This window comes from Bombina bombina, chromosome 2 (assembly GCF_027579735.1).
Source record: "Bombina bombina isolate aBomBom1 chromosome 2, aBomBom1.pri, whole genome shotgun sequence".
NCBI classification, from domain to species: Eukaryota; Metazoa; Chordata; class Amphibia; order Anura; family Bombinatoridae; genus Bombina; species Bombina bombina.
This window is the reverse complement of record NC_069500.1, coordinates 1,062,063,061-1,062,207,239: the sequence shown is the minus strand read 5'-3', so window position 1 is coordinate 1,062,207,239 and position 144,179 is coordinate 1,062,063,061. Positions and strand designations below refer to the sequence as shown.

The window sequence follows — 144,179 nt, the reverse complement described above, 5'->3', positions numbered from 1 at the left end:
GCAGCACATTAGCTATGTGTTTAACCTGTTTGCAAGGGACATATGTGCTAAAATAAAGAGCTCTAAGAATCAGAGCAGTCTATTTTTTTATTTTTTTTATTTCAAGCATCTGAAAGGAAAATAACACAATGCAAATGAGTCAGATGCACCGCCTCACTGCTGGGAATAGGGCTCTGGTTGGGCTGTTACCATCTGTGTGACTGTTATCAAATGTATCTTCTCTATGAGCCAAGGTATCACCTTTCAAATATAGGATTTCTAGCACTTTTAATCAGTCAGTAATTTAATTGAATTTGCATTCACCTGTTTAAAAGTCATTATGGTGTATGATAGTCTTCTAAAAAAGAAAAGTCACTTTTTCAATGTATTAAGATAAAATACACATTAAAAAATCTGATACACTGAACTATCTTTTATAAATACACATCCAATCACACCTGAGAGATGTATGCTTTTTAAAATGAAGGGTTTCAAGTTACCCTTAAAATGATTGACCAGGAAAAGGAAATTACTTTTTTAGGGAGGGGGGGCAGATAGATTCTCTATAAAAACAAGTCTTAGAGTCTTGATTTAGATCTTCTAAGACTACTATGAATACTGTGCAGCAGCAGTTTATACCTGATAGCTAAATTAGAATGTCTGAGGCGGGGCAAGTAGCACGCTTGCATCTTCGCGCCTCCGCACCAAGCTGCGGCTTGTTCATCGCAGGGCGCAGGTTTCCTTGGCCAAGTGAGCTCCACAGGCCCAGATGATAGTGCTGCAGAGCAGGCGCCCTAGAAGTCTGCAGATACAGGAAAGCTCCGACCCGGAGCGGAGCCATTCTAACTCAGACAACCGAATTGCCATACAGCCACCTCTACCTTCAGTCTAACTGTCAGGGTTTTTCCCTGTTGTGTTTGCCATGTGCTGCTGGCAGCCATTTTACTCACCTCTCTTCCTGACTTGGTGCATTGTGGGGGATGCTGCTAACTTTCTGCACTTCCTTTTATGGCCAGACTGTTGTGCATCATCCATGTGAGACAGGATGCAGTCTCAGAATTGTGATGTCATCATTTATTATTTAAAGGGCCTCTGTTCAGTATACTTTGCCTTTGCGTAATGTCAGGGTGCCAGGAATCAGACTGAGACGAGAAGTGCAAAAATAATCACACCTTTATTAATAGCAAAAAATTATAAAATGTCCACAAGTCAAATAACAAGCCAGGAGTCAAAACCAGAGCTGGTAGTCAGACGAGCCGAGTCAGGAGCCAAAGCGAATAGTCAGACGAGCCGGAATCAGGAACAAGGAGAACAGCAGAGTCAGGAACAAGCCAGGGATCAGGAACCAGGAAGGACGTCAGGCAGCCAGGTAATACACAGGAACTCTCACAAACAGGACTGAGACAACGCAAAGGCAAAGCATACTGAACAGAGGCCCTTTAAATAATAAATGATGACATCACAATTCTGAGACTGCATCCTGTCTCACATGGATGATGCACAACAGTCTGGCCATAAAAGGAAGTGCAGGAAGTGAGCAGCATCCCCCACAATGCACCAAGTCAGGAAGAGAGGTGAGTAAAATGGCTGCCAGCAGCACATGGCAAACACAACAGGGAAAAACCCTGACACTAACAGACTCGGCAAGGCTGTTTATGCGGTCTTCGGCTGCAGGGGATTTACATTTATGTGACGGAGGGTTAGCCCTGGAGTTCCGTGGACTCGATCTACCACATTTCCCTGCAGTCTCAGGAACCGTAGGAGTGCAAACGTAGAAGACTCTGGTCAGTGTTCTTGACCAATCCCAGGTACTCTTTGTTAAAGCGTGTGTGACCATGGTACAGTGGAAGTGATGCTACCGCTCAATTGACATTGCTATTACTATTTTTTGTCAGTTATCAGTTATTACAGAGGGCTGAGGTGTAACACACTGCCTGCAAAAACTGCAACGCTTCTGGATTAAACAAAGTTTGTAATTGTGTATTTTTACATATATATCTTCCATAGACTGCATCTTTAACCAGCTGCATAATTCATCCATATAAATATCTTAAACCAGGTGCACAATTTACATACTGGAAAACTATAACTGGTACTCCACTCCCATGACCCATCGGGTAGAAGCTATACCATTGGGGGCTCCCATAACCCTACGGGGTAGGAGCTAGCAAGAGGACACATTTCTGCAATATTAAAGGAGGCCACAGCCAAGGTCTGTTATTTATACAGAAGTTTTGGGCTATCTATACAGAAGCTTTTTGTCAGATCAACGGGCGCTCCCATAACCCTACGGGGTAGGAGCAAGTAAGAGGCCACTTTCTTGCAGTAGTAAAGGAGGCTCCAGTCAAGGACTGTTATCTACATAGAAGTTTTTTGTCTCCAAAAATTACTCAAAAGATACACAAGTTTGCAAGGCCCTGGTTACTAAGTCTAACAGACATCTGACTCGAATGGTATAAAATTACCTGGGACACTTGTAAAATCACTGGAACATTGTAGCACAACCCTAGGATTATTAAGGGGTATATAATTGGCATGTAATAAAAACACCCCTAATATAAACTTTATCCTTAAGTTCTAACAGGGGATATTATATCTCTATATATGGACAGTGTTACTCTTTATTACTGTTATTTGTGTGATATCAGTGTAACGCTCTTTGGCGATTAAGTCACACCTTTTATAGATACTGGTGAATAAGGTTTGTGCTATATCTATGGTCTCTTTTTCTATCTTAGAGAAAAAGTAATTTAGTTCAATGTGTTAAGTAGTCTGGGGAGATACCTGACATTTAACACAGACCCCCCAGACCAGTGCATGTTTTCTTGGTTTCTTTTTTGCCAAAGATTCGCTTTACTATTACTATAAGATATGTCTTGTAAATAATTTTCCCTATAGAGGTGTTCTTTAAGCAAATACTGTTGAAGAGCTGTATACTATCTGACTTAAAGGGACATGAAACCCAATTTTTTTCTTTCATGATTTAGAAAAAGCATTCAATTATAATCAACTTTCTAATTTACTTCTATTATCTATTTTGCTTCATTCTCTTGATATTCTTTGCTGAAAAGCATATCTAGATATGCTTAGTAGCTGCTGATTGGTAGCTACACATAGATGCCTCCTGTGATTGGTTCACTGTGTGCATTGCTATTTCTTCATTAAAGTATATCTAAAGAATAAAGCAAATTAGGTAATAGAAGTAAATTGGGATGTTGTTTAAAATTATATTCTCTACCTCAATCATGAAAGAAAATGTTTGGGTATAGTGTCCCTTTAAGATATAACCCACAGCTATTTAACCTTGTATTTCATTTAATATATTGAGATATATCGGTGAAAGGTATATAGTATATACCAATCTATTTGGACAGCATAGGTATATTCTTTTTTTTTTTTTTTTACTGTTTTACATCACTCACACTGTCCCTGACAGGGCAATAGTCCACTTCTGCTGACTTAATTAGCAGTATTTCTATTGTAGTATTTTTACTTCTCATTTTATTTACACAATTTCCACTAATTCTTTCACATTTTTTGGAAAAGAAAAAAAAAGGGGGGGAAATCTTTTTCCCCAGCACTTTTTTCACTGGTTACGAGCTAATACCATTGCTAGCTATTACATTATATTAACCTTAAAAGTTAATTTTTGATCTAAGTTGTAGTGGGTAATCGTACTGTATATAACTTATTTGAAGTTGCTACATCACTAACACAGCCCGCGGTAGGGCATTAGTTCACTTAACACCGTTCTCACCTGAGCCATATTTGTTTTTTACACTATCTATATATAATCAGGGTATATATATATATTTTTTTTTATTATTATTTTTTTTGCACCACAGTATTTATATTTGGTTATTGATGTATCCCCTTATATACGCTTGTTTTTCATGGATAGGTACATACTCAATAAGAGTTCCTCTCCTAATATGCCCCCTAAATATAGGGAAAAAAGGGAAATAGTAAGCATTCAGATTCTAATATAGACATATCACAAGATAAAGCTACAAGTAACACCATAAATAATGACACGGCAGAATTTGCAGCTGAATTTGCCAAAATTTTAACCCCACAGTTTGATTCAGTAAAACTTGAGATTAGGAAAGAAATTGCAAACTTGACTACAGAAGTTAGACAGTTCTCTATACGATTGGATGAGGTAGAGAATAGAGTATCAGACTTAGAAGATCGCTTTAACTCACAAGAACCTCTCAGTATCACATAGTAAGATAATTGCAGCACTACAACTAAAAATTGAGGATCTTGAGGACCGTTTGAGACGCAATAATTTAAAGGTTATAGGTCTCCCGGAATACTCAGAATTTTTAGATTTAATGACCTTTGTTACCGTAACCTTGCCACAAGCATTATCAGTTCCTCTCCCATCAATTCCCTTTCAAATCGAAAGAGTGCATAAAATTGGATACTTGAAAGAAAATGCTGAAAATATTAAACCAAGACCTATTATATTCAAATTTGTCAACTTTCAAGATAAATTACTATATCTCAAGTATTACAGGAAGTTTAACCCTTTCCTTGTTGGCCCTCACAAGGTTTTAATTTTCCAGGACTTCTCATCAGAAACCCTAACTAAAAGAAGAGAGATGACCTTTTTTATTTTAAAATTATGAGAGCTAATCATAATGTTAAACTGATCTATCCTGCTAAGCTAATTGTAATGAAAGATGGAACTTCATATACTCTTAATAATACTCAAGAAGCTGACGCATTTTGTAGTGAGTTTGGTATAAGTTAAAATATTATATCTGCTGTATTGGCATGTTTAATAATGACATGAATATCTAAATTACTATAGAATGGAGGTAGTATTGTAAATTTTCTTGTTGTTTTTTTTATCCTTCTTCCTTTTTTTTTTTTTTTTCCTCCCCTCTCTCTCACCACAGGTTTTTTCCTATTTTAACCTTTGAAGTCGACACAAACTATTAATTTAATTTCTTGGAATGTTGGCGGGATAACCTCTTCAATCAAAAGGAAATCAATAATTAAATATTTGGGTAAATCTAAACCTGATATTGCCCTATTACAGGAAATTCCCTTAAAAGCATTAGAAATGCCCAAACTTAAAATTAAATGGGTTGGAGAGGTTATCGCCGCTACATCTGACTCCAGGAAATGCGGGGTGGCCATTCTCATAAACAAGACGTTAGAATATCACATTGAAAATATACAACGTGATCCAGAGGGTCGGTTTTTAATCATTGAAATTACTATCAATAGAATACGTTATATTTTGTGCAATATATATGGTCCCAATAATGTAGACCACGATTTCTGGACAAAATTAACATCTAAACTGCATAGATACATTGGACAAAACTTAATCGTAGCTGGAGACTTTAATTTAATTGCAGATGCGATACTAGATAGATCCAACAAAAAAATTAAGGCCTAGATTTGGAGTTTGGCGGTAGAAGGGCTGTTAACGCTCCGCGGGCTTTTTTCTGGCCGCACCATAAAATTAACTCTGGTATCGAGAGTTCAAACAAATGCTGCGTTAGGCTCCAAAAAAGGAGCGTAGAGCATTTTTACCGCAAATGCAACTCTCGATACCAGAGTTGCTTACGGACGCGGCCAGCCTCAAAAACGTGCTCGTGCACGATTCTCCCATAGGAAACAATGGGGCTGTTTGAGCTGAAAAAAAACCTAACACCTGCAAAAAAGCAGCGTTCAGCTCCTAACGCAGCCCCATTGTTTCCTATGGGGAAACACTTCCTACGTCTGCACCTAACACTCTAACATGTACCCCGAGTTTAAACACCCCTACCCTTACACTTATTAACCCCTAATCTGCCGCCCCCGCTATCGCTGACCCCTGCATTATATTATTAACCCCTAATCTTCCGCTCCGTAAACCGCCGCAACTTACATTATCCCTATGTACCCCTAATCTGCTTCCCCTAACACCGCCGACCCCTGTATTATATTTATTAACCCCTAATCTGCCCCCCTCAACGTCGCCGACACCTGCCTACACTTATTAACCCCTAATCTGCCGAGCGGACCTGAGCGCTACTATAATAAAGTAATTAACCCCTAATCCGCCTCACTAACCCTATCATAAATAGTATTAACCCCTAATCTGCCCTCCCTAACATCGCCGACACCTAACTTCAATTATTAACCCCTAATCTGCCGACCGGACCTCACCGCTATTCTAATAAATGTATTAACCCCTAAAGCTAAGTCTAACCCTAACACTAACACCCCCTAACTTAAATATAATTTAAATCTAACGAAATTAATTAACTCTTATTAAATAACTTATTCCTATTTAAATCTAAATACTTACCTGTAAAATAAATCCTAATATAGCTACAATATAAATTATAATTATATTGTAGCTATTTTAGGATTTATATTTATTTTACAGGCAACTTTGTAATTATTTTAACCAGGTACAATAGCTATTAAATAGTTAAGAACTATTTAATAGTTACCTAGTTAAAATAATTACAAAATTACCTGTAAAATAAATCCTAACCTAAGTTATAATTAAACCTAACACTACCCTATCAATAAATTAATTAAATAAACTACCTACAATTACCTACAATTAACCTAACACTACACTATCAATAAATAAATTAAATACAATTGCTACAAATAACTACAATTACATAAACTAACTAAAGTACAAAAAATAAAAAAGAACTAAGTTACAAAAAATAAAAAAATATTTACAAACATAAGAAAAATATTACAACAATTTTAAACTAATTACACCTACTCTAAGCCCCCTAATAAAATAACAAAGACCCCCAAAATAAAAAATTCCCTACCCTAATCTAAATTAATAAATGTAAAAGATCTTTTACCTTACCAGCCCTGAACAGGGCCCTTTGCGGGGCATGCCCCAAGAAAATCAGCTCTTTTGCCTGTAAAAAAAAACATACAATTACCCCCCCCCCCCAACATTACAACCCACCACCCACATACCCCTAACCTAACCCAAACCCCCCTTAAATAAACCTAACACTAAGCCCCTGAAGATCTTCCTACCTTGTCTTCACCATCCAGGTATCACCGATCCGTCCTGGCATCCGGTGCTGAAGAGGTCCAGAAGAGGCTCCAAAGTCTTCCTCCTATCCGGCAAGAAGAGGACATCCGGACCGGCAAACATCTTCTCCAAGCGGCATCTTCGATCTTCTTGCATCCGGTGCGGAGCGGGTCCATCTTGAAGCAGCCGACGCGGATCCATCCTCTTCTTCCGTTGTCTCCCGACGAATGACGGTTCCTTTAAGGGATGTCATCCAAGATGGCGTCCCTTGAATTCCGATTGGCTGATAGGATTCTATCAGCCAATCGGAATTAAGGTAGGAATATTCTGATTGGCTGATGGAATCAGCCAATCAGAATCAAGTTCAATCCGATTGGCTGATCCAATCAGCCAATCAGATTGAGCTCGCATTCTATTGGCTGTTCCGATCAGCCAATAGAATGCGAGCTCAATCTGATTGGCTGATTGGATCAGCCAATAGGATTGAACTTGATTCTGATTGGCTGATTCCATCAGCCAATCAGAATTTTCCTACCTTAATTCCGATTGGCTGATAGAATCCTATCAGCCAATCGGAATTCAAGGGACGCCATCTTGGATGACGTCCCTTAAAGGAACCGTCATTCGTCGGGAGACAACGGAAGAAGAGGATGGATCCGCGTCGGCTGCTTCAAGATGGACCCGCTCCGCACCGGATGCAAGAAGATCGAAGATGCCGCTTGGAGAAGATGTTTGCCGGTCCGGATGTCCTCTTCTTGCCGGATAGGAGGAAGACTTTGGAGCCTCTTCTGGACCTCTTCAGCCACCGGATGATGGATCGCCAACCCCCGCTTGGGTTGGATGAAGATTTTGGAGCCAGGACGGATCGGTGATACCTGGATGGTGAAGACAAGGTAGGAAGATCTTCAGGGGCTTAGTGTTAGGTTTATTTAAGGGGGGTTTGGGTTAGATTAGGGGTATGTGGGTGGTGGGTTGTAATGTTGGGGGGGGTATTGTATGTTTTTTTTTTACAGGCAAAAGAGCTGATTTTCTTGGGGCATGCCCCGCAAAGGGCCCTGTTCAGGGCTGGTAAGGTAAAAGAGCTTTTAAATTTATTAATTTAGAATAGGGTAGGGCATTTTGTTATTTTGGGGGTCTTTGTTATTTTATTAGGGGGCTTAGAGTAGGTGTAATTAGTTTAAAATTGTTGTAATATTTAAAATTGTTGTAATATTTTTCTTATGTTTGTAAATATTTTTTTATTTTTTGTAACTTAGTTCTTTTTTATTTTTTGTACTTTAGTTAGTTTATGTAATTGTAGTTATTTGTAGCAATTGTATTTAATTTATTTATTGATAGTGTAGTGTTAGGTTAATTGTAGGTAATTGTAGGTAGTTTATTTAATTAATTTATTGATAGGGTAGTGTTAGGTTTAATTATAACTTAGGTTAGGATTTATTTTACAGGTAAATTTGTTATTATTTTAACTAGGTAACTATTAAATAGTTCTTAACTATTTAATAGCTATTGTACCTGGTTAAAATAATTACAAAGTTGCCTGTAAAATAAATATTAATCCTAAAATAGCTATAATATAATTATAATTTATATTGTAGCTATATTAGGATTTATTTTACAGGTAAGTATTTAGCTTTAAATAGGAATAAGTTATTTAATAAGAGTTAATTTATTTCGTTAGATGTAAATTATATTTAAGTTAGGGGGGTGTTAGTGTTAGACTTAGCTTTAGGGGTTAATACATTTATTAGAATAGCGGTGAGGTCCGGTCGGCAGATTAGGGGTTAATAATTGAAGTTAGGTGTCGGCGATGTTAGGGAGGGCAGATTAGGGGTTAATACTATTTATGATAGGGTTAGTGAGGCGGGTTAGGGGTTAATAACTTTATTATAGTAGCGGTGCGGTCCGCTCGGCAGATTAGGGGTTAATAAGTGTAGGCAGGTGTCGGCGACGTTGTGGGGGGCAGATTAGGGGTTAATAAATATAATATAGGGGTCGGCGGTGTTAGGGGCAGCAGATTAGGGGTACATAAGGATAACGTAGGTGGCGGCGCTTTGCGGTCGGCAGATTAGGGGTTAATTATTGTAAGTAGCTGGCGGCGACGTTGTGGGGGGCAAGTTAGGGGTTAATAAATGTAATACAGGGGTCGGCGGGGTTAGGGGCAGCAGATTAGGGGTACATAAGTATAACGTAGGTGGCGGTCGGCAGATTAGGGGTTAAAAAATTTTAATCGAGTGGCGGCGATGTGGGGGGACCTCGGTTTAGGGGTACATAGGTAGTTTATGGGTGTTAGTGTACTTTAGGGTACAGTAGTTAAGAGCTTTATGAACCGGCGTTAGCCCAGAAAGCTCTTAACTCCTGCTTTTTTCAGGCGGCTGGAGTTTTGTCGTTAGATGTCTAACGCTCACTTCAGAAACGACTCTAAATACCAGCGTTAGAAAGATCCCATTGAAAAGATAGGATACGCAATTGACGTAAGGGGATCTGCGGTATGGAAAAGTCGCGGCTGAAAAGTGAGCGTTAGACCCTTTAATCACTGACTCCAAATACCGGCGGTAGCCTAAAACCAGCGTTAGGAGCCTCTAACGCTGGTTTTCACGGCTACCGCCAAACTCTAAATCTAGCCGTAAGTTTGTTAGAGATAGGAAATCACGTATTTTACAAAAGTTTTGTTTTCAACTGGGTCTTGTTGATATTTGGCGCATACAAAACCCAGATGTTCAGACATACACATGTTTATCTAAAGCACATCAGTCTCTTTCTAGGATCGATTACTTTCTTATCTCTGACTCTTTACTCAGTTTAGTTTGGATACCTGGAATTGATGATATTTTAATCTCAGACCACGCTGCCATATCATTAAAATGCAATTCTGATTTTAAGGGATCAATTAGAAATAACATTTATTTTCCTAAACATTTACTCAACAACATTAATTTTCATAAATGGTTAAACAATAGATATATGGAATTTTATAATAATAATTCGAACTATTTGGATAAAACAGAAGTAGTCTGGGAGGCCGGTAAAGCCGTTTTGCGTGGGGATATTAAATCTTATATGTCATATCTGAAGAAAAAATCTAAGCATATTAAAATTCAGTTAGCTAATCAAGTTAAAAATACATATAGAGCGTACATAGATCTCCCTAAAAAACGTCGCTGGGACTCTTATATTAAAGCGAAAATGGCTTGAGATATCCAAATTAAACAGGAAAATATTCAAGAGGAATTCAGAGCCAAAGCTAAATATGAAAGCTATACTGGAAGATCGGCTAAGTTCTTGGCCAGAATTACTAGGGTAGTCTCGAAGAATGCTATTCCAGTAATTAAAAATGGTATGGAAAGATTTACGAAACAAACAGATATTGAAAGGGTATTCTTTGACTACTTTAGTGATCAGTACAAAAGTGAAATTCCCAATATAAAAAAACAAAAAGGAATTTTGGGACAAGATCAGCGTTCCTAGACTTTCGACAGAAATTATGTTGGAATTGAATTCCCCAATTTCTGAAATGGAGATTTCATTAGCCATTAAAAAGGACAAATTAAACAAAGCTCCAGGGCCTGATTCTCTTCCAACAGAATTTTATAGAATATTAGAAACACATGTTACTCCTGTTCTGAAGAAACTATTTCACTATTATTTTTCAGGGAAAATAGAATGTTCACCATACTTTGCCGCTGCCAATATCTCTTTAATTTTAAAAAAGAATAAAGACCCTGAGTTTCCTGGGTCTTACAGACCTATCTCGGTATTGAACTCTGACTATAAAATTTTAACGGCTATCTTAGCCAGTTGTCTTAAACTCCATATTGGGGATTTAATTCACAAGAATCAATCAGGATTGATGCCTGGGAGAAAATTCTGGTGCTTCTAGACTTCTTTTGGAACAAATATAGGACTTCGGGCTTCTGCAAATCATCCGATAAAGCTATTCTAACAGTTGATGCAGAAAAAGCCTTTGACAGGATTAGCTGGGACCATTTATTTACCGCTTTAGAACAATTTGGAGTGATTGGCCATTTTAATAATGTTATTCGATCAATTTACAATTCTCCCTCATCAGCGATTATTATTAATAATATGATTTCTTCCCGGTTTGTTCTTAAAAGAGGGACAAGACAGGGATGTCCCCTTTCTCCATTACTTTTCAACATCTCTTTGGAACCTCTAGCAATAATTCTTCGGCAAGAACTCGAAGGGATCCTACTGGCGGGGAAAAAACTTGTCTTATTATTATATGCTGATGTTCTCCTATTATTCTTGTCCAATGTACAGAATACCTTGCCAATTCTACAGAATATTATCGTGAAGTTTGGTTCAATTTCAGGATATAAGATTAATCCGCTAAAATCAGAACTTCTATGGATAGATAAAAATCCTTTAACTATAATTAATCATCCATTTATTGAAGTAACCCAAATTACTTATTTAGGACTAAAATTAACTAATAATCCGGATGAAGGGTATAGACTGAATTATGTACCTTGCTTAGAGAATTGTAAGAAGAAGTTAAAGGATTGGGCTTTTCTTCCCATTTCCTTATCAGCTCGTACTACATTGATTAAATCGATAATTTTTCCTAAATTATTCTATATTTTTCAAAATATTCCGATACATAAGGCAGACATTCTTAGCTATAATAAAGCATGTACAAAATTTCTATGGAATAAAACAAAACCCCGGATAGCTATTCGGCGACTTATGAATTCCAAAATGGCAGCTGGTCTAGCTTTGCCTAACATCCAAGCATATAATTTAGTGGTCTTGGCAAAGTTTGCTATAGATTGGATTTCGGAAAAAGATCAGATTACGACATATAAATGGGAATCTAATTTGGTTACGCTATTCCATTTGAAGACGCTATTACATTGCCCATTAACATCGCTCCCTTCAAACATTTTTTCTTTAATTACTTTTAAAAATGTAATAGTGGCATGGCAGAGGTATTGTACTGAGCTAGGTCTTCCCTCACAGGTTTCTCAATTTTTACCTATCAGGGGTAACACGATTTTTAGTCCTGGAATGCTGAAAAGGGTCTTTAAGAAATGGGAGATAAAAGGTTTAAAATTGATTAATCAAATAATCAGCGTAGATGGTCTTCCAGTTACTTTTGCAGACTTGGTCACTGAATTTAACTTATCAACTCGTGAATTTTAGTAAGACACTGTATAAATGAATTTATTCTTAAATATGGTTCTGATTGGACACTGGGTGAAATAGGTAGTCGCATATCTGGTTACCAGTCTGGAATATATGCTATTTCACCTTTATACCTGTTACTGATCCAAAAAATCTTCGGGCTTGCAAGTTGATGATATGGTGGCAGCGTGGATTAATACGTTTCCAGGTATTAGTGGTCAGATTATAATAGATAGCTTCAAAATAATTGACCAAGCATGGGTCCCTTCATCATGGAGGGAATCACAAATTAAGATAAGTCTTAGGAGCTACCTTACTCCAGAAATATTATCTAGATGGTATAAAACAGTGTTTTTTTGTTCCAGATGTAGATCAACACATGTAGATCTGTTACATTGTTTTTGGGAATGTCCAAAAATTTTCCAGTTCTGGCAGAAAATGTCATATTGGATGAATATGGTTCTACATTTATATCATATTATCAAACCAATTGAAAAAAAATTTCTTGCAAAATATTAAGGGGCCCCTAAGAATTTCAAATTAATAAATACAATTATATTAATTGGCCGCATCCTCATTCTTAGAATGTGGAAATCAAGTTCAGCACCTACATTTTCCCAACTGAAAAATGCCTTGATTATACAGTGTTTATCAGAACAGTAAAATTTGCCCCATTTTTCTGACGATTGTTTAATTTCCTTTTTTTAAAAATGGGAAATTTTTATATGTACTCAACAAGAAACTGTTCAAAAAAATCTAGTTAATCTTCTACTTAAATCTTCCTATGTACAAACCAATATTTATAGGCCATTTTCTCAATTTTGGTTGGACGAGAACGAACCCGAATGGTGAGAGAGAGTCGCTCCTTCTCCTTCCCCTCCCTTTTTTTTTGTTTGTTTTGTTAGGTTTTAGGTTTTTGTTGGTAAGTCTTGCTATGTGTTTAATATAAAACTTCCAACAGTGTGTATAATTATTTTTTAGATAAAAATTATTGTACCATTAAGATACAGAAGAAACTATATTTATAGAATCTGTCTTTGGTCAATAATTGTTAAACGGGTCTGAATTGTGTTGTGATTTGTAATACTTAGTATATTACATACAATGATATATGACTTGAGATACCTGTGTGTATTGTTGGATTAAATAAATGTAAAAAAAAAATAAATAGAATGTCTGAAATTGGTTTAGTCTACCTGCAATAAACATTATTAAAAATTAGCAACTAGGAAACCAGATGGTTCAAGACAAATTAACAAATACAAAATGTCAATAAATGATACTACAATGACGAATCAAAGGTCACAGAGCAGCCTTCAATTAGCTTCTAAGCCTAATTACTGTGCTGCCAAAACAAGAAAAACAACATCTGGGAATAGTACTGAGGTTTTCTCAAACACTCACATTAAATATATCATGCAAAAAAGAGTGCACTCCAAGGCAAACTACTAGAAAATGAATATATATTAATATTTAATCAGATATACACATATACATGTTAAAATACTAATAAAATAATAAAACCAGTGGTGATATTTAAATATTTCAAATAACCAAAAATAACTGAGATGGTATTATTTTCAGCTTTGAAATGTGAAAAACGTCCTTCTGTAAACTGCACAGAAATCAAAGGCAAACTGATAGTAACGTCCAAACTCTCTTTATTTGACAATGTTGTCCCTTGTCAGATTTCCTACACAATTATCAAAACAATTTCAACACATTCTCAATTTGTAGTGTTTTTTTATAATTATAAGCTCCCCCCACAGTTATTACATTTTATATACGGTACCTCTAACAGCGTCTTCTCTCACCAAACAGACCAACACTGGTAATGCACAGTGGGTGTGAGAGATTTGTTCTGCCCAGGTTTACATGTACATAAGAAAGACCGATCCATTCAGAGCCATAAGCTACTAAAATAAAAATATAGAAGTTTAATTTGTAAAATAAAAGCAGTACATTTCAATCATACACTTATACTGATTAATTTTACGTAATGCATTATCTTTACATTGTACCTACCCTGCAATGAGATAACAGTTAAAAAAACATGGCATGGAAAATAGTCCATTACTTCTGAACAGCAAGTTAAGAAAATGCATGAGCTTTTAAATGTCCATGTATGTGTAATGCTGTTCCAATAATAACAGAACCCATAAAAGTCTGGTAAACCATATATAGCTTGTGATTTTTAATTTACAATACATTTTCATATTCAATAACCTTAGGTATAATCAGTCATACACATGTCAACCTCGATTAGAACATAGGGGTTAACAAAATGAGCCCATAGCAACAGCTTAGGTAATATAAGAAAAAAGAGCAAGCGGAGTATACAATGTTATCTGAAAAAAAGGGGATGGGGAAGAAATGGGCACTATATCTCAAAGATTCTCATGTCAGCTGTAAGATATTACTAACAGAGTGCACACTCCAAGTATCAGTTATTTCATCAAAAGTGTCCATTTCATTAACCTTCATAAAATGGTAATGTTTAATCTGTAATAATTAATTGACTTGGGAAGTCCAGTCCAATTTAGAAGGAATAGTATCAGTTTTTCAAAATTTAGGGATGAGTTTTTTAATCATTATCAATAGTAGAGTCTTTTTGCCATATTTTTTTGGGTAAATTAAGAAATAATAGAACCTCAGGGTCCATCGGAATTTATCTCTCTAGCACATTAGACCTTGCATTGATAGTCTCGGTCCAAAAGGGTACCAGTTTAGGCCAAGACTACCAGATGTGCAACATAATGCCTTACAAGCCACATCCCTTCCAGCATTTCACATTTGGATGAAGATAGATTCAATGTAATCTACAAGGGGTCAGATACCACCTGCTACGCATTTGAAGTGAATTTCTTCCATCACTGCTGATGTTGAGGCAGTTTTGGCTATTTTGAAAGATTTTAACCATTGCATTTGCACATTGCATATGTCAATGTCCAACTCCTTGTTCCATGTATGTACATAAGAGGGGATAGCTAAATCATATTTATATATTTTTGTATAAATGTTTCTGTGCAGAAAAACACTATCACTGTCCTCTAGAACATTTGTGGGAATTGTCCTTTCCATTCAGAGAGTTTCTATCCCATGGATCACCTTTGTAATTACATACATGATAGAAAATAATTTAGTTTAATGTCCCTTTATAATATGTTAATATATGCCCGTGCATAACCTCCATTTTTTTATATCTTTTAAAGTTTTGAACATCAGAAGAAATTGCTGTGATGATCTTCAAAACACTCATGAAATAAACCAAAAGTAACATATCTTCAAGCTAAACATATAAACATATTGGGGTAAATTTATCAAGCTGCGGCGGACAGGGGCGCACATACGTGCCCCTTTCCGCTGCAGCTCATCTCTGGCAGGCTGAATTCTGCTGCCGAAATTCAGCATTGCACACGAGCGCTATTTTGTGCTTGCGTGCAATCCAGCCCCCTGCCCGCGCACAGCCAATCAAGTGCGGGCAGAAGCTGTCAATCTCACCGGTCGGACAAGAATGGGGAGATTGAAATTCGCCATCTAAGAGGTAGAGAAAGGTTAGGGAAGAAGCGGTCTGATGACCGCTGCTTGTTAAATACGGACTGCAGGTTCTCTTTTTTTTTATTTTTATTTTTTTATTTATAAACCAATTCATGATACATCCTGTGAATCAGGAACATAAAATAAAATTATACGGAGTAATCTAACATACAAAGCCATGATAAATGCAATATTACAAATGAAAACATTTTAGAGAAAATCAGCATTTCTATTATTCAGAAAAGAAAGCAAAAGACTCTTCAGTTTAATAGGTTAATGAACCCTTTATCTTTCTATACATGAATTAGAAGTTTTTCATCTCAATGTGAAGGAGAAACTAACAGACAAACACATAATCAAGCATACAACAACAATAAATAAAAAATATATAAATAAATAAAAAAAATAATTATATCATTTGTCTCCAATTTGGAGGGTAGTGGTCTAACAACATCAGTTGAAGGAAGAGAAGGGAAGCCTGTAGAGGGTAAAGAATCTGTATTTGTGTTTAGTGGGGAGTGACATAAGAGTGATTTAGCTCTTTAACTTTGCAAACAAAAACAAAATCCCTATTCTAATACTAAAGTAACCCTCACCCCCCAAATAAAAAGCCTATCTTTAAAACCTAAATTTAAAATTGCCCTGATAAGGACATTTGGTAGTGCATTGCCCTATAGTGATTATAGCTCTTTTACTTAAAAAAGTAATTAAGCTCTTTTGTCATTAAAAAAATAAGTACTCTATTCTAAAAAAAGAAGATGGAAGAAGACAGAAGATGTATCGTGTGGAAGAGCACCACCATGGATAAAGCTACAAGAGGACCGCTGCCATGAAGATGAATAGGACTGCCCTGGAGGACAGTCGCCATGACGAAAGAAAAGGAACACCTGTCTCAAAGTTAGATGAGTAGAAACTTTGGGGTTTAAAGTTAGGATTTTTGGGGGTGGGTTATTTTTTAAGAATAGGGTATTTTTTTTTATCACAAAAGAGCTTAATTACTTTAGGGCACTGCCCTACCAAATGCCCTTCTAAGGGCCCTACCAAATGCCCTTCTTAGGGCAATCTTTTTTTAGGATAGAGATTTTTTTAGGGTAGTTTTTAAAGTAAAAGACCTATAATCACTTATCAGGGCAATTGTTAGTTTAGGTTTAGGCATAACAGTTTTTTTTCTTATTTTTGTGTAATTTTAGTGTTTGGTATTTTTTGTAACTTAAGGGGTGTTAGGTTAGGGGTCTGAGGGGTTAGCAGTTAGGTAGTGTATAGGTAATTTGCATTGGGTGGTTGTGGCGGTTTAGGGGTTTATTGTGTTAGGGGGTTGCGGCGGTTAAGTGGTTAATAGGTGTAATAATATATAACCAACCTGCCTCCATCTTGTCTCTATTCCTCCATTTTGTATCTGCTCAGCCATTCGGAACTAATCCTGACCTTTTATTATAGTTTATTATACTGTGGAACAACATCTACTGATGTGTGCTGTTACAGAAAAAAATCTCTATCTTGTAACTATACTTACCCAAGCATTTACTTCCATAACATGCTCCCACCATATATGCTGTTATCTCTGCACCAAGGTTGATGCTTCACGGTTTCTTACTCTTTTAAAAAAAAAAACAAAAAAAAAACAATCTAATTTCTTAGACCTAATAATTCCCACTTACTATGTTGCAATAATGGGGTGTGCATGAAGCAGCTTACTTTATAGTAATTTAAGACTTTAAAAAACCTAAAAGACAGAATTATTCATACACATTAGGAGCATTAAAATATAGGCATTATGTGACAAAGAAAAGAAAAAAAAACAACATAAATCATTCATAGAAGAGAAAGTAATAAAACAATTCCAACTGAAATTCATGTCAGGCAGCAAAAATAATAAATAGCATAAATAAAAATAAAAGGGAATAAGAAAAACAAAACAATACAAACTGTGCAAAATAAGTTGTTTAAAGTCCCAGTCTGTTTAGAAGAAGAATAGAAATGGGCTGGGAATGATAAAATTTAATGTATATGAAATAGCGATGTCTAGCTTTGTCATTCTCCTAAATGTTGTTAGGCCTGAGTTTATAACGCCACTATTTTTAGTGCACCTTTGGGTTACCTCTTGAGCAAAAGTCAGGACTTGAGTTTTGTAGTGCTCCCCACAGAGATATGTGAGGTGAGGGATTTGGAGAGGCCACGCTACATGACCTCTGAATGCTAGAGCGCACTAGGCTTTAGCTTGAGAGCTAACATTTCACTTTGAATTTACGGAAGTAAAAATGAGAGCACTATGTTTTGCGCTCTAGCTGTGTTAGTGCACCATAGCACTACCATTTTTAATCTCCACTTGTAATCTAGGCCATAATGTTTTAGCTACATACTTATCTACATATGTACATACAGAATGCACACAGGAAATTAGCAGCTATTGTTTGAAGTGACTGAATTTATTCATCAATTCATTATTCAAGATTTGTCTCACTCAACTGAACGGCACATACGAATGCAGGAAGAAAATTCTCTAATGTGCTATTCCATAGTTGCCAACATTTAAAAAAAAAATTCCAGGGACACTTTGCAGCAGAGCAAGCAAGCGGGTTACTGGAGTATTGATGACCTACTGTTCAACTGCTCCGCCCACTCAGTTCTGCAATCAAAACACACCCATTTGAAAGTAATAGTATAATTTAGCCTTATCCATAGTTTATTATACAGATTACAGCACCGAGCTCTTACACCTACCCAGTCTCTGGAACACATTCTGGGCATATGGTTATTTTTACAACACAGCATCAAAATTAGAAAGACAAATAATATGTGAACCCATTCAATAATAATAACAATATTCCATTAGGAATGAATTATATTTAAATAATACACTATATCTATTTATCATCTATCTATCTGTATATATGTATGTGTGTGTATGTGTGTGTGTATATATATATATACACATACAAACAACAAATGTTGTGCAAAAGAGATTTTCAGGGACATTTCCAGGGACAAAAAAAATCCAGGGACATACAACAAAATCCAGGGACTGTCCCTGGAAATCAGGGACTGTTGGCAACTATGCTATTCATAAAGCTCTGTTTTTATCCTTTTTTTTTGCATATAACTATAATTCAGTATCTGTTTTCTATTGTATTACTATTTACTATGTTGCTAGCAGATCAAGACAACAGACTAATGACAATTATGAAACATACACTAACTTAAATACAGTAATCAGTACTCTAAGATGGCCAACTTCCTAACACATGGGGGCTCAAGATCAATATTTCTTTCATGTAATTAACAAGAGTCCATGAGCTAGTGACGTATGGGATATACATTCCTACCAGGAGGGGCAAAGTTTCCCAAACCTTAAAATGCCTATAAATACACCCCTCACCACACCCACAAATCAGTTTTACAAACTTTGCCTCCAAGGGAGGTGGTGAAGTAAGTTTGTGCTAGATTCTACGTTGATATGCGCTCCGCAGCAAGTTGGAGCCCGGTTTTCCTCTCAGCGTGCAGTGAATGTCAGAGGGATGTGAGGAGAGTATTGCCTATTGAATGCAGTGATCTCCTTCTACGGGGTCTATTTCATAAGGTTCTCTGTTATCGGTCGTAGAGATTCATCTCTTACCTCCCTTTTCAGATCGACGATATACTCTTATATTTACCATTTCCTCTACTGATTCTCGTTTCAGTACTGGTTTGGCTTTCTACAAACATGTAGATGAGTGTCTTGGGGTAAGTAAGTCTTATTTTCTGTGACACTCTAAGCTATGGTTGGGCACTTTATTTATAAAGTTCTAAATATATGTATTCAAACATTTATTTGCCTTGACTCAGAATGTTCAACTTTCCTTATTTCCAGACAGTCAGTTTCATATTTGGGATTATGCTTTAAATTATCATATTTTGTCTTACCTCAAAAATTTGACTTTTTTCCCTGTGGGCTGTTAGGCTCGCGGGGGCTGAAAATGCTTCATTTTATTGCGTCATTTTTGGCGCGGATTTTTTTGGCGCAAAAATTCATTTCCGTTTCCGGCGTCATACGTGTCGCCGGAAGTTGCGTCATTTTTTTGACGTTATTTTGCGCCAAAAATGTCGGCGTTCCGGATGTGGCGTCATTTTTGGCGCCAAAAGCATTTAGGCGCCAAATAATGTGGGCGTCTTATTTGGCGCCAAAAAATATGGGCGTCGCTTTTGTCTCCACATTATTTCAGTCTCATTTTCATTTGCTTCTGGTTGCTAGAAGCTTGATGTTTGGCATTTTTTTCCCATTCCTGAAACTGTCTTATAAGGAATTTGATTTATTTTGCTTTATATGTTGTTTTTTCTCTTACATATTGCAAGATGTCTCACGTTGCATCTGAGCCAGAAGATACTACAGGAAAACCACTGCCTGCTGGATCTACCAAAGCTAAGTGTATCTGCTGTAAACTTTTGGTAGCTATTTCTCCAGCTGTTGTTTGTAATAATTGTCATGACAAACTTGTTAAAGCAGATAATATTTCCTTTAGTGATGTACCATTGCCTGTTGCAGTTCCCTCAACATCTAAGGTGCAGAATGTTCCTGATAACATAAGAGATTTTGTTTCTGAATCCATAAAGAAGGCTTTGTCTGTTATTTCTCCTTCTAGTAAACGTAAAAAGTCTTTTAAATCTTCTCTCTCTACAGATGAATTTTTAAATGAACACCATCATTCTGATTCTTTGGACTCTTCTAGTTCAGAGGATTCTGTCTCAGAGATTGATGCTGATAAATCTTCATATTTATTTAAGATGGAATTTATTCGCTCTTTACTTAAAGAAGTACTAATTGCTTTAGAAATAGAGGATTCTAGTCCTCTTGATACTAATTCTATACGTTTGGATAAGGTTTTTAAAGCTCCTGCGGTTATTCCAGAAGTCTTTCCTGTTCCTAATGCTATTTCTGCAGTAATTGCTAAGGAATGGGATAAATTGGGTAATTCATTTACTCCTTCTAAACGTTTTAAGCAATTATATCCTGTTCCGCCTGACAGGTTAGAATTTTGGGACAAAATCCCTAAAGTTGATGGGGCTATTTCTACCCTTGCTAAACGTACTACCATTCCTACGTCAGATGGTACCTCGTTTAAGGATCCTTTAGATAGAAAAATTGAATCTTTTCTAAGAAAAGCTTATCTATGTTCAGGTAATCTTCTTAGACCTGCTATATCATTGGCTGATGTTGCTGCAGCTTCAACTTTTTGGTTGGAAACTCTAGCGCAACAAGTATCAAATCGTGATTCTCATGATATTATTATTCTTCTCCAGCATGCTAATAATTTCATCTGTGATGCCATTTTTGATATTATTAGAGTTGATGTTAGATTTATGTCTCTGGCTATCTTAGCCAGAAGAGCTTTATGGCTTAAGACTTGGAATGCTGATATGGCTTCTAAATCAACTCTACTTTCCATTTCTTTCCAGGGAAACAAATTATTTGGTTCTCAGTTGGATTCTATTATTTCAACTGTTACTGGTGGGAAAGGAACTTTTTTACCACAGGATAAAAAGTCTAAAGGTAAAAACAGGGCTAACAATCGTTTTCGTTCCTTTCGTTTCAACAAAGAACAAAAGCCTGATCCTTCGTCCTCAGGAGCAGTTTCAGTTTGGAAACCATCTCCAGTCTGGAATAAATCCAAGCCTGCTAGAAAGGCAAAGCCTGCTTCTAAGTTCACATGAAGGTACGGCCCTCATTCCAGTTCAGCTGGTAGGGGGCAGGTTACGTTTTTTCAAGGAAATTTGGATCAAATCTGTTCACAATCTTTGGATTCAGAACATTGTTTCAGAAAGGTACAGAATTGGTTTCAAGATGAGACCTCCTGCAAAGAGATTTTTTCTTTCCCATGTCCCAGTAAATCCAGTGAAAGCTCAAGCATTTCTGAATTGTGTTTCAGATCTAGAGTTGGCTGGAGTAATTATGTCAGTTCCAGTTCCGGAACAGGGGATGGGGTTTTATTCAAATCTCTTCATTGTACCAAAGAAGGAGAATTCCTTCAGACCAGTTCTGGATCTAAAATTATTGAATCATTATGTAAGGATACCAACGTTCAAGATGGTAACTGTAAGGACTATATTGCCTTTTGTCCAGCAAGGGAATTATATGTCCACAATAGATTTACAGGATGCATATCTGCATATTCCGATTCATCCAGATCATTATCAGTTCCTGAGATTCTCTTTTCTAGACAAGCATTACCAATTTGTGGCTCTACCGTTTGGCCTTGCTACAGCTCCAAGAATTTTCACAAAGATTCTCGGTGCCCTTCTGTCTGTAATCAGAGAACAGGGTATTGTGGTATTTCCTTATTTGGACGATATCTTGGTACTTGCTCCGTCTTTACATTTAGCAGAGTCTCATACGAATCGACTTGTGTTGTTTCTTCAAGATCATGGTTGGAGGATCAATTTACCAAAAAGTTCTTTGATTCCTCAAACAAGGGTAACCTTTCTGGGTTTCCAGATAGATTCAGTGTCCATGACTCTGTCTTTAACAGACAAGAGACGTCTAAAATTGATTACAGCTTGTCGAAACCTTCAGTCACAATCATTCCCTTCGGTAGCCTTATGCATGGAAATTCTAGGTCTTATGACTGCTGCATCGGACGCGATCCCCTTTGCTCGTTTTCACATGCGACCTCTTCAGCTCTGTATGCTGAACCAATGGTGCAGGGATTACACGAAGATATCTCAATTAATATCTTTAAAACCGATTGTTCGACACTCTCTAACGTGGTGGACAAATCACCATCGTTTAATTCAGGGGGCTTCTTTTGTTCTTCCGACCTGGACTGTAATTTCAACAGATGCAAGTCTCACAGGTTGGGGAGCTGTGTGGGGATCTCTGACGGCACAAGGAGTTTGGGAATCTCAGGAGGTGAGATTACCGATCAATATTTTGGAACTCCGTGCAATTTTCAGAGCTCTTCAGTTTTGGCCTCTTCTGAAGAGAGAATCGTTCATTTGTTTTCAGACAGACAATGTCACAACTGTGGCATACATCAATCATCAAGGAGGGACTCACAGTCCTCTGGCTATGAAAGAAGTATCTCGAATTTTGGTTTGGGCGGAATCCAGCTCCTGTCTAATCTCTGCGGTTCATATCCCAGGTGTAGACAATTGGGAAGCGGATTATCTCAGTCGCCAAACGTTGCATCCGGGCGAATGGTCTCTTCACCCAGAGGTATTTCTTCAGATTGTTCAATTGTGGGGGCTCCCAGAGATAGATCTGATGGCCTCTCATCTAAACAAGAAACTTCCCAGGTATCTGTCCAGATCCCGGGATCCTCAGGCGGAGGCAGTGGATGCATTATCACTTCCTTGGAAGTATCATCCTGCCTATATCTTTCCGCCTCTAGTTCTTCTTCCAAGAGTAATCTCCAAGATTCTGAGGGAATGCTCGTTTGTTCTGCTAATAGCTCCGGCATGGCCTCACAGGTTTTGGTATGCGGATCTTGTCCGGATGGCATCTTGCCAGCCATGGACTCTTCCGTTAAGACCAGACCTTCTGTCACAAGGTCCTTTTTTCCATCCGGATCTGAAATCCTTAAATTTAAAGGTATGGAGATTGAACGCTTGATTCTTGGTCATAGAGGTTTCTCTGACTCCGTGATTAATACTATGTTACAGGCTCGTAAATCTGTATCTCGAGAGATATATTATAGAGTCTGGAAGACTTATATTTCATGGTGTCTTTCTCATCATTTTTCTTGGCATTCTTTTAGAATACCGAGAATTTTACAATTTCTTCAGGATGGTTTGGATAAGGGTTTGTCCGCAAGTTCTTTGAAAGGACAAATCTCTGCTCTTTCTGTTCTTTTTCACAGAAAGATTGCTATTCTTCCTGATATTCATTGTTTTGTACAAGCTTTGGTTCGTATAAAACCTGTCATTAAGTCAATTTCTCCTCCTTGGAGTTTGAATTTGGTTCTGGGAGCTCTTCAAGCTCATCCGTTTGAACCTATGCATTCATTGGACATTAAATTACTTTCTTGGAAAGTTTTGTTCCTTTTGGCCATCTCTTCTGCTAGAAGAGTTTCTGAATTATCTGCTCTTTCGTGTGAGTCTCCTTTTCTGGTTTTTCATCAGGATAAGGCGGTGTTGCGAACTTCTTTTGAATTTTTACCTAAAGTTGTGAATTCCAACAACATTAGTAGAGAAATTGTGGTTCCTTCATTATGTCCTAATCCTAAGAATTCTAAGGAGAAATCATTGCATTCTTTGGATGTTGTTAGAGCTTTGAAATATTATGTTGAAGCTACGAAATCTTTCCGTAAGACTTCTAGTCTATTTGTTATCTTTTCCGGTTCTAGGAAAGGCCAGAAAGCTTCTGCCATTTCTTTGGCATCTTGGTTGAAATCTTTAATTCATCTTGCCTATGTTGAGTCGGGTAAAACTCCGCCTCAAAGAATTACAGCTCATTCTACTAGGTCAGTATCTACTTCCTGGGCGTTTAGGAATGAAGCTTCGGTTGTCCAGATCTGCAAAGCAGCAACTTGGTCTTCTTTGCATACTTTTACTAAATTCTACCATTTTGATGTATTTTCTTCTTCTGAAGCAGTTTTTGGTAGAAAAGTTCTTCAGGCAGCGGTTTCAGTTTGAATCTTCTGCTTATGTTTTTTGTTAAACTTTATTTTGGGTGTGGATTATTTTCAGCAGGAATTGGCTGTCTTTATTTTATCCCTCCCTCTCTAGTGACTCTTGTGTGGAAAGATCCACATCTTGGGTAGTCATTATCCCATACGTCACTAGCTCATGGACTCTTGTTAATTACATGAAAGAAAACATAATTTATGTAAGAACTTACCTGATAAATTCATTTCTTTCATATTAACAAGAGTCCATGAGGCCCACCCTTTTTTGTGGTGGTTATGATTTTTTTGTATAAAGCACAATTATTCCAATTCCTTATTTTATATGCTTCGCACTTTTTCTTATCACCCCACTTCTTGGCTATTCGTTAAACTGATTTGTGGGTGTGGTGAGGGGTGTATTTATAGGCATTTTAAGGTTTGGGAAACTTTGCCCCTCCTGGTAGGAATGTATATCCCATACGTCACTAGCTCATGGACTCTTGTTAATATGAAAGAAATGAATTTATCAGGTAAGTTCTTACATAAATTATGTTTTTAGGGACACATGTACATTTATGGCTATTAAACAAACAAATAATAATTAATTCCCAAATATGTCTAGTGGTAATATTGCATGGTACCCTTTGTCCGGTGTTCTCCCTTCCAGAGGGCTCTTTTAGGTTATGGCCACATTTCTAGTTTTGCTTTCTTTCTGGGACCACAAAACCCATGGCACACATTTATTGTTAAATTCCAAATTGCTGCATGTGGCCATTGATTGCCAGTTGGTCAGCCATCCCTGCTCTAAAAGCACAGGAAGAAAAGAAAAAAAAAAGCAGAAATGTGGCTCATAAGGTTACTTTGGAGATAGAATTTGATGGGCCTTTGATGGACTGTGGAACAGTGTGTTTGTTTTAGAGGTATTCTTTCTCCCAAATCTCAAGAGATAGGGGCCATGAGTATGATAACTATCACATATGCAGTCATGATGCTTTCCCCAGACACAGTAAAAAGGCTTGCTGCCTGTACAACAATTCATCAATAACCTGGTCATTTATGCACTCAGTAGCAAATGAGGAACTGCATTAATGTCTGAAACCAAAATAATGATACATAGAAAATATTTATTTAAATATGTTGTCACTGTATCTGTTGTGCTTGGATATTCAGCCCATCATCCACTGGTTTAATTTCAACATATTCCTATTGGAGTGATGGTTGATCTTGGAATCATGACAATACAGTGCGTGCTGTGTTCTCTCAGTGTTATGTCAGCCTCCTGTTCCTACAATGACCTTTGTGAGGGTAGCGCCTTAGGTACTCCCTGCACGCTGGGAGGGTGACCTTCTCCCTGTCAGTTGTGTTGTGCTTTAGTTTTCATTTAACATGAAGGTGGTGCCTATGAAAATATTTCTGAAGGGTGGTACTGGATACACAATTTCACAGACAGTTTCTGCTTCAATGGTGACGAGAAGTGTTCAAGGACTATGCAGATAATGATAGGTTGCTTAGCAATATATGTTGACCCAGTCCCTCTAGCAACCAATTGAGTAAAGCAACGTGCTGGTTATGGGAGCTGGTTTTTCTTTTGCCATAAAAGGTATATAGTACTGACGCATACAATGCAGCAGAGAGACCACTCCCCAGCTAGTGCACCCGTACCCGGAATAAACTTCCAATCGGACGTTTACCTGGGGAGGGTAGGCTCGGACTGCCACGCCTCCTCACGCCCCCTGTCTGTGTGAAATGTAAGGCCACCGGCCGCAGCTGTCAGTCAGCTCGTGCTCTTCGCACTTCACACTACACAGCTCGCATCTCCTCCGAACATCATGCACCTGTGCAGGGCAGCTTGGCAAAGACTGGCACCTCTGGCCAGCAGCAGGGGCACCGCTGCTCTTCTACGAAAAGGTGAGCTCAGCAGTAAAGGTTTAGTAGTGGAATTAGCTAGATGATAAATCCTTTAGCAATTAATGCAATGAGACAGTAATGTGTTCGATATTGGAGAATAATCTAATGTTTTACATAACTGTTATATATATTTATTTGCATACAGTATTTTAAAGTGAGCTATCCCTGCATAAAGATTAGTTGGCATTATTAGTGGCTACTGCATACACATTTGGGTGTTAGACATCAGGACATATTAATATGATGATATGACATTATTTCATCTGCCCAGTCTGTGTTGGTAAATTTTGCACAACACTATTTATCACTCTTTCCTAGATTATCAAGTGTACTTTGTTTCCTCTGATTAAACAAGTGATTAAAATATATTTGTTTACTATTTGCACAACAAAAAGAACAATATAACACAGCAAAACAGATTACTGACAATAGCCAGTGGGACTATTTTTTGATTCAGGGCATGAGATATGTTTGGTTTATCTGGCTTTGCCCCAGTTTAATTGCTGGTCTTAGTTTAGAATATGGCTGGTACTGTACTTGCTTACTGTTGTTATCTATCCCCTGTAGTATATTATGGAATCATTTAGATGTCCTCCTACTGGAACTCAGTTTTACAACCAACAAACCATAATTGTAAGCACATTTTTTTGCATCTGGTAAACATGATATGTTTGCATTGAATTATCTGTAAATTATTGCTGTTCAGTTTACCATTTTCAGTTTATCATAAGAGCATTTGGAGGTCACCCTATGAAGAATACAATGTCCTTTTGAAAAAAGTATTGGTGTGTAAATTAGTAAAAATTAAAAAGCCTTTTTCATTATTGATGTTTGACATTTTTATAGTCAGTTTATCATTTATTCATATAATATAAAATAGATTAAAAAACTATTTGCTTATATACCAGATATTCTCAGTTTTCTGAAGCATGTAAATGATTTTTTATGATGTAGACAATGATAAATATGTGGGGCCTACACTATACACCCAGGCCTAATGATATAAGGTAAAAACTGTGAATGCCATATCCTGGTTGCACACATTTAAAGACAAGTATTTGTTCTTGGTTTATAAACAGAGGAAGCTCTGCAAGAAAAAAGGAAATACTTGAACTAGGGAAGATGTGAAGGTCACACATGTTAGGAAATGCATATGAGAAGCAGACATGTAATAATGGCTGACTGTAACACTTCTTATTACAAAATCTCTTTTTTCTGTTTTTGGTGTTTGTAGCATTTTTTAGTCTTATACTCATCTACATATTTGCATATGTAGCAATGGGCATGCTGTCAGTTTGATATGATTACATTAACATGTCCACCCACTGAGAACTTTAATCCTTTCGATGCCTCAAATCCATATGATAATTACTAGAGGCAGAATCAGTCCATTTTCTGGCACGTAGCCAAACCAGTGGCTCCAAGATATTCCATATATGCTGCTGTAATTGTAGGTGTCATATATATTGCTGTAACTGGAAAGAATTTTCTGGAACCATGAACTAGCAGGTAACAAAACCAATTAAAACCACCACATGAAGCTGAACATTTTATTAACATTTTGACAGCAAAATGATTATAGGTAGTTTATTACTGATATATTGGATTATTTTATTTCCCTTGTTGCATATGAGAGTATGAGAGGCATTTTTCTTAAATAAGCACTTAAAAAAAACAGCCTGTCTCTAGGAATTATTTACTAACTAACACACATTTCTTGTTAGTTTGTGTATCAATTTAAACTGCTGTATAATCTGTTTCATTGAACAGAAACACATGTATTTATATATATATATATATATATATATATATATATATATATATATAATTTTACTGGAAAAATACTCAGTGTATATATTTTTTTACTATAGTGGTTCATGAAGATGCCACTATAAATAATTTTAAATTTGAAATATTTTAATCAACTTAAAAATGATTTGTTCCTGCAAATATGTACTCGGTTTCTTTTTCTGTTAGAACTATTTTTTTTTTCGGATTTATCTAAATTACTCAGACTTGGTTTTTATCTGCATTAATAAGCCATATGATGATTTCTGTAAAGAACTAGCAACACTAGGGCGTTCTTTGGAACATGTCAAGTGAAGATGCTGACATGATGATTTAATTTACACTTAATATATTTGCTTGCGGAGGTAGTTTAATCAGATTTCCCTTGATCCTTCTATTTCAATTAGTGAACAATGAAGCTGGTTTATTATCTTCATTACTTTGTCTAATGTAATATAGTCTATGGCCTTTTAAAATATTAGTGTTTGGTCATGATAAAAAGACAAGCAGGATTTTAAGAACATTTTGAATGTTAGGGGATTTTGGAGATAGAGATGATTTAAAGTGGAAATTGTAAATTTACAAAAAAAGTTCTATCAAATGTAACACATTTTTTTATATATATATATTTTTAAATTAAGAACAATTAATGAAGAATTTGAGAATTTTAAATATTGGAAAGTTTAAAAATATTTTACCTTTACTTTTCTGTAATTACCAGTTATGTACACAACTGAGGAAAAAAATGTTAGATTTCTTATTTTCCTGCTACATATTTATTGTTCAAGTAAGGAAAGAAAGTAGTAGGTTTCAATGTTTTTTAATATTGGGTTTGGATTTCGACCACAAATCACAGCTGCATAATAACCAGCAATGCCGAAAATGACTTTTTATTCATTGTTGAACAACATTATTGTATAAGTTCTGGTGTCTGATCCCAATTATTAACTGTTATTTAGCTGTTTTTGTCATACAGCCCTCTAAAATAAATGCAATTAAAGGGTTTGTCAAAGTTTTACTAATCTAGATGCCAGTTTAACAGTGTAAAAGCCAGAATGTTATCACTTCTTATGGAGTATAGTTGCTAGTAATACAGAAAACAGCGATTTATACTTAAGGTTGACAGTAACACACTTCAGTAATTTACCCTCTTGGTTGGTAGTACTGAACACAGTGAAGTAACCTCTTGGCTACTAGTAACAAACAACAATATTTAACTTTATTGTCAATAATACAAACACAGCAGTGTTTTGCCCCTAATTGCCTGAATAATGGACATCCATTGTCTAAGTGTAACCCTCTGCATAAAGTCTTTCAGGAAATTGTGGAAGGATTTCTATCTTCAATATTCCATGGACTGATTGTTATTTAATATATGCTAGTTGTCAAACTGCAGTGCTAGATTATCTAACTAGGTTCACATCATATTATGCTTTCTTAGTGAATGGCTTTGGGAAAACTACACTCACATCCATCAATGTGCAAGATTTAGGGTGTCTAAGACTGTCCTACTATTAGATAATACATTTATTTGTGTTGAATGTCCAGGTGTAAGTGATATGACTATTTCCCTTTGTTATCATAGCACCCCTCCGCCAGATGTCTTCTAGCAGTGTTCCTGGATCTTCAGGCGATGCTCTGCCTTATTACCTGTTTGTAGGTATCTCTCTGACCGGAGCAGGAGTTTATGTAAGTGCTTTTATGTTTCTCTTGGGCACCGGGATCTTGATTGGTGATATGGGGTAAATTATTATTGGTCACCGTAGAGACAAAGTAGCACTTATGACAAAATATAAGGTGGGACATAGTGTATCTTATTACACTGTTAAAACTGGCACTGTTTCTTTATTGTTATGCGAAGTAGGCATAATGATGTATTGAAAGCAAAGATTAGCATAGAAAAATATGTTTTAAATATTAAATAAATAAGTGCAACATTTTAGTCTCTATAAAGTTATGGGGGCCACCATATTGTACCTTGGTTTAAAACCCTTTTTCTTTTATCTCCACTGCTAAGGCTAGTTAGAGACAACTATAAATGTATTACTAGCGTAACAATCTCAGTATTTAATGTCCTTTTAAGTAACAATATATTTATGCTCTATTTTTATGTGTACAGTGCACGTATCCTTATTTTGTTTTATATTTGTAATTCATTGCTTTATTAGTTGTATATAAAATATATGCATTGTATATGTATCTAATTAAGCAATGTGTTATGAAAGATTGTTATATAAAAATCATTATAACAGGGCTTGACAACAGTCTGGAAAAAAATAAAAATATATATAATAAAATGTAACAGGGCTACTGGGGGGTTAAATTAGTAATGGAACACAGCAATCAGGAAATCAGTGAAGAGATTTAACCACTTAATTAACCAGATTGCCAATGAATCCTTGACATCCCTCAACACACATACAAACGCACTCAAAGGGTTATATAGATTACAGATTAATAAAATGATGTATGTATTTTATGGCTATGAACCCAACTAGTATTAGATCTGCATCTTTGTATTCCCCCTTTTGTGATGTTGCACACCACAACAGTAACATAAGAAAAACACACAACATTTTGTAACTATTCCAGATTACAAAATGTTTAAAAAACAAAACAATAAAACAAAAAAAGTTTAAAAAACCCTCCCCTCAAAATAAATAGTTCCCTATATTAACACATTCTACCCTTATGTATCAGTTTCAGTGGTGTACAACTTGGTGCATGGCGCTTAGCCGAAACACGTCGGCTGGCATTTCTGGTGTGACTTTTATCTTACAAATTTGTATTAGACCACTGTCCAGATTTTTTAGTACAACATGTCCAAATAAACTATTGTTTTTTTATACATGATTTCGGTTTTATGTGCTTCTCGTTCATGCTTTATACCTATACAAAATCAAACTCACATTCATAAAGGAGTGTGCTTTTTATTCAACCTCATGAAAAAGAGTTCAGGGTACTGAATCCCGAAGAAAACTAGCGTTTAAGGGGAAGTGTAAAACCCACTATTTTTATAGGTAAATAACATAAAAAGCAGGAAATGAGACACACAATATATATATATATATATATATATATATTATTTATATATATATATATATATATATATATATATATATATATATATATATATATAATACCTGTATATAAGCGCGGCAGAATCGGTTGGCGCTCTATAAATAACCAATAATATATATATTTGTATTTATTTCCTTTCAAAGGAGGCTAATTGTATGTGTAAGGATGAATATCACGCTAGCTGTAAATAAGATTGAGAGAGCAGCAATAAAAATCAGCTTTGCTAAAGAGGATTTACTTTGGTGCAGCTGTTGGGAAAACTGTTCTCTGCGTTGTTTGAGAAGTACAGGTCCTTGCCTAGTTTGCATGTTTATAGCATGTTGATTTTTTTGGGGTGTAATGTCATTTAGTTTGCATACAAACTTGTTTATGAGAAATATAAAAAGGTATATTTTGAGGTGTGAAGACAAAATAAAGGGACCTCAGATTTAAAGTAAAACTAAGTATTGTATTGACAGATCTTCATTTCATATGGAACATTGCCCCTTTATTACTAATGGATTTTCTCTGCAATTTTGCAGGTATACAGAACACTTAGCAGTGACAGAGACCGTTTCCAGGATCGCCATTCATACCTTGCAAATAGACGAAAAAGTAAGAATACAGTTTTGGTACAGTTGTATATTAAATCTGAAAAATATTTGAGTTTAATATTTTATTTTGAGTCCAATTTGAGACTTACAGGCCCATTTATCAAGCTCCGTATGGAGCTTGAAGGGCCGTGTTTCTGGCGAGTCTTCAGACTCGCCAGAAACACAAGTTATGAAGCAGCGGTCTAAAGACCGCTGCTTCATAACCCTGTCCGCCTGCTCTGAGCAGGCGGACAGGAACCGCCGGAAATCAACCCGATCGAATACGATCGGGTTGATTGACAGCTCCCTGCTGGCGGCCGATTGGCCGCGAGTCAGCAGGGGGCGGCGTTGCACCAGCAGCTCTTGTGAGCTGCTGGTGCAATGTTAAATGTGGAGAGCGTATTGCTCTCCGCATTTAGCGAGGTCTTGCGGACCTGATCCGCAGTGTCGGATCAGGTCCGCAAGCCCTTTGATAAATGGGCCCCTAAAGGACTGATGATCTTAAGGTCTCTGGGCTGGCGAGAATATTAAAGAATGCTCACCAGTACTTCTATTTCCCTGATGGAATGATCTAAAGCCGCTTTTTACCCTGATAACAGGTTGTCTCGCTAAGGGACATATACTGCATTTTCATATATTATGTGCACAATAAAATTCATATTTTAAAATTTTAAAAGAATTAAAAATTGAATCATTCACACAAAAATAGACAGGAAAAAATTATATTGTTAAAGGACCACTCAATGCAGTAGAATTGCATTATTAACAAGTGCATAATAAAAAGACAATGATTTAACACCTACTCTAAATTTCAAATAAGCAGTAGATTTTTTTTCTCCCTTTTTCCGGCCCCATTGTATCATGTGACAGAATCAGCCAATCACAGACTAGTATACATATACCCTGTGAGCTTGCTCACATGCTCAGTATGATCTTGTCCCCAGAAAGTGTGAATATAAAAAGACTGTGCGAAATTTGACAATGGAAGTAAATTGGAAAGTGTCTTAAAATGGCTACTCTATCTGAATTATAAAAGTTTATTTTGACTTGAGTGTCCCTTTAAGGTGCATCAAAAATCATACCAAAATTCTTCACCAATTCCCATAAATTGTATTTTATCAAAAATTTTAAATTTTTATGTAAAGTGCACAGAGATAAATCACATTCAATACACACAGCGTAAATTGTAATTTAAGTACACTGGGTGCACAAAAAGCACACAGAAATTTGTACTTATATAAGCACAAAATACAAAACGTAATTGTTGTTGTAAAATGGGCTGAACATGGGCGTTCCATGAATGTACATGAAATTGTCTCTCTGATCCCAGCGTAATTCTATAAAAATATTCGCAGAACAGATTTCACCATTTTTTTCTCGAAAACTAAAATTTGGTAAGCTTTTCTCAAAACACAACAAATACTTGTAGCCCTAATAGATTGTAAGAAGTTATATGCAGAAATCAGTGTAATGTGATTGAAATTGGCTGCAGGATTTACTTTTTAAAGTGCACCCCCTGCTCACTGCGAGTCATTTTTGGGTACTGCCTCTTTTTTACGACAATTCCACCTGGGAAGCCCCTTGTTAGGATCACCAAGAAAAAACATGTCTGATCAGGCAGATTTTAGATCTTCGGGCCCTAAGACACATGTATAACAATAAAATAATAATGTGTTGGGGGAGTGCTGAACTTTTAATGGAAACCTTAGCATGTAAAGAGAGCTGGTTTCATTCATTAAAATGTAAGCATCCTTTTTTAATTTTTAAACAAGTTTCTGTTCTCATACAGCTTAACATTACATTTTAAGCGAATGGGGCTACTCATTTTTCTTTGTCAGCAACTCACAGTGTTGCCTTATACCTGTTGGAAACTTGCTCTAGCTCTTTCTAGCGTTGTTGAATTTGTTAATTTAAAATGGAGGGATTAATAAAATAAATATACATAGGGTGGATTTTGTTTATAGAATAGTAGAAAGTGTAATTGGTACTATTCGTGAATATTACGTTACAATGAACACTATGCACATCAGTTAAAAGGATATTAAACAACTATTGCAATAACTATTGCTTTTGTGGGAAAATAGGACCCCCCCCTCTTAAAGACCAGAAATCCAATTCTGTAACCTACAGATGCTGCAAATCAAATAGCTGGTTTATGCAGTTTGCAGCATTTAGAAAACCTATGTTAGAGAATTAGCTTTTTGTCATCTCTAGATAGACAGTGTGGAACAAAGCATCTATAGTTGTTCAATGTTAGTAGCACTGTTTTGTTCTTTTGAATTGTATAGTTCTGGGTATATTTGGCCTAAATAATTTGGATACATAATCTGGATATGTTTTATTTATTTTTTTGTTTAGTACATATTTAATGTTTTTGTTTCTCTCCCTTTTTATCTCCTAACAGGCAGCAGTGGTAAGTAGTGCACATTTTCTATACATGTTTATGTTCCTTTGTGTCATAATTGCATATTGTGCTGCCTTAGCCTTGTGAGATATTACTATGCAACCTACAGATATGGGAAATTTGATTGGGTTGTTAATAAAGTAGTTGTTTTGAGACTTTTCAATAGAACATAGATCTCCGTTTAAATTTATTTTTATGTAATACAAAACTGGCTTAAGCAGCATAATTGCAATACACTTATTTGTTATGAATGATTTTATTTTAAAGCCATTCTCAGTTTGTTGCTACATAATAAATACAGTTAAATTAAAACCAAACTTGTTATAACAACAGTATTCAGTATGATTTGCTTTATAATTTTGACCTTCTGGACATGTAGTTTTCTAGTAACAGTAAATTTCCATTGCTCTAAAGAAGAAATTTACATCTCCCGAAAATCATTCATAACAGATGATCTAAATGTTCACCCTTTGTGACTGTGTATGAAAGTCTTGGTGCTTGTTAATTTGGTTTGCCTGCTAAAACGATAAAACAGAATTGTATCTTATGACTCCTACATGAGCTAAGATACTATATATATTTTTTTTTCTTCTAATTGTCACTTCTTACAATTTCCAGAATAAAGTCCAATGGAAACTCTGTCCAAACTTGAAGCTTGAAGCTATAGGAGCAAAAAGGGACAGTCCACTCTGCCGTGCAGCCTAACTAAAGATGCTTTTTATTTTTACTTCTGGCTTTAAAACAATATTATAAATATTTTTTTATTTTAAATCAGTATTTTAATATTTTAACTTGTCCGGGCTACTCCAGTGCAGAAGGAGTTAAAGCCGGTGCTGATTTGGGAAACATTTTTACAGAAAAATTGAAGGTTATGGCTGATTGCTCTAATTTAAATGTGTGTGTGTAAATGACTGTCCAATAAAAATAACCCAAAATGTTGAGTTTTGATTGTCTGTCCTTCCTTATTTCAATTAAGATTTGATTGTCTGGGAATATGGGAGGTGGTGTGTTTTTCTCCCTTTCATTTGCTTTTTCTGCGTTGCCTTTAGTGACACTAACCAGAAATTTAATTTGTATTTGGAAATAAACTAACATTTTCTTTCTTGCTTCTTTTAACATACAAGGCTTTACATAGTTTAGATGTCTATTTAATAGTTACTGGTTGTTTCTGATTATTTTTTATTACTTTATGATGTAGTTTGGCTTTTAGACAAATTTTGTATAATTATTGGTAAGATATATATATTTGCTTAAACAATTAAGACACATATACATATTGCTTAAAAAGTTTAAGGAACCATTAAACACAGTAGAATTGCATTATCAACAAATGCCTAATTAAAATTATATGTAATAAGTCTATGGGCCCCATTTACTAAAGCGCGGACAGACTAGGTTCGCTTCCGCAAACCTGTCCGCCCAGGATCGCAGAAAGCGGCAGTAATATGCTTCCCCTGCTCACGCTAGCACAATGGCACGCAAGTAGAGGCTGTCAACCTACGAACATGTTCGGGGTGATTCTAATCTGCCAGCTAAGAGCTGGTGTAAAATTTCAGAAGCAGCGGTATAATGACCTATCGGGTGCATACTCCCTCATGCATTTCTGACAAATGTGAAAGTTTTCTTTAATTTTTATTCCTTGCCCCATGTATCATGTGACAGCCATCTGCCAATCACAGTCAAATACATGTATATACTGTGAACTCTTGCACATGCTCAGTAGGAGCTGCTCCCGAAAAAGAGTGCACATAAAAAGTTTGATAATGGAATTAGGTTGGGAAGCTGTTTAAAACTGCATGCTCTATCTGAATTGTACAAGTTTCATTTTTAAAATGTGCAGCTAACTTACAAAGCACACTCAAATTTAGAAAGTATTTCCTTAAATATTTACAGCCTTTGCTCAGAGTACTATAAAAGTCTGATCTTCCTTTTTCAGTATTTATTCTTTGCAGGCATAAAATTATTTTCCACCTTTATGCCACAAGTGGTGTTACTCTCAAAATGAAATCCCCCATACAGGGCCAGATTAATCTCAAATTGAAATCCCCCATACAGGGCTAACCCGGTGCGCAAAAAGCCAGTTAGAATATTGCAATCTTGTTAGCGTATTCTCCCATAGAACTAAATAGAGCAAAAAAAATGGGGGGGGGGGACTGACACCCTACCGATTGTATATTCTCAAGTGCTCTAACCCAACATGAACATTTTTAATATTTCACATTCCAATGTTCTTCACTTAGCAGAATATGTTCTATGTATTCATAAATACATATTTCTACATATATCTGATGGTATTTTGATACAGTATATATATATTTATATATAGGTATAGATATATACAGATATATATAGGAATCTTTTTATAAATACATAAAATATATTCTGCTATGTACAGAAAATTGGAATGTGAAATATTTACAGTAAATACACAGTATAACACTTTATTAAATATAAATATTGCATAATAATGATTAGTCATGTTTTCATTGTTTTTCAATATTGTTTATGGTATTATTATGAAAGTAACTGTACTTTGTAATGTATTTGTGATGTGTTTTGTGACACTTTTTTGTTTTGAAAAACATTAAACCAAAGCTCTGAGAATGCGGTAATCATTCTAGCGTGAATCGCAATCGCCTTTACTTTCAACTTGTAATACGAGTAAAACTGACTCGAGCAAAACATATAATATAATATAGTGAGTGCAACACATCTCAAAGAAATAGAAAGAAATATTTCATATTTATTATTCCATACACAGTGATATATAAAACAGAGATATATATATGATTAAAATGACAAAAATATATAACACAATAGTTTTTATTTATATTAGAAAGCTCAAATGCAGCAAATGTGTATCTCACACGTAGAGAAATAAGATTATAGTCAAACAGACTGAGAAAAAATATATTTATGGTTTATTTTGCCTGCCTTTGCTGTATCTTTAACCATTGAGATGCACCATTCCATCCAATGTCTATATATAGGGAAATGTAATTAACGCTATAACATTCTACACAGAGATTGCTCACACTCTCTTACATTTGTCCCTAATGGGTGAAGCAATAGAGCATTAATTATACTGTTATTTGAAAGAATTTCTTTCGCATTCAGTTTTTTTTTCCATTTTCAAAACTTTATTTCAGAAAATAATGCAAATACATACAATTGTACTAAATTAATAATAAAGCATATTTTTCCGATGTACGCAGGTTTTTCCAGTGCAATACTTAATTGTTGTTACAGTGCCCTCCACTAATATAGGCACCCATGGTAAATATGAGCAAAGAAGGCTGTCAAAAAATACACCAAATACTCTGCTCTCATGGATATCAAACCATTGCAAACACAACACAGGTTTATCAAAAAACAAAAACAAAAATCTTTGTTAATTATATGTGTGGCACAATTATTGGCATCCCTATGAATTTGTATGAGAAAAATATATTTGAAGTATATTCCCATTGATGTTTTACATTTTTTAGTACACCTGGGTGACTAGGAACAGGAAATTGTTCAACTATATAAATATGAGGTAACACATAGCCCAAATTCCCTTAGTCATTGATCACAGTGGTTAAGACCAAGGAATATAGCTGTGATGTGTGGCAAAAAGTTGAGTTTCACAGAATGGTTAATGTCTATAAGAATGTAGCAAAAGCATTGAAAATGCCCATTTATACCATCAGGGCAATAATTAAAGGGACATCGTACACCAATTTTCATATAACTGCACAGATCTAAAAATCTAGTATAAAACCTTTTAAATAGTTACTTAGAAGCTCCTAGTTTAGCACTGCTGATGAGGTAAGGCTGGGACATCCAGTGAAAGAGGCTGGGAAAGCAAGAAGAACAGACACTTCCCCTGCACATGAAAAGACAGATAACATAATCAGGAGCCAGCAGTAGTCTGTAAATGCATGTATACCTCTGACACTGTGGAGCTTGGTTAGCAGTCTAAAAATCATCATAATGTTATTACAAAATAAGCAAAACAATACATTGTTACAAAAACACTCCCAGATGGGCTATATAAATGGATCATCTACAAAACATGAAAAGAAGAATCTAGTGTACAATGTCCCTTTAAAAATTCCAGTCACCTGGAAATGTTATGAATCAACTTGGAAGAGGACGTGTGTCTATATTATCTCAACGCACCGTGAAGAGGATGGTTTGAGTGGCCAACATATCTCCAAGGATCACGTCTTTGCATCTTGGGGACAGAAAGTCTCCAAACTACAATCTGACGTCCCCACAAATTGTTTGGAAGGGTTTCAAGAAAAAAGCCTCTACTCATCCAAAAACAAACTCGAGTATCTTCAGTTTGCCAGACACTACTGGAACTTCGAATGGGATCGGGTTCTATAGTCAGATGAAACCAAAATAGAGCTTTTTGGCAATAAACACCAGAGGTGGGGTTGGCACACACAGAGAGGTAGCCATATGGAAAAGTACCTCATGCCCACGGTTAAATATGGTAGTGGCTCTTTAATGTTTTGGGGCTGTTTTTCTGCCAGAGTACCTGGAAATATCAAATATCTAAGAGATATTAAATGAACACCTGACTGCCTCTGCCAGAAGGCTTACAATGACTGTGGTTGGATCTTCCAGCAGGACAATGATCCAAAACAAACATCAAAATCAACACAAATATGGTTTACTGACAAAACCAAAGTCCTGCCATGGTCATCCCAGTCCCTTGACTTGAACCTCATAGAAAACCTGTGGGGTGAACTGAAGAGGAAAGTCCACCAGCGTCTACCTCAAAATTTGAAACATCTGGAGAGATTCTTTCTGGAGGAATGGTCTCTAGATGCTATGTATTCTCCAACCTCAAAGTATTGACTAAAAGGGTGCCAATAAATGTGCCGCACATATATTTAACAAAGAGTTATTTATTTTTTTAATAAACTTGTGTTGTGCTTGCAATTGTGTGATATCCACAAGAGCAGAGTATTTTTGTGTATTTTTTTAACAAAAGGTTAAACAATAAAGATACTTTTTCACAGCCTTCTTTGCTCATATTTACCAAGGGTGCCAATATTAGTGGAGGGCACTATATATGCTATGTACAGATGCATTTATTTATATTTGTAAACTACCAATTTAAAGAGAGTCGATTCTCTTATTTTAAAGCAACATCAGCTTTTGCTATTTAGTTGTGAAAAGTATAGATATTTTTAACTAAATGAGTAGGAACCAACTGCTGCAGTCTTTCTGGACACTCAAGTGGTTCTGTATTGATGCAGAGCTCTATAAATGAATTTCCCCTCCTTTTTATATTGTTAATCATACAGCGTCACTGCTGTAGTTTGATGCTGTATTAAGGAAGGAGATACGTACATTAAATTTGTTCACAATTAAATTTGTCATTTAAAAATCATTGAAAATGAATAATTGAACCATTCACATAAAAATACGCAGGATAAAATTGTTGTAAAATAAAGGTGCATCAAAAATCCTGACAACATTCTTCACCAAAAATCGTATTTTATCAAAAATGTAAAATTTGTATGCAAAATACACAGGAATAATTTGTATTTAATATGCACAATGTAAATCATAATTTAAGTACACTAAATGTGCAAAAACCCATAGCAATTCGTACTTATAAGTAAAAAATACAAAGCGTAGTTGTTGCTTTTGTGAAAAATAGGCTGAACATGGGCATATATGATTTTTCTCTCTAATCCCAGAGTAATTCTATAAAGATTTTCGAACTACAGATCTCACAGTCTTTTCTCACCAGCTAGAAGGTGCTTAGCTTTTCTCACAATACTTATAACACTAATAAAAAAACACACGCATATGAAAATATAGGAGATTGTAAGTTGCTACACGCATAAGGCAGCGTATTGTGATTTATATTGGCTACAGGATTGTATTTTTAAAAAGCCCCCCTACTCCCTGCTAACTTAGCTCTATGGATCGAAGTGCCCCTTTCCAGTGAGTTCCATTACTTTATACAGAAGCCATCTTGCCACTTTCAGAGACTGACACTTTTTTATAATAATTCCACCATGGTAGCTCCTGTGAGGGTTAACGTGAAAAATCACATCTAATATTGAGATATTTAGAGAATCGGCCCCATAGGCGAGCTGCGGTGGACAGTAGCGGACAGGAGCTTCACAGGCCTGCTACAGAAAGCCACTATGGGTCACTAGGGGTCGATTTATCAAACTGATAAATCAAAATCAACCACTAGTGACCCATAGTGGCTTTCTGTAGCAGGCCTGTGAAGCCATGTGGAGAAGTTATGGCTTTCTTTAGTATAACTGCACTAAGTTGTGTATTTACTGCTCATTATCCCTTTCCTTTCTCTGCTTGGCTATACGGGTTTTGTTTTTTGCTAGTTGTAGAGAAATTAAGTGGGCTAAATATTGTACACTGTACCACACCTGGGTGCACTTTTATCCGTTACAACTTTCATCAAATACAACCAGCATGTTTACCATTCACTTACCATTTGTCTGCACCCTTTTAACTTTTTTAAAAGTTTATTCTAATCATGTCAATGCACTCCGGGAAAATGAAGTACAAATAATACATAGAAGTTGGTAAAGTAAATGCAGCAAACCTCTTGGCCTCCAATATAATAATTACACTGTTTACATACTCTAACAATCAGTTGTAGTATATACAGTCTAAAGTCCAGCAAGGGCACTTTCCTGCTTCAGATAAGGAAACATTTAGCTATTTCAAACACTCATGAAAAAATGTCTCTCATAAATGGTTTTATTAGAAAGGTGATCCCATAGTGCATGTTAAATTATAAAAGATTTTTAAATCACATAATAAAATACATGGGACATTGGTTATTAATGAGTTAAAATGTTTTATAGTGAACATAGCTGGGGGGGGGATCTTATTAGACTTCTCTAAATGCAAAAAACAAAACAAACAAAAAAACACACAAGTTATCTAAAACAAAACATGAGTAAGCTAATTAAATAGCCATTCACCAAATGACTCACTTCCGAAGAAAATGGACAATAACTTCCCCAAGCTCCCTCAGGAAGGTTAAAAGGTCACTTCCTTTTCCGATGAACTCTGGTTTCTTTCCTGTTGGGCCAAATAAATGAATTCCCTTTTTTATTTTTAATATAAGATTCACTCTGCAAAGTGAATATTATACTGCAGATATTATACTGCACCAGTAAGCAAGTAAATAAACTAGGTTAGCTCAAGTTTCCTGTCAAAATATAGGGCTAGATGATGAGTTGTGCGCTAACTTTTGCGCTTGAGCGATAAGGGGTTTATCATGGCTCTTTGCGCATGTTGGAAGTAGTGCACGTATTACAAGTTGAAAATAAATGCATTCGCTTAAACACAATAGAATTTAACGCACGTCGGAATAGTTCGCCTTCTGAGCTCTGGATAACTGTTACGATCCCCTACAAATTTGCATAAAACACATTGAAAATAAATTTAAGTACAGTTACACTCATAACACTTATACATTTTTTATTTAAAAAAAAAAAAAAAAGATATGAGTTGTCAGGTGTTCTGTTTCTATGTGTTTACATATGTATTGCATTTATAAGTGTATATGTATTTACAGACATATATACACATATAAATACATATGTATATACCTATATATATATATATATATAGATAGATAGATAGATAGATAGATAGATAGATATAGAGAGAGAGAGAGAGATTGGAGCCCTTTGTAGTCAAGTAACTGAAACATAGAAACGCATATTTATGCAATATTTATAATTTAATAAAGTGTTTAACTGTGTATTTAATGTAAATTAACACACATTCCAATGTTCTTTACATAAGGGAATATGTTCTAAGTATTTTTACATAGATATTCCTATATATCTGTATATATCTATACCTATATACAATCATATATATATATATATATATATATATATATATATATGTACCATCAGATATATATATAGAAATATATATTTAAGATTAAATAGAACATTCTGCTATGCAAAGAACATTGGAATGTGAAATATTAATAACTTATGTCGGATTAGAGCACTTGAGAAAATGCAATTGGGTTTGACTTTTTGGGTGTGATTTCTTTCCTACTTTTCACGCTCCATTGAAGTCTATGTGAGAATACGTTAACGCGGTTGCAATTTTCTAACTTCGGCTTTTTGCGAGCGTTGGATTAGCACTGAAGCAAAAACATTTTTCTTTCAACTTGTAATATGCTTAACCGCCGTATGCAAAAAGCCAAAGTCTATTGGAGTTAACGCACGAGCGTGAGCGCAAACTACTACTCCACTCATAATCTAGCCCATATCGGGGAGCTGGTGCACACAAGGGAATACTAGATATTCTTTAAATATATATAAAAAGATGGAGCAACGGTGCTCTGGGTAATCTATCTATAACAAATAATACAGCCTATGGGGCATATTTATTATGGTGCGAGCTGACATGCATACGCTGTCGGCATTTATCATTGCACCAGCAGTTCTTGTGAACTGCTTGTGCAATACCGCCCCCTGCAGATTTGCGGCCGCTAGCAGGGGGTGTCAATCAACCAATCGGTTTCCATTTCTGTCCGCTGTCTTTAGAAGGCTCGCTGGAAACACGGCATGAAGCTCCATACGGAGCTTCATAAATATGCTCCTATGAGTTGTAATGGAAACAAGGACACCATCACATTACAAAAAACATTTATTCAATAACATAAAAACATGGATATCACCATTTATAATCTTACAATGGAAATAATCTCCATAATTTGAAAACAGCATGTGATAATCAATAAAAATAGAACAAGGTAATTAAAGTGGAGGCTGGGATTAATCCATCCAAATAGACCCAAAGTATAAATACAGTAACATGGGAGTTGTGAAAGTTCATATTAACTCCCTTACTGTAGCTGGGCATGATTCTTGTGGTGTTAACCCCTTCTTCATACAATTTTACAATGTGATAGTCCCTTTAAAGGGACATGAAACCCAATTTTTTTCTTTCATGATTTAGATAAAGCATTCAATTCTTAACATTTTTCTAATGTACTTCTATTATCGATTTTGCTTTATTCTCTTGGTATCTTCTCTTGAAGGAGCAGCAATGCACTACTAGGAACTAGCTGAACACATCGATAAACCAATCAAAAGAGGCATATATGTGCAGACACCAATCAGCAGCTAGCTCCCAGCTTGTGAGCATATCTAGGTATGCTTTTTAACAAAGGCTGCCAAGAGAATCAAGCAAATTAGACAAAAGAAGTAAATTGGAAAGTTGTTTACAAATGTATACCCAATCTAAATAATTTTTTTGGGTTTCATGTCCCTTTAAAGACATAAACCCAACCCCAACAGAAAAAACGCCAAAGTGGTTGTCACGGCAACGGTTATTAAACATTCCTAAATTCACTGTCATGTAAAGTAATATATTGTATCAATTGTGCTCAAATGTACAAGCTATGAGAATCACATCGTATACAGCATGTGAAAGTAGTGATGAAACTGAATATCAATGTACATCCCTCAGTATGTAGCTCATAAAAGAAATCATATAGGTGTGAAATGTGCAAGCCTGGACTATAGACAAATCCTGTAGGTACACAATTCTTTTATTTGGGAGTACAATTTTGTTTTTTGGATTTGCACTTTTCTGTCAAATAAGGCAAGAGTGTGTGATTCTTTATCAGTGTACATAAATTACAACATACGAGTACAAATCTAAAGTTTCAATTACAATTTTTTTTTTGGAAATGCAGTTTTTTTTGTTTTTTTAATTACAATCTTTAATTACAAATATATTTTTTTATGGAAGTACAATCCTCTTTTTTAGAAATACAATGCAATTTGTTCTTTTGGAAGTACAGTTCTTTTTATTATATTTCTAGCATGTGTCAAAACACTGTCAAAAATAAATGCTAGATCCCATTTCACTAAAGGATTTGTAATGTCACAGCAAGTCAGTTCAGCAGTTTTCCTGGAAACTAGTTGCTGTTTTGCAATTAAAGGGACAGTCTACTTCAGAATTGTAATTGTTTAAAAAAAATAGATAATCCCTTTATTACCCATTCCCCAGTTTTGTATAACCAACACGGTTATATTAATACACTTTTTACCTATGTAATTACCTTGTATCTAAGCCTCTGCAGACTGCCCCCTTATTTCAGTTCTTTTGACAGACTTGAATTTTGGCTAATCAGTGCTGACTTCTAGGTAAGTCCACAGGCGTGAGCACAGTTATCTTTATGGAGCACATGAACTAAGCCCCCTAGCAGTGAAAAACTGTCAAGATGCACTGAGATTAGAGGCGGCCTTAAAGAGCTTAACAATTAGCATATGAGCCTACCTAGGTTCAGCTTTCAACTAAGAATACCAAGAGAACAAAGCAAATTTGATGATAAAAAAAAATGGAAAGTTGTTTAAAATGACATGCCCTATCTGAATCATGAAAGTTTAATTTTGGCTAGACTGTCCCTTTAAATGTGGAGAAATGGCTGAAAACTCAGCACATCAGCAGCATCTCAGGTAAATGTTTAAAAGGTATCATGTAACATACAACATGGCTTAACATGCCAGAAGTGATTATTCTCATTTGCACCATACAACACTATACAGAGGAATATGGATTTTGATGATTTAATTACAGTTTTATGGTAGCAGGAAAAACTCATTTTTAGCATATGGTCTTCTTTAAGAGTATGGTTTTTATGTTTTACCATACAACCTGCTTTAACATGCCCATATGTTTATTCGCCTTGTTTTATAATAATAATGTACTAAGGAATATTGATTTTGGCTAGTTCCCAAGCAAACTGCTGAACTGACTGTAAACTACAATTTATTTTTGACAGTGTTTTGACACACGCTAGAAATGTAATTCCAAAAAAAATTGTACTTTCAAAAGAAAAAAAAATTGTATTGTATTTCCAAAAAATAAAAGTGTACTTCCAAAAAAGAAGATTGTACTTCCAAAAAAAAATTGTATTTGTAATTAAAGATTGGTATACTAACAAAAAAATTGTATTTGTAATTTAAGATTGGTATACTAACAAAAAAATTGTATTTGTAATTAAAGATTGGTATACTAACAAAAAAATTGCATTTGAAAATGTATATTTATATTTGTATGTTACAATTTATGTAGACTAATAAAGAATCACACACTACAGTATTGCCTTTTTGACAGCAATCTATTCCATATTATACCAGCATCCTGATTGCTGTTAACCTGTCAGTAAGAGTGTAGATCCACATGTAAGTTTGTTACATCTACACATAAAGAGACAGCAAAGTGGAGCACATCCTGTCTGTGGTCCAATTCCAGAAGTAAATGAATTAAAGCAGGTATCATCCGCACCTCTCAAGGATGAAGGGAAATCAAAAATAGTAAAAAATAACATTTATTTTAAAAATACAGAAGAGTGCCAAACATGTTTCGGGCCTATCCCTAGCCCTTGTTCACTGACATACACACATACTCCAACCAGACCACTATTTAAGACAAAAAAGTCTCTAATTAACTCCGATTAGATACCTGATTCAATTGCATTTTAAAGATACATCTCTGTATATTCACTGGCTGTTAAAACAGCCATTATATTTAAACTTGATATATAAATATTATTCAATAGTCATAATTAAATTTCTTACATATGTACATATCCATTGAAATCAACAACAACAACAAAGGATTATATAGCAGCTTTATATAGAAATACTCTTTACACAATAAATTCAGTTATGGAAATCTTTTCCCTTGTATACTATGTGTTATCATATTTACCCCTTACTCTATTAATGTGATGTCATTGAGAATTCACTTCAGTAAAACAAATTTACATCCATAATGGAATTTAAGCCATCTGGATGTTTAGATTGAAGCTTGAAGACCCATAGTACTTCTTTCTGATCCAATAACCTCTCCCTGTCACCCCCTCTCCTGTGCCTTGGGATATGATCAATACCTTATATTTGTAAAGCATGTCATTTGACTGATGTTCATATCTAAAGTGTTTGCCTATAGGGGTACTGCTATCAGGGTTGCTAATGTCTCTAAGATGTTGAAGAGCTCTGTCTCTCAGGGCACGTTTGGTGCGACCTAATACTGTTTATTACAGCCTTTACATGTCAACAAATATATAACATGTGTTGTGTTGCATGTTATATTATGTCTGATATCATATCCTTAGTTACTGTCGATTTAAATTTTGTTCCAGTTTTGATATATTGGCAAGTTTTACATATATTACCATTGCATTTATGACAACCTACTCGAGTGGGAAGCCAAGTATTGGATTTCTGGTTAGGTAGCATGGAAGGTGAAAGAATGGTTCTAAGTGTTTTTGCCCTCATAGTGGTGAAATGACAACCTTTGGATGAAATCACATTTAATTTCTTATCACCTTTTAAAATTGGAAGACAACTCTGAATAATATTTCTTACTTTATTATCTCTAAAGATGTGGCACATCTCCCAGAATCCCATTCAGAGATTAGCATAGGACGGTGCAAATTTGGCGCCCATGGCTGTGCCACACCTTTGGAGATAATATTGACTCTCAAAAAGAAAAAAATTGTGCGTGAGCAAATACTCTACAGTCAAACACAAAAATTGTATAGCGTCATCGTCATATAAAGAGGAAGTGTTCCAGAGCATTAAGACCCTTAGTATGAGGGATATATGTGTACAGTGATGATACATCAATAGTGATACACCTGTATGAATTCTTCCATTCAATACTCTCAATTGGCTTAATCAATGTAGTTGTATTTTTCAAATACCCAGGTAAATTCATAACAATTGGCTGTAAAAAGCTGTCCAATAGGTTGGAAATATTTTCATTAAGAGAACCTATACCTGCCAGAATATGGCGGACAGGAGGATTAATTATATTTTTGTGTAATTTTGGCAAATAGTGAAAGATGGGCATCACAGGACAATCAGGTATAAGGCTATCTGCCACCTTAGAAGTAAGGATACCATCATTTCTTGCCCCCTCCACTATTTGACGTAAAACAAATGCAAAGGAATCAGTAGGGTCAGACAAGAGAAGTTCGTAGGTTTGTGTATCGCTAAGTTGTCTATTAGCGTCTGTTTTATTCAACACCACAATATAAGCATATACACATAGATTTACTGGGAACACGCAGTTCCCATAGACCACAACGTAAAGGCACTTTTTAGTGATGTTTGTTTTCTAACACCCCCCTTCCCCCACCTTTACCCCCAAAATACTGTTCGTGGTAGCAATAACCAGCCACTTGTAATGGCTTGTTCTTTATCATGCGCCCGCAAATTTGCCCAAATTAGCGCTCCACTTGTAATCTAGCCCAAAGTTGTTATTAAAGAATAATTCTGATGAAAAGTGACATGCTCTGGTTTGTTGGAGCATGTAATTTCTGCATTACTTAGCTCATTGCGTGGTTAAACCTCACAAAGGTGTTAAATAAATGTAAATAGCCACTTGGGAACTGCAATTAGTGCATCTCTGACATTTGGTGAGTATTGGGCGACTGCTGTTCCTGCTCACCAATAGTATCCTCTTCGGCAGCTGTAAAGCTTGTGTTTCTGGGGCTGCATTTTACTTATGTTTTAAAGGGACAGTCAACACCAGAATTTTTGTTATTTAAAAAGATAGATAATCCCTTTATTACGCATTCCCCAGTTTTGCATAACCAACACAGTTATAATAATACAGGTTTTACTTCTGTAATAACCTTGTTTCTAAGACTCTGCAAACTGACCCCTTATTTCAATTCTTTTGACAGACTTGCATTTTAGCCAATCAGTGCTCACTCCTAGATAACTTCACATGCGTGAGCTCAATGTTATCTATATGAAACACATGAACTAACGCCCTCTAGTGGTGAAAAACTGTCAAAATGCATTCAGATTAGAGGCGGCCTTCAAGGTCTAAGAAATTAGCATATGAACCTCCTAGGTTTAGCTTTCAACTAAGTATACCAACAGAAAAAAGCAAAATTGGTGATAAAAGTAAATTGGAAAGTTGTTTAAAATTACATGCCCTATTTGAATCACGAAAGTTTATTTTGGACTTGACTGTCCCTTTAAACACACAGCTAAGCTTAGTAATGCAGAAATTACATGGTCTAATGAATCAGACTGTCCCTTTAATCTGGTATAATACATTTTTTACTCCTGATTAAGAGAATGCTGTTGAGTTTTAATTTTCTTTTTATTAATCAGAATATGTAATTTAATAAGTGACTTGTAATTCTTGGGTCAGTAGACAATTTGCTTATAACTTTAGGTTAGATGTGGAAACCCTTGCTGACAGGAATGTGTTTATTGGCTTTTAGGTACTAAGGGCTATATATTACAAGTGGAACAATATCCTTTGCACACAAGTGATATCAGGTTTTTGCGGCTGTTTACGCAAGTTAAATTCTGCTCGTATTACAAGTTGAAAGTAAATGCGAACGCGTGAGCGCAATTGCAATTTACGCTAGAATGATTACCATGACCTCAGACCTCTGTTTAACTGTTACACTCGACAAAAAAGTTTAAAAAAAAAACACAGAAAAAAATCATGTAAAAGGTACAATTACACTCATAATAAAACTATTAGATAAAAAATATTTAAAAAAAATGCATAAAAAAAGTTATAAAGGCTAAAAGATATGAGGTCTCAGCTGTAGGACTGCAAAGGGTTTTAACATAGAGATATATACATGCACATGTCTAAATATGTATGTATATATATGTTATGTGTGCATATGTATTTATATGTGTATATATGTATTTACAGACATATATACACATACCATTACCTACATATGTATATATATATATATATATATATATATAATAAGTGCACTGGAGCCCTTTGCAGTCAAGTAGATGAAAACATGAAAAATCATATTTATGTAATATTCATATTTAATAAAGTGTTATACTGTGTATTCACTGTAAATATTTTACATTTCACACATAGCAGAATACGTTCTATGTATTTTTAAATAGATATTCCTATATATATCTGAATTATAAGAGTATTGCATTGAGCAATGATACTTTTTTATTGGACTAACTATAGATTTATAAGTTGACATTCTTCCGAAAACTTGTCAACCTATAAATGTATAGTTAGTCCAATAAAAAAGTATAATTGCTCAATGCAATACTCTTGTTATTTTGATATCTAAATCTCTGGACTAACACAGCTACTCCAATCAACATATATATATATATATATATATATATATATATATATATATATATATATATATATATATTTCTACACCTATATATCATCATATATATATAGGTATAGATATATATTTGTGCAAAAATCCATCAGATATATATAGAGAAATATCTCTTTAAGAATAAATAGAACATATTCTGCTATGTGCAGAGCATTGGATTATGAAATATGCAATATTATTTTCTAATGTTGCGCTTTTAAATAACCACGATTGTGTTTGCACAACTTTTGGGTGTCAGGTTTTTTTTTTTTTAACTTTTTCGGCTACATTTAAGTCTATGGGGAATGCAATTTTGCGTTTGCAACTTCTATAAGTTTATTACAAATGCGAGAGCGCAAACTTTTTACTTTTAACATGAAAGCTGCCGCTCCATTCTTAATATGGCCCTAAATTTATCAGAGTAAGGTTAATCACAGAACTATAACCCGACAACATATGATGTTTAAAGGGACAGTCTAGGCTAAAATAAACTTTCATGATTCAGATAGGGCATGTCATTTTAAACAATTTTCCAATTTACTTTTATCACCAATTTTGCTTTGTTCTCTTGGTATTCTTAGTTGAAAGCTTAAGCTAGGAGGTTCATATGCTAATTTCTTAGACCTTGAAGCCCACCTCTTTCAGATTGCATTTTAACAGTTTCTCACCACTAGAGGGTGTTAGTTCACGTATTTCATATAGATAACACTGTGCTCGTGCACGAGAAGTTATCTGGGAGCAGGCACTGATTGGCTAGACTGCAAGTCTGTCAAAAGAACTGAAAAAGGGGCAGTTTGCAGAGGCTTAGATACAAGATAATCACAGAGGTTAAAAGTTTATTATTATAACTGTGTTGGTTATGCAAAACTGGGAAATGGGTAATAAAGGGATTATCTATCTTTTAAAACAATAAAAATTATGGTGTAGACTGTCCCTTTAAAAAGGTTTCTGCATTTAATTGATAAAAAGGAAAATCGAACAAGTAAGGAATTATTCCCTACATACAACTAAAATATAAATAAAATGTGATGGAAGGTTTGCTCAGTGTCAATTAAATTAAAATAGATCTATTGACGCTCATAGGGTAAAAGGGTATTTCACTACTGGGTCTCTTGCCCTCTGGTCAATAGTGGTCCCTTTCATGATCTGCAAATGATCACAGAACAAAGAGTACCCCCTCAATCAATATGTTTTATTGACAAGACACACTGGAATATGTTAAATGCATGTAATATAGTCTGAAACTATCACAGTCTCAAGAAAGATAAACCGACAAGCTTTTACTTTTGAAACCCCTCAATTATTTTTTAGACATGGAAAAACAACCGGGGAGACTAAAAGAAATAGTCTGATATTTGCCTTAGGAATGCTGACACTTTAAATTACATGATTAGGCTCACCAATGTTCTTTGGTGACCAGTGTTCCCTCTAAGGCCAGTTTTTATGTGTGGCCCAGCAGTGAAACAGTTAATAATGGAATCATACCTTGCAGTCTGCATTGTGCGGTGTTTGCTAATTGTAGGGTGTGTTTACCTAATTAACTGTTTCACTGCTGGGCCGCAAACAAAACTGTATTAGAGAAGTGATCGACAAATGTGTTTAAATTTTAGGAGTCAGTAAGAATATTTAAGAGCCACACATACTTATAGGAGCTAGACAGTGGCATTTGAATATAAATCTATGGAGAAAAACCCCAAATGTTAGGAGCCAGGGGTAAAATTCTAGGGGCTAGTTGCTGCCTGACTCCTGGGTTTGTCGAGCCCTGCCTTTGAGAGAACACTGTTGGGGACTGAGTTTCTATGTTTAATATCTTCCTTTACATATACAGGATACATGTAGGCTATACTTACCATTTTGCAAGAGTGATTGGTGCTGTAGAGAAGTGTTATTTTTTATGTTTTATGCTGTTACTGTGGTTGTCTCATACTTACTCACATCCTTTAAATGGTATAGAGGCTGAGGCCAGTGACGTCTCTGAGGTCAATGAGGAGGCTGCTGATGTTGCTACACTTGAGGCTGTAGCGGTGGCTGTTGAAGAAGTTACTGAGCAGGAAGCGCTACCGACAGAATCTTCAGAGACGCAAGAGGTGGTTGTTGAAGTAGTGGAAATGCCAGCTGCTACAGAGCATGCAGAAGAGATTGAGCCAACGCCAAACGCTGAGGATGCCCCAGCACAAGGTTAAGACCTAAATATGCTATTAAGATGAGTAAAATTGAATGCTAGTGAATACAAAGGGACAAATGTAATAGAAAAGTTATGTCTTTATAAAATATAGTAGAAGCCATTTGACTGCCCCTATTTTCCCTTTGCAGGGATAAACTAATAGGATTTTAAACCTGGGAAAACTTAGATTAAAATATGGTGGCATGCTTTATAGAACACTTTACACATATTTCATTGATATTAAAACTACTAATATAATTTAAAAAATCTATTGTCAGGGTAATTTTGCTTTGAATACATCATTATATCTAAGATTTGTTTAGTGTTTAATTTAGCTTTAAAAATATTTTTGTTACTTTTTTTCACAACAGGTGCAAGATTTTTACCTTCCCAGGTGCCTCTTAAACAAACTGCACCTTACTCCTACTATTTATTGACCAACTTGACACTTAACTCTTGAGTTTTTACTGCTCCTCACAATGCAGTGCGCACCTGTGATCATACAGTGTCAGAAACAGTTTTCTGTACACTGGCCTAGATTTATTGTAAGCCTCTCTACAGTTGCCGATTTCTCCAATGTCACGTGTCGTCAGTCCCTTCTTATTATTCTTATTTGTGGACTGAATGTTTTAAGCTTTATTGAATATTATAAGAGGGTATCAAACAATCAAAGTGAAACAAGGGAATGTGACATATCTTATCAAACAGGTTCTAATGTGCAACTGAAAGCATTCTACATATGGCCATTACCCAGACCTCAGCCACTGGCCTCTATTTATCAAGGTCTGGCGAACCTGATCCGACAGGGCGGATCAGGTCCGCCAGACCTCGCCGAATACGGCGAGCAATACGCTCGCCGTATTCAGCATTGCACCAGCAGCTCACAAGAGCTGCTGGTGCAACGCCGCACCCTGCAGACTCGCGGCCAATGGGCCGCCAACAGGGGGTGTCAATCAACCAGATCGTAATTCAATCGGGTTGATTTCCGGCGATGTCTGTCCGTCTGCTCAGAACAAGTGGACATGTTATGGAGCAGCGGTCTTTGTGACCGCTGCTTCATAACTGCTGTTTCTGGCGAGCCATTCGGAGCTTGATAGATAGGCCCAATGTCACCTACACTAATCCTCTATCTTGCCTCATTTGAAACACGCTAATTATCTCCATACTGGCTTATTCTTGCCCTCTTGGTTTGGATCCTATGTATATGCTTATGGATCTGTATGAATATGCAGGTTTGTGACTCTAACCTTGCTAAATTATTAAAAATATTTCTCTTGTAAAGGTGTATCCAGTCCATGGATTCATCCATTACTTGTGGGATATTCTCCTTCCCAACAGGAAGCTGCAAGAGGACACCCACAGCAGAGCTATCTATATAGCTCCTCCCCTAACTGCCACCCCCAGTCATTCTCTTGCAGCTCTTGACAAGAAAGGAAGTATCAAGAGAGATGTGATGACTTAGTGTAGTTTTTACCTTCAATCAAAAGTTTGTTATTTTTAAACGGTACCGGCGTTGTACTGTTTTACTCTCAGGCAGAAATTAGAAGAAGAATCTGCCTGGAGGTTTGATGATCTTAGCGGTTTGTAACTAAGGTCCATTGCTGTTCTCACACATAACTGAAGAGTATGGAAAGAAAACTTTAGTTGGTGGGACGGTCTGCAGATTGCCTGCTTTGAGGTATGTTCAGTATATTTTTTTCTAGAGAGATGATAAGTTCTAGAAAATGCTGACAGTGCCTGGTATATTTAAGGTAAGCCTGATACAGTGATTTAACAACAACTGGGATCATGCTTGCAAAAAGGGATAATATTCATATTAATTCTTATATTACATAGTGTAAAAACGTTTACATGATTTATAAAAATAAAAACGTTTTTTCTCTGAGGGTGATAAATCTTTATTTGGGGCCTAGTTTCCACATGGCTTGTTAGATTACTCCTAGGAGTACTTTTTTAAGGCCCTCTGACTTTGAGTGCATGGTGGGAGGGGCCTATTTTCGTTTTCAGTCTGAGACATCCAGCTTCCCTGAAGGAGTCCTCTGGCTTATAGGACCTCTATAGAGGGTTTTGTTCCTGCAAAAATCGTTTTTAAGGGCAGGTAGGAGCCACAGCAGATAACAGGTTTAATGTTTTTCTAATTCGTTTTTGGGCCTGAGGGGTTAATCATCCATTTGCAAGTGGGTGCAATGCTGTTTTAGTCCCTTATACACACTGTAAAAATTTCGGAGTTTACTACTTTTTTTCACTGTTTTGCAGTTTATGTGGTAGTTTTTTTCTCTTAAAGGCACAGTACCGTTTTTTATTATTGCTTTTTTCACATTTATTAAAGTGTTTTCCAAGCTTGCTGGTCTCATTACTAGTCTGTTAAACATGTCTGACATAGAGGAAACTCCTTGTTCATTATGTTTAGAAGCCATTGTGGAACCCCCTCTTAGAATGTGTACCAAATGCACTGACCTTTCTATAAGTTTTAAAGATTTATCACCTGAGGTTTCTGAGACTGACAAAAGGGAGGTTATGCCATCTAGCTCTCCCCACGTGTCAGAACCTATAACTCCCGCTCAAGGGACGCCAAGTACATCTAGCGCGTCCAATGCGTTTACTTTACAAGACATGGCGGCAGTTATGAATCATACCCTCACAGAGGTGTTGTCCAAACTGCCAGGGTTACAAGGAAAGCGAGACAGCTCTGGGGCTAAAACAAATACAGAGCTTTCTGACGCTTTAGTAGCTATGTCTGATGTACCCTCACAATGTACAGAAGCCAAAGCAGGAGAGCTTCTATCTGTGGGTGACATTTCTGATTCAGGGAAGGCGTTACTTCAGTCTGACTCTAAAATGACAGCATTTAAATTTAAGCTTGAACACCTCCGCGTGTTGCTCAGGGAGGTTTTAGCGACTCTGGATGACTGTGACACTGTTGTAGTCCCAGAGAAATTGTGTAAAATGGACAAATACTTTGCAGTGCCTGTTTACACTGATGTTTTTCCAATCCCTAAGAGGTTTTCAGAAATTATTACTATGGAATGGGATAGACCAGGTGTGCCGTTCTCTCCCCCTCCTGCTTTTAAGAAAATGTTTCCTATAGATGCCGCTACACGGGACTTGTGGCAGACGGTCCCAAAGGTGGAGGGAGCAGTCTCTACCCTAGCTAAGCGTACAACTATTCCTGTCGAGGACAGTTGTGCTTTCCTAGATCCTATGGATAAGAAATTAGAGGGTTTCCTTAAGAAAATCTTTATACAACAAGGTTTTATTCTCCAGCTTCTTGCATGCATTGCCCCAGTCACTGCTGCAGCGGCTTTCTGGTTCGAGTCTCTGGAGGAGGCTTTACAGGTAGAGACCCCGTTGGATGATATCCTTGACAGGCTTAAAGCTCTTAAGTTAGCCAATTCATTTATTTCTGACGCCGTTTTTCATTTAACCAAGCTAACGGCTAAAAATTTAGGTTTTGCCATTCAGGCACGTAGGGCGCTATGGCTTAAATCCTGGTCAGCTCATGTCACTTCAAAGTCTAAACTTCTCAAGATTCCCTTCAAAGGGCAGAACCTATTTGGGCCTGGACTGAAGGAGATCATTTCTGATATTACTGGAGGAAAAGGCCACACCCTTCCCCAGGATAGGTCCAACAAGTTAAGGACCAAACAGACTAATTTTCGTTCCTTTCGAAACTTCAAGAGTGGCGCAGCTTCATCTTCCTCTTCTACAAAACAAGAGGGAAATTTTGCCCAGTCCAAGCCAGTCTGGAAACCTAACCAGGCTTGGAACAAGGGGAAACAGGCTAAAAAGCCTGCTGCTGCCTCTAAGACAGCATGAAGGAATAGCCCCCGATCCGGGACCGGATCTAGTGGGGGGCAGACTTTCTCTTTTCGCCCAGGCTTGGGCAAGAGACGTCCAGGATCCCTGGGCTCTGGAGATTGTTTCCCAGGGATATCTTCTGGATTTCAAAGCTTCATCTCCTAAGGGGAGATTTCATCTCTCACAATTATCTGCAAACCAGATAAAGAGAGAGGCATTCTTACATTGCGTTCAAGACCTACTAGTTATGGGAGTGATCCACCCAGTTCCAAAGGAGGAACAGGGGCAGGGCTTCTATTCAAATCTGTTTATAGTTCCCAAGAAAGAGGGAACTTTCAGACCAATCTTGGATCTCAAGATCCTAAACAAATTTCTCAGGGTCCCATCCTTCAAGATGGAGACTATTCGAACCATCCTACCTATGATCCAGGAGGGTCAGTATATGACTACTGTGGATTTAAAGGATGCTTATCTACATATTCCGATACACAGGGATCATCATCAGTTTCTCAGGTTTGCCTTCCTAGACAGGCATTACCAGTTTGTGGCTCTTCCCTTCGGGTTAGCCACGGCACCAAGAATCTTTACGAAGGTTCTAGGGTCCCTTCTGGCGGTTCTAAGACCGCGGGGTATAGCAGTAGCCCCTTACCTAGACGACATCCTGATACAGGCGTCAACTTTTCAAATCGCCAGGTCCCATACGGACATTGTTCTGGCATTCCTAAGGTCTCACGGGTGGAAGGTGAATGAAGGAAAGAGTTCTCTCTCACCTCTCACAAGAGTTTCCTTCCTAGGAACTCTGATAGATTCAGTAGAAATGAAGATTTATCTGACAGAGGTCAGGTTGTCAAAACTTCTAACTTCCTGCCGTGCTCTTTATTCCATTTCTCGTCCGTCAGTGGCTCAGTGTATGGAGGTAATCAGATTAATGGTAGCGGCAATGGACATAGTTCCGTTTGCCCGCCTACATCTCAGACCACTGCAACTTTGACATGCTCAATCAGTGGAATGGGGATTACACAGATTTGTCCCCTCTACTAAATCTGGATCAAGAGACCAGGGATTCTCTTCTCTGGTGGCTATCTCGGGTCCATCTGTCCAAGGGAATGAGTTTCCGCAGGCCAGAATGGACTATAGTAACGACAGATGCCAGCCTTCTGGGCTGGGGTGCAGTCTGGAACTCCCTGAAGGCTCAGGGTTTGTGGACTCAGGAGGAGACCCTCCTTCCGATAAACATTCTGGAACTAAGAGCGATATTCAGTGCTCTTCAGGCTTGGCCTCAGCTAGCTGCGGTCAGGTTCATCAGATTTCAGTCGGACAACATCACGACTGTAGCCTATATCAACCATCAGGGGGGAACAAGGAGCCCCCTGGCAATGTTGGAGGTTTCAAAGATAATTCTATGGGCAGAGGTTCACTCTTGCCAACTCTCAGCTATCCATATCCCAGGAGTAGATAACTGGGAGACGGATTTTCTAAGTCGGCAGACTTTTCATCCGGGGGAGTGGGAGCTCCATCCGGAGGTATTTGCCCAGTTGATCCAACTTTGGGGCAAATCAGAACTGGATCTCATGGCGTCTCGTCAGAACGCTAAGCTTCCTTGTTACGGGTCCAGGTCCAGGGATCCCAAGGCAACGCTGATAGAGGCTCTAGCAGCGCCCTGGTCCTTCAGCCTGGCTTATGTGTTTCCACCGTTTCCTCTGCTCCCTCGTCTGATTGCCAAGATCAAGCAGGAGAGAGCTTCGGTGATCTTGATAGCCCCTGCGTGGCCACGCAGGACTTGGTATGCAGATCTGGTGGACATGTCATCCTTTCCACCATGGACTCTGCTGCTAAGGCAGGACCTTCTACTTCAAGGTCCCTTCAAACATCCAAATCTAATTTTTCTACGTCTGACTGCTTGGAGATTGTACGCTTGATTCTATCAAAGCGTGGTTTTTCCGAATCGGTCATTGATACCTTAATTCAGGCTCGAAAGCCTGTCACCAGGAAAATCTATCATAAGATATGGTGTAAATATCCTCATTGGTGTGAATCCAAGGGTTACTCATGGAGTAAGGTCAGGATTCCTAGGATATTATCTTTTCTCCAAGAAGGATTGGAGAAGGGTTTGTCAGCTAGTTCCTTAAAGGGACAGATTTCTGCTCTGTCTATTCTTTTGCACAAAAGTCTGGCTGAGGTTCCAGACGTTCAGGTGTTTTGTCAGGCTTTAGTTAGGATAAAGCCTGTGTTTAAACCTGTTGCTCCACCATGGAGTTTAAATTTAGTTCTTAAAGTTCTTCAAGGGGTTCCGTTTGAACCTTTGCATTCCATAGATATTAGCTTTTATCTTGGAAAGTTCTGTTTTTAGTAGCTATCTCTTCGGCTCAAAGAGTTTCGGAGTTATCTGCTTTACAGTGTGATTCCCCTTATCTGATTTTCCATGCAGATAAGGTAGTGTTACGTACCAAACCTGGGTTTCTTCCTAAGGTGGTATCTAATAAGAATATCAATCAGGAGATTGTTGTTCCTTCTCTATGTCCTAATCCTTCTTCAAAGAAGGAACGTCTATTACACAATCTTGATGTGGTTCGTGCTTTAAAGTTTTATTTACAAGCTACGAAGGATTTTCGTCAAACATCTGCTTTGTTTGTTGTCTACTCTGGACAGATGAGAGGCCAAAAGGCTTCGGCAACTTCTCTTTCTTTTTGGCTAAGAAGTATAATACGCTTAGCTTATGAGACTGCTGGCCAGCAGCCTCCTGAAAGAATTACAGCTCATTCTATTAGAGCTGTAGCTTCCACATGGGCTTTTAAACATGAGGCCTCTGTTGAACAGATTTGTAAGGCGGCAACTTGGTCTTCGCTTCATACCTTTTCTAAATTCTATAAATTTGATACTTTTGCTTCTTCGGAGGCTGTTTTTGGGAGAAAGGTCTTACAGGCAGTGGTGTCTTACATTTAACTTCCTGCCTTGTCCCTCCCTTCATCCGTGTCCTAAAGCTTTGGTATTGGTATCCCACAAGTAATGGATGAACCAGTGGACTGGATACACCTTTACAAGAGAAAACAAAATTTATGCTTACCTGATAAATTTATTTCTCTTGTGGTGTATCCAGTCCACGACCCGCCTTGTCATTTTAAGGCAGGTGTTTTTTATTTTTAAACTACAGTCACCACTGCACCCTATAGTTTCTCCTTTTTTTCTTGCTTGTCTTCGGTCGAATGACTGGGGGTGGCAGTTAGGGGAGGAGCTATATAGACAGCTCTGCTGTGGGTGTCCTCTTGCAGCTTCCTGTTGGGAAGGAGAATATCCCTCAAGTAATGGATGAACCCGTGGACTGGATACACCACAAGAGAAATAAATTTATCAGGTAAGCATAAATTTTGTTTTTTAGAAATAATTTATGTAAAAAAAAAAATCATAAATCATTGCGAAACCTCACTTGGAAAGTGTTGGGGGCACGCCAGCTGTATATAACCTTTTATAAAACTTTTCATATATCCAATTTTCAGCTCACCTTTTTTAGCTACACTGTTCATAGTAATGTTTAGATGCATTTGTTTCGGTCTTAATAAAGATGTTTCTAAACTGATTAAGTGAGAATGAATATATCTCGGTCAGTAGCATGATTTATAGCAGGACCTTCTAGCTGCCTCACCAGCTTTTTTTTTTTTTTGTAATGATCTTTCTCTCTAACCTTGCTACTGCATTACCCAGACTAGGGCTGCCCCCTTACCAGGACTTTACTGGTATGGCGACTTATAGATTAAATATAGCGAGAAAACCCCTAATATAAAGCTTTCATTGTTTGAGAGAACTGATCATGGAAAACATGGTCCCTTTAACCTTTTAATGCCATTATGGCGTTCTAGTCCGTCCTAACTGCGCTGCGCTTTAGCGCCAGCCGTTTGGCTTTCCTGAAGCCAACGGCGCTTCCTGGATGTGATTGTGGTCTGTAGGGCATGCCTTGCGTCATAGGGACGCCCCCCTGACCCAATCCCATAACTGAAATCTCGCGTGCACGATCGCGGGACTACAATTTGTCTACATCGGAACGTTGTGACCCTGTCATGAAAGGGTTAAACGAATATTGTTTGTTGCTGGTTGTTGTTACATAATACAAATATTTATGGTTGTTATTGTCTGGGGTTGTCATGTTCCTTGTTCAGAGGAGAATTGCCTGGTATTTCGGGGCTGGACTGACCTTACTTGGCAGGATCAGACTGATATACTTCAGGAAAGTTTTCCTCTGTGAAAAGCACACTGGTCTAAAAGAGGCTGCTTCTGGGTGGTAAATCACCATAGAACTAGCTGATGAGCTGTTGTTCCTTCCTGGTAGAGTGCTTCTCTCTTTGTATGTTATTATTTATATTTACTTATTTGCAGCAGAAGATGTAACCCTGACGTACACAGACTACATTGATGTAAAATAAACGTGAGATGTAGAGAACATTGTGGAGAGAAGATCATGGGAGGTTTAAAGGGACAGTAACTTATCTAGATAACTGTAGACATAACTGTCCCTAATTGGACTAAGCAGAGGTGATAAGATCATAGGAGCTGCAAAACAATATTTTTTTAACAATATTATAGTGGCTAGCTGTGTTTTCTCCAGTAACAATTATTTATTGGCTCCTCCAAATAAAGCATATGGTAGGTGGAGTTTGTCTATTGAAAATCAATTGCAGCAAGCACAGTGTTAATGCCTTAAAAAATATATGTATGTTAATATTGAAAAACTGCAGAAATATCTTGTAATTGCTATGTGTTTACTGTCTATTTAATTATGATTCATATAATGCATAAAGGAAGGAATTCAGCGATAGGAAGGGGTGTTATTTCAGTTGAAATGTTCACGGGGATGCAGAGAGAACAGGAGAGAACAGGGATGCCCTGCCAATTCCATAGTATTGCATATGGTTGAAGGGAAATGGAAATTGTCAGAGAAATAGTGAGATATTTTGGTCAGCAAATAGAGATTAACTGGTAGATTGCAAATCTCAGTCTAAATGGGGGTGCAGATGGTGTAAATCTTATGTAAAAGTAAATGTAAAGAGACATTTTGGCTCCTATGGATATTCTGATTAAATAACTGATTTGTGCTGGTTCAAAAATATTTATGTCAACAGAGCATGGGAGTCATCTACACAGACAATTATCTTAAGGTCATAGAGCAGTTATCATTATCTCTTGTTTACGTGTGGTTAATTTTTGTTTTAAACCTCAACTTCATACCAAGAAGTACCTACCAGTAATGTTCTACACTTTAAACAGGAATCAGAGATTGATGAGACATTTAATTTTCTTTTGTTTTCATGTTATGTCAACATTCCTATTATCTTCCCATTTGTCTTTGCTGTTTACAAACAATAGAATACGTCTGGTTGTACTGTGGCATCCCTCTGATCTCAAGAAGATATACTGGTACTTGAGAAGTGCAACCGAGAAACAGTGTAAAGATAAGTCCACCTCCAGCACCATGCTTCCTATTCTGATATCCAACAGGACTGTGGAATGTCCAGAAAACATTTCTTGCAAAACTTTATAAATGTCTATCATAGATATGAAAGAATACATTATGTATACAGTGTGTGTATATATATATATATATATATATACACATACAGTATATATATATGTATACACACACACATACCTTGTTTTATTGCGCTTTGCTTTATTGCACTTCGCAGATATTGCTCTTTTTAGAAATTGAATGTTTGTGACAACCCTGTGTCAAGCACATATAAATACACATGAATACACAAATATATACACCTATATATAAATATATACAGTATATATATACACACCACCAGCAAAAAGGTTATGACTCACTGAAGGCTCAGATGATAGTTAGCATTTTTTAGCAATAAAGTATTTTTTAATTAAGGTATGTGCATTGTTTTATTTAGACATAATGCTATTGCAATTGAATACCCAGAAAATGTATGACTATCGACCCTGCACTACTGTGTGTTTAACCTCAAACACACAGTAGAAATATAGCTTGGGACTCACAGAGCACTACTGGTATCAAGCTGAAATCACCTCTGATCAAATCAGCAGCACTAGTTCCACATCTGAGTCATGACTGGTGCTGATGATTTGACTTGCCTCAGAGCAGTGCTGGTCCCGAGCAGAAATCACCACTGATCCAATCAGCAGTGCTAGTTCCACATCTGAGTTGTGTGACTGGCCTGCTGATTTGACTTGCCTCAGAGCAGTGCTGGTCCCGAGCGGAAATAACCACTGATCCAATCAGCAGCGCTAGTTCCACATCTGAGTCGTGTGACTGGCGCTGCTGATTTGACTCACATTGCAGTGCCGGTCTTGAGCAGTATTTCTGCTGTGTCACACAGTAGTCTAGGGTCAGTCATCTTAAAATGATATTCTCTAATGGATTAGAACATGTGATTTTTTATTATAAGGGCTCTTTAATTATTTAAATGGTTTGCACTGTGCCTGTTATAAGTGATAACAACTATAAGGCCTTTTTTGAGGACATAAGGCCTTATTTGTGGCTGTAGTGCCACTGTTGGCCATCACTGTACTAGGGTGTCCTGGTGCCCGTGGTTAGGAATCACTGATTAGTGTACTTTTTCTTAGCATTGTTTTGCTGCATCTCACAATTCACATCTCTGTGGTATCATTTCTCTACTTTAGCCAAGCTCTTTGAAGTATCAGACAGATCAGTCAGATAAGATATTTTTGTTTGCCAGATATCCCTTGTAAACAAGATAGCTACTTGTCACACTCTAGACGCTCATGTTATTTAGTTTTTTGCCCATTATAAGCCTTCCAGTGGTAGAAAGGACTTTTAAATAAAGATTTACATTGTTAGAACAAACAAACATATCTTTTAACAACACTGTAAAAACTATTGTTGCCTTACACACATTAATCTAAAAAGTTGATGAAGTTAATATCAAGTACTGATTTAAACATCTCATGTTGTTTTATATACATGCAAAGTCTGTAAGGGGGGAGTGTAGCAATCTGTGTTAAATTCTTTTTAGTTTGCTTTTATAAGCATTTGAAACATTTTATCTTCTATAGATAGCACATGTGCTATTCACCTATAAGAAAGCTATTTTCATTATCTATTCTAATTCCCTTGAAAGAACATTAAAGGATCATTAAATACTGTAAAATTGCATAATTAACATTATGCATAATAAAATTATAATGCAGTAACACTCTGAATTTCAAGTAAGCAGTAGATTTTTTTTGACAAATGTATTTCTTTCCTAAGACATGGAGAGTCCACAACGTCATTCCAATTACTAGTGGGATATTCATTCCTGGCCAGCAGAAGGAGGCAAAGAGCACCACAGCAAAACTGTTAATCGTCACTTCCCTTACCCATAACCCCCAGTGATTCCTTTTGCCTCTGTCAAAGGAGGAGGTAAAGTTTGGTGTCTGAAGATATTTATTCCTTTTTTGGGTACTTTTCCCTGCAAGCAAGGATTTGGGTTTAGCTGAGTCCATGTCAATCTCTTGAGTAAGAGATTGCCGGACAGCTAGTTTGCAGGAAAGTGCTTTTGTCTTCTAGGTGTTGGAGACTTGCACTTCAGAAAAATAGTTAACTCTGCAGTAATATTGGTGCATGATAAATCCTTTATAGATAGGATTTACTGGGGCAGTGTGCAGGCACATATTGTATGTGGAGACTAGCAGGCCCATTTATCAAGCTCCGTACGGAGCTTGAAGGGCCGTGTTTCTGGCGAGTCTTCAGACTCGCCAGAAACACAAGTTATGAAGCAGCGGTCTAAAGACCGCTGCTCCATAACCCTGTCCGCCTGCTCTGAACAGGCGGACAGGAATCGCAGGACATCAACCCGATCGAATACGATCGGGTTGATTGACAGCTCCCTGCTGGCGGCCGATTGGCCGCGAGTCAGCAGGGGGCGGCGTTGCACCAGCAGCTCTTTTATCAATTTATCATTCAGTCCGCAAGCCCTTTGATAAATGGGCCTGTAGGAGTTAATCTTCCCTTAAAGGAGCAGTAAACCTAGAAAATGTTATATAATTCTGCACATAGTGCAGAATTATATAACATTATATTAGTGCTAGCTTTATGTAACATAATATTGCCGGTGAAATTTTTATTAAAAAAAATAGTTTTTTTCAGACCTGCCCTCTGTGCTCTACTGAGCGGGTCTGGTTTTCACTCTGAGCACATCTGGGCAGCTGTCTGACAGCGGGAGAGAGCTACATTAAGTGTAATGGCGCGATCGGGCCGGGCTGTGACTAGACAGCTGCCCAGATGCGCTCAGAGGGAAAACCAGACCCGCTCAGTAGAGCACAGAGGGCGGGTCTGAAAAACCCTCTTTTTTAATAAAAATTATTAATTATATTAAGTTACATAAAGCTAGCACTAATAATGTTATATAATTCTGCACTATGTGCAGAATTATATAACATTTTCTAGGTTTACTGGCTCTTAAATATTAGGGACGTTTCCTCTGTGGCTCTTTCATTTTATTCACTCTTGTAGTGTTGACAAGTGTTTAAATTAGGCATTTTATTAGTTGCGCAAGAATGGTAGGGCACAATTTATTGAGGCTTGTATTGTGACTCTGCAGTTTCTTGGAACACGCGCTTTTAGTTTGCTGCACAGTTCCTGTTTGCCTGTCATGTGACTTCCCACTCATCCGACTCGGAGCGGAGTGGCATCGCTTCTTATAAGCTTCTTCTGTGTCGGCTTGTTGAAGGAGTCGCTCGTAAGCAGCCTCTATGCATCTGACTAATTGTGGATCCTCTGAGAGTTACGGTAGGGCACCTCAGACTGTCTGAGGTGTAGAGGTACTGAGATTATATTAGCATGTATAACGCTCTGAGGGGATAAAGACTTTTTATTAAAGTGACAGTCTTTTTCATAATTTTAGTTATTCTTTTATTTTGGGGGAATTTTTCTATTATGCAGCTATGGACATGGAACAGGAATCGGTTTCTTTTGATAGATGCTTATTATGTTTAGAGACTCAAATTGTTTTGCCTATGCAATGGTGTGCTACATGTTTAGCTAGAACGCTAGAGTGTAAAGATAAATGATTGCCCTCTGAGCCTATTGTCTCCCAGGATAATGCTGGTCAGGTTATGCTGCAGCTTTCTCCTCAAACGTCCCAAGCCTCAATGGCATCACATACAGTGCCATGCAGTTCCTCTCAGCCTCCTGGTGGCGTATATTTACCCGTAGATTTTGCTGCACAGATATCTTCTGCGGTATCTGCGGCATTATCTGCTTTTCCCTTTTTTCTGATAGTAAGGTGTCTGTCACCTCTGCTGCTGCGAATGTTGACCTCCATTTTGGATGAGGAGGATACCTCGGTAGCTTCTGAGGGTGAAATCTCAGATTCGGACAGTATAATTCCTTTGACTGACTCTGAAGAGGTAAACTTCAGATTTAAGCTTGAACACCTCCGTTTATTGTTAAAGGAGGTACAGGCTACTTTGGACAAATCCGATTCTTCTGTCGCTGTCAAGCCTAAGAAATCTAGTAAACTTAAATACTATAATGTTCCTTCCTCTGTGGAAGTGTTTCCTGTTCCAGACCGTGTGTCGGAGATCATTGCACAGGAGTGGGATACCTTTCTCCCTGTCTCCCGTTTTTAAAAAGATGTTTCCTGTTGCTTACTCCATTCGAGACTCATGGTGCACAGTGCCTAAGGTAGAAGGGGCTATTTCTACTCTGGCTAAGAGAACCACTATCCCTATTGAGGATAGCTGTTCTTTTAAGGATCCTATGGACAAAAAGCTGGAGGCTTATTTAAAGAAAATGTATGTGCATCAGGGTCTACAATGGGAACCTGCTGTTTGTATTGCCACAGTAGCAAGTGCAGCATCTTATTGGTGTGATGCCTTTTCTGAATTGATTTTAGAGGAGACTTCGTTGGAGGAGATCCAAGATAGGATTAAGGCCCTCAAATTAGCCAATTCCTTTATCTCTGATGCTAACATTCAAATCATTAGACTGGGAGCCAAGATGTCTGGCATCACTATACTAGCCCGCAGGGCTCTGTGGCTGAAATCTTGGTCAGCTGATGTTACCTCCAAGTCTAAGCTTCTTTTGCTACCTTACAAGGGTAAGACCCTGTTTGGTCCTGGTCTGGCAGAAATAATTTCTGAAATTACAGGTGGAAAGGAGTCCTTTCTTCCCCAAGATATTCTAATTGTGGTTCCTTTCGTAACCTCAAGAGTCAGAATTCTTCCTCTTCCTCCTCCAAGCCGGAGCAGTCCAAGGCGCCTATTTATCAATGTGCAAGCGGACATGATACGAAGTAGTGTATCATGCCTGCCGCACATTGATAAATGCCAACAGCATACGCTGTCGGCATTTATCATTGCACCAGCAGTTCTTGTGAACTGCTGGTGCAATGCCGCCACCTGCAGATTCACAGCCAATCGGCCGCTAGCAGGGGGTGTCAATCAATCCGATCGTATTTGATCGGGTTGATTTCTGTCCGCTGCCTCAGACCGCTGCTTCATAACTTCTGAAGGCTCGCCGGAAACAAGGGGCATCAAGCTCCATACGGAGCTTGATAAATATGCCCCCAAGTCTTCTTGGAGACCCAATCAATCTTGGAATAAGGGGATACAATCAAAGAAGCTTTCATCTGAGACTAAGTCAGTATGGAGGGTCCACCCCGGTCTGGTTCTGGATCAGGTGGAGGGCAGACTATCCTGTTTTCAACAAGCTTGGATACACAATGTCCCAGACCCTTGAGCTGTGGACATAGTATTGCAGGGGCAGATTTCTCCTATCAAGTTTGTCTGCAGACCAGATAAAAAGAGATGCATTCTTAAAGTGTGTTCAGGACCTTTTCTCCCCGGGAGTGATTGTTCCTGTTCCTCTAAGGGAACAGGGTCTAGGATTCTATTCAAATCTGTTTGTGGTTCCCAAAAAAAGGGAACTTTTCGACCCATTTTAGATATAAAGTGTCTCAACAAATTTCTCAGGGTACCGTCCTTCAAAATGGAAACCATTCGTTCCATTCTTCTTTTGGTCCAAGAGGGTCAGTTCCTGACGACCATAGATCTGAAGGATGCATATCTTCATGTTCCCATCACAAATTCCTGAGATTCACTTTCATAGACAAGCACTTTCAGTTTGTTGCTCTTCCGTTTGGCCTTGCCACAGCTCCCAGAATGTTTTTAAAGGTTCTGGGGGCTCTCTTGGCAGTTGTCAGGTCTCTGGGAATTGCGGTGGTGCCCTATCTTGACAACATCTTGGTTCAGACACCATCTTTTCAACTAGCAAAATCTCATATGGATGGAAATCTGGAGCAGAGTTCCCTTGTTCCAGCTACAAGGGTGTGTTTTTTTAGGGACCATCATAGATTCCCTATCTATGAAGATTTTTCTGACGGAGGTCAGGACAGAAAATCCAAAATTCTCTCTTCTTGCCTCTCTTTACAGTCTACTATTCGGCCATCAGTAAATCAAAGCATGGAGTTAATTTGTCTGATGGTCGCTTCCATGGACATCATTCCCTTTGCTCGATTCCATTTGAGAGCTCTGCAATTATGCATGCTCAGACAATGGAGTCCATTTGGATCCGTCTCAGAGGATAGATGTGGACTAGTTGACAAGAGACTCTCTCTTGTGGTGGATTTCTCAGGATCATCTCAGGGAACATGCTTCCGGAGACCCTCCTGGGTGATTGTGACCACGGACGCCAGCCTGCTAGGCTGGGGAGCAGTCTGGGACTTGCTAAAGGCTCAGGGCCTATGAACTCGAGAGGAGTCTTTTCTTCTGATAAATATCTTAGAGTTGAGAGCGATCTTCAATGCTCTGATGGCGTGGCCTCAGTTGTCTTTAGCCCGGTTTATCAGATTTCAGTCGGGCATATAAAAAGCTGACTGCATGGAGATTGAACGTTTAGTGGAGTCAGTCATTGATACCATGATTCAGGCTTACAAGCCTGTTACTCGTAAGATTTACCATAAGGAATGGCGTAAATACCTTTATTAGTGTGAATCGAAGGGCTACTCTTGGAGTAGGATCGGGATTCCTAGAATTTTGTCTTTTCTCCAGGAAGATCTGGAGAAAGGGTTGTCTGTCAGTTCTCTGAAAGGTCAGATTTCTGCATTATCTATTCTTTTACATAAGCGTCTGGCGGACATGCCAGATGTTCAATCTTTTTGTCAGGCCCTGGTCAGAATCAGGCCTGTGTTTAAATATGGTGCTCCTCCTTGGAGCCTTAACCTAGTTCCTAGAGTTTTGCAGCAGGCTCCATTCGAGCCATTGCATTCTGTAGATATTAAGTTGTTATCTTGGAAAGTTTTGTTTCTTATTGCTATTTCTTCTGCTCGCAGAGTTTCTGAACTCTCAGCTTTGCAGTGCGATCCGCCTTACCTTATTTTTCATGCGGATAAGGCGGTCCTTCATACTAAATTGGGGTTTCTCCCTAAAGGTGGTTTTGAATAGAAATATTAATCAGGAAATTGTTCCTTCTCTCTGTCCTAATCCTTCTTCTCAAAAGGAACGTCTGTTGCATAACTTGGATGTTGTGCACACTCTAAAATTCTACTTACAGGTTACTAAGCATTTTTGCCAGTCTTCTGCCCTGTTTGTTTGTTTCTCGGGGAAGCGTAAGGGTCAGAAGGCCACTTCTACTTCTCTTTCCCTTTGGTTGGGAAGTATGATTTGTTTTGCTTATGAGACTGCTGGACAGCAGCCTCCTGAGAGAATTACGGCTCATTCCACTAGGGCTGTCTCCTCTTGGGCTTTCAAGAATGAAGCTTCTGTGGCACAAATTTGCAAGGCTGCAACTTGGTCCTCTCTGCATACCTTTTCTAAATTTTTACAAATTTGATACTTTTGTCTTGGCTGAGGCCTCTTTTGGCAGAAAGGTTCTTCAAACGGTGGTGCCTTCTGTTTAGTTCTACCTGTCTTGTTCTCCCTCCCTGTTCATTCCGTGTCCTCTAGCTTGGGTATTGGTTCCAACTAGTAATTGGAATGACGCCGTGGGCTCTCCATGTCTTAGGAAAAGAAAACAAAATTTATGCTTACCTGGTAAATTTCCAGACATGGAGAGTCCACGACCCCACCCTTAAGATTAGACAGTATTTTTTACTAAACCTCAGGCACCTCTACACCTTTGTGTTATCTTCTTTTTCCATTTCCCTTTGGCTGAATGACTGGGGGTTATGGGTAAGGGAATTGACATTTAACAGCTTTGCTGTGGTGCTCTTTGCTTTCTCCTGCTGGCCAGAAGTGAATATCCCACTAGTAATTGGAATGACGTTGTGGACTCTCCACGTCTGGAAAAGTAAGAAATTTATAAGGTAAGCATTTAGTTTTTTTCCCCATATGTCGGCCGCCTGTATCACGTGACAGCCATCAGCCCATCACAGACTAGTATACATATACACTGTGAACTTGTGCACATGCTGGTGCCTCAGAAAGTGTGCATATAAAAAGACTGTGCACTATTTGATAATGGAAGTAAATTGGAAAGTCTCTTAAAATTGCATGTTTATTTTTTTACTTGTGTTCCTTTAAACACTTTTTTTGTCATTGTACAAACTCAAAGGAAGCATTTATAAAAGTACTTTTATTCCTCCCCACCAAATGGTAGTAAGAGTCCATTGATCCTCACACATGGAATTACATCACCTGGCCATGGTGAGGAGGCAAAGACACCCTACCAGAGCTTTTACATATATCCCTCCCTTCTCTCCCAGTAGTTATTTGCCTTATCAAGGAGAGGGCAAGGAAAAAGAGAAGTGGAGCTGGTGCAATATAATACTTTTAGTAAAGTCTTTTCACACAGCAGGTCACTGGTTTAACTGGGAAGTTCCCAAGCCTCCGACATTGCTGACCAGAAGTAGGTGCTTCCAGTCATGAATCCTTAAATTGTCAGTGGCAATACAAGGATCAAATTCAGGAGTTACTCAGGATTTACTGTAAGTACAGGGGTTTGGAAGCACAGGTCCTGTTTAGCAGTGTCTGGCTGGGTGAGTCTACTGGACACAAATCCTTTATGCCCTAGTAGTAACAAAGGGGATTCTATTTTTTGGACATGGTAACAGTATCAATGATGCTTCCTGACACAATTCTCTTTAACCTCCTAGTATGATCTCAGGGGGACGTGTTAGTGTGACACTTTTTTAGGGGCTTGTTTGGGTAATGTTTATACATAATGTGGGTGTTTTGCACATTACTTTACATTATTTTCAATGCTCAGAGAAGTGTACAGAGTTGTGTCTGACTGTACCATGTGACTACCCGGTGTACCAATCATATGCTACACGATCACTACACTATAGGAGCAGATGGCAGTTGTCTGGGGAATAGCCGGCCATTCTTCCTGCTTGGGGGTGGCTGAAGAGCATGATTTATAGAGCTTACTTGAAAGCTGACCAAGATGCTCCTTTAAGAATTGCTGCTCCTTCTACTCATTCAGTGTCTACTTTATGGGCATTCAAGAATGAAGCTTCTGTAGAACAAATTTGTAAAGCTGTGACTTGGTCTTCTCTTCATACTTTTAATTTTTTTTACCATTTTGATGTCTTTGCCTCAGCGAAGGCTGCTTTTGGTAGGAAGGTTTTTCAGGAGGTGGTGCCTAGTAAATAGGTGTATGCCTTACCTTTTTGTTTATCCCCACCAATTATTTTTTGTGGACTCCACAGCTTGGGTAATGGATCCCAGGTGTAAGGATTATGGACTCTCACTATCATTAGAAAGAAAACATAATTTATTCTTACCTGATAAATTAATTTCTTTCTTAGTAGTGAGAGTCCACGAGCCCACCCAGAAGAGGTTTTTTTCCCCTAAGGTGACAGCAGTCCTAGTTTTCACCTCTTTACCCTACTGTCTTTCTTACTTTCTTCGGCTATAAATACTACTGGGAGGGAAGGGGAAGTAAGAGGGAGATATGTAAAAGCTCTGGTAGGGTGTCTTTGCCTCCTCCTGGTGGACTCTCACTACCAAGAAACAAATGAGTTTATCAGGTAAGGACAGTATATATCTTGTAGTTTTTTTTATTTTCTGCAGTCTTACAATACATTAACATAGTTGGTAAGTTTCAAATTGTTTTAAATGCACACCTTGTTTGCTGCTGTTATTTTTAATACCAGGTTTACCCCACCATTTGCCTTATTTAAAGAAGAAGCCACAAGAAGCCACAAGAAGCCACTGTCATTACATTAGCCACAAGAATCACAAGAAGCCATTACATTAGTCAACAATTCAGCGTTCATTATCTGATATTCTCTTCTAAAGTTATTTTGGAACACATATGTGGCAGGGTTAGGCTTGTGTACCATGCCATGCACCTTTCCAGTTATCAGAAATGGAAAAGGGGAAAAATAAATAATAAAAGTGTTTTGCTAAGTTGGTTTATTGCACATAATTTTTATATCAAAATTTCAAAGCTTTTTCTGTCCCGTTACAACCTGGGCAGTGTATTTAGCTGCTAGTAACATGAATAGTGTAAATAGTGCTTTCTTCTGCAATCCCTAATTCCTGAGTTTATTTTATTAAGCTTTCATAGTAGGCATAGAAGTGTTTATTCCCTAATGTAATTAGTAATTTACTTGAGCAAGTAAACAGGTAACTATGGCTGACAAATACACAATAATAGCAGCTGCACGTGTCACTCATTGTGTACGTGTCTGCTAGACACACCTGCTTGTAATGAAATGCCATTGCTTCTGAGACAAGATGAGACATGCAGGGAAATATTGTCTTTTCAACATACACTATATTACCTTTTCCCATCAGCAATAATAGAAGACTTTGACACATAACACTCCTATCTCACCCAGTTCTAAGCATTAACCCAGAATACCAAAAAAATGTTTTTTATTATTAAATAAAACAACAACTTTTTTTTGCATTTTTTGCTTCATTCTCTTAGTATTTTTTTTTTTTGAAGGAGCAGTCGTGTACTACTGGGAGCTAGTGGAGTGAACACATCACAATGAGAAGAGGCATATATGTGCAGCCACCAATCAAAAAGAAGCTCCCAGTAGTGCACTGCAGCTCTTAAGCCTACCCATGTATTATTTCCAACAAAGGATACCAAGAGAACAAAACAAATTAGATAACAGAAGTAAATTGAAAAGCTTGTTAATGAATTAAGTGTAATTAAAAAAAAACTTTGCAATATACTTTCATTATTTATTTTGTCACATTTTCCTGTAATTTAAAAATCTGAAAATTGTTGTTTTTCTAAAATCTGTATTTTCTGTAAAGTACTGTTTTAGCTTAAGTTTCCCCCTACCTATCTTTCCTGATGAGGAGAATTAGGGACATATATAAAACATGCAATAAAGAGACTGTGTAAACAAGGCCTGAAAACTAGTTCAAATATGGCAGTGCCCATTACTTTATAGAAACAAAAGTAATTTATTGAAACTAAACCTTTACACTTCAATACTTTAACAACTAATATTATTATAATAGTCTAAGTCTAATCTTTGCTTTAAAGGCATCAGTATGTCTAGCATTGTGTGTTTACTGTTTAATATCCCTTTAAACCGTCTGTGTCTGAATTATACATGCAATATTACAAGAAAATCTAGTTTATCTTTTGCGTCTGTTTCTTTCTTAAAGGAACACTAAACACCTTGTAATTACAAGTTATTTCCATGGCCTTGTTATAGAATAGAATACCATATCAACCAAGTCTAAATATTTGTTTGCAGCAATTGTTTTTCAATAGCCAAACTCCACCACCATTTGCCTTATTTGGAGGAGCAAATCTGAGCCTTTATGTTAGTATTAAATACATAAATTTGCAATTGTTAAAATCATCTAAATCCAAAAAGGGAAAGTTGTAGCAGGGGGAGCCTTGAGAATTCAGCAAAGTTAAAGGGCCACTCAATCAAAATTAAACTTTCATTATTCAGATAGAGCATACAATTTTAAACAACTTTCTAATTTACTTTCATTAACAAAATGTGCACAGTCTTTTTATATTTAAACTTTTTGAGTCACCAATTCCTACTGAGCATGTGCAAGAATAAGTGTGTATGCATTTGTGAATGGCTGATTGCTGTCACATGGTACGTGTATGCATTTGTGATTGGCTGATGGCTGTCACATGGTACAGGGGGAGTGGAAAAAGACATAACTTTTAAAATTGTCAGAAAAAAAAATCTACTACTCATTTGAAGTTCAAACTAAGTGCTATTGCATTGTCTTGTTATCTTGCATTTGTTGATTATGCAAATCTACAGTGTTGACTGGTCCTTTAATCTCCAGCTCTGAGGATTAGAAAAGCTACAATATTCAGACATTAATTACATGAAACAAGGCAAAATAAATAATGAAAGTGTATAACAAAGTTCTTTTATTATGCATACAATGTTTACTGTCCCTTTTACCAGTACCTACTCATAACACATGTAAATAGCAATTTCATATCACTTTGAGTAAATCTATAATTAACCTTTTTTTGTCCAAGTACTTTATTGTAAACTAAATTAGTATTCTAATGATTACATTTTATTTGAGTACAGTTCATTGTTTAAAAGTATGATTTTAGTTATATTTTAACATTATACTAACATGTGAACTAAACTTGTGCAATAACAACATGCTGATTGCTAAACATAGTGTATATCAAAGCTCTAAAAGGGTTTTTAAGATATAAAGGTGCTAAAAAGGTGTTTTCAGATGGATTTGAAAGTATCGGGGAAGCTGTCATACTACAAAGCCAATAGGAAACCACACAATGGCCTAAGTTAATTAAAAACCTGTTTGCAGGGGTGTAACTATATCTAAGTAGCCCTAAGGCAAAGACTGCGAAAGGGCCCCCATTTGCCTTTTTTTGACTGGTTGCAATCTGCAGAAACTGAGCCAGCCACAACATAACAGCAAGAGGAGTAGCTTATCTGTTAATCAGCCTTCCCCATTGGTTAGTCTGTATCAGAGGGTATATACTTGTGCATATTCCTGTACAAATATGGGGACAGTTTTTCCCCATAGACGCCCCCTGTAGTGACACTACTAGTGATTGCAGATGGACCATATATCAGTGCGGGCACGGCCTCATTTGATACCTTTGAGACGCTTGTAGATACACCACTGCCTGTTTATGAAACTAATATGTTGTGTAGAAAACTCACTGTAACGTTGTGTAATTTATAAAGAATTGTACCCGCTCCTCGTCACATCCACAAGTTAGGAGTCATTCTTCATTATAAGCAATGGAACAAAGCCTGTCTTGTAACAGTTCACCTTTGGTGCGTAGAACTCTACTATGAAGGATACTGATATCATAAAAATCTCTTCAAAATGTTATTGTACAAATAAAAACAATCTCCCTTTATAAAACAGTCCACACTAACATAAACAAAAATGTGAAAGCAGTTCAAATAAAATAAATAGTGAAACACGACTGCAAGACGGTAAAGGTAACAATGTTTATGAAATCCACATGCTGGGCAGAAGTGACTGTGAATCTAGAACGTCCCATTAGATGTTAATGTCAGGAAGGTACACTAATGAAATGCTGGAAATGACGAAGCAATGCACAGCGATTTTTTAAGATGATTTTACAAGAGGCAAAATTATATTTTTATCACATGAATTGATACCTCTTTTTATACATGGCAGTACCCTATTGGCCTTTATAACTGCTGAATGACATTGCATCTTGTTGCTAAGGGCCTGATATTCAAAACCTTGCCGCTCAGGACAGATGATCTAAGAAGCCTTGTCGACCTGCAAGACCCTTAAATTTTATCTTGAGAAATGTTTATGCTGCTATGTAGTGTTATTTATATAAAACAGAGACTCCAGCATTACAAAAAAAGGTCTAAAAAAAGATCCCATAGATTTTGCGTGATTTGTCTACATGCTGGCGTAGATAGAATTATCAAATATGTTTATATGTGCAGTAAACAATCCGCAGATAGGTCCCAACAGTGAATTGATGTTCCTGAACCTACCTACATATGCTTTTTAACAAAGGATACCAAGAGAACGAAGCAAAGTCTATAATTGGAAAGTTGTTTCAAATCCCATGCTCTAGTTGAATCATGTAATAAAAAATTTGTATTTCATATCCAGTTAATGATATCCCTAACTCAACCCCATTTAGAGTATTTGTTGCATACTAATTTTTGATGACAAAATACATCTTCGCGTTTATCTAAATTGAATGTAATTTGCCATTTGCCTGAACCAGTTTATCCAAATCCTTCTGTAAAGAGGTAACATCCTGTTCAGTCTGTATTGCCTTTAATTTTGTATAATCTGCAAACACTGACACATGACTTCTAATGCCCCTTGCAAGATCAATAGTAAACAGATTAAAGAGAAGTGGACCCAGTACTGAACCCTGAGGCGCTCCACTTACCTGTTTCCAATAACAACTCTTTGTAATCTGCCCTTAAAAGAACAATGTACTGTATTTATTTATTCTTTAATAAGTTCCCAATAATACTAATTTTATCTGCTGGAGTGTATTAAATTGTTTATAAATAGTTCCTTTATCTTGATTTTGTCATTTGAAATAGTTGATTTTGCCTGTTGTCTCCCCACCTATACTCATAGTTATAATAAATCTAGGTAAACAAGAATGGTTAGAAAAAAACATCATGCTGTCATGTGGGGTTGGACAGATAGGTACTAAAATGTTAACTTTCCATTGTTCAGAGAATGCACCAATTCTCAAAAACCCACCAGCATGGAGAGAAGTCATTAACTTATTTTAATAAGCATTATATTGTAAAGCAAGTGTCTGTCTTTAAAGGGATATAAAACAGCCTGTTTCATTGTTGTAATAAAAAAGCGCTAAGTACTGGATTATATTTAAAGGGACAGTTCACCCAAAACATTTCTCCCATTTAAATTGTTCTCAATTATCTATTTTAGCAGCTGGAGTGTATTTAATTGTTTACAAGTAGCTCCTTTACCCCTATTTTGGCCTTTGAAATAGCTGATTTAGCCTGTGGTATCCCAACCTATACTGAAAGTTTTGATACTGGAGTCTCAGCTATTGAATAGCCTAAGTAAACACAGCCAGCATAAGAAATTACACTCCCAGTGGGGTACAGGATAGTTAAGTAATAACATGATAATTTTCCATTGTTCTCTCTATGTATTGAGCTTTGGTTTTCCAGACAAATATAAGACAATGAAGCAAGTGTGTGTACACAAAGTGATAACATAATTATATATGATACTACATCAAGCCCAACCCATTGTAATAGACTGTTTTAAAAGCACAAAAACAGCTACTTCATATACACAAATAAACCTAAAAATGCAATTTCTCATACACTTTATACTCTGCAGCTGGTATAACAAGTCATTGAAAATTAAAGGGACACTGAACCCAAATTTTTTTTCTTTCGTGATTCAGATAGAGCAGGAAATTTTAAGCAACTTTCTAATGTACTCCTATTATCAATTTTTCTTCATTCTCTTGCTTTCTTTATTTGAAAAAGAAGGCATCCAAGCTAAGGAGCCGCCAATTGTTGGTTCAGACCCATGGACAGCACTTGTTTATTGGTGCTGTCCAATCAGCAAGGACAACCCAGGTTGTTCACCAAAAATGGGCCGGCATCTAAACTTAGTCTTGCTTTTCAAATAAAGATACCAAGAGAATGAAGGAAATTTGATAGGAGTAAATCACAAAAGAAAAAAATGGGGTTCAGTGTCCCTTTAATATAAAAACAATTTTACAGTGTACTGTCCCTTTAATATAAATCATTGCAATACCTATAAATTTATCATTTTAAAAGTATTTTACCTTCAATCAACAGAAGCAGCTGTTGCAAATACAAAAATATGTCCAAAGGAGCACTTTATAGTCTACAGCTAGTGTACAATGTCCCTATACGCCAGTTTTCAATGAATGCTGCATTTCATTATATGTATTGCAGTACTGAGGTGCTGAAGATGTGATTTTAAAAAGGACATAAAAATATATAAAATATATTTGTATTATTTTAAACATTATACCTAATAAATTAAAATATAACATTTGTTGAAAATGTCAAATGTCCAACATTGGCAAATATTCAACATCCTTTTTCCTCAGTTTTGAAATTCTTATGCTTTCCCCTACCCAGTGCTACTAAATTTTGTAGCACTAAACAAATAAATAATAATAATAATAATAATAATAATAATAATAATAATAATAATAATAATAATCTGACAAAATTTGTCAATGTTTGTATTTAAGTAATTTAATAAACATTATGATAAAAACAAACATTTTTTTACAAAACAAATTATCTCAAGAGTCCTGTTTAGGCTGAGTTTGTTCATTTAAAGGGACAGTCTAGTCAAAATGAAAGTTTCATAATTCAGATAGTGCTTGCAATTTTAAACTACTTTGTTGAAAGCTAAACCTAGGGAGGCTCATATGATAATTTGTAAGCCCTTGACAGTTACCTCTTATCTCAGTGCATTTTGACATTTTTTTACAGCTAGACAGCTCTAGTTCATGTGTGCCACATTAGATAACATTGTGCTCACTCTCATGCAGTTACTTATGAGATAGCACTGATTGGCTAAAATGCACGTCTGTCAAAAGAACTGAAATAAGGGGGGCAGACTGCAGAGGCTTAGATACAAGGTAATCACAGAGGTAAAAAGTGTATTTATATAACAGTGTTGGTTATGCAAAACAGGGGGTAGGCAATAAAGGGATTATCTATCTTTTTAAACGATAACAATTCTGGACTAAAGTGTCCCTTTTTAAAGTTTAAAGGGACAGTGTACTGTAAAAATGGTTTGCCCTTAATGTGTTTCCAACGACTTGTTATACCAACTGCAGGGTATAAAATGACAAATTGTTCCTTAATGTTTCTTTACATAAATAGCTGGATTTCCTCTTTGAATCCACAACCCATCAAAATAGGCTAAGATTGCAGACAGATCAGACATTTTTATTTTATCTTTGAAATGCTCCCTTTTCTTATCTCTGTCTCTATACAATACTTGGAAAAAAAACAATAGAAAATGAACATTTTACAACTTTATATCTCACACCCCACCTCGGGTGCAATTTAATTTAAACAGACATTGTACACTAGATTTTTGTTTGCATAAATGTTTTGTAAATGAAACATTTATATAGCCCATCTGGGAGTGTTTTTGTAACAATGTACAGTTTTGCTTATTTTTTTTAATAACATTGTGCTGATTTTCAGACTCCTAACCATGCCCAAAAGTTTTAGATGTATACTGATGTATACAGACTACAGACTGCTTCTGTTTGTATAATGGGTCTTTTCATATGCAGGGGAAGGGGAAGGTTCGATCTTATCCCCTTTGAGTGGGTGTCCCTGCCTAACCTTATCAACAGTTGCTAAAATGGGAGCACCCTGGTAGGTTTTTAAAAGGTTTTATACTGGATGTTTATATTAGTATCTGTGCATATTATTCTTTGAAGTAGTGTCTATTACATGCAGTTAAATCAAAATTAGTGTATACTGTCCCTTTAAGCTCACATGGCTCTGGATAATTCTTGCTGCTTTGGGTACTGAATAAGTGCATGGAGATTTTACTTTGTAAATTTCACTGACTGGCTGTTAGTGTAGGAAAAAGCAAATCATTTTATATGCCTGAAAAATCTGTCACAAGTCTTTATATGCTTAGCTTAATGACAACACATCCATTATAAAGTATCAGGAGCAATACTGGTTAATGTGCAGTGCAGTACAAAGGTTGTAGAAATATTCTTGTATCTAATTGTTTTTAAATGGCCACATTATCCTTTAACATGTAAATCCTTTGTAGCTGTCAGTTATTTGTGCTTTTAAAAGGATTTAGTACTATAAAACTAGTTTAATCCTTTAACAATTGTAAAGTTTAATAAATTAAAGCCCAGTATTTAAAAATAATCTTAAAAACAGGGGCACTTTAAGTCATTAAACTTTACAAAGAAGTTTCTCTTTTTAAATACTTACCATTTCATTACGGTAAACATATCGCCGATCCTCCACCCGCATCTCCTTCTGTATTGAGCATATCGATGACGAATCCGGCTTCCTCCAATCGTTGAGTGCCCCACGAGCTGGACGCCAAACACAGGAGGAGATGCGAGTGGAGGATCAGCGATATGTTTACCGTAAATAAATGGTAAGTATTTAAAAAGAAAAACGTCTTTGTAAAGTTTAACGAATTAAAGTGCTCATGTTTTTAAGATTATTTTTAAATACTGGGCTTTAATTTATTAAACTTTACAATCACTTTAATGTATTTTGTTTGCATATCTTTCTATAGCCAATGCTGCAGTATTGACATTATCAGCCTAGGCAGTGGTTTCAATAGTTGCAAGCAGTTATTTCAAATGGCAAAATAAAGATAGATGAACTATTTGTAAAGTAAAATGGACCACTGGAAACACTTTAAAGGAGAGAACATTTTACAGTACAATTTCCCTTTATTACATAATTTACACTCGGATCCTGGGGCTTGCTATGCCATCTTACATCATTGCTGTTGTGCAGCCAAACATTGTTAGTAAGAGCCAGCCCTGTTAACCTGTGAAAGCGGAGGTTCAGGGGGATGTCAGCGTTTGCTAATTATTGACCATGCACCTTCATTTAGAGTTTTGTTGACATCATATGTAACATTAGGGCTAAATGCATCTACATTAAACAGCTTTAAGTGTGACCCTTTTGTAGCAAAAATAATAAAATAAAAATAAAAAAAGTGTTTTTCACTCATACCCCTAAAATGTACCACTTTTGTTTGGCAATCAAGGGGTACAAGCTCTGTCATTTTAAAGAGTGACATACTCTTGGTTATACAGTGGATGTTTGGTGTATTTTAAATGGATTTAGCAGTACCCTATACATAAAATCTATTATGTAGTAGATTGTTATTTTTATGTAAATTTCTCACCAATGACTGGAGCATGTGACCCTCACCTCTGAAACAAGTGTGTCATGCTCCTCTGTGTATTTTAAGGGGGGATATGGACTCTAAAAGATCCCTCCTCTCCATGGAGAAACATCCCTGGGGCCTAGTGGAGCAGGTGATCACAATTACTAAGATATACACCTGCAAATTAGTAAATAAGAGCCAGAGATAGGGGCTCTCTAATTACCCCCCCCCCATACAAAATGTTCCTGCTGTCTAGTGGTTGATTTTCAATAGTGAAAAAGGGTGTGTGTACAAGCGCTAAGGTAATCCCCAAGCTGTATCCAAACAGAGATCCTAACCAACCTCCAAAAAATATGCACAAGTAGTAAGAAGTGAATACAGCGCCAACAAGAGGCCAAGGGATAAATATACTCACAGAGAGATAAAAGAAGATTATTTAATGAACCATGTTAAAAAGCATCAGTAATAAAAGACTATATATAAAAAATGTAAAAAGCACATATAAATAAAATTACAAATACAGGAATATCTTACAGAAGCGGCTCAAAGGGCCAAAGCTGATAATTACAATAAAAACAGAGGTAATAACAGGTGATCAGTGTGAGTGGTACACCAGAATAAGAGTGTATACTGATAAAACAGAATTAGCCTAAGTGCAACTGTAGCAAGTGCATCAAGCAAAAAACTAATAAACAATAATACAAACAATAGTGTTCAAAATTAGTGTTACAAAAATAGTGTTCCAAAAAATAGAAAAATGCACTGCAGTGCAAAAAAAGGGGGGTAGCAAAATAATTGTATAGATACAATCAAGTAGTGAGTGAGTGCAAATGGATATAAAAATGCTAGCTACTTAATCCAGTGAGGTTAAGATATAATTAAATAAAATACACAATATGCAATAACATAAAAAATGTAATACACAATATGCAATAACATAAAAAATAAAAAATAAAATATAAAATATAATCCAAAAAAGTGTTCAAAAAGTTGATCAACAAATGTTAGTGAAGAACAAAAATAAGTCAATCAAAACTAAAAAATGGAAAAAAAGGGTGATGAAAAGCAAGGTGAAAGTGAGGAAATTGATTCCTTCCAATGTTAGTTACTTTAACAGATCCAAATTCCTGAGTGTGGTTGCTGAAGTAGCTGATTGGATCCTAGCACCTGTCAGCTGCTCCTATGGTATCCTAAAAAGTGTCCCTGTAAAAAAAAAAAAAAGAAATTCACAACATAGTGTATCCAATATGAGAATGAAGTAAAGATTAAAGTAATGCTTACCAATATGTCAACGCGTTTCTGCCCTCAAAAAAGGGCCTTTCTCAAGACTAGTCTAGTCTTGAGAAAGGCCCTTTTTTGAGGGTAGAAACGCGTTGACATATTGGTAAGCATTACTTTAATCTTTACTTCATTCTCATATTGGATACACTATGTTGTGAATTTCTTTTTTTTTTTTTTTTTTTTTTTTTTTTTTTACAGGGATACTTTTTAGGATACCATAGGAGCAGCTGACAGGTGCTAGGATCCAATCAGCTACTTCAGCAACCACACTCAGGAATTTGGATCTGTTAAAGTAACTAACATTGGAAGGAATCAATTTCCTCACTTTCACCTTGCTTTTCATCACCCTTTTTTTCCATTTTTTAGTTTTGATTGACTTATTTTTGTTCTTCACTAACATTTGTTGATCAACTTTTTGAACACTTTTTTGGATTATATTTTATATTTTATTTTTTATTTTTTATGTTATTGCATATTGTGTATTACATTTTTTATGTTATTGCATATTGTGTATTTTATTTAATTATATCTTAACCTCACTGGATTAAGTAGCTAGCATTTTTATATCCATTTGCACTCACTCACTACTTGATTGTATCTATACAATTATTTTGCTACCCCCCTTTTTTTGCACTGCAGTGCATTTTTCTATTTTTTGGAACACTATTTTTGTAACACTAATTTTGAACACTATTGTTTGTATTATTGTTTATTAGTTTTTTGCTTGATGCACTTGCTACAGTTGCACTTAGGCTAATTCTGTTTTATCAGTATACACTCTTATTCTGGTGTACCACTCACACTGATCACCTGTTATTACCTCTGTTTTTATTGTAATTATCAGCTTTGGCCCTTTGAGCCGCTTCTGTAAGATATTCCTGTATTTGTAATTTTATTTATATGTGCTTTTTACATTTTTTATATATAGTCTTTTATTACTGATGCTTTTTAACATGGTTCATTAAATAATCTTCTTTTATCTCTCTGTGAGTATATTTATCCCTTGGCCTCTTGTTGGCGCTGTATTCACTTCTTACTACTAGTGGTTGATTTTCCACTACATGTTGTTGGTTTCCCTTTTGTTGTTGCAAATTTGACACCTATTTATAACACAATTACTTTTTCTAAGGCACATGTTTGTGATAATTATTTTTGTATTTGATTTTTTTGAAACACTAGGATTTATCATCTATTTAAAGCAATGATGTATTTTTTTCAAAGACATTAATAAAATCTTTTGTATGAAAATAAACTACAGTTTATTAAAAATTGCTTTTGTATTATTTTTTTTATCTACTCACATTGAGCGGAATTAGAAACAATTTAATTTATCACACAAATTTTCTTTAAAGGGACACTGAACCCAAATTTTTTCTTTTGTGATTCAGATAGCGCATGCCATTTTAAGCAACTTTCTAATTTACTCCTATTATCAAATTTTCTTCATTCTCTTAGTATCTTTATTTGAAATGCAAGATTGTAAGTTTAGATGCCGGCCCAATTTTGGTGAATAACCTGGGTTATTCTTGCCGATTGGTGGATAAATTCATCCACCAATAAAAAAGTGCTGTCCCGAGTCTAAACCAAAAAAAGCTTAGATGCCTTCTTTATCAAATAAAGATAGTGAACAAAGAAAAATTGATAAATGGAGTAAATTAGAAAGTTGCATAAAATTGCATGCTCTATCTGAATCACAAAAGAAAAAATTTGGGTTCAGTGTCCCTTTAATAATTGCACAAAGAGCTGGATATACTGCTGGCATAATCCTGTAGCCTTTTAAGTTCCCGGTTTAAGTTTTTCAGTAGTCTAATTATTGCCATAAAACTTTGCTCAGACTTTGCTCAGACTTAAGCGTAAGCTGCTCCGGAGCCCTTGCGGGGCAGGTTCGCACATGCGAACCTGCTTCCCGCATTGTAAGAAGCAGCAGTCATTAGAGTGAAGCGGCGGGCATTACACTTTCAGCGGAGTGAAATGCTGCATACGGGCCAGCAAACGAACAGATTCGCTGCCCGTATGCAGCGAAAGCGTGCGGACAGCTTCTCAAGTTAAAGGGACATGAAACTCAAAATTTTTCTTTCATGATTCAGATAGAGAATACAATTTTAAACAACTTTCCAATTTACTTTTATTATTTAATTTGCTTGCTTCTCTTGTTATCATTTGCTGAAATGTTTATCTAGGCAAGCTCAGGAGCAGCAGATAACCTAAGTTCTAGCTGTTGATTGGTGGCTGCATATATATATTGATTGTGATTGGCTCACCCATGTTTTCAGTTAGAAACCAGTAGTGCACTGCTGCTCCTTCAACAAATTATACCAAGAGAATGAAACAAATTAGATAGCAAAAGTAAATTAGAAAGTTGTTTAAAATTGTATTCTCTATCTGAATCATGAAAGAAAAATTTTGGGTTTCATGTCCCTTTAAGAAGCTGTTCACAAGCCTTTTGATACATGGGACCCACAGTCTGTTCCTGTTCTGCTTATTTTGCTCACAACAGTGTAACATTGTATGTTACATAATATATTTGTTGTAAATCGCTTCACTTAAAGGAATATTCTAATGTAAAAAAATAAAAACCTCTGTTTTATTTGACTTTTTTTTTTCAAACAAAATCTTTCTTTTACTATGCGTTTTAAACTTTGCAAAAGTCAGAGACATGCTAGCAACACCCCTGTGCAACTTTAGGTATCTACGTGGCTGGTAAACCAATCCGGAGTGGGTAATTAAAGCCTGCATCCTTTTTGGAGCTACACAGGTGTGCACCGAGCATGTTACTTTGATGATGTATTTAATCCATTTGCAGGGTTAAATACAATGTAAAATTATTTAGCAATTACCATGAATCAACATCCAAGGACACCAGAACTAAGCTTCTTGTCAATGAATCACCATAAGTGTTCAACTAGGTCACAGTGATGTATTGTTACTTTGGAGCTGACTTTAACCATGTGTTTAACCATTTTGCAAGCATGAGTGCAATAATAAAACTTCATTTTATGTCCCTTTAAAGCCTTTATTTCTGTCTAAAATAATGTTTGAAACAAAAAATAAGTGTATTCAGTATACATATACAGGAGTTGGTAATTGTGCGAAGTATGATACGTGTATTAGATTTCTACAGTACTATTAACAAGGGGGGGTGATCTATAAAATGACAGTGTCCGTGAAAAAATGTAGTGGTATGCGGATGTCTTACTTAAGAAAGATGATCTATCAGTAGTGTACTAATAATAAAGGATGAAGTCAAAGTATGTGTCAAAAAACAGTGTGATCATATATTTATGTGATATTAGGTGATATATAATATTGTCAAGCAAAATGTTAGTTAGGGTTACAAAGAAACAATGTGTTAAACTTGATACAGATTTGTAAGGAAAACTTAAATGTATCTAAAAAATTCCCTTGCAGCCTTATTCATATAATAAAAATATTTTGTTTATTTTTACACAATCGCTATCAAATTGAAACTTAAAACAGAGGGACGTCTCCCCATATATAAAAAAAATAAAATCAGATTTTAGGCAAGTTGAAATTCCATACTAGATACTTTATAAGCAACTTAGTAAGCAAACTTTAGCTGGGGAAATGTGTTAGTAATCCACTGTATTATGCAGAGAGAGACAGTCTCTTATACCATCAGAAAACCTTTTTAAAATGTCGTTGCTTCACAGATAGGTTTTTACTGACCAAGTTCAAGTTTTAGGCAATGTATAGATTTCTTGTAGCACAATACAGTCATTAAACTTTATGGATCTTAATTCTTTAAGATTCTTTCTACTTACTTCACCACTCGTGTGGCACCGGTATCCTCTGTTCAGCTCCAAGTTCCCAAACTGAGTCAGTGCGCCGCGTGTATCTCGGCGTCTGACGTCATCGGCAAACTTCAACTGCTGTTACCGTGATAATCGGCTTTCTTGATATTGGAATCACAGGTTGTTTTGGAGATAATCACTCTTTGGTTTTCAAACAGAGGTACTTCCCTGCACTTAGTGCTAATTGCACGCAGGAAAAGGAGGATGTTGAGGAATGTTGAAGAAGTACCCGGGTTAATGAGTAAAGTTGAGAAAATCCTTAGATGTAAGATGTCCTTATTCAAGTAGTATTATGTCAAATAACACAGCCACTCAGATCAACGTGTTTCGCTCGCCAGGGAGCTTTTTGTGCAATTAGCACTAAGTGCAGGGAAGTACCTCTGTTTGAAAACCAAAGAGTGATTATCTCCAAAACAACCTGTGATTCCAATATGAAGAAAGCCGATTATCACAGTAACAGCAGTTGAAGTTTGCCGATGACGTCAGACGCCGAGATACACGCGGTGCACTGACTCAGTTTGGGAACTTGGAGCTGAACAGAGGATATCGGTGCCACACGAGTGGTGAAGTAAGTAGAAAGAATCTTAAAGAATTAAGATCCATAAAGTTTAATGACTGTATTGTGCTACAAGAAATCTATACATTGCCTAAACCTTGAACTTGGTCAGTAAAAACCTATCTCTGAAGCAACGACATTTTAAAAAGGTTTTCTGATGGTATAAGAGACTGTCTCTCTCTGCATAATACAGTGGATTACTAACACATTTCCCCAGCTAAAGTTTGCTTACTAAGTTGCTTATAAAGTATCTACAGGGAGTGCAGAATTATTAGGCAAGTTGTATTTTTGAGGATTAATTTTATTATTGAACAACAACCATGTTCTCAATGAACCCAAACAACTCATTAATATCAAAGCTGAATAGTTTTGGAAGTAGTTTTTAGTTTGTTTTTAGTTATAGCTATTTTAGGGGGATATCTGTGTGTGCAGGTGACTATTACTGTGCATAATTATTAGGCAACTTAGCAAAAAACAAATATATACCCATTTCAATTATTTATTTTTACCAGTGAAACCAATATAACATCTCAACATTCACAAATATACATTTCTGACATTCAAAAACAAAACAAAAACAAATCAGTGACCAATATAGCCACCTTTCTTTGCAAGGACACTCAAAAGCCTGCCATCCATGGATTCTGTCAGTGTTTTGATCTGTTCACCATCAACATTGCGTGCAGCAGCAACCACAGCCTCCCAGACACTGTTCAGAGAGGTGTACTGTTTTCCCTCCTTGTAAATCTCACATTTGATGATGGACCATAGGTTCTCAATGGGGTTTAGATCAGGTGAACAAGGAGGCCATGTCATTAGATTTTCTTCTTTTACACCCTTTCTTGCCAGCCACGCTGTGGAGTACTTGGACGCGTGTGATGGAGCATTGTCCTGCATGAAAATCATGTTTTTCTTGAAGGATGCAGACTTCTTCCTGTACCACTGCTTGAAGAAGGTGTCTTCCAAAAACTGGCAGTAGGACTGGGAGTTGAGCTTGACTCCATCCTCAACCCGAAAAGGCCCCACAAGCTCATCTTTGATGATACCAGCCCAAACCAGTACTCCACCTCCACCTTGCTGGCGTCTGAGTCGGACTGGAGCTCTCTGCCCTTTACCAATCCAGCCACGGGCCCATCCATCTGGCCCATCAAGACTCACTCTCATTTCATCAGTCCATAAAACCTTAGAAAAATCAGTCTTGAGATATTTCTTGGCCCAGTCTTGACGTTTCAGCTTGTGTGTCTTGTTCAGTGGTGGTCGTCTTTCAGCCTTTCTTACCTTGGCCATATCTCTGAGTATTGCACACCTTGTGCTTTTGGGCGCTCCAGTGATGTTGCAGCTCTGAAATATGGCCAAACTGGTGGCAAGTGGCATCTTGGCAGCTGCACGCTTGACTTTTCTCAGTTCATGGGCAGTTATTTTGCGCCTTGGTTTTTCCACACGCTTCTTGCGACCCTGTTGACTATTTTGAATGAAACGCTTGATTGTTCGATGATAACGCTTCAGAAGCTTTGCAATTTTAAGAGTGCTGCATCCCTCTGCAAGATATCTCACTATTTTTTACTTTTCTGAGCCTGTCAAGTCCTTCTTTTGACCCATTTTGCCAAAGGAAAGGAAGTTGCCTAATAATTATGCACACCTGATATAGGGTGTTGATGTCATTAGACCACACCCCTTCTCATTACAGAGATGCACATCACCTGATATGCTTAATTGGTAGTAGGCTTTCGAGCCTATACAGCTTGGAGTAAGACAACATGCATAAAGAGGATGATGTGGTCAAAATACTCATTTGCCTAATAATTCTGCACTCCCTGTAGTATGGAATTTCAACTTGCCTAAAATCTGATTTTATTTTTTTTATATATGGTGAGACGTCCCTCTGTTTTAAGTTTCAATTTGATTGCGATTGTGTAAAAATAAACAAAATATTTTTATTATATGAATAAGGCTGCAAGGGAATTTTTTAGATACATTTAAGTTTTCCTCACAAATCTGTATCAAGTTTAACACATTGTTTCTTTGTAACCCTAACTAACATTTTGCTTGACAATATTATATATCACCTAATATCACATAAATATATGATCACACTGTTTTTTGACACATACTTTGACTTCATCCTTTATTATTAGTACACTACTGATAGATCATCTTTCTTAAGTAAGACATCCGCATACCACTGCATTTTTTCACGGACACTGTCATTTTATAGATCACCCCCCCCTTGTTAATAGTACTGTAGAAATCTAATACACGTATCATACTTCGCACAATTACCAACTCCTGTATATGTATACTGGATACACTTATTATTTGTTTTAATATTTGGATACCTTTAGCTTTCTTTTAGCGCACTTACTATCACTACAATTCTTACTACATTTTGAAAAGACAGAAGGATCTTTTCTCGCTTGTAAGTTGTGTGGTATCCCCTTTTAACCAGCGCTCTGCTTAAACCCCTTTTTTAAAATAATGTTTGGTAAAGACTGTTTCTGTCATTTTACAAAGGCTTTGCTGACCTGCATAGGGGATTTTCCTATTCATTAAACCATCTTATTTATAATAGTCAGAAGCTGCAGTCTGCTTCCAGGATGTCAGTTCAAATGGGCTTGGTTTGCTCCAGGCAAATTCCTCTGGGATTACGCAGGCCATGTTACATTAGGTTAGCTAGAATGGGTTTTACTGTGTCAGCTTTTGTGTGTATCTGAGCGCAGCTGAGAGGGGTAGAAGAGTGCTGTTACTGGCTTTATCACACACTATAAAATTCTAGGTTATTGTTTGCTAAACTGTATTTTGTGTTACCATTGTGTTCTACTTTGTGTTTTCCTTAAAGGGATAATAAACCCAATTTATTTATTTCATGATTCAGAAAGAGCATGCAGTTTTAAGCAACTTTTTAAATTACTCCTTTTTTCTTTGTTCTCTTGCTATCTTTAATTGAAAAGCAGGAATGCAAAGCTTAGGAGCCCGCCCATTTTTGGTTCAGAACCTGGGTAGCGCTTGCTAACTGGTGGCTAAATGTAGCCACCAATAAGCTAGCACTATCCAGGGTGCTGAACCTTAAATGGGCCGGCTTCTAAGATTTACATTCCTGCTTTTCAAATAAAAATAGCAATAGAACAAAGACAAATTGATAATAGGAGTAAATTGAAAGTTGCTTAAAATTGCATGCTCTATCTGATTCATGAAAGAAAAAAAAATTGGGTTTAGTTTCCCTTTAACAAAATTCCACTAAAGGTTTTCCTCAATAAAAAGTGCTTTGCATCCTGGGAAAATTATCCACAGAGACATTAATCTAGTTCAGTACTGGGGTAGATTTATCATGGTGCGGTCGGACATGATCCGCGGCTGTAGCGATCATGTCCACCACACATCGATAAATGCCAACAGCATATGCTGTTGGCATTTATCATTGCACAAGCAGTTCTGGTGAACTGGTTGTGCAATGCCGCCCCGTGCAGATTCGCGGCGGGGTGTCAGTCAACCCGATCATATGTGATCGGGCGGATTGATGTCCGCAGCCTCAGAGTAGGCGTATGAGTTAAGGAGCAGCGGTCTTAAGACCGCTGCTTCTTAACTCCTGTTTCCGGGGGGGCTTGAAGGCTCACGCGGAAACAGCTGCATCAAGCTCCTGTTGGAGCTTGATGAATCGAGCCCTTGGAATCCATGTTTGTGCAAACACCATACTAAATACTCCATGCACTTTTAGTGACTTTTACATTGCTGTGGGGTTACATATATCATTAAAGGGACAGTATACACTCATTTTCATATAACTGCATGTAATAGACACTACTATAAAGAAGAATATGCACAGATACTGATCTAAAAATCCAGTATAAAACCTTTTAAAAACGCATTCAGAAGCTCCCAGTTTAGCACTGATTGTGAGGTTAGGCTGGTACACCCAGTGAAAGGGACTGGGAAAACAAAAAGAGCAGACACTACTCCGCTCCCACGCATATGAAAAGACAGATAACATAAACAGGAGCCAGCAGCCTGTATACATCTGGCACTGTGGGGCTTGGTTAGGAGTCTGAAAATCATCAGACTGTTATAAAAACATAAGTAAAACTATATACTGTAACAAAAACACTCCTAGATGGGCTGTATAAATGGATCATCTACAAAACATTTATGCAAAGAAAAATCTAGTGCACAATGTCCCTTTAAAGGGATATCAAAGGCAACAATTTTATTTTTTTATTCAGAGCATACCATTTAATAAAAGTTTCCAATTTACTTCTAATATCAAATTTGCTTTGTTCCCATGGTATTCTATGTTGAAGAGATACCTAGGTAGACATCTGGAGCACTACATGGCATCTAGTGCTCTTGCAAATGGATAACATTCTTGCAAAACTGCTGCCATATACGTCCCTGTTTTTCAACAAAAGATATCAAGAGAATTAGGAAAAATAGATAATAGAAGTAAATTAGAAATTTTAATAAAATTGCATGCTCTATCTGAATCATAAAATAAAAATTTGGGTTTCATGTCCCTTTAAACAATGAAACAGTCTTCCCTTATTCTATGTGTATTAAAATGGGAAATAGGTTGCTTTATACTCATATCATTCAAACCTAAAATAATGTTTAGCAAAAGTATGCTGAAAATGTGTCCTGGAGCAAGTAATAAAGAGAGGATTACACAGCAATCCTCAAAAAATATTTCTTTTTAAATCCAGAATATTTACAAAAAAATGTATTTATTGTGGCTTCATGCAAATGATATCTTATGAAATTGTCTGCCAGTATTGGTATTCTAATGAAATATAAATGGTGCAGAACTTCATCAGTTTAGTAATTGCTTTGTAAAATGACAACATTTAGAAGCTGACATATACATGCTGAGACTGGCTAAGTGATAAAGTTCTCAGGGTGCCCTCATACACTAAGGGGAGAGCAAGCAGGTGTTTGTCAACTTGAATGAGTTCTGACACTGGGGTTGAACTTCCTCTTTGCACACTTGACCCAATGCCAAGATCAGCTCTGTAGCCTCAACAGGATATAGAGCTTACAGAGCTACAAGGAAAGATCAATTAATCCCAATTCTGTCATAGAAAGAAACCAGATAAACCTATGATTTTATTTGTAACATAATCATAGTCTGGATAACAGTTGGCATCTCTTACTCATTGCATGTGAAACTCTTTCCTTGTGCATCTAATCCTTTAAATGTAGGAACAGGTAACAGTCATTGGGGACAGTAAATAGGGAAGGTTTTGAATGCAGCTTTCAGTTACCAATGAGTAGAACATATGGTGGGGGCCCCCAAAAAGTTTCTTGCATCGAAATTCATTCACCAATCTGTAACCATTTATATTGTTAACGCACTATGTGGCCAGATTACAAGTGGAGCGCTATTTAGCGCTGGCACTAGAGCGCTAATTGTGCTAGAAGTAAACTTTTTGCACGAGTTGGGTTGCGCTTGTATTACCAGTTGTAAGTAAAAAAGTAATCGTTTTCACGCTAACCCGACATGCGCAAAAAGCCAAACTTACAATATCGCGCACACGATAACCTATTCCCCCATAGTCAATAGAGCACCCTGCTCGTGCACAAACACGATTACATATTTTCATGTGTATTAACCAGACATGAATGTATGAATATTTCACATCCCAATGTTCTTCACATAGAAGAATATGTTCTATTACTTCATAAATAAATATTTCTACATATATCTGATGGTATTTTGGTACAATAAATATCTATACCTATATATATATATATATACATGATTATATATAGGTATAAATATATACAGATCTATAGTAATATCTATTTAGAAATAGAACATATTCTGCTATGTACAGAACATTGGAATGTGAAATATTTACAGTAAATACAGAGTACAACACTTTATTAAATATGAATATTGCATAAATATGCTTTTACATGTTTTTATGTTTCTTAACTGCAAAGGGCTCCAATGCACACACACATATATATATATATATATATATATATATATATATATATATATATATATATATATATATATATATATATATATATATATGTCTATATATGGATATATATGTATTTATGTGTTTATATGTGTATATATGTCTGTAAATATATATATATACACATATAAATACATAAATACATCTGTACACATGTATAGACATTTATGTATACATATATATCCATCTTTAGACATGTTTATGTATGTACGATAAGGTCGCAGTAGTAGATGGCGCAGGTCTTTAGGAATTATAATCTCTCTGATGATAAAGAGAAAAAGGCTTGATGTGTATGTAAAAGCCAATTAATAAAGGTGCAGTATACTCACTCCATGAGTTGCATGGTATCCGCTTGTCTGAAGTGTACCACTCAGGTATCTGGTAGCAGTGATCCAAAGAGGTTCAGTGAACTGGGAGTAAAATAAAAACTCCAGTGAAAAATATGTCGAATTTGTGATAATAAAATAAGTAATAACTTACTCCATTAAAATAGAGCTTCCGGACATCACAGCAAAAAAGTAGAATAATATTCCAGTTTGAATAAAAAATATTTCTTAGCTCAACGCGTTTCAACATGTTTTTATTTTACTTATTTTATTATCACAAATTCGCGTTGAGCTAATAAATATTTTTTATTATTTTATTATCACAAATTCAACATATTTTTCACTGGAGTTTTTATTTTACTCCCAGTTCACTGAACCTCTTTGGATCACTGCTACCAGATACCTGAGTGGTACACTTCAGACAAGCGGATACCATGCAACTCATGGAGTGAGTATACTGCACCTTTATTAATGTATACTGCACCTTTATTAATTGGCTTTTACATACACATCAAGCCTTTTTCTCTTTATCATCAGAGAGATTATAATTCCTAAAGACCTGCACCATCTACTACTGCGACCTTATCTCAAATCACAGTACCTGGGGAGAGACTGTAAGAAGGCAGCGGTCTAACCATAAGGAGAGTATTAGTTCTCAGTCCATTTGTAACAGATTATTGTATGTTTTACCATCTTACATTATCTGTACATTTTTTCTTTGTATTGTTTATGTATGTACGTCTATGTTTAAGACCTTTGCCTGCCTTTTTTTTTTTATAACACCTGAGACCTCATATCTTTGAGCCCTTATAACTTTTGTGTGCAATATTTTTTTAATAACTTTTAATAGATGGTGTTATTATGACTGTATCTGTACTTTGTGATGTATTTTTGATGTGTTTTGTGAGACTTTTTTGTTTTGCAAAACTCTTAACCAGAACTCTGAGACGCACTAACCCGACGAGCCTAAACTTGAATTGCCCTCAAGCAATTGCGTTTACTTTCAACTTGTAATACCAGTGCAATTTAACCTGCACACAAACGAGAGCAAAAACCTGATATAGTTCACACTCAACTCGTAATCTGGCCCTATGTAAATTATATGTATGAAGAAAAAACGGGATGACAGAGTCCTTGCTTCTTTTGTCAATCAACAATTTATTCTGTGCAGAACATACAAATTACAGGTACATTCCAACAATTGGACGCGTTTCACGCATGCGTACTTGCGCTTCATTAGAGATACATGTAAAGATATGTAAATTATACTATAGCACATTGTCAGGTACTAGCAGGTTTATACAATATATTAAAGAGATTCAGATAGAACATGCAATTTTAGGCAACTTTCTAATTTAATAATATCAATTCTGTTCTTTTCCTATCTTTATTTGAAAAGCAAGAATGTAAGCTTAGGAGCCAGCCCATTTTTGGTTCAGCACATGGGTTGCACTTGCTGATTGGTGACTAAATGTAGCCACTAATCAGCAAGTGCTATCCAGGGTACTTAACCAAAAATGGGCCAGCTCTTTAGTGTAGATTCCTGCTTTTTCAAATAAATGAGAAAGTTGCTTAAAATTAAAAATGTTCTATCTGAATCATGACAGAAAAAATTTGGGTTTAGTATTGATTTTAATGTTGTCAAATATATTCACAGGAAAACAAAAAAAATAGATTCTAGACGTTATAGTGTAATTAATTGCAGATTATTGGGTTTGTTACACAAATGCAATAACAGACATGTATAAAGAAGGCCAAAAGCAGTTCATTCTGTAAACACTGTGTTAGGATAAGAACGTAGGAGTGAATTAAATGGAAGAAAAGACTTGGATTTATGTGACTATTTATAAACACAAGTATTTAAAGACAAAAAAAACCCCATTATCTGCCTTGGGCTCTTCTTCCTCCAGTTCTATGTAACTGCTGCATGCGTGCTGCTATTCACGTAGCTCTCACCCCCATGCTACCCTGTCTAATCCTCTCCCTGTGGTCTATTTTTATACTCTGCCTCTTCTATTTCTGTCTCCATGTACTGTCTTACTTTACCACGTTGTCATTAAAGGGACACTGAACCCAATTTTTTTTTCTTTTGTGATTTAGATAGAGCATGCGATTTGAAGCAACTTTCTAATTTACTCCTATTATCACTTTTTCTTTGTTCTCTTGCTATCGTTATTCGAAAAATAAAGCATCTAAGTTTTTTTTTTGGTTCAGAATTCTGGACAGCACTTTTTTATTAGTGGATGAATTTATCCACCAATCAGCAAGAACAACCCAGGTTGTTCACCAAAAATGGGCCGGCATCTAAACTTACATTCTTGCATTTCAAATAAAGATACGAAGAGAATGAAGGAAAATTTGATAATAGGAGTAAATTAGAAAGTTGCTTAAAATGTCATGCTCTGTCTGCATCACAAAAGAAAAAATTGGGTTCAGTGTCCCTTTAAAGTTTTCTTTGTGTATCTAAAACAGAGTATTTTAAAATATATTTTGTTTGTTTTTTTTCCCTTAAAAGTAAACAGATATTCCTGCCCAATTAACATCTATTTTTTTTTGTTTTGTTTATGTACTGTCAATCAATATAACCGTCATTGAACACTCTATCCCTAAATATCAGTTATGTTCAAATATGCTTTTCCTGTTAGCTTTAATATCATTTTAAACAGCTTTAACTTAACCTTTTCATGTAAAAAAAATAATACAATTTTCATGTTTGCTGCTTTTTCATATGTTTGATATACTGTGTATCTACAGTATGTATGTACTGTATATACACTGTTAGAAAAAAGGATAAGTTTGTGAACACTTAGGGGCCTATTTATCAAGCCGTCAACCGCAAATACGCAGTAATTCCGCAGCGTAATTGTGGCGAGCTTGATTCTCCTTATTTATCAAAGCCTACAGACCGGCAAAAGTAGAAATTTGTGACGTAACATACGATCCGCCGGTTTCAGTCCGACACAGATCGATGCTTACGTCACTACAGATTTTCCGAATGCAAATTCGACACTTTCTGACTACTTTTGCTAGTACCAGCGTACCTGGTTTTCAATCCGCCGCCCTGGAGGCGGCGGATGGCATAGGAATCATTGGGAGCCTGAAAACAGCGAAAGCTTATGTTCGCTGCTGCCCGATATCCCATTGATTCCTATGGGAGAATAAAAGTTATGTTTACACCTAACACCCTAACATAACCCCCGAGTCTAAACACCCCTAATCTGCCGCCGCCTACACCGCCGCCACCTACATTATGTTATTAACCCCTAATCTGCCGCCCTGACACCGCCACCTACATTATACTTATTAACCCCTAATCGGCCGCCCCGACACCACCGCCACCTACATTATACCTATTAACCCCTATCCCGCTGCCCCCGGATCCCTCCGCCACTAAATAAATGTATTAACCCCTAAACCCCTGGCCTCCCACATCACTAGCACTTACTAAACCTATTAACCCCTAAACCGCGAGCCCCCCACATCGCCATAAACTAAATTAAACTATTAACCCCTAAACCTAACAACCCGCTAACTTTTTATTAATTATTAACTCATCCCTATTTTATAATAAATTTTAACTTACCTTTAGATTTAAATTAAACTATATTAAACTACTAATTAATTTAATCTACCCTATTATACTAAATTACATTAAACTATATTAAATTAATAATTAACCTACCCTAACTTTTATACTAAAATTACATTAAACTATATTAAACTATTAATTAATCTACCCTAACTTTTATACTAAAATTACATTAAACTACAAATTAAATTAACTATATTATATATTTAAACACCTAACCCTACTCAAATAATTAAAATCTACACTAAAAAATTACTAAGTTACAAAAAACTAACAAGTTACAAAAAAAAATAAACACTATTGTGGGCCTGTGTTTCTGGTGAGTCTTCAGACTCGCCAGAAACAGCAGTTATAGAGCTGCGGTCTAAAGACAGCGGTCTAAAATCCTAATCTAAAAAAAAACTAAGCTCCCCATTGCCCTGAAAAGGACATTTGGATGGGCATTGCTCTTAAAAGGGCATTTAGCTCTGTTGCTGCCCAAAACCCAGGGCATCTTAAGTTTTTTAGATTAGGATTTTATTTGGGGGGTTTGGTTGTGTGGGTGGTGGGTTTTACTGTTGGGGGGGTATTTGTATTTTTTATTTACAGGTAAAAGAGCTGATTTATTTGGGGCAATGCCCCGCAAAAGGCCCTTTTAAGGGCTATTTGTATTTTATTGTAGGCTAGGGTTTTTTTTTATTTTGGGGGGGCTTTTTTATTTTCATAGGGCCATTAGATTAGGTGTAATTAGTTTAAATCTTTGATAATTTCTTTATTATTTTTTGTAACTTAGTGTTTATTTTTTTGTTTAACTTAGTGTTTGTTATTTTTTGTAACTTAGTTGTTAGTTTTTTGTAAGTTATTAATTTTTTAGTGTAGATTTTAATTATTTGAGTAGAGTTAGGTGTTTAAATATATAATATAGTTAATTTAATTTGTAGTTTAATGTAATTTTAGTATAAAAGTTAGGGTAGAATAATTATTAATTTAATATAGTTTATTGTAATTTTTGGTATAAAAGTTAGGGTAGAATAATTATTAATTTAATATAGTTTAATGTAATTTTAAAGGTAAGTTTAAATTTATTATAAGATAGGGATGAGTTAATATTTAATATAAAGTTAGTGGGTTGTTAGGTTTAGGGGTTAATAGGTTAATATAGTTATGGCGATGTGGGGGGCTGGCGGTTTAGGGGTTAATAACTTTATTAGAGTGGCGGTGGGCTCAGGGAGCGGCGGAATAGGGGTTAATAAGTTTATTAGAGATGCGGTGGGCTCCGGGAGCGGCAGGATAGGAGTTAATAACTTAATTTAGTTGCGGCGGGGTCCGGTAGCGGCGGGATAGGGGTTAAACAGTTTAGTATAGTGGCAGTGTTTAGTGACAGTATACAAATAAAGCTGTGAAAAAGCCGAATAGCAGCGAGATCGATGACTGTTAGTTAACAACAGTCCGCTGCTCATCGCCCCGTACTTGGTGTGCGGCTTTTTGACAACTTTTTTGTTAAATATGGAGAGCGTATTCAGGTCCGCGGCAGCAATGTTAGGCGATGTCAGGCGAATGCAGCACAGTTGACGGCTTGATAAATAGGCCTCTTAGGGTACAGCTGCTGTGGTTGTACCCTCAATGGATCATAATTACACCTTAAGGAACTAATATGTACCATTTAGCGGTAAATAAGGTACACATATGTTTCCAACTGTCAAAGGGTCCATGTCTGTACTATTAAATGCCCACAAAAAGGTACAATCACTTGTGTGACTAAAAGGTTGAGGGGGATGGGTGGTTTAATGTTGCCAAACCCTGCAAGTCCATATCATTTGTGCACCTAAATTATTAATTGAACACATGACTGGCAGTCACCAAAATAAATTCTACATACATGTTGTACAGCAAAATAATTAATGTTCAATGGTTGTTGGTAATATGCAATAGGTGGGTAAAGCAACAAAAAATACTTAATAACCCATATCTTCAATAATACTGTGTTGCTGTAATGCTCGTGGGATACTCCTCTATCAGACCGAACTCGGCCAGTAGTCTTGTTATCCTGGCGTCGAGCCGGAATGATAGGGAGTATCCCAGAGCAGAGAAAGTTAGTAAGATGAGGAAGGCGGCACTCACCACAGGCAGAACAATCCCCACCGGCAACAGCAAAGCAGTCCAAGACAAATCACTAGAATGGTCAGACAGGTAGGGCTTAGCAACAGTAAAGCAATCCAAGGGCAAACCACTAGAATGATCAGGCAGGCAGGTTTGGCAACAGTAAAGCAGTCCAAGGGCACACCACTAGAATGGTCAGGCAGGCAGGGTTCGGCAACAAAGATGCAATCCAGAACAACGGGGGTTAATAAGCAGAGTAGTCAGACAAGCAGAGTTCAGCAGCAGTAAATCAATCCAGCAGTTAAGGGGTAAAGCAGGCAGAGTAGTCAGACAAGCAGAGTTCAGCAGCAGTATATCAATCCAGCAATTTAGGGGTTAAGCAGGCAGAGTAGTCAGACAGGCAGGGATCATACACAAATAGGCTAATTGAAGCAACGATCTATCACACCCAGGAGCACACAAAGTAACACCTATACTTGGGCAGTGATAGATTGTTGTAACAGGACTTACATAGGCGCAGGATTCGCGACACAGGCATCCGGACCAGCATCAGGGAGAGAGGAGCGTGCAGCGATGACGTCAGCGCCGCACGCATACGGACCCGACACAACCCCTGGCAACGAGCAGGGAAGGAGACGCTGCACCTAGCAATGGCTAGAGCGGTGCAGCGTACAGTTGCTGGTTCTAAATAGCAAACTAGCAGTTAACATTTTAATATTTATATTTAGAGCATCAAGATGATAATTCTTAAAGATAAAGCAAATATATTAACTAAAATTACAGAAAAAATGTTTTGTTTTAAACTCTATAAAATAACCAAGAGCTGACCTGTTTTAAAATAAAATTGTAACCATTCCCCAAACATGGACATTGTGTAACACCACGCCATAGCGCCATCTATTGGTTGAAAGTTCCTTGAAATGTGTAACACAGCTCCATCTACTGGTAGAAGGTTCATCACCAAAATGTGTACTGGGGAAATAGACTCATTTGCATATATTTTGCATAGAGTGACAATTCATTATATGGTTGTGAGTTTTATCGTTTATCCCTCCCCTGAATTCCCCTTCCTTTCGTTAGAGTTATATTTTATTATTATGTTGTTTTCTATATGTTTTCTATATATTTATGTTTTATGTGGCATGTTACCCTAAGTTAAATTGGGTGTTGTTAGAGTCTAGTACAGAGTAAAATAAATCATGTTGAGTAGTTCTTTATGGAACTGGTTGTTTAGTCTGGTACTTTCAGGAATTTCTCTTGCAGTCTGTGGACCTGTTTACACTAATCAAACTTATAAAACTGCAGTGTGACTATTGTAATACTGAATGAATAATTACTCATTAATTTAATGCATATTTGAATGTTATATAATAAATTTCATGGAACAGCATTTTAATATGCTGTGTTGAATACAAATTTGCCATCATGAGGTACAAAGGGCTTGTCCCTGTAGCAGTACCTTTAAAAGGGCAAATTTGCACCATTTTTTAAGGATATATTATGGTACGATAGCACTGGGGTCCAATCTGCAAGGGGAACCAATTTGTACCCATGTTAAAGGGCACAGCGGGTGTACCTTTGAGGGTACTGCCCCAGTGACAAGCTGTTGTATGCCTAAAGGTACAATTTTTGCAAATTTTTTCTGACAGTGTAAATACAGTATATATATATATATATATATATATATATATATATATATACATATATATATATATATATATATGTGTGTGTGTGTGTGTGTGTGTTTCTTTTTGTCTTATGACAGCTTTTCATACGGGGGATTCTTTTGCCTGAGAGGTCTTGTCGCCTTTATTTTTCTATTGGTCATGTGCTAATGATGATTACGTGCGTGATGAGATACTAGCATGATTTTAAGGGGGGAAGAAGGGGAGCCATATCCATGGGTGCCAACAAAAATATTTTGGGGTTGGGGGGCAAAAATATATAAAAAAATGTTCCAAGCATCACAATGCAATGTAAAGTGGTGTCAGTGTCAAGATGTACAGCAGGAGATAGTTGCTTACCTATCACCCAAAGACAGCATATCTCACAATCCTGCTTTCAAATGAGGGGTCTCGTGCCCCTGTTGAATTTTAGATTTCCTTTCAGGTTTCAAATATGCACTACAATTGGTCAGACTCTCCTCTTTTGAAAGAAGCCCCTCTTTCAAATGAGGAGTCACGCACTCATGTGATAACAGATGCCTTCGTATACAGGTAAGTTATCCCTTTTGTTGCCCTCAAATTACATAGTTAGAAACAAGGCTGTATTGGCCTACCAGGACACCAAGAGATTTTCCAGTGGGCAGCAGCATTTGGGACTGGCTAGGTACAATTTTATGGGGTAGTGCTGCTGGTGTGACGATGCAGCTGTATCACATCTCTTCTCCTCTTGATATATTAGGCATGTGCATTTGGCAATTTCGTTAGCTGCGAATGCAGAAGACGACAGCGACTTACAGCATTTGGCTTTAGATTTGCACAGATCTTAGCATGTTGCACTTTCAAAAGAAGAAATCCCGATCCAAAAAGAGACAAATGTGTGTGTGTGTATATATATATATATATATGTATATATTATATATAAAAAAGATATATGTATATATATATATATATTTAGGTAGTTTTACAATGTGTGTATTATTTTTATTGTTAGACATTTTATACATTCATGTTTTTTTAATGCATTGAAAGATAGGGCAAAGGGACAAAAATAATAAATATAATAAATAATAAATATTTTCTAATTTTCAAACAATATTTTGTATTAAATATCATAGGTATATATTCCTAAATTATGGTGTTTTGGCAAGGGGAACCAATGAAAAATATGGAATCATAAGATGTGGAGATGTATGTTTGAAATATTTAGAAAATAATTACTCTTCCCAGGAAAAAAAACACTGAAATTTATGTCTAAATGTTATCAGTGCAAACAACTACAAATTTCTTTAGCACAGGGTTTAGTCATAGCTCTTATGAGAAGGGGCAGGGCCGTCTTTAATATTGACTGGACCCTGGGCGAAAATTTTCTTGGGCCCCCCCCCATGCAATTTCGCTCTCCACCCCAACATCCCAAAAAACAACTAAATCTATTTTTTTTATTATTAGCCCAGCAGTGGATTATCCACTGCTGAGCTAATCATTTAAAAAATGAAATAAATTGCAATATGTGAAACTGGACCTAAGCAGTACTAATAAGTAAATAAATATATAAATTCCTCCACTGTGGATTCATTTAATATTCTTTTGAATGTGATTCTGGTGTGAGGTTAGCTGATTAAAGAGATTTAGGGCAGCCAACAGGAGCAAAGCAAGGTAAAGACTGAGGAGGAAGCATGGAGGTGCAGTATAAGTTTACTGACTGGAACAGTAGAACTACTATGGGAAGCTGTAAAATCTGAGACAGAGAGAAAACAAAAACTATAAAAAATAAACCTTACATTAATGTGTGAAGTATCAGCATGACACTATACATCAGCCACAGCAGCACATGTCACTTCTTTGCTAGGAACAAGTCCCCTCTCACCTTGCACTAGACAATGCTGCATGGGGAGGGGTGTGTGTGCACTCACTTATTCTTCCCACTAACAACTTTCTACAAAGCACTGTTCCCCTAACAAACTTCAGTTAGTTGATCTTAGGGCCACAGCAGAAAGAGCAGGGCTAAGGGGACCAGCAGACTGAATGCTGTCTGTCCAAGGCTGCATGGATACAGTGTGAGATGAGTCACACAGCCTCAAGACTGAAGAGAGCAGTGTATGCAGCTGCACAGGTGCTCAAATCCTCACGTGCTTGCCACTCCAGCTTTCTGCTGCATGCACCTACAGTCAGTCCTACCCAGAAACAATCGCTACCACCAGAGAAGTTACCTAATAACAGTGGTAACCCCAGTAGGACCTTTTATGATGCAGTGGGAATGGCTGGATGCCGAGTTAGGGCTTTGCATTCAGTGCTGCACAGTGCACATATAAAACAGCACATGGCAATAGCTTGGCATGTCACATGACACTGGCACGGTCTGGCACAGTTTAAAAAATAAAATAAAAAAAAATATATATATATAAACAGAGTACTTTTGACTGTGACAGTATTAGGACAGAATGTGTGTGTTCCCCATGTCAAATCAGCAGTCTGGTATGAACCATTAAAAAAAAATAATTTTTTTTTTTTTTTTTTTTAAGGACTCTTGGGCCCCTCAACAGAAACTGGGCCCAGGGCAGCTGCCCCTTTTGCCCTGTGTTAAAGACGGTCCTGAGAAGGGGTTAATAAATCTTTAATAGTGAACTGAGAATCTTGTTGTGCTGTTAGCTTCAATTAAATACCAAACATTTCTTATGTATTTTGATGCTTTAAGAGTGTAATATGTGCTACTTTGAGCTTAAACTGATGGTAAATCCTAGTTTTTCAAACACTAGGATTTACTAGGGCTACAAATAAAGGATACTTTACCATTACTTTAAGGGGTTTACTCCATATCATGTCCTATCATATAATCCATATCGTACACACTTTCTGGCACCCCATATAATATTTTTTGTACCCATAACTGTACATCCCATTCCAGTACTTTGGTATTATATGTAAAGGGATGTTAACTAAGTGGCTGATAACAGGGTTTTAACAGCAAAGAGAATAAATCAATCATCGGTTAAGGTGTTTTATTCTTGGGGGAAAAAAGCAAACAAAAAGCACTAAAGCTATTTAACAAACGGTTTCATTTTATTTGTACAGTGGAGCAGGACATTGGATCTAGTGATGAGGTCTCTGAGGTAACATCTTCACCTACACTAGAGGCAAGTGTAGACAACATTCAGGAGGAGCTGGTGTCAGCTGCAGAAGATTGGACTGAGCTCTATGCAAGGAAACCAGAGGAGGCCATTACTGAGACCTCCCAAGAAACACAAGGTGGGTGGGTTTTACAGCTTTGCAAAATCCCTAGTGAGCTCAAACGAGTACAATACAAACAATAAACTGTGAAATATTCTTCACATTTTAAATATTCCAAAAAGCAGTCTGATACATCATCAAAAAAGATTTATTCATCTTGTTAAATACATTCCTGAAAAACTCACAGTGATGGGAACCTTGACACCTTATGTTTTGGAACTACATATCTCATGATGCTCAACTAGACTGCAGAGTCACTAAGCATTATGGGAAATGTAGTCCCAAAACATCTGCGGTGCCAAGGCTAGCTGCACTATGGGATTTTAAAAGGATGCAGATACTGACGGATCAAAGTAACCAAAAATCGAAAGTAAAAGATGTTTAAAATATTTGCTACAAATAATGGAAGCAAATTATATTAGCTAATTTTAGAGAGTATTGGGTGAGAGTGTACACTACTGCTTTACAACACATGCCAGGTGAACTGGGTGCATGAGAATATTCTGAGAAGCATTTGTGATATTCTGAGAAGCATTTTTGCTTCTAGTCATAAATGAAATGAAATGGGTGTCACAAAACATTTCAAAATTAAGATTTATGTTCTAAGACAGATACTATATATAGTTTAGGGTCTTTTCATCTTCAACCCCTAATTGTGTGTGGCTCCCTCAGCTAAAGGCTGTAACCCCAGGGGGTCAGAGAAAATGCTGAAAAGCATCCCAGAAGCCTGTAATATAAAACTAGCAATTTGCGAATATCTGCAATGACATTAGTGAGATAGTAAGTCTGACTTACTCTGATAGGGTATAGTCTTAAACATGGGCTGCACGGTTTAATTTCTCCTTGGTTCATTTGCATTGGGATGCTTGGAATTCTTTTCTTGCACTGTCAGCATGAGAATTAAAGGACAAGTTACTTATATTATCATTTTTGCTTAGTTTCCTTGGTATGCTTTTGTTAAAGAGTAGGTGAGCTTAGGAGTGTGCACATTTATTTAGCCACCTGGCAGCAGTGTTTGCAACAATATGTATAGCAATGTTCTACATAGTTGCAGACACTACTGCCATAGAGTGTAGGTAGAGGTGTTTTCAACAATGTATAACATTGCTATAAACATTGTTGCAAACTGCTGCCAGATAGCTAAAAAGATGCACATGCGCCTAAGCTTACATAGGATTACTTTTATAATAGATGATACAAAGAGAACTATGCAAAATTGATTAAATAAATTGGAAGGTTGTTTAAAATACCATGCTCTATCCAATCGCTGTAAGTTTAATTTGAACTTTACTGGTATATTGCACAATGGTGTTGGTATCCCTTTAAAGGGAAATTCTGGAGTAGTAATAAAATGCTATGAATTGTTAAAAGAGATTTTTATTATTAAACAAATGCTCATTCTTGCCTGTGTTTAACCCCTCCCAGTTAACACCTGTGTTATGGCCCCCTCTTGCTTGCTCCTGAGTAGGCCATAGCCTCTAGGAGTGACATACTCACCTAACCACTAACTACGGTCAGCAGCATAGAAGAATATTAAAGGGAAGTCAAAACTAAACTCTTATGATTCAGACAGGCATACAGTTTTAAGATATGTTTCAATTTACTTCTATTATCAAAATGTATTTATTCTCTTGGTATTTTTTGTTGAAAAGCATACCTAGATAGATTTAGGAGAATAAATGCACTATTGGGAACTCTCAGGTGATTGATGGTTACACACATATGCCTTTCTGTCATTAGCTCACTTGGGGCGAGATTACATATGCGGCGCAAGCTTCAGCGTAACTGCTGAAACCCGCGCTGAACGTAATTTCACCTCGCACATCGAGGTATCACATATACAGCGACGTAAGTCGGATAAACTAGCGATGTCCAGAAATGTGTGTAAATACACATTTCTGGAGTCGCCAGTGAGTTACGGCACTTTTGAAACTGCCGGCCCCTAAGAAAAAAAATAAATATATCAAATCTCCCGTAAAAGTCTAACCCGCCTCCCAAAAATTAACCCGACATGTAAAAACCACTATATCCGCAATCCCCCCACATCGCAACTAATAATAAATGTATTAACCCCTAAACCGACAACCACCCACAACGCAATATGCCTAATTCAACTAATAACCCCTAATCCGCCATTCACCCACATCGCAAGCAACCTAGTAAAAGTATTAACCCCTAAATACGCCAACCCCAACATCGCAAACTACCTAATAAATTTATTAACCCATAATCCACCATTAACCCACATCGCAAAGTACCTATTAAAACTATTAACCCCTAATCCGCCATTAACCCACATCGCAACAAACCTTATAAATATATTAACCCCTAATCCGCCAAACCCACACAACGCAATAATCCTAATAAAACTATTAACCCCTAATCCGCCAAATCCCCACAACGCAAGTACCTTAATTAATCTATTAACCCCTAATCCACCAAACCCCACAATTCAAATAACTAAGTTAAATACTAAGCCCCCTAACCTAACACCCACTAAATTAACCCCAAAAATCACAAAATAATAAAATACTAAATTATAATTAAAATAAAAAATCCTAACAGTACTTAGAAAAATAAACCTAAAATTAAATTAAAATAAATTAATCTAAAATTACCAAAAATAAAAAAGTCTAACATTACAGAAAATAATAAACAAAATTATCCAAATTAAAAAAATAAAACCTAATTCCTATGAAAATAAAAAAGCCCCCAAAAATAAAAACACCCCCTAATCTAATGCTAAACTACCAATAGACCTTTAAATGGCTTTTTGTAGGGCATTTCCCTAAGTTAAATAGCTCTTTTGCATTTAAAAAAAAATCTAAGTCCCCCCTAAGAGTAAAACCCACCACCCACTAAAACCCCCAAAATAAATAAACCTAACACTAAAAAAAAATAAACTACCCATTGCCCCTAAAGGGGCATTTGTATGGGCATTGCCCTTTAAAGGGAATTCAGCTCTTTTACTATTGCCCTTAAAAAAACCTAATCTAAAAAACAAACAAACCCAAAAATAAAAAAAAATCCTAACTCTAACCCCCAATTAGGTACTCACCAGGCGGTGAAGTCTTCCACGTGGCCGACATCTTCTTCCAAGCGGGGACCACTTTCTTCTTCATCCAGGACTAAGCCTGCGTGTAGCGGAGATGACTGCGGAGCCATGGAGCGCGGAGGATCCCCTTCGTACGATCGCTGCCGTACACTGAATAAGGAATTTAAGGAACGCATTTAAATATGGCGTCCCTTGGATTCCTATTGGCTGATTTGATTCTTCAGATTCAAATCAGCCAATAGGATGAGAGCTACTGAAATCCTATTGGCTGATTTGAATTTGAAGGATCAAATCAGCCAATAGGAATGCAAGGGACGCCATATTTAAACGTGTACCTTGAATTCACTATTCAGTGTACGGCGGCGATCATACGAAGAGGATCCTCCACGCTCCATGGCTCCATGATGGCATGGTCCTGGATGAAGGAGGAAGTGGTCCCTGCTTGGAAGAAGATGTCGGCCACTTGGAAGAAGATTTCACCGCGTGGAACAGGACCTTCTCCGCCGGACTTCAGGAACGGTGAGTACCTATTTGGGGGTTAGAGTTAGGATTTTTTTTAAATTTTCTTTTAGATTAGGGATTTATTGGGCACTCTTAAAAGAGCTGAATGCCCTTTTAAGGGCACTAAAATAACTAAATGCCCTTCTAAGGCAATGCCCATACAAATGCCCCTTTGGGGGCAATGGGTAGTTTAGGATTTTTTAGTGTTAGTTTTTTTTTTTGGGGGGGGGTTGTTGCGTTGTGGGTTTTACTGTTAGAGGGGGGACTTAGTAGTTTTTAAGGTAAAAAAACGGTTTAACTTGATGCAATGCCCTACAAAAGGCCCTTTTAAGGGCTATCAGTAGTATTAGATTAAGGGGATGTTTTTATTTTGTGGGGGCTTTGTTATTTTCATAGAAATTAGGTTTACATTTTTAATTATATGATAACTTGGTTTATTATTTTATGTTGTTTATTTTTTTATTTTTAAGTAATGTTAGCTTTTTTATTTTAATTGTAACTTAGCATTTTTTTATTAAGGTAATTGGGGTTAATTTAGTGGGTGATATTTTAGGGGGCGTTGTAATTTAATTAGTTATTTGCATTGTGGGGGTTTGCCGGATTAGGGGTTATTTTATTTTATTTTATTAGGTTTATTGCAATGTGGGTTAATGGTGGATTAGGGGTAAATACATTTATTAGGTTTATTGCGATGTGGGTTAATGGATGGATTAGGGGTTAATACATTTATTAGGTTTATTGCGATGTGGTTAATGGCGGATTAGGGGTTAATATACTTTATTAGTTATTTCGTTGGGCGGTTGACAGGTAGATAGATATTGCGCATGCGTTAGGTGTTAGTTAATATTTTCAGGGAGTTACGGGAGTTATGGTGCTCACATTTTCAGTGCAAGGCTTGCTGCACCTACCTATGGCCTAGATTTAGAGTTTGGCGGTAGCCGTGAAAACCAGCGTTAGAGGCTCCTAACGCTGGTTTTAGGCTACCGCCGGTATTTGGAGTCACTCAAAATAGGGTCTAACGCTCACTTTCCAGCCGCGACTTTTCCATACCGCAGATCCCCTTACGTAAATTGCGTATCCTATCTTTTCAATGGGATTTTTATAACTCCGGTATTTAGAGTCGTGTCTGAAGTGAGCGTTAGACATCTAACGACAAAACTCCAGCCGCAGGAAAAAAGTCAGTAGTTAAGAGCTTTCTGGGCTAACGCCGGTTTATAAAGCTCTTAACTACTGTACTCTAAAGTACACTAACACCCATAAACTACCTATGTACCCCTAAACCGAGGTCCCCCCACATCGCCGACACTCGAAAAAAATTTTTTAACCCCTAATCTGCCGACCGCCACCTACGTTATCCTTATGTACCCCTAATCTGCTGCCCCTAACACCGCCGACCCCTGTATTATATTTATTAACCCCTAATCTGCCCCCCTCAACGTCGCCTCCACCTGCCTACACTTATTAACCCCTAATCTGCCGACCGCAAAGCGCCGCCACCTACGTTATCCTTATGTACCCCTAATCTGCTGCCCCTAACACCGCCGACCCCTATATTATATTTATTAACCCCTAATCTGCCCCCCACAACGTCGCCTCCACCTGCCTACACTTATTAACCCCTAATCTGCCGACCGCACCTGAGCGCTACTATAATAAAGTTATTAACCCCTAATCCGCCTCACTAACCCTATCATAAATAGTATTAACCCCTAATCTGCCCTCCCTAACATCGCCGACACCTAACTTCAATTATTAACCCCTAATCTGCCGACCGAATCTCGCCGCTATTCTAATAAATGTATTAACCCCTAAAGCTAAGTCTAACCCTAATACTAACACCCCCCTAAGTTAAATATAATTTACACCTACTCTAAGCCCCCTAATAAAATAACAAAGCCCCCCAAAATAAAAAAATGCCCTACCCTATTCTAAATTACTAAAGTTCAAAGCTCTTTTACCTTACCAGCCCTGAACAGGGCCCTTTGCGGGGCATGCCCCAAGAAATACAGCTCTTTTGCCTGTAAAAAAAAACATACAATACCCAAGCCCCCCAACATTACAACCCACCACCCACATACCCCTAATCTAACCCAAACCCCCCTTAAATAAACCTAACACTAAGCCCCTGAAGATCATCCTACCTTGTCTTCACCATACCAGGTTCACCGATCGGTCCAGAAGAGCTCCTCCGATGTCCTGATCCAAGCCCAAGCGGGGGGCTGAAGAGGTCCATGATCCGGCTGAAGTCTTCATCCAAGCGGGCCAGAAGAGGTCTTCCATCCGATTGAAGTCTTCATCCAAGCGGCATCCATCCGGAGCGAAGCGGCAGCATCCTGAAGACCTCCACCGGGGAACATCCATCCTGGCCGACGACTGAACGACGAATGATGGTTCCTTTAAATGACGTCATCCAAGATGGCGTCCCTCGAATTCCGATTGGCTGATAGGATTCTATCAGCCAATCGGAATTAAGGTAGGAATATTCTGATTGGCTGATGGAATCAGCCAATCAGAATCAAGTTCATTCCGATTGGCTGATCCGATCAGCCAATTAGATTGAGCTCGCATTCTATTGGCTGTTCCGATCAGCCAATAGAATGCAAGCTCAATCTGATTGGCTGTTCCGATCAGCCAATAGAATGCAAGCTCAATCTGATTGGCTGATTGGATCAGCCAATCGGATTGAACTTGATTCTGATTGGCTGATTCCATCAGCCAATCAGAATATTCCTACCTTAATTCCGATTGGCTGATAGAATCCGGAATTCGAGGGACGCCATCTTGGATGACGTCATTTAAAGGAACCGTCATTCGTCGTTCAGTCGTCGGCCAGGATGGATGTTCCGCGGTGGAGGTCTTCAGGATGCTGCCGCTTCGCTCCGGATGGATGCCGCTTGGATGAAGACTTCAATCGGATGGAAGACCTCTTCTGGCCGCTTGGATGAAGACTTCAGCCAGATCATGGACCTCTTCAGCCCCCCGCTTGGGCTTGGATCAGGACATCGGAGGAGCTCTTCTGGACCGATCGGTGAACCTGGTATGGTGAAGACAAGGTAGGATGATCTTCAGGGGCTTAGTGTTAGGTTTATTTAAGGGGGGTTTGGGTTAGATTAGGGGTATGTGGGTGGTGGGTTGTAATGTTGGGGGGCTTGGGTATTGTATGTTTTTTTTTACAGGCAAAAGAGCTGTATTTCTTGGGGCATGCCCCGCAAAGGGCCCTGTTCAGGGCTGGTAAGGTAAAAGAGCTTTGAACTTTAGTAATTTAGAATAGGGTAGGGCATTTTTTTATTTTGGGGGGCTTTGTTATTTTATTAGGGGGCTTAGAGTAGGTGTAATTAGTTTAAAATTGTTGTAATATTTTTCTTATGTTTGTAAATATTTTTTTATTTTTTGTAACTTAGTTCTTTTTTATTTTTTGTACTTTAGCTAGTTTATTTAATTGTATTTATTTGTAGCAATTGTATTTAATTAATTTATTGATAGTGTAGTGTTAGGTTAATTGTAGGTAATTGTAGGTAGTTTATTTAATTAATTTATTGATAGTCTAGTGTTAGGTTTATTTGTAACTTAGGTTAGGATTTCTTTTACAGGTAAATTTGTAATTATTTTAACTATTTTAGCTATTAAATAGTTCTTAACTATTTAATAGCTATTGTACCTGGTTAAAATAAATACAAAGTTACCTGTAGAATAAATATAAATCCTAAAATAGCTATAATATAATTATAATTTATATTGTAGCTATATTAGGATTTATTTTACAGGTAAGTATTTATCTTTAAATAGGAATAATTTATTTAATAAGAGTTAATTAATTTCGTTAGATTTAAATTATATTTAACTTGTGGGTGTTAGTATTAGGGTTAGACTTAGCTTTAGGGGTTAATACATTTATTAGAATAGCGGCGAGATTCGGTCGGCAGATTAGGGGTTAATAATTGAAGTTAGGTGTCGGCGATGTTAGGGAGGGCAGATTAGGGGTTAATACTATTTATGATAGGGTTAGTGAGGCGGATTAGGGGTTAATAACTTTATTATAGTAGCGCTCAGGTGCGGTCGGCAGATTAGGGGTTAATAAGTGTAGGCAGGTGGAGGCGACGTTGTGGGGGGCAGATTAGGGGTTAATAAATATAATATAGGGGTCGGCGATGTTAGGGCAGCAGATTAGGGGTACATAGGGATAATGTAAGTAGCGGCGGTTTACGGAGCGGCAGAGTAGGGGTTAATAATAATATGCAGGGGTCAGCGATAGCGGGGGCGGCAGATTAGGGGTTAATAAGTGTAAGGTTAGGGGTGTTTAGACTCGGGGTACATGTTAGAGTGTTAAGTGCAGACGTAGGAAGGGTTACCGCATAGCAAACAATGGGGCTGCGTTAGGAGCTGAACGCGGCTTTTTTGCAGGTGTTTGGTTTTTTTTCAGCTCAAACAGCCCCATTGTTTCCTATGGGGGAATCATGCACGAGCACGTTTTTGAGGCTGGCCGCGTCCGTAAGCAACTCTGGTATCGATAGTTGAAGCTGCGTTAAAAATGCTCTACGCTCCTTTTTTGGAGCCTAACGCAGCCTTTATGTGGACTCTCGATACCAGAGTTATTTTTATGGTGCGGCCAGAAAAAAGCCGGCGTTAGTTTTTCGGGTCGTTACCGACAAAACTCCAAATCTAGGCCTATGTGTGGCGAGGTGAAAATGGAGTAAAATGTCTTCATTTTTGCCGCGTAAGTCCTTGTGCTGAATATGTGATACCGATTTGCAACGCGGTTCTATGTTAGCTTATGGGAGTAAAAATTGCGGGCGACTGGTAAAATATACGTGCTGCATTTATATACTATATATATATATATATATATATATATATATATGTGATACCAAAACCGCATATGTAATTTTGCCCCTGATGTGCACTGCTCTGAATCTGACTTTAAGTATATCTTTAACCCTTTTGGAAGCAATAATAAAATACTGTGGCACATTAGAGCATGTTATTTTTAACGTTACCATGAGCTAGATTACAAGAGGGGCCCGCTTGCATGTTAACTAGATGGAGGCTTTTTGTATGTATGTATGTGTATATATATATATATATATATATATACAGTATATATATCTATATATATAATTATATACAGTATATATAGGTATAGATATTTGCAGATGTATATTAGAATATGTAAATTCTTAGAACATATACCCCTATGTGAAGAAAATTGGAATGTGAAATATTTACAGTACATACACAGTTAAACACTATTGCATTAATATGATTTTTCATGTTTTCAGCCTCTTAAAGGGCCATGATACCCAAATGTTGAAGCACTTGAAAGTGATGCAGCATAGCTGTAAAAAGCTGACTAGAAAATATCACCTGAACATCTGATTTATGTAAAAAAAAAAAAAATATTTACCTCAAAATGTCATAAGTATTGACACCCCACTGTAAAGAGACTTTAGTCTCAGGACTTCCAAGGGAGTGTGCATCTGGCATGTGCAGGCACAGTCATGGTAGTTTACTGTGAAATCTCATGAGATTTAAGTAAAATCTCATTAGATCACAGCAAAGCAATGCAAGACCTCAACATGCAAGACCTCAACACCGCTGATGCTGATTGGCTATTGTGTTGTTTTTTTCAACTTGCAGCTTTACAGCAGCTCTAACTGTTTACACAGCACTAACTTTGGTGAGCTGAAGAAATTATGAGGTAAAATATCTTCCTTTTTTACATAGAGATGTTCAGGTGATATTTTCATATCAGCTCTTTACAGTTGTGCTGCATCACTTTCAAGTGATTTAGCATATGATTATTATATCCCTTTAACTGCAATAGGATCAAAACAAAAGTAAAAACTGCACCAGTAGGCGATTACGGCAACACTGTGCCAGCAATAGCACCTGATCACAAAAGGTCTTTCAATCATTTACAAGCCATTCTCTTTATTATCTTTCTGTCCTTTATGTTGTTGCCTTCTAGATTGTATAGTCCGCTAAGCAGGATCCTATCTATTATTGTTAGCAGTAATTCTTTTGTTCTGGTGTAAGAAATCATTGTGTACTTTTGCAAAATACATTGAAGGTTTATATTAAAAAATTTTAATATTGTGTTAGCTGAATTATTATTGTGACACAGTTTTTATTATATTTCTTCTGTTAGTTTTTACAAAGACATATACTCATTGCATTTTCTATGTCCTTCCATAAGGCAGGGGGAGTCCACAACTTCATTCCTTACTGTGAAATACAACACCCGGCCACCAGGAGGAGGCAAAGACACCCCAGCCAAAGGCCTAAATATCCCTCCCACTTCCCCTATCCCACAGTCATTCTTTGCCTTTCGTCACTATAGTAGGTGGCAGAGAAGTGTCAGAAGATTTGCATAGTCCTGTTATGAGTATGTTCCCTTCGAGAAAGGGCTGGAGTTTTAAGTAATCATGTCAGCCTCTCAGTGAGAGTATTAATGAAAGTTAGAGTCTGGAGATGCAGGGAAAGTTTTTCTGAGAACCCATCCATACTGTCGCTAACAGCTCCTGAGCAATCAGTGTTGACAAGTTTTACTGCTTGCTGCTACACACTCAAGTCGATGTCAGAAGCGCTGCTGCAAGACTGTCACACTTGAGAGGCTGTGTCTGTTCCACAGCATGGATCCCGGAGGGTAAAATGCTATACAGGGTCACAGTGTGGCTCCTTTATACCTCGATAGGATCAAGGGTTAATATCTCCTTCAGGGAGATTATTTGAACAGTTTGGGGATTTATATCTGCTTAATGTGAGAGTTTTTAGGCTCATAGACTGTGCGTTTTTTTGGCTTGGAACAAACAGGTTTCACTTTCGTTTTTGAAGTGTTGCACAGCTCATAATAGCTTGACGCCCTTTTTCATAGCAGGGGAAGTCCTGTCTTACGTACCATGTGACTGGGTGCGGTCTCTTTAATTTCCTAAGATTCTGCTGCAGACATCATTCTGAGGAGAGTGTGTTTACTGTTACCTGTCTGGGTCTTGGAGGTGGTGAGTGCCCCAGCCATTGAGAGTATTAAGGTGCCGTTTTTTTTAAATAAAAGCAGTTTCTTTTTTATTGTCCTTCTGTGGGTATATATACGAAGCTATGGAGGACTCTGATACTACAATAGAAGGTTCCTCTCCTTCTGTACTGATTAATAATTCCTGTTTATATTTTGAGGAGGCTGTGGTTTGCCCGCCTGCTCAATTTTGTACCGTTTGCCTAAACACTGTTCTAAAGTCTAAGAAGGGAGACAAGCCTGCTAATACTCATAGTGCTATTAGCCCCTTTGAGCCGTCTACTTCTCAGGAATCTGGGTCACGAGAAATTACTACCCTTTCTACATTACCCGCTCCACATGCAGTTCCCCATGGCTCAACTAATCCTCCATCTGGAGCGGACTTTACCGCGCAGTTACAATCGACAGTGTCTGCGGCCCTGAATGCCTTACCTCGCTCTAACAAACGCAAGTGAAAGGTTAAACATAGTTCTCTTGGCCTAGAGTCATCTAAATATTTGTTGGATTTAGCTACTATATCTCAGCTATCCGAGGATGAGTTAACCTCTGTAGCTTCAGAAGGTAAACTTTCTAAATCGGAGACTTCAGTTACTAAACCTCCTTCAGCGGAGGAACCCTCCTTTAGATTTAAAATTGAGCATCTGCGTTTTTTTATTAAAGGAGGTTCTGTCTACTCTAGAGGTACCAGAGGCTACACTCCCTGAGGAGCCTAAGATCCCTAAATTAGACAGTGTTTACGAAGATAGGAAGGTCCCTCTGACTTTTCCTGTGCCAGTTAAGATGGCAAACTTTATTAGTAACGAATGGGAGAGAGTAGGAACTTCTTTTTCCCCCTTGTCTACTTAAAAAAAATTATTCCCAGTCCCTGACTATCAATTAGATTTGTGTGGCTCCATCCCGAAGGCTCCATCTCCACGCTGGCTAAGCATACTACTATCCCTCTGGAGGATAGTTCTTCTTTTAGAGAGCCTATGGATAAAAAGATGGAAACTTTTCTAAAGGAAGGATGTTTCAACATACAGGGTTTTTATTTCAGCCAGTGACAGCTGTAGCCGCGGTTGCTGGAGCAACTACCTATTGGTGCATCACTCTGTCGGAGCTCATTGAGGTGGAGACTCCCCTCGAGGATATTCAGGAGAAAATTAAGGCACTGAGAATGGCTAACTCCTTTATCTGTGATGCGAATATGCAGATAATTTGCATAAATGCAAAGGCTGCTGGCTTTGTGGTTCTAGCCCGCAGGGCTCTCTGGTTGAAGTCTTGGTCTGCAGATATGACTTCTAAATCCAGACTCCTTTCTTTTCCCTTCAAGGGGAAGATTTTATTCGGTCCCGGGCTGGACTCAATTATCTCTATGGTTACCAGAGGGAAAGATGCCTTCCTACCGCAGGATAAGAAGAATAGGCCTAACGGACGGCAACTATCTAATTTTCGTTCCTTTTGAGCTGACAAGTCGCAACAACAGCAGTCCTCTTCCAAGTCCGAACAGCCCAAGAGTACTTGGAAGCCGGCTTACTCCTGGAATAAGTCCAAACAGACTAAGAAGCCCGGCGAGAACAAATCGGCATGAAGGGACAGCCCCCAATCCGGGATCGGATTGAGTAGGGGGCAGACTGTCTCTTTTTTCAGACGCTTGGTTCCAGGATGTACAGGATCCTTGGGTCCTGGAGGTTGTATCTCAAGGATACAGGATAGGACTCAAGTCTCACCACCCAGGGGCAGATTCCTACTCTCCAGTCTTTCAACAAGACCAGAAAAGAGGGCTGCCTTCTTAGGTTGCGTGCGGGATCTCTCCTCTCTAGGAGAAATTGTCCCGGTACCTACAGCAGAAAGAGGTTTGGAGTTTTATTCAAACCTTTTCGTATTTCTAAAGAAGGAGGGAACTTTCCGTCCAATTCTGGACCTAAAGTGTCTAAACAAGTTTCTGAGTGTTCCCTCTTTCAAGATGGAAACAATACGGTCAATCCTTCCTCTGGTTCAGGAAGGACAGTTTATGAAAACAATAGACCTGAAGAATGCATACCTTCACGTCCCGATTATACAGGGACATTTTCAGTTCCTGAGGTTTGCTTTTCGGGACCAGCACTTCCAGTGCATGGCTCTTCCGTTTGGCCTAGCTACTACTCCAATGACATTTTTGAAGGTTTTGGGAGCTCTTCTAGAGGTTGACAGAACACGAGGTATTGCAGTAGCGGATTACCTGGACGATATCTTGGTACAGGCACCATCTTTTCGTCTAGCGGAAGAACATTCGGAGCCCCTTCTCAATCTTCTTTGATCACATTGATGGAAGTTAAATTTGGAAAAGAGTTCTCTTACTCCAAGTACAAGGGTGAATTTCCTGATAACAATAATAGACGCCATATCCATGAGAATATTCCTCACAGATCAGAGATGTTGCAAGCTAACTTCTGCATGTCTTGCCCTCCAGGCCTCCTCGAGACCCTCAGTTGCTCAGTGTATGGAGGTGATCGGACTCATGGTGTCCTGAATGGACATCATTCCTTTTGCAAGATTCTATCTCAGACCCTTACAACTATGCATGCTGAGACAAAGGAACAGTGACCATTCAGATCGGTCTCAACAGATAGTGCTGGAAAACCTGTCAAGAGACTCTCCTGGTGGCTCTGTCCAAATCATCTTTCCCAAGGCACATGCTTCTTGAGACCGTCCTGGGAGATTGTGACTACGGACGCAAGCCTTTCCGGCTGGGGAACCATTTGGGGTGCCAAGAAGCCACAAGGTCTGTGGACTCAGGAGGAGTCCTCCCTTCTGATCAATATTTTGGAACTCCGGGCAATCTTCAATGCCTTGAAGGCTTGGCCCCTTCTGGGTTCGTCCTAGTTTATCAGATTCCAATCAGACAATATAACCTCAGTTGCTTATATCAACGATCAAGGGGGAACGAGAAGTTCCTTGGCGATGAGAGCAGTATCTCAGCTACTAGAGTGGGCAGAGACTGACAAATGTACGCTGTCAGTGATCCACATTCCGGGTGTGGACAACTGGGAAGTGGACTTCCTCAGCAGGCAATCCTTTCACCCAGGGGAATGGTCTCTTCATCCCGAGGTGTTTGGAGAGATATGCAGCGAGTGGAGTCTCTTCACCCCGAGGTGTTTGCAGAGATATGCAGCGAGTGGGGGATGCCGTCGATAGATCTCATGGCATCCCGCCTCAATACTAAGCTACCCAGGTATGGGTCAAGGGATCCTCAGAAGGAATTGATAGATGCCCTATCAGTACCATGGAGGTTCAGTCTCATATCTTTTTCCTCCATTACAGCTTCTCCCTTGTGTGGTGGCTCGCATCAAGCAGGAGTGAGCACCTGTGATTCTGATTGCTCCGTTGTGGCCACGAAGGACGTGGTTTGCGGATCTGGTGGGGATGTCCTCATTTCCTCAATAGAGGTTACCTTGTCGCAGATACAGGGTCCCTTCGTTAATCAAAATCTAAATTCTCTTAGGCTGACTGTGTGAAGATTGAACGCTTAGTCTTAGCCAAGAGAGGGTTTTTTGAGAGTGTTATCGACACTCTGGTTCAAGCTCATAAGCCAGTTACTCGTCGTATCTACCATAAAGTGTGAAGGACTTATTTGTACTGGTGTGAAGAGCGTGGCTTTTCCTGGCATAAGGTTAAGGTTGCCAGAATTTTAGCTTTTGTCCAGGATGGACTGAAGAAGGGCCTATCTGCTAGTTCCCTGAAGGGACAGATATCGGCCCTGTCGGTGTTTCTGCACAAAAGATTATCTGAGTTTCCAGATGTGCAGTCCTTTGTTAAGCCTGTGGCTAGGATCAGACCCGTGTTTAGATCTGGGGCTCCGCCTTGAAAGCTCAATCTTGTTCTTTGTGTTTTGCAGCAGGCTCAGTTTGAGCCTATGCATACTGTTTACATTAAATTGTTATCTTGGAAGGTTCTTTTTTTGTTGGCTATTGCCTCTGCACGCAGAGTTTCTGAGATTTCTGCTTTTCTGCTTTGCAGTGTGATCCCCCTTATCTGGTTTTTCATGCTCATAAGGCAGTTTTTACGTTCTAAACTAGGGTTCCTCCCTAAGGTGGTGTTGAATCGTAACATTAATCAAGAAATTGTTGTTCCTTTCTTGTTTCCTAATCCTTCTTCAGTGAAGGAACATTTGCTTCATAATCTAGATGTGTTTCTTGCCTTAAAGTTCTATCTTCAGGCTACTAAGGAATTCAGACAATCTTCCTCTTTGTTTGTCATCTATACGGGGAAGCGTAAGGGGCAGAAGGCTTCTACAGCTTTTCTATCTTTCTGGTTGAGGAGTGTCATCCGCTTAGCTTATGAGACAGTGGGACAGCAGCCTCCTGAAAGGATAACGGCTCATTCCACTAGAGCAGTGGCTTCCTCTTGGGCTTTTAAGAACGAAGCCTCAATGGATCAGATTTGTAACACTTTTTCTAAATTTTACAAGTTTGATGTGTTTGCTTCGGCTGAAGCAACTTTTGGGAGAAAATTTTTGCAGGCTGTGGTGCCCTCAGAATAGGGTCTGCCTCTTTTTTTCTGTTCCCTCCCTTTATTCATTCAGTTTCCTCTGGAGCTTGGGTATAGTTTTCCCAAAAGTAAGGAATTAAGTTGTGGACTCTCCCTGCCTTATAGAAGGAAAATATAATTTATGCTTACCAGATACATTTCTTTCCTTCCTGGCAGGGATAGTCCACAAGGAATGAAGCCGTGGACTCTCTGTGCCAGGAAGGAAAGGAATTTATCTGGTAAGCATAAATTATGTTATTTCTCAGTAATGTATAGTACAATTAAATGTTTCTGTTCCAATCCCGGCCTTTAATTCTTCCAGCAAGTGTTTACATTGGATCTTCGTTACGATCTAAGCACTTGCACCCCAGCATGAAGCAGTTAAACTTAGGTTTAAGCAGATTTAGTGACGCAGATTTTCTTTTTGGTAATGTAATAATATAGGGATGTACAAATAATACAAATTTATTGTTTTTATTTCAGTAACTGATGAGACTGTAGAATCAGAAGAGGTGGCCGCAAGTTCCTAAAGGAAAGATCATGTTACAGGTAATAATGTATTTCAGTGGAGTTCAAACTAAGGGGCCGATTTACGAAGCAGTGGATGCTGCTTATTCCGCGCGAGCCTTTTGCCAGAAACAGGAGTTAAGAAGCAGCGATCTTAAGACCGCTGCTCCTTAACTTCTCCGCCACCTCTGAGGTGGCGGACTGCAATCATCCTGATCAGATATGATCGCGATGATTGACACCCCTGCTAGCGGCCGATTGGCCACAAATGTGCAAGGGGCGGCATTGCACACGCATTTCACCAGACTGATAATGATAAATTCCTGCCCAGCTCTCCCAATGGAACTTCCTCCTTCATACCCACCCTGACTCTGCTCCAGCTTAACCTGACTCTACCGACAGGTCTCCCTGAGCCAGATACTGTCTGGGAAATGTAGGAAAGTGTGGAGCGTGGTTATGTGACATTAGAAACATTTGTCAGTGATCTCACAATAATCATCCTCCTTTCCCCACCATGTGACTGATTCATTAATGCAGTTGACTGCTGAAGTTTCGGCATTGATTGTTCTACTTATGAGCACCTAGTTCTATAAGGTCCATGTTTATGTTATATTATATTGCTGCACAGTGTGTAGTGGAGGGCTTATATCGCTCTTTCTAGTCACCATAAGATAAATTAATCTCTTTGCTGTAGACGCAAACAGTGTCATTCATATGAGCCATTCAGGGGCTAAATAGTCTGCTGGTTTGTTTTTACTTATGTATTCCCTCTGCTCTCTGTTAAAGCCATGTTAAAATTGAGAGCCACCTTTTTAGAGATGCTGTGGCACATTATAACATGTTTAGCTATGCAAAGGTGTATATATACACTATATATATATATATATATATATATATATATATATACATATATATATATACAGGGAGTGCAGAATTATTAGGCAAGTTGTATTTTTGAGGATTAATTTTATTATTGAACAACAACCATGTTCTCAATGAACCCAAAAAACTCATTAATATCAAAGCTGAATAGTTTTGGAAGTAGTTTTTAGTTTGTTTTTAGTTATAGCTATTTTAGGGGGATATCTGTGTGTGCAGGTGACTATTACTGTGCATAATTATTAGACAACTTAACATAAAACAAATATATACCCATTTCAATTATTTATTTTTACCAGTGAAACCAATATAACATCTCAACATTCACAAATATACATTTCTGACATTCAAAAACAAAACAAAAACAAATCAGTGACCAATATAGCCACCTTTCTTTGCAAGGACACTCAAAAGCCTGCCATCCATGGATTCTGTCAGTGTTTTGATCTGTTCACCATCAACATTGCGTGCGGCAGCAACCACAGCCTCCCAGACACTGTTCAGAGAGGTGTACTGTTTTCCCTTCTTGTAAATCTCACATTTGATGATGGACCACAGGTTCTCAATGGGGTTCAGATCAGGTGAACAAGGAGGCCATGTCATTAGATTTTCTTCTTTTATACCCTTTCTTGCCAGCCACGCTGTGGAGTACTTGGACGCGTGTGATGGAGCATTGTCCTGCATGAAAATCATGTTTTTCTTGAAGGATGCAGACTTCTTCCTGTACCACTGCTTGAAGAAGGTGTCTTCCAGAAACTGGCAGTAGGACTGGGAGTTGAGCTTGACTCCATCCTCAACCCGAAAAGGCCCCACAAGCTCATCTTTGATGATACCAGCCCAAACCAGTACTCCACCTCCACCTTGCTGGCGTCTGAGTCGGACTGGAGCTCTCTGCCCTTTACCAATCCAGCCACGGGCCCATCCATCTGGCCCATCAAGACTCACTCTCATTTCATCAGTCCATAAAACCTTAGAAAAATCAGTCTTGAGATATTTCTTGGCCCAGTCTTGACGTTTCAGCTTGTGTGTCTTGTTCAGTGGTGGTCGTCTTTCAGCCTTTCTTACCTTGGCCATGTCTCTGAGTATTGCACACCTTGTGCTTTTGGGCACTCCAGTGATGTTGCAGCTCTGAAATATGGCCAAACTGGTGGCAAGTGGCATCTTGGCAGCTGCACGCTTGACTTTTCTCAGTTCATGGGCAGTTATTTTGCGCCTTGGTTTTTCCACACGCTTCTTGCGACCCTGTTGACTATTTTGAATGAAACCCTTGATAGTTCGATGATCACGCTTCAGAAGCTTTGCAATTTTAAGAGTGCTGCATCCCTCTGCAAGATATCTCACTATTTTTGACTTTTCTGAGCCTGTCAAGTCCTTCTTTTGACCCATTTTGCCAAAGGAAAGGAAGTTGCCTAATAATTATGCACACCTGATATAGGGTGTTGATGTCATTAGACCACACCCCTTCTCATTACAGAGATGCACATCACCTAATATGCTTAATTGGTAGTAGGCTTTCAAGCCTATACAGCTTGGAGTAAGACAACATGCATAAAGAGGATGATGTGGTCAAAATACTAATTTGCCTAATAATTCTGCACTCCCTGTATATATATATATATATATATATATATATATATATATATATATATATATATATATATCCAGACCAGCACTCTTGCTAACATGAAAGCCAACTGTCTGGGGTACCAAAAAATGAAGAGATAGGAAATGACAGTCAGCACTTTAAAAGATGAGTGCTGACTGTCATTTCATATATATATATATAACAACAAACTGGGAACAAGGGAAGGGTGCACAGGAATATGTAATCACCCTAGACATATACAAAACACGGAAGGGAACTGCACTCTCATACTGGACCGGGTACACATCCCATGACCCTGCAACATGCTCAGCCCTGGGTGCCACTGGCACTCACAGGAAGCTGTGCTGCTCCCAGAGTCACAGGCAGTTAACCCCAGTCAGGTCTGGGTGCAAGAACCATAGGGAAAATTACAAAACAAATTAATACAACACACAGAGAAAACCCAGCACTCACTTACAAGCTCACAGCTAAGATTTTAAAAGCAAAAATGGAAAGGTTAGTTACTGCATCTGGCCAAATGAGACAAGCCCAGGTACCTCGTCAAGGTCCTTTCCAATACCTGGGACCCTAAAACAGCACACAATGCAAGCTTTCAAATCCAAACAAACTGGGAACAAGGGAAGGGTGCACAGGAATATGTAATCACCCTAGACATATACAAAACACGGAAGGGAACTGCACTCTCATACTGGACCGGGTACACATCCCATGACCCTGCAACATGCTCAGCCCTGGGTGCCACTGGCACTCACAGGAAGCTGTGCTGCTCCCAGAGTCACAGGCAGTTAACCCCAGTCAGGTCTGGGTGCAAGATCCATAGGGAAAATTACAAAACAAATTAATACAACACACAGAGAAAACCCAGCACTCACTTACAAGCTCACAGCTATGATTTAGAAGCAAAAATGGAAAGGTTAGTTACCGCATCTGGCCAAATGGGACAAGCCCAGGTACCTCGTCAAGGTCCTTTCCAATACCTGGGACCCTAAAACAGCCACACAATGCAAGCTTTCAAATCTAAACAAACTGGGAACAAGGGAAGGGTGCACAGGAATATGTAATCACCCTAGACATATACAAAACACGGAAGGGAACTGCACTCTCATACTGGACCAGGTACACATCCCATGACCCTGACACATGCTCAGCCCTGGGTGCAACTGGCACTCACAGGAAGCTGTGCTGCTCCCAGAGTAACAGGCAGTTAACCCCAGTCAGGTCTGGGTGCAAGAACCATAGGGAAAATTACAAAACAAATTAATGCAACACACAGAGAAAACCCAGCACTCACTTACAAGCTCACAGCTAAGATTTAAAAGCAAAAATGTAAAGGTTAGTTACCACATCTGGCCAAATGGGAAAAGCCCAGGTAACCCCTCAAGGTCCTTTCCAATACCTGGGACCCTAAAACAGCCACACAATGCAAGCTTTCAAATCAGATGGCCAGATGCGGTAACTAACCTTTCCATTTTTGCTTTTAAATCTTAGCTGTGAGCTTGTAAGTGAGTGCTGGGTTTTCTCTGTGTGTTTTATATATATATATATATATATATATATATATATATATATATATATATATATATATATATATATATAATTCCACAAATGAGGGCACTCACAAGGCTTAAATTCATGTATAAAATATTTCTTTATTTCAACATCATCAAGTGGTCAAGACAATCTTAATTAGATAAACTTTGCTTGATTAGATAAACTTTACTCAGTGTCTCAAAACGCCATTCTGTAGCAGTATGTCATCAAATCTCTCTTGGAATTTAGAGGAACGTCTGCTTCTTAACTTGTAACCTCCCAGCACCACAACGGAATTCTGTGAATGTGTCTCAATCTAAAAAAAAGCACACAAAGAACCTCCTCATAGCATAATACGTTTTAAAGCAAACTTTATACAGTATAGAAAAAATACAAATCCCCAGTGAATGGCTACTCTCTCTTCATTACCTCAATCAATATGAGGTAAGGTAAGTGTTCAATTAATATCACTGTCCATGCAAAGGTAAATCAAGGCTGCATATCCCTCTAAGAACATTGGACAAGGAGTCCATTTCTGGTTTCCCACATCACCCTTAGAAAGACTGGGACATAGAACAAGCCACTGAGCTGTTGTTTGTTCCTGGCAGACTGCTTCTCATTCTGTTTAGATTTGTAATATGACCTTGGGGAAAGTCTCCCTAAGGGTGATGGGAGATGTGGACTCCTTGCCCAGTGTGCTTAGAGGGATATAGCTGTACCTCACTCATGAGGCCTAAAGGAGGCCGAGAAGATTGTCTTGGGTTGCCATTTTCCTTGTTTAGAGGAGAATTGCCTGGTATTTTGGAGCTGGACTAATCTTGTTAGGCGGGATCAGACTCATATACTTCAAGAAAGGTTTCCTCTGTGAAATTCGCAATTAGGCTAAAAGAAGCTATTCCCAGATGTGGACTCTTTGCCCACTGTGCTTAGAGGGATATAACAGCAACTCACTGATGAGGCCCAAAGGAGACTGAATTGATAGTTCTTTGTTCAATCCTGGCAGACTGCCTCTCTTTCTGTTTGTAATTGTTTTATATCTGTCCTTAATTGTGCAACACGGGAAAGTTAAATAGCACCAACTACTTTATGGAAACTAAAACTTTACACTTATTTTTTTAAATATTTAAAGGGATAGTAAACACCAAAAATTTTATTGCTTAAAAAGATAGATAATCGCTTTATTTACAATTTCCCAGTCTTGCATAATCAACACTGTTATAGAACCCACACAGAAGAGACATCCGGTAGGAGGGGCCAAGTGTGCAGTGAAGCACGCCGGCTGTAGCTAGAGGCCTGAGCACAAGCCACAGTAACAAGTACCTATAGGCGGGGGCCACAATAACCTGGTCGAGGACACGTTGAGACCGCAGTGGAAGCGATAGGAGCCTGTGGGTGAGCCCGGTGAGGGCAAGGAGCGCTAACAGTACATCCAGGCAGGACAGAGTTCCATACAGTGCACGCTACCCTCTAGGACCCATAAATCGAGCGGAGAGCAGGGATAGCAGAAAGACCGCCTAGACGCCAGGGTTCAGACTGTCCCCAGAAACACAGAGATCAAGGGAACACTACTCCGGCCCAGGAATTCACCTGAGCAGTGTCCTCCCATCAAGTCCACATTATTGAGAGACTTCAGGGGACTGAGCCTGAAGTAAGATAAGTGAAATGTTCTTCAAATTAGACACACAGTGTTGTCACCTTTGAGTAAAGACCCAGAAACACACACGGCTAGATTTAGAGTTTGGCGGTAGCCGTCAAAACCAGCGTTAGAGGCTCCTAACGCTGGTTTTTACCGCCCGCTGGTATTTGGAGTCAGTCATTAAAGGGTCTAACGCTCACTTTGCAGCCGCGACTTTTCCATACCGCAGATCCCCCTACGCCAATTGCGTATCCTATCTTTTCAATGGGATCTTTCTAACGCCGGTATTTAGAGTCGTGGCTGAAGTGAGCGTTAGAAATCTAACGACAAAACTCCAGCCGCAGAAAAAAAACAGGAGTTAAGAGCTTTTTGGGCTAACGCCGGTTCATAAAGCTCTTAACTACTGTGCTCTAAAGTACACTAACACCCATAAACTACCTATGTACCCCTAAACCGAGGCCCCCCACATCGCCGCCACTCGATTAAAATTTTTTAACCCCTAATCTGCCGACCGCACACCGCCGCCACCTACGTTATACTTATGTACCCCTAATCTGCTGCCCCTAACACCGCCGACCCCTATATTATATTTATTAACCCCTAATCTGCCCCCCTCAACTTCGCCGACACCTACCTACACTTATTAACCCCTAATCTGCCGACCGGACCACACCCCTACTATAATAAATGTATTAACCCCTAAAGCTAAGTCTAACCCTAACACTAACACCCCCCTAAGTTAAATATAATTTAAATCTAACAAAATAAATTAACTCTTATTAAATAAATTATTCCTATTTAAAGCTAAATACTTACCTGTAAAATAAACCCTAATATAGCTACAATATAAATTATAATTATATTGTAGCTATTTTAGGATTAATATTTATTTTACAGGCAACTTTGTAATTATTTTAACCAGGTACAATAGCTATTAAATAGTTAAGAACTATTTAATAGCTACCTAGTTAAAATAATTACAAAATTACCTGGAAAATAAATCCTAACCTAAGTTACAATTAAACCTAACACTACACTATCAATAAATTACTTAAATAAAATACCTACAATTATCTACAATTAAACCTAACACTACACTATCAATAAATTAATTAAATACAATACCTACAAATAAATACAATTAAATAAACTAACTAAAGTAAACATTAGAAAAATATTACAACAATTTTAAACTAATTACACCTACTCTAAGCTCCCTAATAAAATAACAAAGACCCCCAAAATAAAAAAATGCCCTACCCTATTCTAAAATTAAAATAGAAAAGCTCTTTTACCTTACCAGCCCTTAAAAGGGCCATTTGCGGGGCATGCCCCAAAGAATTCAGCTCTTTTGCCTGGAAAAAAAACATACAATACCCCCCCACCAACATTACAACCCACCACCCACATACCCCTAATCTAACCCAAACCCCCCTTAAATAAACCTAACACTAAGCCCCTGAAGATCTTCCTACCTTGTCTTCACCATGCCAGGTATCAGCGATCGGTCCAGGCTCCGAATTCTTCATCCAAGCCCAAGCGGGGGCTGAAGATCCATCATCCGGCTTGAAGTCTTCTATCAAGCGGCGGCTGAAGAGGTCCAGAAGAGGCTCCAAAGTCTTCATCCTATCCGGGCAGAAGAGTAGATCCGGACCGGCAACCATCTTCTTCCAAGCGGTGACAAGCGGCTCCATCTTGAAGACCTCCAGCGCGGATCCATCCTCTTCTTGCGACGTCCTAAGTCTGAATGAAGGTTCCTTTAAATAACGTCATCCAAGATGGCGTCCCTCGAATTCCTATTGGCTGATAGGATTCTATCAGCCAATCGGAATTAAGGTAGGAAAATTCTGATTGGCTGATGGAATCAGCCAATCAGAATCAAGTTCAATCCGATTGGCCGATCTGATCAGCCAATCAGATTGAGCTCGCATTCTATTGGCTGATCGGAAGCTGGCCGCGTCCGTAAGCACCGCTGGTATCGAGAGTTGCAGTGGCGGTAAATATGCTATACGCTCCCTTTTTGGAGCCTAACGCAGCCATTCTGTGAACTCTAAATACCAGCGGTATTTAAAAGGTGCGGGAGAAAAAAAGCATGCGTAGCTAACGCACCCCTTTGGCCGCAGAACTCTAAATCTAGCCGACAGTGTTTCCCCTGGGGGGACCAGGTTTATAACCGCGGCTTAGCAAGTTTAAATCTGACTAAGGGAGTTCCTGCGGGAGTAGGGCCTGGTGAGGGTTCCAACCCCCCCACAATTACAGTGTTTCCTTTTTTTTCTTTGTGTGGCCCTCCCCTGAAAAGGATCACTCCGGGGTAGAAAATAAAGTTGGGACTCCTTTGAGATCCATACACTAAGGATACAGTAATTTACAGAATTCAACAGGAAAACAGTGTATATACCACCAAGTCAGGGAGAGGCTGAAGAGCTGTGCATATATAAAAGCTTGGAGGATATATTCAGGAAATACAAACATTCCTCTGTTACCTATTTTTCCTTCCTCTGTTAAGGGAATTTGTGAGTGTGGTCACTACCGGGAATGCAGTAATCAAAGGGTTCCTGCTACAGAACTAAAGTGTATATAAGGCATCCAATACTTGCCAAGACACTCATATGTAAAGTGGGACAGTCTGTTCCTCAATTCCTACTCTCTCATAGGAACTACGACCTGGATATTAAAAAGGGTAGCTAAAGCTGAGATATAGGACTAGACACAGAACTAAACTGCAAGAATATCTTTTCTTTGTATAAGCCTTGTAGTCTGAATAATCATAACTTGTTGAATAGGCTGTTTTCAAATTTTGATGTGTAAAACTGGTATAAAGTGCTCACAAGAAAATATACCTGTTATAGCTTTAAGGTATAGAAATATTTAAGTATATAGGTTTATATGATGATGCTTTTGTTTTTTTGTTATGTTTTTTAACCTTATGTAGGACCACCTGTATAAATAATTGTTATGCCCTAAACTTTTGAAAGTGGTAAAGCAAAGGGTAACAACGAGTAACATGGTTATAGGATTATTTAACTAGGTTTGAACTGTAGAAGAATACAATAAAACTGTAAAAAGTAACAATTCAGATTGTATTATAAGGCTATAACAACATTTAAATTAGGCTGCAACTATAAGTCACAGTTTTAAAAAAAAAAACACACACTACACAGATTTTTCTGACACAAAAATATATTAAGATCTCTTTTTTTCGTGCCCTGCCTCACTTTTTTTTCCGCACACGCTTTGTATAGAAACATATTTAAACCTAAGTTTGACTTAATTCAAAATAATATAACTTCTAACAGTTGTGATATTGGGTTTATCGGTGGTGTTTGTGCCCGTTAGAAGTGACATGTGTATTACAAGTTGAAAGTAAACGTGATCACTCGAGCGCAATTCAATTGAATGCATGTCGGGAAAGCACAGCCTAAGAGCTCTAGTTAACTGTTACACTCATAATAACATTTTGTAATAAAAATGTTCCTCTATGTGAAGAACATTGGAATGTGAACACTAAATACACAGTTAAACACTTTATTAAATAAGATTTTTCATATTTTCAGCTACTTGACTGCAAAGGACTCCAATGCACTTATATATATGTTTATATATGTTGTGACAGAAAGCAAGGCCTGGTTATAAATGGAAGATATTTAAGACCAAGCATTGTACATGCTATTTCTCCTTTCAGTTAAAACCCCAGGGAGAAAGAGTGTGTATTTGATTATCCCAGACAGCTGGGAAGCTGTCCAGCAGCTAATCACAGGTGTGGCTAATTAGAAGTTGTTAGGGTTTAAATAGCAGCCTCACTTAGGCCTTGAGAGAGAGATATACAGCTACAGAAGCTGGTGTGTGTGTTTGTTACACTGTGTAAAAGACTTTTGTTCCTGTGAACTGTAAAAGGACATTATTTTTACAAAGCACTTGTGGAATGCTGTGAAGTGCTGGGACACATTTAAAAGCATTTAGCTTTGCTGCAGAGGAAGGATTTCCCTCTGTTGAAAATGAACTGCCTGTTTGTTATTGCTGTGAAAAATAAAGCCTTTTGAACTACAGTGACTGTCCTGTGCTGCATTTGTGCCCTAGAAGACCGTGGTTAAAAGTGGTTCCTGTTACACTTGGTGGAGAATGCGGGCATCCACGTTGTAAGTCTGTGGGCATAATAATCTGCAAGCAACATGGAGGAAGTCATTAAAGCTTTGATCCATTCTAATGCTATACAGCAAGAGACTAACAGAAAAGCTGCTGAAAATAGTGCAGCACTGCAACAGTTGGTCTTGGCCCAGTCAGAGAGTGCTATGCTGCTGGCTAAATCACAGAAGGAGAACACTGAATTGTTGATACAACAGATGGCTAATGTGCAAGCTGAGACATTCAGGAAGACCCGGGAGGAGCAGCAAAGTGCTACACAGACTCTGCAACGAGAGGTTCAAGCCATATCAGAAAGACTGAACTCTGAATATGTTGGTGGCAGCCAAGGTTCCAGAGTAATAAGGGCTAGTCATTATCTTCAAAAAATGACAGCAGCTGATGATGTTGAGGCGTATCTTTTGGCATTTGAACGCACAGCAGAAAGAGAAAAATGGCCGACAGTTGAGTGGGCAAGTATACTTGCGCCATTTCTTAGTGGTGAACCTCAGAAGGCCTACTTTGATTTAGAGCCAGCACAAGCCAGTGACTATGAGAAATTGAAAGCAGAAATCCTTGCACGCCTGGGGGTGACTTCGGCAGTCCGTACACAAAGATTCCATTCCTGGATGTTTTCATCTCATAATGCTGCAAGATCCCAGATGTTCGACCTTATACACCTTGCCAGGAAGTGGCTGCAACCAGAGGTTAATTCGGCTACCAAAATAGTGGAACTACTGGTGATGGACTGGTTTCAGCGTGGATTACCTGCTTCCCTGCGGCGGTGGGTTAATCAAGGTGATCCTCAAACAGCGGATCAGTTGATTGTATTGGTCGAAAGATTTATAGCTTCAGGAGAAGTTTTGCAACAATCTTCAATGGATCAGCCCCACAATCCCAAGTCCCAGAGCTCTACAAGAACTGGTAAGACTGTTCAGGGGATAAAAGGGATAAGAGAGCAGCAGGTGTATAGGCAAAACACCAGAGACATTTCCCCAGGAATTAAGGAAACATTTAAATATAACCAACCTGTAAGATGTTTTAAATGTAATGAGGTTGGGCATATTGCTAGAGACTGTGATAAAGATGAATTTATGGACTGTAATGTTGCACATTCACTATTGTCTAACAGCTCTGTTAATAATGATTCCCATTGGTGTACTGTGACGGTTAATGGTAAAGTGTCTAGGGCTTTGCTTGATTCAGGAAGTATGGTCACACTAGTGGCTAAATCTTTAGTACTAGATGCAGTATTAGATTATGGGGAAAAAATGGGAATTATCTGTATTCATGGAGATAAACGGGAATATCCTACAGCTGAGGTGGAGATTGAGACTCAGTGTGGTAAATTAAAATATTGTGTTGGTGTAGTACCAAATTTAGCCCATGAGGTGGTGATAGGGAGAAATTTTCCAAAATTTATGGAGTTATGGGAATCTCCAGAAATATGTCAAACTTCTGATATTTATGTATTTCCTTTCTCTGAAACTGATTTTGAAGGGGGTTCCATTGAAAAGGAGAAAAATAAGATTTATTGCCCTATGCCTGTATTAGTAGGTCATCAACCTTCTCAGAGTAATGAAGTACCAAGTACTAGCTTGGAAAATATTGATGATTTGATAGATCTGGTTGGTGGCCCTGGTAATTTTAAAAAAGCCCAATGGGAGGATCCAACATTGGTAGAGGCAAGAAATAATATCAGGGTTATAAATGATGTTAATTACAAAGTAAGTCAGCCAGGGAGAAGGAAACCTGAGCAAATATATCATATAAATCTGGTAAAACCTACAGAACTCCCTGTCACTGAACCAGAGGTGAATATATCGGAAACCCTATCTGTACATCAGAAGAGAGAGGTCAAGGATTTTATTAGAATGAACAAAGAGGTATTTTCTGTGGTACCGGGAAAAACTAATGTTATTAAGCATGACATAATAACAGAACCAGGGAAGAAGGTCTGCCTTAAACCCTATAGGGTCCCTGAGGCTCGTAGAAAGGCTATTAAACTGGAGGTAGAAAAAATGTTAAAGCTTGGGGTAATTGAGGAATCACAAAGTGAGTGGAACAGTCCAATCGTGCTTGTTCCAAAGCCGGATGGTTCATTAAGGTTCTGTAATGACTTTCGTAAGCTTAATTGTGTTTCCAAATTTGACACCTACCCAATGCCTAGGGTAGATGAGTTGATAGAAAGGCTAGGAAAAGCACGTTATCTCACTACAATTGATTTAGCGAAAGGGTATTGGCAGGTGCCTCTCACTAGTCAAGCAAAGGAAAAGACAGCTTTTTCAACCCCAGAGGGCTTATTTCAGTATACGGTATTGCCATTTGGTTTACATGGGGCCCCGGCAACATTCCAGAGGATGATGGATAGAATTCTGAAACCCCATGTTCGTTATGCGGCAGCATATTTGGATGATGTTATAATTTATAGTACAGATTGGGAATCCCATCTTCCAAAAGTTCAAGCAGTACTTGATGCAATACGGTCCGCTGGGTTAACTGCCAATCCTGCAAAATGTACCGTTGGTTTACAGGAAGCTAAGTACTTGGGTTATACTATTGGTAGAGGATTAGTTAAACCTCAGACAACAAAAGTAGAGGCCATACAGAACTGGCCACAGCCTCTAACTAAAAAACAAGTAAGAGCATTTATTGGGATAACTAGTTATTATAGAAGGTTTATCCCGAATTTCGCTACAATTGCGGCACCCTTGACAGATCTCACAAAAGCAAGGGCCCCAATTATGATAAAATGGTCCCCAGAAGCAGAACAAGCTTTTAAGCATTTGAAAGATGCCCTTTGTGCCCATCCAGTTTTGGTAACCCCCAATTTCGGTAAAGATTTTATTGTACAGACAGATGCCTCTGATGTTGGTTTAGGAGCAGTTCTCTCGCAGGAGTGTCAGGGAGAAGAGCATCCTGTCCTTTTCCTAAGCAGAAAACTTATTCCACAGGAAAAGAACTATTCTATAGTGGAGAAAGAATGCCTTGCCATTAAGTGGGCTTTAGAGACCCTTAGGTACTATCTGTTGGGAAGAAAATTTAAATTAATAACAGATCATGCTCCTCTCACATGGATGAGTCAGAATAAGGAAACAAATTCAAGGGTTACTAGGTGGTTTCTTAGCTTGCAGCCCTTCAATTTTACTGTTGAGCACGGGGCCGGTCTTTTGCAGGGCAATGCTGATGGTTTGTCTCGGGTACATTCTGGGGGGGAGGATATGTGACAGAAAGCAAGGCCTGGTTATAAATGGAAGATATTTAAGACCAAGCATTGTACATGCTATTTCTCCTTTCAGTTAAAACCCCAGGGAGAAAGAGTGTGTATTTGATTATCCCAGACAGCTGGGAAGCTGTCCAGCAGCTAATCACAGGTGTGGCTAATTAGAAGTTGTTAGGGTTTAAATAGCAGCCTCACTTAGGCCTTGAGAGAGAGATATACAGCTACAGAAGCTGGTGTGTGTGTTTGTTACACTGTGTAAAAGACTTTTTTTCCTGTGAACTGTAAAAGGACATTATTTTTACAAAGCACTTGTGGAATGCTGTGAAGTGCTGGGACACATTTAAAAGCATTTAGCTCTGCTGCAGAGGAAGGATTTCCCTCTGTTGAAAATGAACTGCCTGTTTGTTATTGCTGTGAAAAATAAAGCCTTTTGAACTACAGTGACTGTCCTGTGCTGCATTTGTGCCCTAGAAGACCGTGGTTAAAAGTGGTTCCTGTTACAATGTGTACATATGTATTTATGTGTTTATATGTGTATATATCTGTAAATTCATATATGCATATATATAGATACATAAATACATTGAGGGGGCTACTTATCAAGCCGTCTACTTTTCTGGCTTCGCCGGCCCAATACGTCCGCCTAAGCTCGCCTACCTTCGCCGCCGCGGACCTTGAATACGTTCGCCTAAGTTATCAAATAAAGCTGTCAAAAAGCCGCGGGGCGATGAGCAGCGGACTGTGACAGTTATCACTCATCCGATCTCGCTGCCCTTCGGCTTTTTCCCAGCTTTATTGCTAGCCTGTCACTAAGCACTCACACTAAACTACACTGTTCTACCCCCTATACCGGCGCCCCCGGAGGCCCCCGCAACTAAATAAAGTTACTAACCCCTAAACCGCCGCTCCTAGACCCCGCCGCAAGTCTTATAAATGTATTAACCCCTAAACCGCCGCTCCCGGACACCGCTGCCACCTACATTATACCTAGTAACCCCTATCCTGCCCCCCTATACCGTCGCCCTCTATTATAAAATTATTAACCCCTATCCTGCTGATCCCGCACCTCTCCGCAACTAAAGAAATAGTTTAACCCCTAAACCGCCGCTCCATGAACCCGCCGCAACCTATAATAAATTTATTAAGCCCTATCCTGCCCCCCACTACGCCGCCGCCACTGTAATAAAATGATTAACCCCTAAACCTAAGTCTAACCCTAACCATAACGCCCCCCTAACTTAAATATTAATTAAATAAATCTAAATAAATTAACTCTTATTAACTAAATGAATCCTATTTAAAACTAAATACTTACCTTTAAAATAAACCCTAATATAGCTACAATATAAATAATAATTATATTCTAGCTATTTTAGGATTTATTTTTATTTTACAGGTACCTTTCAATTTATTTTAACCATGTACAATAACTATTAAATAGTTATTAACTATTTAATAGCTTACCTAGCTAAAATAAAGAGAAATGTACCTGTGAAATAAATCCTAACCTAAGTTACAATTACACCTAACACTACACTATACTTTAATAAATTATTCCTATTTAAAAATAAATACTTACCTGTAAAATAAACCCTAAGATAGCTACAATGTAATTAATAATTATATTATAGCTATCTTAGGATTTATATTTATTTTACAGGTAACTTTGTATTTATTTTAGCTAGTTAGAATAGTTATTAAATAGTTATTAACTATTTAATAACTACCTAGCTAAAAGAAATACAAAATTACCTGTAAAATAAATCCTAACCTAAGTTACAATTAAACCTAATACTACACTATCATTAAATTAACTAAATAAACTACCTACAAAGAACTACAATGAAATACAATTACATAAACTAACTAAAGTACAAAAAATAAAAAAAGCTAAGTTACAAAAAATAAAAAATTAAGTTACAAACATGTTAAAAATATTACAACAATTTTAAGCTACTTACACCTAATCTAAGCCCCCTAATAAAATAACAAACCCCCCAAAATAAAAAAAATCCCTACCCTATTCTAAATTACATAAATTTCAAAGCTCTTTTACCTTACCAGCCCTTAAAAGGGCCATTTGTGGGGGCATGCCCCAAAAAGTTCAGCTCTTTTGCCTGTAAAATAAAAATACAACCCCCCCCCCAACATTAAAACCCACCACCCACATACCCCTAATCTAACCCAAACCCCCCTTACAAAAACCTAACACTAATCCCCTGAAGATCATCCTACCTTGAGTCGTCTTCACTCAGCCGAGCCACCGATGGAACTGAAGAGGACATCCGGAGCGGAAGAAGTTAATCCTCCAAGCGGCGCTGAAGAAATCTTCCATCCGATGAAGTCATCATCCAGGCGGCGCTGAAGAAGTCTTCGATCCGGCCGATGTCATCTTCAAAGAGGCGCTGAAGAGGTCTTCTATCCGGGCGAAGTCATCTTCCAAGCCGGGTCTTCAATCTTCCTTCCGCCGACGCGGAACCACCTTCTTCACCGACGGACTACGACGAATGACGGCTCCTTTAAGGGACGTCATCCAAGATGGCGTCCCCTCAATTCCGATTGGCTGATAGGATTCTATCAGCCAATCGGAATTAAGGTAGGAAAATCTGATTGGCTGATGGAATCAGCCAATCAGATTGAGCTCGCATTCTATTGGCTGTTCCGATCAGCCAATAGAATGCGAGCTCAATCTGATTGGCTGATTGGATCAGCCAATCGGATTGAACTTGAATCTGATTGGCTGATTCCATCAGCCAATCAGATTTTCCTACCTTAATTCCGATTGGCTGATAGAATCCTATCAGCCAATCGGAATTGAGGGGACGCCATCTTGGATGACGTCCCTTAAAGGAGCCGTCATTCGTCGTAGTCCGTCGGTGAAGAAGGTGGTTCCGCGTCGGCGGAAGGAAGATTGAAGACCCGGCTTGGAAGATGACTTCGCCCGGATAGAAGACCTCTTCAGCGCCTCTTTGAAGATGACATCGGCCGGATCGAAGACTTCTTCAGCGCCGCCTGGATGATGACTTCATCGGATGGAAGATTTCTTCAGCGCCGCTTGGAGGATTAACTTCTTCCGCTCCGGATGTCCTCTTCAGTTCCATCGGTGGCTCGGCTGAGTGAAGACGACTCAAGGTAGGATGATCTTCAGGGGATTAGTGTTAGGTTTTTGTAAGGGGGGTTTGGGTTAGATTAGGGGTATGTGGGTGGTGGGTTTTAATGTTGGGGGGGGGGTTGTATTTTTATTTTACAGGCAAAAGAGCTGAACTTTTTGGGGCATGCCCCCACAAATGGCCCTTTTAAGGGCTGGTAAGGTAAAAGAGCTTTGAAATTTATGTAATTTAGAATAGGGTAGGGATTTTTTTTATTTTGGGGGGGTTTGTTATTTTATTAGGGGGCTTAGATTAGGTGTAAGTAGCTTAAAATTGTTGTAATATTTTTAACATGTTTGTAACTTAATTTTTTATTTTTTGTAACTTAGCTTTTTTTATTTTTTGTACTTTAGTTAGTTTATGTAATTGTATTTCATTGTAGTTCTTTGTAGGTAGTTTATTTAGTTAATTTAATGATAGTGTAGTATTAGGTTTAATTGTAACTTAAGTTAGGATTTATTTTACAGGTAATTTTGTATTTCTTTTAGCTAGGTAGTTATTAAATAGTTAATAACTATTTAATAACTATTCTAACTAGCTAAAATAAATACAAAGTTACCTGTAAAATAAATATAAATCCTAAGATAGCTATAATATAATTATTAATTACATTGTAGCTATCTTAGGGTTTATTTTACAGGTAAGTATTTATTTTTAAATAGGAATAATTTATTAAAGTATAGTGTAGTGTTAGGTGTAATTGTAACTTAGGTTAGGATTTATTTCACAGGTACATTTCTCTTTATTTTAGCTAGGTAAGCTATTAAATAGTTAATAACTATTTAATAGCTATTGTACATGGTTAAAATAAATTGAAAGGTACCTGTAAAATAAAAATAAATCCTAAGATAGCTAGAATATAATTATTATTTATATTGTAGCTATATTAGGGTTTATTTTAAAGGTAAGTATTTAGTTTTAAATAGGATTCATTTAGTTAATAACAGTTAATTTATTTAGATTTATTTAATTAATATTTAAGTTAGGGGGCGTTAGGGTTAGGGTTAGGTTTAGGGGTTAATCATTTTATTACAGTGGCGGCGGCGTAGTGGGGGGCAGGATAGGGGTTAATAAATTTATTATAGGTGGCGACGGTGTAGGGGGGGCAGATTAGGGGTTAATAAATGTATTATAGGTGGCGACGGTGTAGGGGGGGCAGGATAGGGGTTAATACATTTAATATAGGTTGCGGCGGGTTCAGGGAGCGGCGGGTTAGGGGTTAATACATTTATTATAGTTGCGGTGGGCTCCGGGAGCGGCGGTTTAGGGGTTAATATGTATAGAGTAGCTTGCGGTGGGCTCCGGGAGCGGCGGTTTAGGGGGTAATAACTTTATTTAGTTGCGGCGGTGTAGGGGGGGTCAGATTAGTGGTGTTTAGACTCGGGGTACATGTTAGGGTGTTAGGTGTAGACAGCTCCCATAGAAATCAATGGGATGTCTGTCAGCAGCGAACTTGTACTTTCGCTATGGTCAGACTCCCATTGATTCCTATGGGATCCGCCGCCTCCAGGCTGGCGCTTTGAAAACCAGGTACGCTGGGCCGTAAAAGTGCCGAGCGTACCTGCTAGTTTTTTGATAGCTAGCAAAAGTAGTGAGAATGTGCCGCACTTGTGTGCGGAACATCTGGAGTGACGTAAGAATCGATCTGTGTCGGACTGAGTCCGGCGGATCGAAGCTGACGTCACAAAATTCTACTTTTGCCGGTCTCGAGCCTTTGATAACTAAGGCGTATCAGCCTCGCCACAAATACGCTGCGGAATACGCAGCGTATTTGAGGTTGACGGCTTGATAACTACCCCCCACAGTATGTACATATAAATATATATATATATACACATACATATACATAGTTAGACATGTATATGTATGTATCTTTATGTTAAAGCCCTTTGCCTACCTTTTTACTTGAGACCTCATATTTGGAGCCCTAAACAATTTTTAATGCAATATTTTTTTAAGTAATTTTAATTAGACAGTGTTATTAGAGTATAACTGTACTTTTAAATATATTTTTTATGTTTTTTGTGCCACCTTTTTGTCTCTCGTAACAGCTAACCAGAGCTCTGAATTAGTGCTAACCCGACACCCGTTAAATTCGATTGCACTCAAGCGAACGCGTTTTTGTTCAACTCTTAATACTCACACTACTTCCAACGTGCACAAAACGCCGCAATATACCCCTTATAGTACACGCACAACAGTTAGCATGCCACTCATTGTCTAGCCCGGAATAGGGCAAAGAAGGCACCTGTTACCCATCAAATAAGAACAGCAAGAAAGAATGAGCAGGAGAGTTTATAAGATTTTTAGGATCAGAACTGGGTTAAATCCTCTTGATTAAAAATATATCTTACAGCGCTCAAAATATCTCAATATTGCCTTTTGATAATGGGGTACCTAGCTACCCCTGAAATAGAATATGTAGTGATAGAATATCAAAAAAGCGCCTAACTAGAGGCTATGAGAAGTGGGTTAGATCTTAGGAGTGTTATCTCCTATCAAGTGTATGTGTAAACCAATATTATTTAAAGTATGGGTAATCTAACAATTTTGGTTAACAATTTGACAAGTTTAATATCTACATACAATTGATTTTACATACAATTAAAAACATGGATCCATGTACATATTACAAATATTGTACAAAATAAAACAATGAATGACAGTAAGTAACAATTGTTTGATGTTGACAATAGATTAAAAATGGTAACAATGAATAGCATATATTTGATATTAAAACAATGGTTGTTTAAAATAACTATATAATAATCTTTGAATAATATGTTGATGATTAGAAGATGTTCATTTTCTTAAAAAAGTCCTTAAAACATGGTACAGGTGTATGGTACTAGGTAGATAATCGATTAATTTATCTTTTATCCTTTAAATAATATGTCCTCCTTTGATAAGAAAAAAGTTTTAAATAATGTGTCCTCCTCAGTGACAAAATTGTGGATAGATTACGTGAAAAAATACGTGAAAAATAAAATGAAAATATGTGGATCAAAAATAATAAATAAAAATTAAAAATTTAAAAATTCAAAATTAAAATGTTTTGTAATCCAAAGTTAGTGATAGTGAAAAATCAATTAAGAGAAAGTGTGTAAGGTTCAAATCCTTTGTCCAATAGTTATTTAGTGTTTCAGGTGTGGGTGTGGTGTTGCTGGTTATGGTTTCAAATCCTCCTTTCCGACAAATACTTTTGTAGTGTTATTTGTAGTAAGAGACTTTATCTTCATAAAACCTAAAAACAATAAAACAACATAGTGCAATATTGCTATATAAATGAAATAAACAATGAAATAATGCTCACCAAATACTGTCAACGCGTTTCGGCCTCTCAATTAGGCCTTTTTCAAGACTATATTTTCTGGTGAGATGTAGTGGCTATTTAAAGTATATTCTACCAATCATAGGGTCGTGATTTTGGCGCCAAAAAACGCTATTTTGACCTGACCCGGATATGCTCTTGTAATTCCTCTTACGTTTTGTTTATAAACTTCTATTTTGTTTAACTGTTGTTTTTAATTCTTCTTATTATTGCCTTTTATAGTGTGGTACTTTTTGACATTTGATGTGATAGTTTTTGTACATTTCGTTGGTTAGATTTTCATTTGTTAGACCGGATGTTTATCTCTGAATGGGACCGGAACTATTAGAAGCAGAAAGTCTGTTTGATTTGTTCCGTTCCTTTCGTTAAACCGGATGTTTGTGTCTGAACTAAACCGGAAGTATCAAAGGTAGGAAGTGACGTCATTATGTATTGCGTCATTTCCGGTCTGCTTCATGTTTACAAACACTGGCGGTTACTATGACGATACCTCCGATATTTTGTTTTACAAAGGTGCCAATTAGTTAGCGGAGATTTCTTATAATTAAATAATATTGGTTTACACATACACTTGATAGGAGATAACACTCCTAAGATCTAACCCACTTCTCATAGCCTCTAGTTAGGCGCTTTTTTGGGTTAAATCCTCTAACAGAAAAGATAGTTCAGAGTTTTAGTTATTATTTTATTGACTCTTTTTGGCTCAATATAAAATTAAATAGAGGCCCATACACAGCACACAGGTTTTCCGTTTAGATAGTTAGAAGTTATAGTTGTCTCTTTTTTTTTTTTTTTAAATAATTTTTATTGAGGTATCAAAGACATACAAAAACAAATTCTTGCCGTTATCATGGCAACACACCTATCAACATACATCAGTACTTATGTACCTAATACAAAGGCATGTCTTAGAGACCGTAAACAACATAAGACCTTAAACCATAAGGAAATATATCTAGCCATGAATAATACCTCTTTTTACATACATACATTTTCAAGTGGACATCTAGCATACAAAGCAACAACTATAACTATGCGGCCTAGTTACAATGAAAAATTTCTGATTAGGAATCAATAGGCCTATATTTGTCCATAGGATATATAACAAAACATACAACTAAATAATGTAACATAGAAAAGAAATCAGAATATAATATTTGTCACCTGGCCATAGTTTCCCCTCAAAACCATAGTAGGTTTAAGGCATTATTTTAAATTATATATTGCAATAGCGTCCAGGTGAATGGGTAGTAATTCTAAATGTTGTCACAGAACCCCCCTAAAATATGCAAAAATATGAATAGAACACACCTCAGTGGAAAAATTAGCGGCCACTCTAGGACCATGGGTGTTGAAAATAAGTATGAGGTAAATGTAGGAGGTTATAGCTGCAGGGGCCCTCTAAGACCCAACATATCTATTTACACATTAGTGTTGGTTGTATAGGCCCTTTGTAAGCCTATGAGCAAACATGCTAGAGTTTTTGGACACAAAAACTTGTGGGAATCTCTTAAAATAGCGAACATGGGCTCTCATCTATTATATTTGTCTCCCAACAGTCATTTTACATTTTCCCAATTGCAACAACAAAATATGGTGTATCAGGTAAATGTCAGCCCGCCTAAAATATGCAGAAATGGAACTGTAAACCTACCTTAATTAAAAATTAGCGGCCACTTTTGAACCACAAATTTTGAAAATAAATATGAGGTAAATGTAGGGGGTTAATAGCTGCAGGGGCCCTTTAGGACCCAACAGATTGGTGGGGTTCTATATACTTTTCTAGTTGCAATGACAAAATATGATATAGCAGTGCAGTAAATGTCAACCTAACAAACATTTCCTTAATATCAAAGAATAAACTGCAAATAACACTGCCAGATGGACAGCTCTAATCCCATACACTTAGAGTATATTATACAGCATCCGACTAAGAAACAATGTGCTACTCTAAGCTATACATATGTGGTCATGTCTACCTCTATACACATGGGCAGCTAAGCAAGCCATTAGGCATTTTCTAAGAGAATAATAAAGAGAACATTGCTGGTAAAATTATCTGAACATTAGGCTGGGCTGAGTGGATCATCAGATATCTTCATAACATCGTCCCAACCACCAGTCCAGACAGAGAACACCAAAATGCCCTGAGCACAGACTGGACATGCATCAAGTAATGCAAATAATTATGGAACCATGACACAAGACCCACGGTTCAGACATAACAGATTTGTTCCCACACACACACTTAAGGTAGTGTTGGGAGAGAAAACAGAGACAATCACATTAAGGCCCATCCAAATGTTCTCAGGTCTTCGCAAGCAGGCACAAAGTTCTGAACCAGGATCTTTCACACACTTGTCCCATGTAAATCTACTCACATCTAGCACCGCATAGGTCAAAGAATCCCCCACTGTCCCTCTATGCTGGCAGGGGCTATGTGTAGTTACCCTATGCCGATCCGGACCTCTATAATTGCGATGGCAATGAGGCAAAAGCGAGAGGCACGGTTCACAGACGTATCTTGACTTTGTGTGGTCAGCCAGGAGACGGCTCCTCCAAACGATAACGGGACAGCGGGCAATAAGTATAGATTCCAAGAGTCTTCTTCTGAGCAAAAGTTCAGCAATAGAAATCCCGTGTCAGGCAAAAAGAAGTGTCCCGATGCCAGTAGCTCAAGCCTAGAGTGCAGACCCTCCCCTGTCATCAGCTCAGCTCGGTCCCACCCCGGAGAGCTGGCCGCATCTCCCCGGTTAGGGACCAAAGCAGGCAAGGAGCTCTCACAAGCGCCCAGCCGCACACAGACCTGTGTATCCGTAACAATATGCGGGTTCGTGCCAGTTATTGCGTTGTCACACAATTTAGAGAGCTCCGTGTTCGCCCCTCTCTTACTCCCGGATAACTCCATCTTGGTATGAGAAAGTGCCATGTGGGACAGAAGGCGGTCAAATCTAGCGTATATTGTGCAGTCAAAATCAGTCATCCAACCTTGTATAGCCACAAGTAATTACTCAATGTTCAGTCTTATAGGTAATGTAGAAGGAGATTTAGAAAATATCTCCACATACCCGGTTCCCCGGGGGGGAGGGGGTGCTGAGAAATTCCCGCCAAAAATAAACTGCAGCGATCCAGTCTGAGAGACCCTGAGGTTGCACTATATAGGTATTGCCTTTGCCAGCAAATTATTCCCTTTCATATGACTCAAACTTCTGTGCTGGATGGCATCAAAATATATTTATTACATGGCGGAATGTAATTTAATCTGCCAGAGCTCCCAGTTTTGCGGCCATCTTCAGCCTGAGCCCGGACACGCCCCCCTATAGTTGCCTCTTTTTTGGAGCAAATATAAAATGCATGAAATAAACAATATTACAACTAATGAGAACAAGCTATTATTTAAAGTTGTATGCTTAAAGAAATACAACAAGGGCAATATTGATAAAGCCAATCTGGCCTTTATTATGTTTTTTTTTGGTGCAGCAGATTGTACAGATTTTTTTAAAATAAATATTTATCCTTTGTCATACTGGCGTTGTGTGGCCAATTACTTGCCCCTTTACTAGCGCAGATATTCACATTATTGATACATTTTTCTTAGTTTCATTACCGCTACAGAATGTGCTGAGAAAGTTTACATAAGATGTGGATTCTTAGGGGTAGAATATAACCTTTTCAAAAGCATTTAATGTATTTTGTTCTTCAGCATTAGTCATTAAAGTCATGGGGAATTCTTGAAGATAAATAATTTGGAAAACATTTCTAGACCCCAGATACAGAGATGATATAAAATAATGTATATAGCACTCAATTCACCAGCTAGCATTGTATAGGATCTATAATTACTACAGGTTGAAAGCCCTTTATCCAAACTGCTTGTGACCTGAAAAGGATTGCATTTCGGAAGAGTTTGGATTTTGAAATATTTGCATCTTTAAAATGGGATAGTTTTTTTATAGGGGATCGGACCAAGGGTAAACAACAATATCAATTAGGCAATGTTTACATGTCATACTACAGCTTATACATGTAACCTAAAGGTAGTTTTATATAAGTTTAATACCTTTGTATACATTGTACCCTCAGAAAGCTAGTACAGTACTGTAATCCAAAAGGTAAAACTGTAGTTGTTGTTTTAAAGGGACACTCAAGTCAAAATTAAACTTTCATGGTTCAGATAGAGCAGGCAATTTTAAACAACTTTCCTATTTACTTCCCTTAGCAAAATGTGCAGTCTTTTTGTATTTACACTTTTTGAGTCACCAGCTTCTACTGAGCATGTGCAAGAATGCATAAAATATACGTATATGCATTTGTGATTGGCTGATGGCATTCACATGATGCAGTGGGAGTGAAAATAGACATAGCTTTGTAATCTATCTGCTACTCATTTGAAGTTCAGACTAAGAGGCCGATTTATCAACTTGCGGACGGACATGATTAGCTGTAGCAAATAATTTACGCCCGCCATCGATAAATGCTGACAGCATATGCTGTCGGCATTTATCATTGCACAAGCATTTGTTGTGAAATGCTTGTGCAATACCGCCCCCTGCACATTCGCAGCCAATCGTCCGCTAGCAAGGGGTGTCAATCATCCTGATCGTATATGATCGGGATGATTGCTGTCCGCTGCGTCAGAGGTGGCGGATGAGTTAAGGAGCAGCGCTGCTTCTTAATTTAAGTTTCTGTCGAGCCATAAACTTCGGAGGTAGATTGCAACATTTGCTGCTCGATAAATTGTGTTGTTATCGTGCATTTGTTGATTATTCAAATCTATACACACACACCAAAAAAAGGCAGAACAGATAATGACTTGCAGGTGGGGAAACATAGTAATTTTTAATTTATTTAAAAAAAAAAAATTAATTAAAATGTTTGGATTTCAGAATGTTTGGATTTTGGAATTCTAGATTTGGCATTTGTACCTGTATTTTAAATCTAATGTCTTCAGCAATGCTGACTTTTACTTTTTTTTTTCTTTTTCTTACAGAAAGCAAATTTACATTGAATTTGATGCCCAAGATACCCATCACAACCAGATCACCATTGTTCTTGATATCCAACGTCTACCTGTAGCATGAATGCATATTTCCCTGTACTTAATTATATGTTCCCATTGAAATATACAGTGCTGCTTTTTCATGTTGCTCAAATTTGAGGAAAGTTAAATTGCTAATAGGTACTATATATTTAACCCTTTCTCTGCTGGATGGGATGTTAGAAAATGTATTTCTTTACCAAATTCCACAGGGAAAATGTGAATTAATTTTGATAGTACACGCTACAATAATAAGGCATCTTAATAAGTACTAACCAGTGACTTGTTTGATTAACTCTATGGCATTTATTTACTGTCATCCCTGCCCTGCAAGGGACATATTTAGTCCTAATTATGTGATTAGAACTAAATAAATATGGCGCATAACTGACAGTTTGACATAGTGTTGAACAATATTTCTTTTAACACTGCCCCCGTGCCATTTCATCAGAAATGCATTGCTTGTCACAGGGATTCCAATTCATAGCCATTCCAATCCAGTAGAAACGCATATAATAACTAATTTATTACAAGCTTTGTAAATGCTTTAGTTGCACCACCCCTGTACATTCTATAGGGACAATTCCACAGTGGTGCTCCAATACTTTAGAAAACACTTTAAGAATTCAACAGTTTTGACATCTCAGAAACCTATTTTGGCCTTTTTTTTTTGCCTGTGTTCCTCTTACATCTTAACGGGACATAAAACGTCAGAATTCAGACAGAACGTGTCATGTTAAACAACTTTTCAGTTTACTTCATTTTTCAAATTTACTTTGTTCTTTTGGTATCCTTTTTTAAAAAGCATACCTAGGTAGGCTCAGGAGAGTGAATGTGTCTTGAGCACTATTTTGGAGCAGTTTGCAACAATATTTGTAACAATGTTATACATTGTTGCAAGCAGTTTTGACCTATAATGCTGAATAATCTATTGAATTGTTTAAAAAAACTACTACAAACTGACATTAAGGATAGGCGAATGTCTCTAAAAATTTGAAATTTAAATTGAATTTTGATACATTCGTTCGTTCAAATCGAATTTTCAATGTTTATATAACATTCTAACATTCTATTTTTGAATTTTTCAATAACATTCGAAAATATTCGTTCGAATAATAGAATGTTTAGCTATGTATTTTATCACATTCAATTTCAAAATGTAATATTCAAATTCAAAATAGTATTTCTAGTCTACGACTGTGTTTTATAAATGTAAAATTCGAATTTGAATGTTCATAATAAATTGAATATACACATTCCATTTTTGAATGTGTATATTCGATCTATTATGAACATTCAAATTCGAAAGTGACATTCGAAAACTGAAAACTACATTCGATTCTAGAGTTTTTAAGAATATTCATTCTTATCAACCTTTGATTATGTAAATCGAATTTCGTTCTAACATTCAAATTCCAATATAAACACATTCGCCTATCCCTAGCTGTCATATAGTGCTCAGGATTTGTGCACACTCCTTAGCCTACCTAGGTTTGTTCATCACCAAAGAGTACCAAGAGAATTAAGTAGATTGGATAATAAAAGTAAACTGGAAAGTAGTTTCAAATCACATGCTCTGTCTAAATCACATGCTCTGTCTCAAGTTTAATATTAAGTTTCATGTCCCTTTAATAATCATAGCTGTTACAATATTACTCAGATAACACCTTTAAATGATAACATTTTAATGCAGTCATCACAGTGTTCATTTCTGACTATATTTCAGTATTTTGATTTCCATCTAAAGGGGAGGAGTATTCACGGCTTCATTCATTCATTACTTGTGGGAATTAAGAACCTGGCCACCAGGAGGAGGCAAAGACACCCCAGCCAAAGGCTTAAATACCTCCCCCACTCCCCTCATCCCCCAGTCATTCTTTGCCTTTCGTCACAGGAGGTGGCAGAGAGGTGCTATCCTTGGCTATGAGACAGGAGTTTAAGTAGCCCTTCAAGCTTCTCGGTTGAGGGCCTGGGCGAACGTTAGAGTCCGGAGACGCAGAGGGAGCTTCCCTTTGCGACACCATCCCGACTCATATTAACAGCTCCTAAAGCAATCGGCGTTGATGAGTTTCTCAGATTGCGTTCTCTCAAGTCCATGTCAGGAGCGCAGCTACCACCTATCACACTTGAAGGGCCGTGTTCCTGTTCCATGGCATAGATTCTGGTAAGATTGTTTAATTTTTTATATCATGATAACACAGAAGACAGGCCACAGTGTGACAACTTTGTAGAATCTAGGGTTAATCTTCCTTATATGGGGATTATTGAACAGGGGGGTATGTGCATGATAAGTTTTTGCACAGTCTTTTTTGGTGCGTTTTCTCCTCGTCAAGGGCAGTCCTGCGTAGACATCCTTGTGACCGGGTGGGGCCTCTTCACTTCCGGTCTGATCTGCGACGGAGGAGACAAACGCTTTCTGCAGTCCAGGTCATAGGAGGTAGTGAGTGCCCCGGCCATTGGTGGTTATAAAGGTGCCTGTCTTATTGTTTTCTAAAAGCTATGGAGGATTCTGACGCGTTAGAGGGTACTCCCTCTTTAACTAAGTCTTATAATTGTGTTTATTGTGAGGTTCTGGTAGACCAGCCTGTGCAACTGTGTTCCACATGCCTTGAGAAGGCTACGACTTCCAAACATAAGAGAATGTCTAGCACTACTGAGCCGTCTACCTCTGAGGGGTC

General features: G+C 37.7%; 1 protein-coding gene across 1 annotated transcript; it reads left to right on the top strand.

Moving 5' to 3' along the window:
• The first annotated feature begins 26,005 nt into the window (after positions 1–26,005).
• Positions 26,006–142,155, top strand: MGARP (mitochondria localized glutamic acid rich protein). Its single transcript, XM_053700208.1, has 7 exons — positions 26,006–26,163; positions 29,537–29,640; positions 31,554–31,716; positions 51,128–51,352; positions 101,278–101,451; positions 116,967–117,032; positions 141,454–142,155. Exons 1-6 carry the CDS (start codon positions 26,085–26,087, stop codon positions 117,011–117,013), a joined length of 792 nt encoding a protein of 263 aa, XP_053556183.1. The 5' UTR covers positions 26,006–26,084; the 3' UTR covers positions 117,014–117,032; positions 141,454–142,155.
• Positions 142,156–144,179: the final 2,024 nt, after the last annotated feature.

Excerpts from the sequence above, each read along its gene's own strand:
- MGARP (XM_053700208.1), top strand. The coding sequence starts at position 26,085 with ATGCACCTGTGCAGGGCAGCTTGGCAAAGACTGGCACCTCTGGCCAGC. Across the intron at positions 29,641-31,553 it reads TGACCGGAGCAGGAGTTTAT|GTATACAGAACACTTAGCAG; the intron begins GTAAGTGCTTTT and ends GCAATTTTGCAG. Across the intron at positions 51,353-101,277 it reads TGAGGATGCCCCAGCACAAG|TGGAGCAGGACATTGGATCT; the intron begins GTTAAGACCTAA and ends TTATTTGTACAG.